The 144,179-nt window shown below is 32.1% G+C and overlaps 2 protein-coding genes, 1 long non-coding RNA gene and 1 pseudogene across 7 annotated transcripts; 2 read left to right on the top strand and 2 right to left on the bottom strand.

Annotated features, from left to right (window-relative positions):
- Positions 1–42,216: 42,216 nt before the first annotated feature.
- On the top strand, positions 42,217–59,993 carry LOC148605564 (protocadherin gamma-B3-like). Of its 2 annotated transcripts, none has more exons than XM_088550295.1 (5): positions 42,217–42,285; positions 49,392–52,111; positions 56,148–56,333; positions 58,211–58,331; positions 59,010–59,993. In XM_088550295.1, exons 2-5 carry the CDS (start codon positions 49,505–49,507, stop codon positions 59,408–59,410), a joined length of 3,315 nt encoding a protein of 1,104 aa, XP_088406421.1. In that variant the 5' UTR covers positions 42,217–42,285; positions 49,392–49,504; the 3' UTR covers positions 59,411–59,993. The 2 variants fall into 2 exon arrangements, with proteins under 2 accessions (XP_088406421.1, XP_088406420.1); XM_088550294.1 differs by lacking the exon at positions 42,217–42,285 and adding an exon at positions 48,375–48,561.
- A 1,865-nt stretch (positions 59,994–61,858) lies between these two features.
- LOC148605563 (uncharacterized) lies at positions 61,859–63,484 on the top strand. The gene is made up of 2 exons (XR_015915767.1): positions 61,859–62,211; positions 62,589–63,484. It is a non-coding gene; the product is annotated as an uncharacterized LOC148605563 (long non-coding RNA).
- Positions 63,485–69,026: 5,542 nt separating this feature from the next.
- LOC148605561 (protocadherin-11 X-linked-like) lies at positions 69,027–125,408 on the bottom strand. 4 transcript variants are annotated; one of them, XM_088547656.1, is made up of 6 exons: positions 105,889–105,994; positions 102,767–105,642; positions 94,640–94,745; positions 92,554–93,068; positions 88,959–91,809; positions 69,027–72,552 (listed from the first exon to the last, which is right to left on the bottom strand). In XM_088547656.1, the coding sequence occupies exons 2-4, from the start codon at positions 105,476–105,478 to the stop codon at positions 92,863–92,865; spliced, it is 3,024 nt and encodes a 1,007-aa protein (XP_088403782.1). In that variant the 5' UTR covers positions 105,479–105,642; positions 105,889–105,994; the 3' UTR covers positions 69,027–72,552; positions 88,959–91,809; positions 92,554–92,862. The 4 variants fall into 4 exon arrangements, with proteins under 4 accessions (XP_088403782.1, XP_088403780.1, XP_088403779.1 ...); XM_088547654.1 differs by lacking the exons at positions 69,027–72,552; positions 105,889–105,994 and adding exons at positions 112,079–112,178; positions 125,271–125,408 and having other exon boundaries at positions 88,719–91,809; XM_088547653.1 differs by lacking the exon at positions 69,027–72,552 and having other exon boundaries at positions 88,719–91,809.
- On the bottom strand, positions 117,925–118,896 carry LOC148605562 (uncharacterized; annotated as a pseudogene).
- Positions 125,409–144,179: the final 18,771 nt, after the last annotated feature.

Genomic DNA, 144,179 nt, shown 5'->3' with positions numbered 1-144,179 from the left:
GAAAAAACATGACAGCTGTTACTAAAAATAGAACGTAGGGGTCAGATTGCATTTTTTGGCAAATAACTTAAAAACCGTTGCCCTCAGCAAATTTTTGGCAGGGAAATATTGTTCAGCATCATGAGACGGACCTATGCCGAAATTTTCAAAACGATTGGTCAACTGACAGGAGTTGCATACCCTGAAACAGTTTTTTTGGCATTTTTCGCATGTGCAACTTTGAAAATCTTCTCAAAATCCATTGCACAGAATTCAATGAAAGTTGGCATATATGTTCCTTAAGGTATCCCACACAAAATGACAGATGGGATTGTTGATTCATGAAAAAACATGGCCACCATGACTAAAAATAGAACATAGGGGTCAGATGGCAGTTTTTTGCAAATAACTCAAAAACCATTGCCTTCAGGGAATTTCTGGCTGGGTAAAATTGTCAAGCATCATGAGAAGGACCAGTGCTGAAATTTTCAAAACCATTCATTGACTAATGTAGGAGTTATGACCCCTGAAACAGTTTTTTTGTTTTTTTGTTTTCACTTGTACAACTTTGAAAATCTTCTTCTCTAAAACCATTTAAGATCATTGAATGAAAATGAGCATAATAATTCTTTAGTGTATTGTGCTCAAAATGACTGTTGTGATTTTTAATCCGTGAATATACTAAAAATGGAACTTAGGGGTCATAAGACAGGTTTTTGAAAAAAATTCAAAAATTGTTGCCTTTAGCAAAATTCTGGTTTAGGTCATGAAAATGCTTTGAATAATTTTAGCTGATTTTAACTAAGCCTGTCTCATTCCTCAAGTTTTTCAAATAAGCAAATGGTTAGTCATGTGAGTGATTCAGGCTCTCTTGAGCCTTTAGTTTATATGTCTTTTCTTAAATTTCACAATTCAAAAATGAATAGATTATAGTTCATAAAATATTATGAGTTCATTTTAGAATAATTCTAATCATGAGATTCTTCATGCTTATAGCCGTTCTTGATTGGTCGAGAATGTCATTGCCAGAAAGGTCATATATGCATGAACTTCGCCAGATCGTTCATACGTGCATGAGCACCAGTCAACTTGAAACCAATATGGTGGCCGTGTAGTTTGAAAGAGTGTGGCAAAGAACTGAACAGCATAATATAGCCGTAAGAATAGTTTATTACATGCACATTGATTTTACTGGTCAAGTTTGTTTACAAAGAATAATTTTCAGCTCATGGAAAGAATAGCAATTAAGGTTAAAAATGAACAATGTGACCGACACCAACTTTAGGCAGGCTTAGTTAAATATAAAAACTTAAGTAATAAATTTACATGTGAAGTCACTAATAAAATTTTCCTTAATTTGATCAAAAAGATACTTTTTGACACCAGTTTTGAAATTATTAATATTTTTGACTTTTTGATTCCTGTGGCACAGTATTCCAATCTCATATGGCATTGTAATAAAAAGTATTAGATGTATGACAATTTACAGATGGAACAAAAAAGTTACATTTGCTGTGTCTGGTATAATTAAAGTATGGACATCAGATATCTTCACAAAATTGTTTTTCATATAACTTGGACATTTGTTATAATACATTCTGTGTGCATGGTTTAGGTGCTTGTGTTTAACTCTAAACTCAACGTTTGAATTTCCAGTATCTAAAAATATTGGATAATATATCTTCTTCCTTATCAAAACCTTTAATAAATCTTATTATTTTGATTTGCATGACTTGAAGTTCTTTCTTAAAGGTTTTATTTACACCACTATATCAAGAAGGACAAGCATAGTCAAAATGGCATTGTATAAGAGCCATGCTTAAAGTTTTTCTGGCATTTTCTGACAAGCATTTAGCATTTCTATAAAGAAATTTTAATCTAGCATTTGCTTTTTGTATTATACTTTTAACTATAATGTCACCAGAGAGAAATTGATCAACATTAATGCCAAGATATTTAACACTATTTTGAGCTATAATTGGTATGATTAGTACACAGTGTTGGATTTGGGGTTCCAGGTTCGGATCCTAGTTTATTAATTATGTACATTTTGGGGTTTTCACCTTATGTTACCGGTTTATGCCTTCCCTACTGTTTTTGAACACTACACAAAAATATAGTCCATATGTAATTCCTTTTATATCATTCAATACATCATTTACTGGTCAAGGAGTAGTTCTCGCTGGCAAGTAATTCTTGCCAACCGATTTTTTGTTCTTTCCTTTGAAACAAGTCCATACCCAAAATTTAAGGAAAAACATCTTGCAGATTGCTGATTTTTCGTTCTCAAAAATGTGCTAGCATACAATAATTTTGGTGAGCAGATTGGCGAGAATTGCTTCTGTCTTGAAAATGGCGAGACAAGTATATCCTGTAAATATATTAATTCTGCAAATAAAATTAATATCTAGTCTTCAAATGAACTGAAGATTTGAGGGACTCCTGATGTTTAGCTAATATCAATTAGCATTTAGGGAATTTAGTTCTTGCAGTAATGTGTCAAAAAGCATTAAATGTAGTAAGCATATTCTATTTAGTACAATAATCAGTCAAAATCTACATCTAAAAAATCATATTATTAACCCTTACCATGCGGGAACCATATATATATACATGTATACGGTCATGGACTGTTTTCCAATATTTGGGTTCTGGCAATTTTATATTTAACTTTGGAAACCACAATTTAATTTCATATGCAAGCAGAGTGAATGTGCTTTGAAATGAGGCTATTTTATACATAGTTTAATAAAAATTAAGGACTTGACAGCTGAACAGGGGGTCATGAGTTCAGAAGGCGACAAAAAGATGTGATTTTGTAGGGGTAGGGTTCAATTCTCAGCCTGTAATAACAACAGAATGGATCCATAGTGCTTCATTTCACTTGGTTTCTATAGAATAATGATGTCTCTCACTATGCTGTCTTGGGAGGCTAATTTTTATGCATTGTCTTCGAATACACAACTAAAATACAGCACTTTGTTATATATAATCCATTTTTGGATTTGGTGTTTTGAGTGGCCAAAAAAAAAAAAAAAATTATCCAGCCCCAAGTCCCAAAAGTGATTATGTTATAAATATGTGACTAAATAAATTGGATGATAAATTAACAAAATTTCTTATCTATTATATATGTCTCTTTGTTTGAACTTGAAGGTAATACACAAAATATTTAATTATTATATTTTAATGATCCTTCAGTTTTACATCGATATGCACCCAAAATTGAACTTTCTTTGAAACAAATATCAAGAGCTTCAGGATATGAGAAATAAATGTTTGCTGCAATGCATGACATACAAGGATATTCCTTAGGGTATTCAGCATAAAATTGATGTTGGGATTTTTGATTGTCGAAAACATGGCCACAGATAAATAGAACAAAGGGGTCAGACAGAAGTTTTTTACATATTGTTATGTTAAGCCACATTCTGACAGTGTTCATCATGAGGAGATATATCTCTGTTCATATTTTCTTTTTAATCTATGAAGCCTTGTTGAAATTATTGCTCTTTTTCTACATTTTTTTGCTCTTTATTTCTTTAGAAAATCTCCTCCTCAGAAGCTACCAGACCAATTAGAACCAAAGTTTCAGAAAATGAAATTGTGAACAAACAACACAAACTTGTTGTTATCTCTTTGCAAGCTGAGCTCTATTGCATGGAAGATCCTACTATGTACCGGCTTCCCAAACTTCACAAATCATTTTATAAATATAGATTCATATCTTCTTCAAGTCTTTGCTCTACTAGACTTTCTATTTTATTTATTAGTGCTCAATACCAAAAAAATCTTATTTTAAATTTTTGTAACAAAGCTTATGAAAATAGTAGAATTAACTATTTTTGGAGTGTTAAAAACTCGCTTGAAGTGTTTGATAAATTACATGCCTATGTGGGATCTTTCAAATCTATTCAAAAGGTTGTTTACCTAACTTCATGGACTCATGGTGTTTTTTTTTTATTTAAGCTAAAATCAAATCTTAAATTAGATTTCTTGAAACATGTCATCTAAATTTCAGTTTTAGAATATTTTTTCTTAAAGTACATCATGAACACCTATAGATTGTCTACTATATAAGATTGAGTTATCTCTCTTTATCTGTTAATACAGTGGTATGCTACAGTATTTGATATATTGTCTTGACTTAACAAAATTCCAATCAGAATCTGGTAATGTAAGTCTTAAATCAATATGGGAATTACCAGGAATCTGTGATCCACTGAATTTTGTGGGAGTTCAATTCAGATTTTTTTTTTGACTTTTATTAATGTTCAAATCTGATTTTACATTTCTTGTTTTTCTTCATAAAATGGGCTGATTTTCCATTTTCTGACCATAACTAAAAAAAACTCTTCCTGCATTTTCTTAAACCATTGGTGGGTTCTCTTTTTCTATTGACCTGCCTTTAAATTAATGGACATAGTCCATAAAATAGAGCAGGATTTAATATTTCTAAGTTTTATGGTCTTCATCATGAATTTGTGGATCATTATGGAGTATCCATCTGGGCCAAACTTGGTATAAAAGTAGTATAAAATGGAATGAAGTCAGAATTTTTTTTTAGCTCACATGGCCAAAGGCCAGGTGAGCTATTGCCATCGCTTGGCGTCCACCGTCAGATTTTGGATTCGTCGAAAAACATGGCTACTGTTACTAAAAATAGAACATAGGGGTCAGACAGTAGTTTTTCACATATATCTCCAAAACCGTTAGGTTTATCCAAATTCTTTCAATAGCTGAAATGATCCATATTATTAGGACTACAAAAGTCTTCAGACTCCTTGTAGGAGTTATTGCCCTTGAAAGGGATAAAATGACTTTTTTTTAAATAGCTTTCAGTCAATATCTTAAAAACTATGGTAGATTAAAAGAAACTTACAATTGTTGAAAAGATCTTGAGATAAGTCCTACCAAAGACTTCTTGAGTCAAATTGTTGGACTTGTTTAATTTATTGCCTTTGAAAGGCAAAATTCAACAAGGTGAACGATTCAGGCTCCTGGGAGCCTCTTTTTCTTGTGTATCTCCAAAATAGTTAGGTTTAGACAATTTTTTCAACTACCAAAATGATTCTTATTATAAGGCCTTCAAAAACCTGCATTTGGATTGAAGTTGTCTGACAACTCCTTGTTAAAGTAATTGCCCTTGAAAGGTGAAAAAATGACTTTCTTTTGTAGTTTTCAGCCAATATCTTGAAAACTGTGATAGATAGAAAGAAACTTTCAATTTCTGATATGATCCTTATGATAAGGCCAACAAAATTCTTCTTTTGAGGCAAAATTGTTTAACAACTCCTTGTTAGAGTTATTGCCCTTGAAAAGCAAAAATTTATCCAGGTGAGCATTTTCTGTAAAAAATATGTTTCTGGGGGAAAACTCAAAATGTTTGCACCTGATTCATATGGAACTTTGCATTATTGTTACAGAACTAGCATGTGAGAATCATGTAGATTTAAAATATCTAAAATATTTCTCTACAATGGGGAAGCAACTCTACTTGTGCTCCTTGTGTGCATTTCAATTTTTTTCATCAAAATCATTTTCATTAGATGAGAGTTATCTTTCTTGGAATCTGAAGAGATGATTGTTTTTGATTACTTTGAAGATTCTTTAAATGGTGGATACCAATTTTCCTGGATTAGGGAAGAAACACAAGTTCGTGGATTCTTGAATTCGTGGATTTGTGTTTTCAGTATACACAACCAAATTTAGTGATTGGTTTACCTATGAAAGCCAAGAAAATTGGTACCCCACAAACAGTAGTACTTTCACAGTAACTGGAGTTGCCTTTCCTTTGGGTGTTAAAATGAATTGTGCATTATGGAGTCTAGATAAGTTTAAATTGAGTGTGATGATTTGTAATTTAGCATGTATCCATTGATATTAGATAAAAAGCAACATGTTATGGTATAATTTAGTCTCTCCTATACCATATGTAGTGAAAAGGTGAGACTAATGTATTACTTTTCCAGTGTCTCTATCTGTATTAAGATTTCATATAAAAGTTTTCTGATTTGGTATATTTGAAGGAAAAGATGGGGTTCCAAAATTTGCTGCAAAAAAAAGAATATTGTTGGTAGTATCATAAACATTTGACTAAGAACAAATATGAAAGGTTGTGCATAGCACGATACTTAACAATCACTGTTGTAAGTGTATAATTATTGAGGAATTGTAAATTTCAATGATTAATGTTATTAAAGTACAGTTAAGCTTATATAAGCCTATAACATAGACTACGTCATTATAACATAGACTATAACATAGACTAGGTCATTATAACTTGGACTATAACATAGACTACATCATTATAACATAGACTATAACATAGACTAGGTCATTATAACTTGGACTATAACATAGACTACATCATTACAACATACACTACGTCATTAGTTATCAACTGGAGTTTTTAAAGATAGATGGCTTGGATTTTAACTATTATACTCTTTATAAACAGAGACATGATCACTTAAGTGTCACTTATAAATTTGCCATCAGTAAAACATCTTATAACATTTAAAGAAAAGAACATATTTTACGATATAAGCTAAGAAATGTACATCTACAATATGAGAGAAACTGCACCATATTTTTATTGACAACATACATACTACCGTTTTCTCAAACATTCGACTCCTATATTTCACAACCAATCAATAAACATGGCAATCACTGGATGATGCAGAACTAGAAGACTATAATATACATACATAAATAAGCTGTGTAAATTAGTGTTCCTATTACAAGATTCTTGAAAGACTACATTTTAAAGGATCTGCAAAGCTTTAATTTTGATTGTCTTCATAAATTGAAGGTCTTCCTTGATTTAATGCTTCACCACTTTGATTATTAAGGCATTAAATGAAAAAAAACGATATTTTATCAGCTGACAAAATATAGAACTGGTATTGAAATGTAATGACCTCTGACTAATGTGCTTTCATCACTTGAAAGTCTTAGGCCAAATAAAATTTACCTCTGTTTCCTGTTACCTGACCAACTCATGCCTTGACCCCCAAACTGACTTATTGTTTTCTATGAAATTTGGGAAAAAATAAGTAAATAAAATAAAATCCTGACCTACCAACCCATTTTTTTCTGACATGTAGCAGGAAACATATGTATGATTTTATTTAGCCTTATTTCATTTGCCCATTGTCACAGATATCATATTTTTAATAAACCTAGTGGGAAATAGCCAGGATAAGCTTTCATTTTAGATTTTTAGCTTTATTTCTAATTTATTTTGAAAAGTTAATTGAATCTCCACAGGAACTAAACTGATTTTTTTTTCATACCAGTGTGACATGAAATAAAAAGTTAACCATCAAACCTATCAAAATTTACCAACTTTTTTATACTGAATATAAAATATGTAGCTGATAATGAGGTCATTTCTCACTGTTTCGAAAGTTAAAACATTTTCATCATGATCATTTGAATATCTGGATTAATTGTAATATAATTTAGGTGTCTTACAAGAACTAAAATAGGAAGAAAAACTAAATACTTAAACTTACCCTACCGGTGCACCTTGTCTATGCTCCCAGTTTTTAGTGGAGTCTGAGTTGCTCATTTACTTTTGTTACTTTGTATGTATTGTTTTGATTATTTTATGTTCTTTGTTGTGTGTGTCTGTTTTCCATGTTTGGTCTTTGTCCCTGGATTACATTCTTTTGAATTCCGCTAGAATATTGGTTCACTCGATTACTTTTAAAACATTGAAGTATATATAAAACCTATAGAGAGAGAACTATCTTGTCTGTCTGTCTGTTGTTTCATTCTTCTGTCCATCTACCTTACAAGTGCAATCCCCCTAAACTGTTTATATGGTGATAGGGCTTTATATGTGAATGAACATGAAGCAAAATCAGTACTGTTGGATGCTTACAATTATAGATAGTCAAACTCTATTGTAATATTCATAGTCTTGCTAATGGGAGTATATCATATCTCTCAGTGTGGTCATACTTCTGTGTCTGGAATGTGTTACAACAATTATGCACTGTGCAATAATGATTGTTACATTTTAATTGTAGATATGATAAGTAAAATTACAGAAGCTGATACATTAAAGACAGAGGATGGTCAACTATTGAATACTAAAAGTTACAACATATGATTCTCATATGAATCCAGTGTTATATGATTAATCATATGTGAGCAAGCCTGCAATAAAATGATTATGGTATGTAAATTATCATGTGTTTTTCATATATGTACAATTATCATTTCAATCATGCAACATATTGTCATCATCTTTGGCTGTGTGTTATTTACATACATGTACATGTAAACATTGTTTGAATGACTTCTTGTCACTTTAAAGAGCCCCATAGTTTGTGTATAAGGTAATATGTGGTAGACATTGTTCATGAAATCAAGTATCATGAGCTTCACCATAAAATTTCATCTTTATATGCCTGTCTTTCAAGATGGGATGTATTATGGTATACCAGTATCCGTTAGTCCATCCAGCCATTGTTCACACTTAGCACTGAAACTCAAAATGTTTTGTAAACTTAGGTGAATTTTTTTCTTTTTATTGGAGTGAGCTCCTTTTCAATTTTTTCAATTTCTGATTTTTTTTTAGTTATAGGGCTTTATTCATTAATAAAAGTGAGGGTAGTGGTAGGTTTCCCATATTTCTGCAATAACCTGGAAATGCTTCAAACAATATTCTTTAAACATTGTTGAATAGTTTTTTGCCATGCCACACAAAGTGGTAAGGTATTATATGATACCATCTGAAAAAGTTTTGTGTCTGTCTGTCCACCCCATCTCTACAGATGATAACTTGATAACCCATTAATGAGTTTTTTGCTCAGTTAATAAGTACCATAACATACATCTTTAGTTTTATTTTCAGCAAAATCCTAAATGTAGTTATTGAGTTAGGCCATTTTGAACATTTTTCCAATCCCCTTATTTCACCATTACATAGAAAAAGGAACAGATGGCAATGTATCACTTAATGTTCCATTATTGCCCTATTGTTTCTATAACAATAAGTGTTAGCTCCCTTTTGACTTTTATATATTTTGGATTTTACATTTTTGAGTTATGGGACTTTTAAAGTCATACAAATATGGGGTAATTTTACATTTTGAAACACTTCTTCCACATGTCATGACATTGTGAATTGTTTATTTCTTTTGATCTAAGCATTTGATTTTTATTTATCATACCCTAAAAAACACTGTAAGAGTTCTGGGATCTATTGACAGCACTTTGTTCATATCTCTGTTATCTTTTAGAAGTTTTATTGCAAGTATTTAAGTTGACCTGATGGCTTCCATTCTGGTCAAACATTTAATCACAAGCTTGAATTATTTGTCAATATTTGCCCCATCTGTTCTGGGTTCAACCTTTGCAAGTGTACCTAGCTGTGCTCTGCAAAACATTTTATAAACCTTGCAAGAAGCTCCAGCCATATTCTTTTTAGTATTAGAGGTCTGACTCATATTTTTGTACAGATCTTTATATATAACAGTTCTCCACAGATTGCAGGAATATATCACACATAACCTGTGACATAAACAAATATACCTCAAATATTTTTTATGCAACTGACAGCATAAATTCATAATAAATGAAAAATAATGATTGCCTTTCCTATCTTAGAGGAGCTATGCTTTATTTTGAATAATACAATTGGACTTGTATCGAGACAGGTTATATTCCTGAACAGCCATTGGAATTATGGAGAAAGATATATACATCCAAATTTTCCTCAACTTTTGAACTGAATGCTGAGAACATATTCATTTCTTTACATAAGAAAATAACAAGAAGTTAATGCCCAAACTTAACCATTTCAGTCAAAGCTGAAAGGGAAACACAGTACAAGTCATCATGAGAAAGCAGTATACCAAATATCTAAGCATTCCCTCCAGTACAAGCTGAGAAATCTGTTATGAAAATTTCCTTTATGCACAACCTAAAAATGTACTAGGTCAATTGGTGAACAGGAAATAGATGAGAACAAGTCATCATGCTAAAGCAATGTAACAAATATCTAAGCCTTCCCTCCAGTGGCAGCTTCTAAATCTGTTATGAAAAGTGCAATGGTTGGACTGACCAATGGACGGATAAGGTGATTATAACAGATGGGGTGTAATAAGAAACAACTCAGGACTCTCAGAAAAATATTAAGTTATTTTTAATGAAACATTGTATTTTACTATTCATTTTTATTTGTTTGGTGAAAAGAAATGCTGAATTTTCTTAGTAAGAACAGTCACTTATTGTTCTATTACTTTTTTAGCTCACCTGGCCATAGGACATGTGAGATATTGCCATCACTAGAGTCTGTTGTTGTCGTTAACAATTTTTCAAAACTCTTCTCCTCTGACACTACTTGACCAATTGGAACCAAACTTAGTGAGAATGTTCCTTGGGGTATCCTTCATAGAAATGATATGAGGATTTTTGATCCATCAAAAAACATGTTACTAAAAATAGAACATAGGGGTCAGACAGTAGTTTTTTGCATATATCTCCAAAACCATTAGGTTTAGCCAAATTCTGACATGGTTAATAGTGTTCAGTATGATGAGATCTATCTGTGGTCAATTTTTTGTGTAAATTTGTTTAGCCATGTTGGATTTATTGCCCTTTTTCAACTTCTTTTTTTACTTTTTCTAATGAAAATCTTCTCCTCTGACACTACTTGATCAATTGGATCTAAACTTGGTATGAATGTTCCTTGGGGTATCCTTCATAGAACTGATATGGGGAGTTTTGATCCATCGAAAAACATGGCCACTGTTACTAAAAATAGAAAATAGGGGTCAGACAGTAGTTTTTTGCATATGTATCTCCAAAACCGTTAGGTTTAGCGAAATTCTTTCAGTTGCTGAAATGATTATTATCACAAGGCCCACGAAAGTCTCCAAGGGATCAAAGTTGTCTGACGACTCCATGCAAGAGCTATCGCCCTCGAAAGGTGAAAAATGATGTTTTATTTTACTGTTTTCAGCCAATATCTTGAAAACTATGATATATAGAATGACACTTTTGCTTGCTGAAATGATCCTTATGATAAGGCTGACAAAGGTTTGTGGGGATCAAAGTTTTGGAACGAATCCTTGTTAAGAGTTATTGCTTTTGAAAGGTAAGAAGTTCTGTCTTTTTGAAAGGAAAAATTAAACCAGGTGAGCAATTCAGGCTCCTGGGAGCCTCTTGTTTCATTGGTATATGTTAGTTACCTTTTCAGTTTGAGTCCTGAGTCTTTAAGTCAATGATGTCCTACAAAGTCTGTAACCACAGAATGTTATTGTACATAGTCAGGCAAATTTTATTTGTACAGATTTTGTCCAGCTCTAAAGAGGGGGGTTTAATGCAATCACCATCCTTGTTTGTCTGAGAAAAAATGGTCAGAGTTTGCTCATTTCTACTTGATGAATGATACTTTAGTACTTTTTTTGTGTAATTGATTTAGATTACTCCATCTTATTGATGCCAGTCGACCTAATAATAAGTTTTTAGAGACAAAATTATTGAGATGGTCTGTCTAATTGTTACTGGAATAGAAATTAAATTGTACTGTAACTTAATTCTTTTCTTCTTGTTCAGATTCAGTTCCCTTCTACCTGGTATGGGCTGAGCTTAAGACGCCAGAAAGTATTTAGTAACAGATATCGTATGCCATCTATTGTGTGTTTGAACAAGTGAATTATATAGTGGTAACGTAACAGGTATATTTGATGTGGGGTTATTAGTGCTAATTTTCCACAAGAGAAACCACGGTTACAATTGAAGTCAACTCTTGTTTCACTTCAAAATTAAATACAAATGTTTACTTAATAAATTGTTTTTTATCCTTTTGAAATACAAACCTTATAAAAATGAGTAAGCAGTCTTAAGTTTTAAAAGATGTTGTATGAAAATTTAATTTGTTTATGAGGACTTCCTGAGCGGATCTTAATCCATACTTTAGATAAATATGAAATCAAATTCAAACAGGATTAGCTGTCTCAGTTCAGAGCTAGTTACTCCTTGTAGTTTTAGAATTTTCCACAAATAAATATTGATTTAGAATTTGATGGTTTACAATTTCAGACCTCCGGAGAGTCGAAGTGACGACCTGCTATTGACAAGATGGGACTTATATTTGATGAGATGGCTTCTGTTTCACTTGATGAGTTAAGCCAAGAAACAAATCCATGTATGTTTGACAAAGACTCCGTTTGTTACTTGGTATCTGTTCCTTACAGATAAAGTTCAATTACCTTCTCCACTTCAAACAAAAATCTATGTAATAACCAAGATACCATGTTGAATATGTATTTGATAAGTGATTGTCTTTTCTAGTATCAGATAAATAAAGTCTGACACAAACATATCCAAACCAAAATGATATAAAAATATTTTCATTTTAGAAATAACCACTGTTTTAAATGTCTTGATTTTTTTAATATTAATTTAAATATCTATTTTTATTTCAAAAGAATCTCAGGGTCCTAATATATGGAATAAAGCAATAGAAAACTCTTCAAAAATGTATCTCAAAAATGAATAAAGAATGCATATTAAAATTAGAGAAACAAATTCTTCCACTTTGAGCAGTTGATAATTGTTTTTCTACTTTTAAAATTTTTTGAAATAAGTAATGTAATAACTTCTGATATGAACAAATGAAAATTTACAGTTAACAAAGAAACATTTCAGGATTTTATATATTTGACGTATGTAGCAGTGTACACACTATGTAGGAAAATATGTATAACTTACAAATGTAGCAAGAGTGTTCTTAGTCAATCATAGCTCACACTTCATTGAATCAGGTAATGGACACATTTTTCAGTTTAAATAAGAATGTTCTATTTATATTTAAAAAAAAAAATAAATATAGTATGATCATAGTATTCAAGGAAGCTGTGTTTTTCAGGTCATCTTTGGCTTTGTTCCTTAGTATTAAAGGTTAGATAAGCAGTCTGGATGTACCTGTATCTGTTGACAGAAAATATGATTGACAGTGAGTAAACTGTAGGCATTTAGTTTTACAGAGTAAGTCAATCATTGGCTCAGTTCATGTGAGGAGTAGAAATCACCACGTCTGTCTGTCTTCCTGGTAATGTTAGGTCGTAAACATTATATCTCTAAACTGATGGGTTGGGTGAGATTATTTGGAGCTACTTAACAAAGAGAACATTACACAACTTATTAACTGATTATAACACAACATTATAATGCTCACAATTCCAACTTATATGACCATTTTTCATGGTTCAGGTACCAGTATGAATATTAATTAACATTATTTTTAAGGATGCTTTTCTAAAAAATGCCTTGTATACCAATCTGCAATTTGCAAAGTAATATGCACCAGTCCTCCCTAAAATTTTCCCTTAAGTGTTTTTTTTCTCTGATTATTGAAAAAAAACCACAAAATATATACATATAAACAACTGTTTATTTGTTTCTATAATCCAGTACTACAAAGGTTGTCATTTTGATTCTTTTCTTCATTATGTCTGATACCCTCTCTGATTTATCTAAATCTTCTGAGGTGTTGGAACAAAAATGTGCTTCAGAAATTTTTGTGTTCAGGATGAAATCAATGTGAGAAGAGAATGGGGTCAACATTCACTGACAAATCTCTGAAACTGAGAGTGAATAAACCACAAGTAAATAAGATAAACTGTTAAATTTTAGCTATATGGTTGGATACCTAGAAATTCTGATAAAATTTGGTATTTTGATTCACAAATAATTGGATGAAAAAATGTTCTCATTTCCTTTGTCCTTAGTTAATATGTTTGGTTTTAGTCAGTTTATCATTCTTCTTTCTAATAATGTTTGGTACTTAATCTGAGGGATAACTGTTACTAACTTATATTTAATATTCAATACATTTATAAAGTTGAATAATTATGTGTTTGCTTGTCTCTTGAAGAATTCGTTGTGATTTTCTGTTTAAAGAATTTGAGGGAATAAATTATGTGTCTTCATGTTTTCTTATGTGATATAAAAATATCGGTTTTGTGTATTTCTATTTTTTTTCTAATTTATTTTTTTTGAAAGAGTTGTTGTTTTTTCTCCTATTGCTTAAACAAACAAAGCGATTTTATGTGTTACATATCATATTCATAACAACTTGACCCAATTTAAGGGATACGAGTAGACTAGTAAAACAAGATGTCTATACAATTGTTTAACAAGATACGATGATGTTTCTTCTTATTATTAATTTTATTATGTTTCCAAAATTGAAGCTTTTTCTATTCTTCTTTCTTTTTCTTCTACTACAAAATCTTGTCTAACTTAGTTTTCAGAGATGGCTGAACATTATAGAACTTGATGTGATGGTAGATAGTTACACAAAATATCCAGAAATAAATCAAGTTTTCAGAAATCCCTATTGCTGCTATGGAAATGAACCATATCCAAAATTCTTTAAGGGTTATGCCATGTAAATCTGATTATAAGACTTTCTTTAAACTTAGTATTAAGATAAATTTTCTTGAGTAAAAGATTTTCTTCTATATTTTGCTATTCTATATTTAGCTCTGTAATTAAGTAAGAGTACTTTCATTCCAGTGTGTTTTCATTATGGTCAACTAAAATTTACTGGGAAAAAACAAGATATAAATAGTGTTTTGGAGTAGGCAATGAAATTGTTTACATTGTGTTATCTCATTGTTAATTGGCACCTGAGGCATAAATACTGTAGGTTAATACTGCCAGATATGAAACATTAGGGAATATACTCATGGATTCAAGACACTAGTTGATTCATTCTGTCACTTAACAATTTATTTCCCACAATGATCACTAATCTCAATTTTACATCAATTTTGTCCATTACCCCCACCCCCCTCCCAAATAAATAAATACAAAAAAAACTAGACCCGTTTTTTTGTGATTCCTTTTGAGAAAGCCCTCTTCAGAATTTTAATACAATTGCAGGATATTTTACACTAAAGGATAATTATCACTAGGGAATATTGGTTGTTTGAAGTAAAGCAATAGGGAATATTGGTTGTTGGAATTTAAACACTAAGGATTTTATCTCCCAGATGAAAAACACTAACTGAATGAAGCCCATCTTACAATTATACCTCAGTATAATGTTCCAAATATGTACATCCATCCGTCCAACATAAGTATTCCGCACTTTTTTTCTAAAGGTTCGCAGGTATTGAGCTAATTGTTGTATGTGCATCTATCACCATGAGGTACAGATCAAGCCAATGTATAATTGTTGGTATGTGCATCTATCACCATGAGGTACAGATCAAGCCAATGTATTGTTCTGCTGAGTGAATTTTTATTGACATTACAGAACTTGGACTTGAAGAAAATTTCATAGAAATAAGAATTTTCTGCACTTTTTTCAGATCAATTGTGGATATTGTGCTAATTTTTAGTATGCTCGTCTACCACAATTAAGTTTACATTTTGTTTGGCTCCACCAATTTTTACAGACTAACAGCCTTTGGACTTTGGGATGGTTCAATATGTCCTTATGTGGATGCATGGGGTATGTAAACATGCTTACTAAGGTTTTTTTTTTTTAATTTATAAAAACTATTTTTCAGCAGTACTTAAGGTTGATAATACATTGGTTGCATTGTCAACAGGGTCCACTATACCTTTGGCCAGAAAAAAAACATCAATATCTGGTTTGCATGTAAAATCACGAGCTTAAAAATAGTATCATAGCATCTCCATTTTTATATATTTTGTAAATGCGATTGAGAACCACACCCGTTTCAGAAAACATTAGCTGGCTCCAGTGATTAATAACAAATGGAATCTTATTTTTTTCAAAAATAAGGATGGTCAAAACATGGTGTCTAAATGTTACAAAAATAATCAGCTTATCGATGCCAGACAATATGGCCCAAAGACATTTCAGATCATGACAACCCATAATTCCTAATGATTGTCAGACATTTGGACCCATTAAACACACCAGACCATGACAATTTGGAGAATGTTTTAGGACAACATTAAAAACTGTATGTCAAGCCAATTTTTACCTTATTGGAAGGTATTAAGAATAATATATCAGGGCTGACAAAAATTATGGATGGTGTTTTGAATTTATGTTGCTTCAGGAGCATTTCAGGTTTCACCTGTCTCATATTCATTTTCATTGTCTATTGTTAACGGAACCAACTAACTTTTAACTTTTTCCTGACTCAAGACTGACCTTCCTTAATATTTAATAAATAAATTTCTATTTCTGGCCTCTGTAGTGTCCTGTCTTGTTTCATGTTTACCTTTAGTTTATTTTTATGTTACTTTAGTATATAGGGGCAACTCTTTCTCTGTATCTGTGTATAATGATGTTTTGGGGCCAGCTGCAAGTCTGTCCTGTGGTACGAGGGTTTTATTGTCATTGAAGACCAATGGATTTGCCTTGGGCTGACATCTTTATCCTGGTGGGGTTGTTGTCTCTTTGCCATGTATACCAAACCTTTTCTTGTTATATTAATAATTCCAGATTTATACAATATTATTAGGGGTTTTTTTTAAGTTTTTGGTATGTTCCTCTGTAAGATTGCTTGTTTTTGTTTTGTTTTGTTTTTTAATGTGTGAGTGATTGTAAATATATTGTTAATGGACTTAACATGATTGAAGTTTAGATTTTTGTGTTCCATGAAAAGATTGTTATCCACTCTCTGTTGAAGTGTATAACATTAAAATTTTATTGGGCATTATTATACCCCCGCTCCAAAGGATAAGGGGGTATACTGTTTTACTCTTGTCCGTGTTTCTGTCACAGTTTTCTCAGCAACTGCTCATCACAGCGTCTTGAAATTTTAATGCATTTTTTTTATGGTGGAACCCATTTTGGAAAAAAATTTCTGTTTACTGAGGATATTTTTTTATGTTGCTGATATTTTGATTGCAAGCAGGGGTATCACTAGTGAGCCATCACTCACAGATTTCTTGTTACTGATAATATTTAATAGTTTTTTTTTAACATCCTTGTTTATGTTGTAAACATTTTATAACTGACATTTAAAAACCCTTTCCAGAAAAAGGGTACTCACAGAACAAACATTGAACACTTTCTGGTTTCTTCTGAACAAACTTGTTTAAAATAGAGTATTGAAGTTTTGAAGACCCGGTACAAAGATTCCTTGGTGCAAGTGACACAGGAAACAACTGTCACTGACCACTGGAGTGAAACAAGGCTGCATATTCTCACCCATACTTTTCTAGTGATTGATTAGATTACCAAACAGGCATTTGACAAGCCAAGAGAAATGCAATGGGCAATGACTAGAAGACTATAAGACCTAAATTTTGCTGATGACTTTGCCCTACTGTCCCACAAAATAAAAGGACATCAGAGAGAAGTCCAATAGACTGAATGAAATTGAAATGGAAAATAGGACTTAAAATCAACAAGAAAACATGTACAAAAAAAGATGAAGGTTAAAATTAGTAAAAGAGGATCAGTTGCAATTGAAAGGAAGAAATGGAAGAAGTTGAGCAATTTTGGGGAGTGTTATAATAAAGACTGGTGGCACAGACAAAGGCATCAGAGCCAGAATAAGCAAAGCCTGTCAAGCAATCGCAATGCTTAAGCCAGTTTGGAGATCCAAAGTGCTAAGTGACAATACCAACATCAGAATTTACTTACCCAGTATGTTAAATCAGTGCTCTTCTACAGATGCAAAAACCTGGAGTATAACAGCATGACTACAGAAAAAAATGCAGGTTTTTACCAACAAATACTAAGACACATATGTAAAGTTTGGTGGCCATTAAAAGTAACAAACAAGCAGTTTACTGGAGCTTACTAGCCGGAAAACAACAGCATTTTAGATAAAAGGGGGGCATGGCAATGGATAGGTTGCATATGGGAAAAAACCCAAAATAGTATCACTAGAGAGGTATTGGATTGAAATGCATAAGGACACAGAAAACAAGGGCAACCATTGCACAGCTGGAGATGAACGAGAATGAAAGAGCTGGAAAATATTAGAAAGACCTGGAATGAGGCAAAGGGAACAAAAACAGAATGAGATGGAGAATGACTGTAGCAGCCCTATGCTCTGTAAGGAATGAAGAGGACAAAACTAAACTATTGAAGTTTTATGAAATGAATTAAAGTTAAATTAGACAAGAAGGACCAAATGACAGCTTTTCTAAACAAAAAGACACACTAATCAATATTTAATTTCGACAGACTTCTATAAATATAGCATAAGAGTGTAAAGAAAAATGGATATTAAATAGTAATCAATAAAGATGAATCTGTCAGATAGGATTAGGACCTGAAGAAATTCCTGTCAACTTAAAAAGCTAATGACCCAAGTATTGTTGGAATTCCGCATCATTGAAAAGTTTTGTATGTGCTTGCTGTCACAAAGTGAAGTAAAGCTTCTAAAATTGTTTGTTCAGATAAACTAAAGCAGAGCCTTCAATTATTTGGTTAGGATTAGTTCTTTACTAATTGACACTATGTCTCCTCTTCAAAGTAAGGTTGAAAAGTTGGTAAAATTTAATAATTGACAATCCCTATCTATTGTAAAAATTTAATAAGTGTCACATGGAACATTGATGGAAACAAGTTTGACATTATTTCAATAAAAGTTAATTTTGTTGCTGTTCTACTGTAAATATGAAGGTGTCTTTGAAGTTTCCTTGTTGTAAAGGTCAACTTGATCTAATGTGTGCACATACAAAAACTAAATCTCTGAAATTATCATCCATTTCTTATCTTTTAGATTGAATTAATGGATGACTTCCAAAGCTTACAAAACAATCTTAAACCAACAACAATACTTGATTTGACATTTTTTTGGGGTGTTTTTTTATTTTTTTTGTTACCTATGTCTTGTACAGGTTTTTTCCTCAGAGGAAGTTGTTGAGTTTTATATTTGGAGCTGAAATGAAAAGGTATAAAAATATTTGGAAATGAAACTGGCTTGATGAAAGCTGGTAATGTCACTTTATTACATTTTTATATAGTTTTTGTATTGATTCCAGCTCATCACAATGATTCTTTATTTTGAGTATATTTTTATTGACATATGTCATAACTTTAATGAATTGTAAGTAGTCCATAGTTAAGGCATCAATAAGTTGTTTATATGAAGTTAAACGGAAAATTTCCTGATTTTCTAACCTATTATTTTTCAAATTTATAATCAGTAGGGTCAAATCAAGTAAAGCTATTTAACTTAAATTTAAATTGAATAGATATATATTCAGTGCCGTAGATACGATACAGATCTATGTCAGTTTTATAGGTTTCTTATGTGTGAATTTCAACACTTCAAAACAAATAAAAATTGCCCTTAAAATACCTTTTCATAGATTTTCTGTAAAATTGTTCTGTTTAAAAAGTAAATCATATGCTTTGTCATTAGAAAAGAATTAAATATCTGTGTACAATGGATGTGCCAATATCATTCCATGGGGGATGTCATTTTTCTGATAGGTAAATTACTGGCCATGTCAGGTCAACATTTTTTTATATCCTATTACATATGATTATCTGTCATTAGAAGATGTTGACAGTGGAGTCAGCTGGGGTAACACTGTATGTTAGGTACATTTACCTCCATATAATTGAGATTGATTTTACATGTCAAGAAGTAGTTGATTAGATACTCCACCAGATGGATAACCCACTGAATTTAAATCTACTTTAGACATTATAGGAACATCATTAGAGCACAAGTTTCACATATAATGCAGTCACTCATGTCAACATCTAATTTATCTTCTCTGCTGTACATTTAAAGATTGCCGACAGAATAGACCCAGTTCACTCTCCTTAGGTTTTGTAATTTATAATTATTCATTTTCAATCATGCTAAATTGAAAATAAAATTCTATGGCTTGTAATTTGACAGTTTGGTTAAAAGTTCTTTATAAGGAATTGTTGGCATAAGTGGAAATTAGTTGGTTAGTCACTTTGTGTAGTAAGAGAAACTTTGTATCTAATCACATCACTCGATTGCTTTCCCCTCCCTACTGATGTCTAAAGTTAATTGCCACTGTTAGAAATAGGTAAAAGATCAATTTAATAGAATATTCTCTTCAATTTACCAAAGCAGTTCTGAGTAAATGATTAAATTATTACTTTTAGTGGTTGCAATGATTAATACGTGATAATTCCTCTGAAGACAATATTTAATAGCTCATAGGAAACATATAGGCAAGGCACTGTCACTAAGTCTTTTGACTGGCATGAAAAATAGTGGACTGCTCATATTTTTACAAGTGCAAAAATTGCTATGTACTAGTTTGAAACCTTTCATGGAACAAAAATGTAAGATTTGATGATCAAGTTTTTGTGGTATTGTTAAAGTACTCTGATTGGTTGATATTCTACTGTTTAAGTGTATTTATTTTTTTATATACTTGCTTCAAAGTAGAGGGAGGTATTCTGCTTTTCCCTTGTCCATGTTTCCTTAACAAATTTCACTTTTATCAGGAACTACTCATCACAGCAGCTTGAAATTTTAACACATTCTTCCTGTAGATATGCCATATGGTGGGATTTATTTTTGAAAAATTTGATAACAACTTCCTGTTTACTGATTTGTTTATTTTTTGACTTTATATTTTTGAAAGTTTAATTTTACTCACTTTTATCAGCAACTACTCATCATAGCGGCTTGAAATTTTAACACATTTTACTTGACGTGTATGTATGCCATATGGTGGGGAAAATATGTCACAAAGTCCTGTTTATTGGACTTTGTTTATTTTATTGAAAAGGGGGTATCACTAGCGAGCCATTGCTCAAAGATTTCTTGTTATGGGTTTTTTTTTTGGCAGGTTGATAAACAATTTGTTTATACTTGTTTTTGGCCTTGCTAATTACTGAATTTTTTGCCAACTCAGTTGAAAGACCTTTTGACACATTTTTGTCTGAACCCAGATAAAAAGATTTATGAGGTGTTACAACATTAAGGCATCAAAATGATGTCACAAAGTATCATTTTTATGCAACTTTCATTTATTCCTTACAAAACTTGGATGTTTGGGGGTTTTGATTGAGACATATGTGCCACATACTTAAATAAACAAAATATTTTTACAATTTGTCTTTAGGCAATAGCATTTTAAGGTTGGAATATTAAAGATGATGACACATGTGGCCAAAATTTCCTGCAAAGAAAAAAATGTGATGAAATTTTGTCAATTTTGTAGAATTTATATATTTTGGCTCCACTTGGCACTTAAGATTTATATGCAAGCCCATTGAGCTCATTTTTGTAGACAATTAATAACCAGAAACTTTCAAGAAATATTGTGAGATATATGTCTGGTTTGTTCATATAAAAGAAGAAAAATATGAATGATTTGTCCACCCATATTTTACAGTTGGATATCTAATTTTTTTTTCTTGAATTTCAATTTTCCTTTTTTGTGTTGGAGGTCCTAAAGAGAGATTCAAAATTGTTCAGTTCTTAATATAAAGTAGCATTTACCTTTTTGTTAGGTCAAATAAAGTTAATGATCACACTATGATATTGTGAATGAAAATAGGACGAAAACAAACAAAAACCTGATTTTTGGAACTACAATCATCTTAGGTGTAAGAAGTTATGATCCCTGAAATATTAATATAACTATCAAGTATTATTGGTTTTATTAATTTGAGTACAGACATATAATTATAGATTAAAATATCCTCACATGAAATGCAAAAGCATCGTTCACATATGGAAGAGTAATCAAGGGAATCAAGATTCTAGCGGTAATCCAAAGAATGTAATCCATGGACAAAACCAGACATGGAAAACAGACAAATACAACAAAGAACATAAAGTAACTAAAATAATACATACAAAATAACAGAAGTAAATGAGCAACTCAGACTCCACTAAAGACTGGGAGCATGGAACTGGTGCATCGGTAGGGTAAGCGTCCTCTGCTTTTCTAGAAACAACCCCTAAGCTGCTCATAAAAAGTCAAGTCCGGGGTAGACAAAATAGGGAAGGAAAACTATGATACATTGAACAAATCAGTTTTCATGGTGCAGATGGATTCATCGTAATGATCCACGAGTTCATGATGACGACCATAACACTTCTTTAATGATGACTTCAATCTTGTAGTAACATAACCCTGTTCCAGAAGCCTAATTGTAAGAAGTCTAGCGTGATACAAAAAGTCTTTGTAACTTAGGCAAGCTCTGGCATAACATATGAGTTGTGATGTGAAAACTCCATACCCAGGTGGAAGTTATCTTTTTCCTAAAAAAAATATTAATTTTACAAAATAAATAGATAACAACAGAAATGACAAAAACAAAGTAAGTATTTGGTATGGAAGCTGATAGATAACAAAAATATCAGAGGCATGCAAATTATCGAGTGGTCACCTCATGAATATATAGAGATCATCATGAAACTTTAATATAGGTTAATTGTTTCAAAATGATTTTACTTTTCAAGGACAAGTTTGACTAAGTTTTTATTGTAAAAATGGGTGATTTTATTTTTTGTAATGTTTTTTTGTGATTTCGTATCTGCGCAAAAATATGTATTCCATTGCTTTGCAAGTATGTGTGTCAGGATATTCCTTATACTACATAATTGATGTACCCATTGTTTATATTGACAGTTTTATTTAGGACAAATCATTTTACCAGATTTAACTTCAGAGTGATAAAACCAATCCAGAAACTTTTGTAATTCCAGACTTCTTAATGAATACGATTATGAAATAGATCTGCAATATATGATAGAATACAAAAGATAAAACAGTATTGTTTTGTATTAAGAGATTGTGTTTTTGTTGAAATAGTCTTCTTTCAACAGCGAAAGAGATTGCTTGACATCTCAATAGAAGTATATATCTTTTAGACTTCTACCAACTCTTCACTTTTGCAAGTTTATCTACAGATAGATATCTTTTTTTTTGTCTTTGGTAAAATATTTGAGTATTACCATTTTTTATTTTCATTTGCTACTCTCAGAAATTTAAGTTGCTTCTAATTTTCTAACTGTTACTGCAATTTAAAATATGCTCAGCCTAAAGCTGTTTGATGTGCCATATAATTGCAGAAGAAAGAACACCTCTAGATTTGGGTGGGTAATAATTGTGTGGTTTTAGTTTTGCTCCCAATGTTTTTACTGCAAGTATAGCAAAAATTAAATTTACATTAGAAAAATCCTTTTATGGCCAGGCAACTTTAGTTGTTAACCAGTAAATTATATCAGATCAAATAAATGACCACAGTGGCTGATTTGTGGAAACTGAAGAAGATTTGATGAAAGTAAATTTGTCTTGTAAACAGTTGTGTTTTAACGTGAAGCTTGAAACTGCAACTTAGATATCTTTTAACATGGATTACCGTTAGTCTTTTCAATTTTGTCTACAGTATTGAGTATTTATATTTGGTGTGGCCAACAAAGACAGATTCCATCTCATTATTTCTAGTCATACAAAAATTGACTGCCATCATTAGGTTTACTTGCAATAGGAAATGGCAGTGTCAAGGTATGATTCTACATGAGTAAGATCAGATCAGATATAACTGGAAGTTTGTATTGGTTTACTATTGATTGTTGTTATGGCTGTACTGTGATTACAAGGGACTCTGTATTTGATTGAATTATTTAGATTCGTTTTAGGCTGGTATTGATATTTGTCAATGGTCAATTTTAAAGTCTTAAATCATCCAGTGGAGATGGGTGTTCAATTGTATTGTAATTTCATTCAATATTCAGTTCATATCATGAAGGATGGCAAAAAGATTGTCCAACTTCAAAGGATACTAATTATTTGTGCCTTCAACCATAGACATTTTGTAAAAACTGATCACTAAACATTATACCTGACAGACCATGTGTTATCCCCTAAGTGAAAACCAGCAGATACCTCCTCATTTGAGAGACATTGAGACTACATTTGTGTGGTCAATGCAACTGCTGGTGGACCTAAGGTCCCTGAGGGTATTTGCTAACCAAGTAGTCAGACATGTCTCACCCTGCAGTATATCAGATTTTATTTTTCATATTTATCAAAATTTCAAAATTCCGTTAATATTGAAGCTTCATTCCTTGTGTTGCACACAGTAGAACCTCTAGGTGACTTGGTTAGTATATTTGATTCTTATACTGATGAGAGGTCACCCCTTGAAACACATGTACAGCATATTGAAAGTTGGAAAATACTGTAACATATTAATATCCACGGATGTTAGTTTTCGTAGATTCTGTAAAATGAACATATTTTCGCAATATCAAAAAATGGTTAGCAATATATAATGTTAACAAATCCATTTCATGGGTATTATTTTCGCAATATCAAAAAATGGTTAGCAATATATAATGTTAACAAATCCATTTCATGGGTATTATTTTTCACGGTTTTCTGTTCACTGCAAAAAAGCCAAAATAACACTTAGAAAAGAACAAAAGTAAATGAGCAACTTGGAAACCACTAAAAACTGGTAGTTTGTCCCGATGCACTGGTAGGGTAAGTGTCCTCTACTTTTCTAGAAACACTTGCTGAGTTGCTCATAAAACGTCAAATCCAGGGTAGATGAAAGAGGAAAGGAAAACAAAGTAACGGTGAACAAATTTGTTCTCATGATGCAGATGGATTTGTCCTAACAATTCACAAGGTCATGACGCTAATAATACTTCTTCAATCTTGTAGCAAAATAATCCAGTTGTAGAAGCCAAATTGTAAGACCTATAGCCCAGTACAGAAAATTTGTGTTGTTATGGCAAGGTCTGGCAAAGCATATGAGTTGTGATATGATAACTCCATACCCAGGTGCTGAAGGGATGTTGCCACAAATGAATATGAAATGAGAATTCATCACATTTGGTGTATAGTTTTGTCAATAGTTATTCTTTACCATTGATCTCTAAGTGTAGGTCAAGATATGAGGCTATCTTTATAGCATTTGTAGAGGCATTTTTCTCTAGTACACTGTAAAAAATCCATGAAACAAGGATTGTTTAGCACAAACTTTTCATCTATATAGCCGAAATTGATATCAAAGGTTCTTGTTAAACAGTGTTACTTTTTTGGATCAGATCAGCTTTAAAATTTACCTCATGGGATGAAAGAATAGGTCAGCAAGTGACTTAGCACAATTTGTTCCCTTTGAAATGCTGACCATTTGTTGAGAAATCTGCCCACCACACTGTTGCCTTTCGAAATTTCTAGCATTTTAATAACTTTGTCGGTATATTTTGAAGATATTTTACAAAGTATGATGAATCTTTACCTAGTACAATGTACTACATATCTGTATCTAGGTGTAGCATCTTTTTTGGAGTAATAAAGATGTATAATGATTCTGAGTTTGGATTTTAACAGATTATGGGGAATTAGAGTATAAAAGGTTCAAAAATCATAGGTTTTTTTTATGCTATTGTATTCTGATATTAATCTAGCATTGAGGTTTTTAGAAGATCCTTCAAATTTTTCAGGATCCACATTGAATTGATACCACTACGGGAGTAACAAGTGCTGTGGTGAAACTAAAGACCTTCTTAGACAGCTGTGAGTGTGGAAGTTTCAATAGAGGTTTGGTAATACATTTTGCAGGTCCAGTTTTGAAGTTGTGTTTGTATGGATTCTTGTGGAATTCAGGAATCCAGTATATGGTCGGTAGATCACAATCATTGTCTTCTATAGAGGATCTTTAAAGACTGGTGTAGCATTGACACTCATTGACCTACTTAAAACTTTTATATGTTTCAAGATTAACAACCTAACAGCTTTTACCCACTCTGACAGCGTAAATAACTAAACATGTAGGCTCCAAAGGAGAGTGGCTATATTGTTTTACATCTGACTGTTCATCCATTTGTCCAATTTGAATATTTTAGGATAATTTCCAAACTCCTTCTTTTGGCTTTACGAGAAATTTAAATGTGACCAATAGATTGCATTGTTAAAGATGGCACAGTATATCTTTTTGTTGGAAATTACTAATGTTTTATTTTTAGTTATATTCAATATTATGTGGTTGTATTTCATATATTTAGACATATTCAGTTTGATGTGATAGGCCAACCTTATAACATACTTGATAGTTTTAACTCAATTAATAGAATAGAAGTTTTGATTATATTAAGATACAATAAATTGTGTTTGAGTTTAATTTTTATCAGAGGTCATTTGAATGAACAATTTTGTTTAATTAGATTTTTATGAATGTAAACGATTAAATGGTATTTGCCACAACCAACAACTGCTTGTTTTTAATCAGAAAAATCTAATTGAGATTTGGAATTGTTTCAAACTCTTGTGATTTTTGCCATGTTAATTCTTTGGTTCTAAATCAAATCTGCAATTGTAGATTGAGATATTAAAGGTTTGTAACAATAATTTTGTGACCTCTTATCCTATCAATCCTGGTAACTTCCTCACAAATTTTATCAAAATGACACATGAAGAATTGGTCAGTAGGAGTTTGTCTTTAGGTCATTAATTTAGGTGCAGATGTAAGGTAAGCTAATTGTGCATTAACATATATCTTTTTTAATTATCAAAGTCAGTGTTGTGGAAAAACTGTGAAGTAGATATAAGATACAGTAAGGTGCTGTATTTCTCACCGACAAAAAAACAATTTGACACATCAAAATCATGTCCCTTGTTTAACACTTAATCTTTTTAATTGATCATTAATTTTGATGGGAGTTTTTGACAATGCTTTGTTGATTTGTGGAAGCAACTGATTGCTTGGTTTTTTTGTGTACTGACAAATTTCTTTAAAATTTATGAACTTCTTTATTATGCTCTATAAAAAATTGTTTGTGTAAATTATATCCTTGGTTATTTGTCATAATTGAAATAATATAGCATGACATACACACTGCTGCTTTTGTTACACCCCCTTTTTAAGAAGCCTTATATATATTTATACTCCTCCAAAACCATTTCAATGATTTTTATGGATTTCTTTTAGGAATGATTATTAGGATATTGTGTACATGCTATTTTGATTAACTACAAATGTTACTGTCAATTGGATTTCCTTTAGTTGTACTTGCATTTACCATTAACTCTGTTTTCATGTTTGTATTTTTTTTAATTTCCATTGAATCAAATTAGGCCAGTCCAATTTAGAATTCAATAGAAATTTAAGAAGTACATGATGTATGTGCAAACACAGACTTTTAGGGGGTGTTGAGGTATTGTACTGTAGGCTAAGTCCAGTCATTGCTTCGCTTTATGATTTTTGTAAAATTGACCAATGGTATGTACAACAAAAGGACAAACATAAATTTTGTTGCTTAAAACCTTTAAAGTAGTATCAAAATAAGTAATAAAATTTGATTCAAAATACATATGACTTGATGAACACCGACATCTAGGGGTCCATATTTACTTTCAAAAGAGGAAATCCTGGACATTTCTAAGTTCTTAAACAATTGATCACTTTAGGAACCAAAAGTCCCCAATAAAGTGCCTGATAGTTCAGAAGACTTGTCAGTCTGCTAGTCTTTCTGTCCTTCATAGTAAGTCTGCTGGTCTCTCTGTCCTTCAGAAGATTTGTCTGTCTGCTTGTCTGTCTGTTCATCATTTATTTTTTCAGATTATAAATATATGTTATTAAGTATAGTATTTTCAAGAGCTGCCCTTTCTCTGAAATCATAAAGGTTGTCTCTAGTGCTGCACTATTCCTGTTCTTTTTTAAATGAGGTGACCTCTACAGGAAGTTTGAAAAAATGATTGTGGTGAAACTTGATACTGAAAATTTGACTATTGTCAGCGTTGAAGCATTAATCAGAGCTCTGGTGTGGTATTCTGTTGGTCATTAAAATAACCTACTCCCTTCAAATGACATATCAAATAACATCATGATGAATAGTTAATATACCTCTTGTGAATAGGGATAATATCTTTTTAAACTGATTTTTCTATTGAACGGATTAAAAATATTTCTACCTCTTTTCTTCAGATTTTTATCATTGGTTTTAGACATAACGAGAAGTTAGTTCTACTTTAAATTTAAATTTGCGATGTTTATCTTAAGTTATTCTTTAAAGATGCACAAACCCATTTAAGTGTTTTGACATTTTTCTAAAAACAAACTAAATAGTTCACAGTTTACTGTTTTCCAAGTTGAACACCTGTAAAATGGTTACAATCTGGTTACAATCCATTGTTTAAGTAAAACTTCAATGTTTTGTTGGTGTCTGAGAAACTAATCCAAGTGTGTTGGAAGGTACATACCCTACAGTAATCCTTCCAAATTACATCTTACCATCCATGGCTGTTTGTATCTTTAGATACGTCATAGATTGGCTGTGTCCATGTACACAAGTCTGAACTTAATCTTTTTTTTTGCAAACTTGGTTCTTTACAATTTGTTTGGAGTTTATTTCGACTAATTGTGTTTTGCAGACTTTGGTGCATATTTGAAGAATTTGGAGACTTTTCTCACAATCTATCAGTGTTACAGAAATTGAACCCATTCTTTAATAGTGAAGTAAACAAGTTGTGATTAGAGTAGTGCTGTTGTCTAGATATTTATACTAGGACATGAAATGAAAGATAAGGTTTTACATGTGAGATTAAAAGCTTCACAAGATACAAATATACAGATCTTATTCTATTATTGTAAAGTTCCATGTTTTAAGGAGTAACCTCTCATCATCAGCATCTGAACTGTATACATTGTTCTGTCTGTCCATTTGTCTTTCCACATTTCTTGTCTGCACAGCTTCTCCTAAATGGCTCAGCATTTTGATGAAATTTTTGTAGAAAGTTTGAGCATTATATGTTTATGTTTAATGAAGGCATATGACTACTTTCAGATAATTCCAAAGGGAGATAATCCAACTTAAGGGAGCCTGGTCAGCGCAACTCCTTCTAAACCACTCAAGTGATTTTCATGAAATTTTACATGAAGGCTTGGAATCGTATGTAAATATGCATGAAGAAATATGATAACTGTAGGAGGACTCCAAAAGGAGATAATCCAACTTGCAGGTTTTACATGATTAAACTTCATTAGTGCTTCTTATTAAACTGCTCGAGGAATATACGTGATATTTTACAGGAAGGTTTGGCATCATGTGTAGATGTTCATGAAGGAATTAAATTAATGTAAGATAATTTCAAAGGGAGATAATCCAACTTAAGGGTTTTGGTCTCACTAACCACTTCCGGGTCAAATGACCACCCCCCTATGTAGCACCAAAAACACACTGAACCTAGACATATGCATTGTTAGTGCATTATTTGCATGTATTATGATTAAAAGTAGTCAAAATAAAGCTAAGAATGTGTACTTTAAAATCATATATGTAATTAACTACAAAAGTGTATGAATATTGTTTACATGTGTGAGTAATTGGCCTCCATGCTGTCAGTTAGCAGAACAGGTAAAAAAATGTGGATTTTCAGTATTATTTATTCAAGTAAATTTTGTGAAGAATTTCTACTATCATCGTACCATTAGCATAATGATTTTGGAAGCCTTACTTTCCAAGCTTTGCAACAGTATGCAACTTTAAGATGTCATTTGTCCTGGGAATTCACAGTGAGACTTTGAAAATTACTTTTTTAACATGTAAAGTAATGGAAACGTTAGAAGTGGTTAGTGAGACCTTTATATGTTAAAACCTAGTAATTGGAACTCCTCCTAAACTGCTGAAGGCAGTTCGATTAAATTTTGTAGGAAGGTTTGGCATCAGATGTAGATGTTCATTAAGGAATATAGTTACTGCTGGAGGATTCCATAGGGAGATAATTGAGCTTATAGGCTATACATTTAACTACATCATTTGAAGGGGTATTCTCTTTATGAGCTTGCTCACAGTATTTGTAGTTGTAGCAGTTTCCTTTGCAAACACTCATCACAGACATTTGATATTTTGTACAAGATTTATATTGTTCGATTAGACTTAAGGTTTTAGGTCACAACAGCTACCTGTTAGACCACTTGATTTTATATCATATATTTAAGTTTGGTTGTAGTGGTATTGCAATTGGTCATTGAATGAAGAGTTCTAACAATATCACAAGTAAAACTTTCATTGTCATGGTGGTCCTTCTCAACATTACCTGTCTTTATGTATGATATGTCAGTTGTATGAACTCATGGGAAAATAATTAAATCATTGTTTGCTATGAAATTGACATTTTGAAGAAGTTTTATATTTTGTCAGAATATCTCTAGCCATACATGTACACCTACATGAATATTGGTTATTTCAAGCAGTATTATGAATATTATACATCATAACTGATGCCCCTGATAAAAATTAAACATTATGTGTCATTTTCTATACAGTATTTTTCTTTGAAGTTTAAAGTTACTGTTGATCAGATCTCTGATAATCTGTGATGGATAGATTTCATTTGTACCTACTTTCTGTTTACCTATATAATAGTCAGGGATCACCAATGCTGTAGTAATATTAATGATCTGTCTTGTGTTTTATGTTGCTGAACTTAACACTATGTATATAAACTCCCAGTGGTTTAATATTTTTATTGAAAAAATGAATAAATGTCATGTGTCAAAACAGTTACTTTTAAATCCAGAGTTTTGTACTTTCTCCCATTAGTGCTCCATTTATGGTTTTTAAAATATACTTTAGGTCAAACTTGCTTTAACTCTCTCAGTTTGTCTGCCTTAGTTTCTAAATATTAGACTTATTATAATAAGAAAATGAACAGCCACATTTAAAAGAAGTAAGTAACTCTTTCAAAAACAGGTAGAAATCATTTTTTTTTTAAATTTGCTTTTTACTTTTTATAAGTGGCTTCACATTTTGTCTATTTTGCTTTAGAGCAAGTACAGCTTAAGTTGTGGCAATGAGATTAGAGATCTCTTCAGCAATGTGCACCTGCAAGTAAGATGAGTGGAGAATGAAGAGAACAAACATTTGTCACCCAGAAGTGATAAGTTATGGAGAGAATGCAAAATGAAAATAAGATTCTTCAATAGATAATTATAAAACTAAAACAATTTCTTGTACCTCTAAGTATATACAATGTAACTTTTAAATATCTAATAAATTAAAGAGGATTAAAAGTCTCTACAATTTTAAAATTTTATATTTTAAAGACACATCACAATCAATATCATTCCTTTTACTTCCATTCAATACTCAATTCCAGAAACAAACAATTTTAAAATGTCAGAATTTTTAATAGACAAATGAACAAATGCATTTGTGGATCAAAACATATACTAGTATATAGATATATATCTTACATATCTTATATATTTTAATAATAATTCATATACATGTATTGTCATAATATTTTTTATTTCAAAGAATATGACTATTTAATGATCTTAGTTGTCCTACAACTATTTGCCATTAACCAAATACTACTCAAAAAGAGATGCTGTTTTGGCTTATAGGCAATGCTTACCCCTACTGAATATAAAATATACTGTTGGTCTTTTGTATTGATGACATTTTAATCAATTTTAGGCTCTTTATAATTAGGCAAAAATTGTGGTTGTTTTCTAATTTAAGCTTGCTTAAGCTTAGTTTTATCATGGTATATGTATTTACGCATCTGAGCCTCAAAATGCTGATCCCTCATTAGAACAAAGGGCTTTGACCACAAAATCAACCTGTTGAGAACTTGGTCATAGTCATAAAGCGATTATATATTTGGTTACAAAGTTCAGCTCAGTAAAATAGCCATAGGATACAATATAGAGAACCAAGACCGTGTTTTCAATAAATCTGATTCTGTTACCACATTGTGCATTGAATATTGTTGTAAGAGGTATTATCCTTTTGATTTTTAATTCCTTCACTGTAAAACTTAATCTGCTATTAAAAAGTTTAAATAATATTTTGACATTTGTCCAATTTGGGTATTAAATTTATCACGATTTTTTGGTTTAATAAGAAAATGAAAACAATACTAGGGATTAAATTTGTCCTTTCAGCAGGTAAATAATATTGAAAAGTTATAATTCTACATATAATTAAAAATATATTTTCACTTTCTTGGCTATTCAATAATTTTATTGCTTTCCCATAGTTTATTATTTGCGCTTGAAGTTTTAATATATTGGAACAATTATTATTTAATAGATTAGTTATTGCCTTAGAGTCCTAGGTTTTATTTCACCTATACCAGTAACTGATTGATTTGTTGATTTCACGAAGGATGACTCTGATGGTATTTACTTATATTCAGACAAATTGCTAGCACTTGCAAATCCAATTTTCCTGCAAAAACTGAAAATCATGTCAATTTTGAATTATATATATTGTATAATTTTGATACTGTAACCTATTTGAACAATAAGGAAAAAACAATTTGCATAATAGAAAAAAGAATGGATAATTTGAAAAGTAACAAATGCACCAGAGTATAATCTAAATACGAAATAGTAAATATTTACAGAGATTGTGTAATATCATCCTAACACTCTGTTCAAAAAGTATAAGCTAATTTCCTCAATTTTTCTCCAGATGTATAATTTGCACATATATACTCTTACTAAGGATATTAGTTTGGTTAATATCATCCTCCATTTAATTTCACAAAAAAATTTGTTGTAAGTTTCAACTTAATCTGTTTACATGTTGTCATATTGAAACTCACTATTAATTCTACTCTGGCAACTTGTGAACTTAATGACTGTATTAAATACATCTCTACATACATTGACTTAATACACATCTATACATGCATTGACTCTCCCAGCCTTGACTTAATACACATCTATACATGCATTTACTCTCCCAGCATTGACTTAATACACATCTATACATGCACTGACTCTCCCAGCATTGACTTAATACACATCTCTACATGCATTGACTCTCCCAGCATTGACTTTGTATATATCTCCGTGCATTGACTGTCCCAGCATTGACTATGTATATATACATATATTGACTCTCCCAGCATTGACTTTATATATATATGTAACATCTCAGAATGTGACGACTATTTGCTACACTGCTCCATGGGATCAAATTGATACAGGGAAGATATATAAACGTATAGAAAGGTCTGAAAAATTCCCAACGATGTTAGAACTGTCAAATTTGTGATGCAAATTTTTGGTCGTTCCCTCCGCGGGACTCGAACTCCTACTGCTGCGACATCTATGGCAACACCGCCTGCACAAAGTCCAGCGCCCTAGGCCACTCGGCCAGCTAGGCTATATAAAAATATAGCTTTCGCTGGCCGGGTCATTCCTCCTCGTAGGATTAATCTAGGGCTGTAGTACACGATGTATGGTGGTACGGGACAGTTCATTTAGATGTTAATATGTAGGATAGAGGATCAAATTAATGATGCATGTCACAACAAATCAATATTATACAACGTCTCAGAATGTGACGACTCTATTTGCTACACTGCTCCATCGGATCAAATTGATACAGGGAAGATATAAAAACATATAGAAAGGTCTGAAAAATTCCCAACGATGTTAGAACTGTCAAATTTGCATCGCAGTTCTAACATTGTTGGGAATTTTTCAGACCTTTATATATATATATGCATTGACTCTCCCAGGTTTGACTTTATATATATATCTATGTATTGTCATTTACGACAAATTTGATGGCAACATTGATTGATTTGTGTCACATTTGATTTCAATTAGCATGATTGAGTTCCAAGGAAAATTTTACAGTGTTTGCAATGTGATTAATTCTTTCAAATATGTAATTGTATGGTGTGTGCAGTGGAAGGGAACAAAAAGTAATCTTGTATTAATAAATTTCTTGCCAAAAAAAAACTCCACAAAATTGCATTGTTGTTTTCCCCAATATTTTATTGTAAACTTTTTTGCAAATAATAGGAATTTTCTAGTTTTGGCTTTCTATTATGCAAATAAGATTTTTTATACAGATAAGCTAGAGAACATCTTGTGTTGTGAATTCCTATACAATTATCAAGTAACACTTTGTAAAATAAATGGACTTGATAGAGGAAGATGTGGAAGACTTTATAGACAAGCATTTCTGTCTGAATTCTATTGAATTAGAATTTTAATATGAGATACATAGGCCACTGAAAATGTGGCCAACTTTGAGTAAATGCACTTTAAATGACTCCACACTATAAACACAGGTTTAACTCATTGGCCTTCCACAGGTTCTGTTTCCTTCTTAATGGTGAATGTTTTTTTTTTTTTATTTTTACTTTGTACATCTATGAAGGAAGAAAAAAATATATATAAAGAAGGCCAATGGCTGAAACTTTAGTTTAAGGTTAGTTATTAAATCTTAATTAGGAACCCATTTCAACTTCTGTTAATTTGGAAATATTTATTAAAGTGTAAAACTGAACCTTTCACTCACAAACCTGACATAAAAGTCCTTTGGACTTTAATTTTTTTTTGTGTGTATGGTCCGATTTTACACATCGATAAATTCTGGAAAAACAGTGTTTAATCCTATAATAAAAACTGAAATGATATTTGGTGAAAGGTGATAAAATCAAACATTAATTTATTCTTAGAATTCCTACAATCATTTTAAACCTGTTCTTTGCAATGAGTGAAAGTAATGAAAGTCCAGTATCTGAACCAGTTTTATGCTTGTAGTCCTTGCATTTGACTCAAGGAGAACGTGGTCTTGGATGATGAACAGATATTGTAATTAGCTTAAGTTTATTCAGTTTTCTGTCATGACATTGTTATTGTGACTGCATACTTCGGGATTTTTTGTGTTAAGTTTTGTACAGACATGTGATCTCTGTAGGATACCTATGTTATGTTGTGTACAGACATGTGTTCTCTGTAGGGTACCTAGGTTAAGTTTTGTACAGACTTGATCTCTGTAGGGTACCTATGTCAAGTTGTGTACAGACATGTGATCTCTGTTGGGTTCCTAGGTTAAGTTTTGTACAGTCATGTGATCTGTGTAGGGTACCTAGGTTAAGTTGTGTACAGACTTGATCTCTGTAGGGTACCTATGTTAAGTTGTGTACAGACATGTGATCTCTGTAGGGTACCTAGGTTAAGTTATGTACAGACATGTGATCTGTGTAGGGTATCTATGTGAAGTTGTGTACAGACATGTGCTCTGTAGGGTACCTAGGTTAAGTTATGTACAGACGTGATCTGTGTAGGGTACCTATGTGAAGTTGTGTACAGACATGTGATCTCTGTAGGGTACCTATGTTAAGTTATGTACAGTCATGTGATCTCCGTAGGGTACTTATGTTAAGTTGTGTAAAGACATGAAATCTCTTTAGGGTACCTTTGTTAAATTTTGTACAGACATGTGATCTCTGTAGGGTACCTAGGTTAAGTTGTGTACAGACATGTGATCTCTGTAGGGTACCTATGTTAAGTTTTGTACAGACTTGTGATCTCTGTAGGGTACCTATGTTACAAGTCTTTATTTATCTCATTACATATGTTTACATTCATGATTCAGTAAAAACCCTTGATCATCTTAAATATTTCTCCTTTAATTCATACAAATCTCCTTTCTATATTAAAGAAGAAAGATTGTTTCCCCGCTGTTTTGTCTTCTGATTGACCAACCCTACACAATACACTGTTACTAGTTATATCATCCAAAACTAGTCAGGATCAATGAAACAGTAGAAAGAAGATTATTTCTAGCAGTTCCTGAATTTCAACAGGTTTTTAAATCACCCTGTTTTGTTTAAACAACAAACTACTGTTAAATAAAGGATAAATTACATCAATTTTCTTTCAATTTAACCAGGTAAGGAGCTTATAAAAAAAACTAAGAATAATTCTAAGCTTAAGTGGGATAAACCCCTCTCGATCTTGTGTCGACACTTATTTGTATATATACCTAATTCCTCCTTTAGTTTTGATGATCATGTATATTTCAGAAACTGAAATTAACTGACATTTATTATTCAGATTTTGTCACTTTGAGTTCAGCTGTTAAATGCAACATCCATTGATATGTATTTATTTAGAAGTTATATAATGTTTTGTTTTTTGCCATATGTGTTTTATTTTTCATTTTTTAGTCGTCTTTCTGTTTAATTGTAATTTTTTTATTAATTGAGGAACATGAGTGTAAACTGTGAAATTTTGCGGCAGTTTAATTATGGTTATTTTCACAGTAAGAGCTGTAGTGCAAAAATAAAACTGTAATGAGTATTTTTATTGAAGAATATTTTACATTAATTTGGAGAAATATCGCAAATTTGAAACGGCATGAAAGTAGATTGAGCATAGAAATTAAAAAAAAAAAAAAAAAAAAAGATGACATGAAAATTTCCCGGTTTACAGTGTTTTGTCATCTGCATATTTTTGTCTTGTTTCAACCTTTTAATTCTCTTCTTAGAGGTCTCAGTGTCGTATTAATTTTCCCATAGACTTCTATAGTGAAGTGCATATTTTAGGATTTAAAAAAAAAATATGCTAATTGATTCAATAAAACTTTCACCTATGTAGCATTTCTAAGGACATATGAAAAAATAATTTCCCGCAAAGAAAATAGGGTGAATCCACGAAGATCGGACAGAAAAGTAGTCTTGAACTATAAATAGCCATTTTCCCTACTTTCACTTTCGTTTTGCACTCATCAAACCAACCGTTTCAGTGGAACATTTTTATGTCATTATGTTACATTTTCTTTTAAAAAAGTTCTTCATCTTACAGTGTGATGTTTGCTCTATTTTATAAGTCCTTGTTCGTATCTTTTGACAAAACATTAGTTTGTAGAGAGGCAAAAAGAAAATGCACTATATTTTAATAGCATCAATGTTTTGACGTACACTCGCTGAGGGATATGCAATACGCTACTGGTACCTACAGGAAATGTGACTGGCAACATGTTTATAAATGTATAAATTGCACCTGTTCATTACTCAAATTATAATGGATATCAGAACAACAATTTCCACTTAGGAAAGTTTCATCATCATTAAAATCCAAATAAATGCTTGTCATATTCTTGATATGGATAAAACAGTTGGGGGCTTTTCATTTCTGTTATATCATTTATTTATATAGTCTGATCTTGAATGGAAGGAACGAAATCTCCAAAGCACATGGTCTCTAGTGTTTAGATTTATCCTGGGTCAGTATTTATAAATAATACCTTGATAATCAATAGTTTGTTCTTATTGAAGAGTTTTAGAAGTCCCTTTGTTTGTGATAAATTCACTTTGCCTGAATCAGAATGTCCTCTAGATAGGTGTGCTCTATTCATCTTCTCAGCAGGTATAAGAATTGATCTGTCTAATTGACACCTTATTTTCACCTGTTTGAGCTAGTATACTTGTAGTGAAATTCAATTGTCCATTTTTTTTTTTGGGTGTGATAAACATTTAATTCAAAATATTTAAAATTAACAGTGGGACCTGTTAAATGGATGTATTGTATTGCAAAGGCAGAAATCATGATGTCACAAAGAGGGATAGCCTCCGTACGTGTCACTTGGTTACAGAGAGACGGACAACTTCACTCAAATAAATCACCTCTTTACAGAGAGAGAAGGATAGCCTTCTTATATTTACCTACATGTGCCACTTCATAGTGTCCTATTTAAATTTTGAAAAGAATGTACAAGAAAGAACTTAGATCTTTATTTTTGTAAATGAAATTAGTGTCAAATTCAGTTGAAGTTAATTACTGTTAAGATTTTATTCCAAGTTTACTTAAAGTTTTAATGCAACCCCTATCTTTTTTATTTAATTTCAGTTCTGAGCTTTTTTTTTTTTTCATTTCAATTACAAGCTATTTAGAAAATGAAAATTAAATGCTGAAAATGAAAGTTCAAATTAACTGCATTGCAATGCAAATTTACTTATACATGTATCTAAAACTTGTGTAATTATTTTGAATATTGTGTCAGAAAAAAAAATGAATTTGCAAAAGGAGAATCACATTGAAAAGAAAGTAATCTTAATAAGAATTTGGCTTGAAGCTTTTGAATAACATGAATTACAACTGAATGAATACCAATGTTGAGTTTCATGACTTACATTTCTTAGGTTTATTTTAGACATAAAGATTTCTACTTGATAAAGCTGTAATAGTTACAATGTGTTGATTTATTCAGATAAAGGGACGGCTATTTCTGCTTTGATCCCTGCTTGCCCTGTGGACAAATGGAATTGATACAAGTAGTACATGTAGATGGTGTTAGTATTTCTTTCTGTTAAAAAAAAATTCTTCTACACCATTAAGTAGGCATCCCCAGTAAGGCATCATGGTTTAGACAATGTCAAAAGTAACTGTGGAAATAAGATGTTAAAAGCAGATTTGAATTGTTAAATATTCAGTTTTATTCATTTATCAGCAATCAAACTATTGGTAAGGCTTCAGTGTTAAAAACAATATCAGCTGGATATGTGAATGGGTATTGGAATAGGTATCAGCATTCAAATAAGGGAATGGGTATCAGCATTCAAATATTTCACCTTCTATTTTATCATTGAGTACATGTACATTTGGAAAAGGAAAAAAAAACAGGAATTTTAACAACCCTTAGATTAAGTGTTTTCCACTCTTTAAGGTGTATTTTATTAGACACTTATTTACTAATAAAGATACTATGCTGTAATATAAGTTTAATTGTTCTAATTAATGTGTTGATTTGTTCTGATAAAGGAAAGAATTGTCAATATCCTCCCCTTGTAACTCTTTAATCTTACATGTTCCTTTAGGCTACCTGAAATTAATACATGTAGCATGCTGTTTCTTGTAATTACAAACTGTGTGTGTGAAAACTTTGTTCTTTGCATTTGTCCAATGGCTTTTATTATTTTAATAGAATTCTGAATTGAATAGAACTTTTAGTCAGAGTACCCTTGATATTCTGTTCTAAGATGATAGTAAAAAATCAAAGTTCTTAGATACTGAGTAAATTCATTTGAAGTTAACGACATATCTGACATCAATAGCAATGAGTGGACTAAATATTAAACTGATATACTCTTAAGTGTTAACTTTCCATGGATTTGATCAATAGTCCTTATAATTCATCCTTACTGTTCCCTCTTTATATGAAAAAAGCCTGTAAGATGTAAGTACTCTTTACAACTTTGAATAAAAGATATCAATAAGATTAAAGACCGTATGGTATTGTAAATTTTAAAGTAATTTATTCCTATAACAATGAATAAAAATACTTTACCGTACATATTATTATAATTCTATAGTAAAAAGATCATGTGAAATACTAAACAGATTGGATATGTGCACCTTCCTTTTTTGGGACTTGAGATAAAAAATCAAAAACTTGGTCATTTTTCAATGTATTATGGTAGTAAGTTTTTTTCTTAAAAATAAGACATCTTCAGTTGAAACTTCTGTATTATTTTGTTGTCTTCATTGTGTATGTAGATCATCTGTTTCTTGTTTTCATATTTTGGCCATGTACTTAGATTTTGTTGTTGCTGAATTGTGCTTCTATTTTGACGCTTTAGTATTTTTTTTTCATTTTTTGCTAATATTTAAAACTGAATTGGTTTTATAATACTTTTCATACTTTGTATACTTTTACATAATGTGGCAAAAGCTTGTCGGAATCTGTCAATTACCATCAATTCTTGCAAATCTGTTGTGCACATAGCCTTGCAGCTTTTAATTGTACATCTCCAGGTTTTTGCTGCTTTTGGTTCTCTGAAATATCAGTATTGGAAACCCTGGTACAGTATTCCTGGTTTCCATTTATTGGTTACAAACTTCCCCATTATCTCTGTTTGATGATATATCAAGACTAACGTTTTGTGTTCACTTTATTAATAAGACCAACTAAAACTCACCACTTACATTTTACACTTGTTTTATTTTTAACTATACAATGAATAAAACTCAGTATCGTACAAATGTATTATGAAAGCAAAATTTATGTCAGTGTGTGCAACCGTAGAACATTTTCTGAACATTGAATGTGCGCAAACGTAATTTACCCTTCCAAGTACATGTATTTTCCTTTCACTTGCAATAAATTAATATAAGCTTCATTTTTGCAAATCTTGAATTTAAAATGACCTGTAACATTTGATAAACAATATCATAATGAATTTAAACTATTTATGATCTGAGGTAGTTGTAACCTGTAAAAGGTCAAAGTTGAATTATATTGAATTTTTTATATGAGCACCAATTGACCTTTGCTCATACTTTTCCTTGTTCTTTGTAATTTAACAAGATGTGAGCTATAAACAGATAGACATTTTGTTTTTATTAAAGATATAAAACTGGTTAAATCATTAAATCATAATTTCTACAGATTAAATTCTTGTTAGAGTAAAATTGGGCTCTCATTGCTTCTAAGGTCAAAAGATAAAATTTGTATTGATTACATCCTCTATAAACAACTGTTATGACTATTTATATACAACATTTTACAGTTCATATTAAAAACAAGAATTATTTTACTGGAGAGGGTTTTCTTCAAAGACAGGGTGTGAAATCTATCTGTTAAAGGGAAATAACCTGCAATAACCTCCCTTTGATCCATAGAAATCAACAGTTCTAGGAATGTGTTTTACATATTAGGTGATAATGGAGAACCAATTAAACTGAAATAAACAATTTGAACATGATATTGTTTACCAATAATTACACTTAAATATGATTGTTATTAATCAGATTTTGTCTTTGATGTATTGTGTAATTTATTGCCTAAGGTGAGTGTTGCATTTTAATTGAGTTTTACTACATGAATTTATTATGTCCCTTTCACAGACTTGGCCCTTTTGAAGACAGTAATTATACTTCCATGGTTTGATTTTTGAAAGTTCAACATGTTTCTAAAAAAAGGATAAACTGTTTGGTATAAATTAATATGCACTTGATGATCAATTGTGCAAATATCTGTAAAATGTTGTCAAAATATAAATTTGTTGTCATTTTTTTATTTTCTTGTAAATGTAGAAAAGAATATTAATGAACACTATAGACAGAAATCTTCATTACATATTTTGTAAATTATAAAATGAGTGATTTGTCATTCATTCTGATCAATCACTATTGCTAATAAACATAACCATTATTACTTCTTACATGCCAATACACAATACCAGAGAGCTTCAGCTAGTATTTTTGAAAAATATAGATAATATTTTTTATAAAGTGTTATTTCTATTAATTTTATTCAGTAAATCTAAAGTAGATGGAATTGTAGACTTGTAGAAGATGGTTGTATAATTGTAGGACAGTTTATATTGTGATAGTTAAACTAGAATTAACTTAAAGCATATGAATTCAGAATTTTTATGCTTCCAAATATTCATTGTTTTATAAGAAAAGCTTTAGAGAGTACTTGTATTTATAGCCACAATTTTATCTCCACCTGTATGTTATCTACTGGTAATGTTTATAATCTTTTATAAATGAAATAAGATAACAGTAATTTGACAGGTCTCCTTCTCTAAAATAAATAATGAGATTATTTAGGACCAATTTTCATGTCTCCCCGTCAAACAAATATTTATAACTGATGTTATACCTTCTGTCTGTTTGTTTTGAGAAGACAGTGAAACAGAAGACATGTTGACAAGAAACAAAGTTTTTCTGGTCACTTGAGGATGTGATTTCATCCTTGTTGGTATAATCTGCCATCAGCTCCCTTAACTATGTGGTAGGTCAACACTGTTATTATTTGTCCTCTTTCTCTCTAGATATTCTACTGTTAAAAAAATCATGATCTAATTCTAATAAAACTCTTCTCAGAATCCGATTATTTTTTTCTTTTACATTAAATGCTCAACTGAATATCAATAAATTTTTACCTTTATGAAATATTACATACATGTAGTTACCGTCAACAGATAAATTAATTTAGCAATATCAAATCTTATCATAAACTATTTCCTTATTGTGTTTGTTTGAATATTAACAGAGGATTGTCACTAATTTGCCATATTTCAGCAATACTTGAAAATCAAATTTTATTAGATATTTTTATCCAGTCACACTTTACACGTATTAGTCTACAAAGAAAGCTGTCAAATTGACCAATATAAGAGCTTTACTCCTTTGCCAGAGGTGCTTATATTGAAACTATTGTGATTCTCTCAGAGGTAACTTGGATCATTTTCACACCTGCTTCATTGAAACCACTTAATTCTTTCACTTTTAATGATATACAACAAACATTTATGTGTTTCTCTAACCACTGGTTTAATGTTTGGTATGTGGTGAGGGGTAAACATTTCCAGCACTATCTGTCTCATAAACCAGAAAAGGTCCTAGCAACTGTAGATTGTCTGTAACTAGGGTAAGCATGATCTTAATCAGAAACTTGATTAAATTTAGAGGGGCAGGTTATAATTTTATTTGGTATGGAGGGATTTATTTTACCTTTATCTACTTTCAATTCTGAATCCCAGTCAGTGACATAAGGGGCTATAAATGTCAATTGCTTTTCTATCTAGGTGTCAATACTGATGAAAGGGAAACTGACAATTCTGGTTCAACTATCTTCTACTCATTAATATGAAATTGTAAGTACAGTATAAGAAGGAATGTTATCAAACCTATCCTAGTTTAATTATAAATATGGAGTAACATAAGTCTGTTTCTACAAATGTAAAGGAAAATTCAGACTTGTTTAACTTTACCAAATTTAACCCAAATGATATACAGGTACATAGTTAATATTGCTTTGTAACCAGATAATGATACCAACTGTTTATCTTGTATGTTATCAAAGATGGTACTCATAATTAAAATCCAGGACAATAAGCAAAATGATGTCTGGTCTTCCATCTTATGTCAAACATCTATTCTTTGTAAGCATCCAGAAACATGATAGTCTGTATAACACTATATTGTTTGCATGTCACTGGGATAGATGTTTTGCACCTCCAAAAACTAGATCCTTAAAATCTCATATAACTTGTCATAAATTATCAATGATTTTCATGTTCTATATATTGTTATTAAATTCTGATATCAAATTTACATGATCTACATAAATTAATATTTTCTATAATATCTGAATAAAATATCATGTATCATGTACTGCAAGTTTCAGATTTCTACCAAAATTATTTTCATGACTTTGTACTTAAAGTACATTACCCTATTGGTCATCTTGCTCTGTATGAAATAGTAACACTTCTTTATTAAAAGTTTCAATTTTTGTGGTAAGTCAGAGATATCAATAGAAGCAATGCAATCATGAAGCAGAGAATACAAATTGTGAAGCTTTCTCACTTAATTTGAGTGGCAGTTTGTGATGCCAAACCATTCTTGCTATTTGGTTCTCATTTTTTCGAACATTCAATTTTCCAGCAATGAGACTAATCCTACTATCTAGTGATAGGTTACTGGTTGTAATAGGGAGCTCACACCCAACACAACAAAACATTTTTACACTTTCATTTATCAAAATGTGTTTTCAATTTTTGACTGAACCCATTAACTTTTTCCAGTGTAAATTGAGTGACATACAATTGAACAAAGTTATTTCTTAAAGGTGACAAGGGCAGAATAGAAAATGACACCCTATCATGTAAAACTGTTGTTATACTCAATAAACTCCTTCAAATGATTAAAGCAGTTCCAGCTATAACAATAGAGGACTCTTTGTAGCTTTCTGGTCTAATACAGTTCTAAATCTATATCTCTTTTTCTCTGCATTGACTTAAAATTGACAAATAGAATTGTATATCTATGATCTGATATCAAACTTGTTCAATAGGCTGCCATTTTATGTACAATTTAACGGTTTATCAGGTAAGATAGAACATCTTTGAAAACATCAATAGAAGATTTGTAAACAGGTCACAGAGATGGGACCTTGTATGACTAATTCAGGAGCTTTACAGGTTCTGCTCATCCATATTTAACCCAATCGTTACATTCAAGGTGGATTATATTTCCATGATAAAAGAAGTCAAAAAAAGTTTACTGATTCTAAAGCTTTAAATGACTATTTCCAAACATAATAATGCTGAAAATTAGGCTTAATAAAACACTTATGAGGTCTAATGCAAACTTATATCTCCATTAAATTTCAATTTGTAACCTTTGAACAACGAATATTTTATAGGCACATAATTTTTATACTACCCACAGCAACAAACCAATAATTTTGTATCAATATGGTCTGTAAAAAGAGTCTTAAAATTTCAATTTTGTAATAGAAGAAAATTGCTATAGGCTCATATAACAAATTTATATGTTTTGATGTTATTTAAATTGTAAAAGACCTGTAATTTTGTTGGTAATGATTTGATTTTTATTGCCTGGCTGCCCTGATTATAGGGGTAGAACTGCTTTAGTGGTCTACAACCCAGACTAATGAAATGGTGGCACAATTTTATTACAGCTTGATCCTTAATTTTTGCTAATATCCATTCTAGTATTAATTAGTTGTTGTTAACATAATACCTTAGTGAATGTTTCTAACACCTGGCAGTAGACAGTACATTTAATGACTCAGATCTTATAATACAGTAAGTTTCATATTGAATCCTAATTTATAAATTGTTTCAATTTTTTTTTTGCTTACAAGATGATACTATAACAGATATAGAATGACACAGAGTTTATAAAGATACATAAGGTCAATATCCTTCACATTCTTAAGTTGTTTTTATTTGATTTATGTAGCAACACAGTGACAAAAAAAAACACTTTCTCTGAACTTTTTGACTTTTCCAAAGGAAAAAATAATTTATGATTTAAGCATATTTCATTGCAAGTAAGTCCTTTAGGCAAAAAAATATCACCTGTCTGCATATCCACATCCAAAGTATGACCTTTTTTGGTCATCGCTAAACTATAACAAATAGTATCTTTTGTTGAAAAATGACAAATGGAGTTGCCAATTAATTCAGGATGGTTATTTATGTTAAAAGTCATTTTTTATTTTTGATAATATATCAGGCTTCAAAACTGTGGATCAGGGAATCAAGTATAAACTTATACAGATAACCAGCTATTCTTGATGTTGTCATTGTAAGCAAAAAAATGTACTGAATCCCCATTCTTTTGAATAATCCATATATTGCAAATATCAATTGCTTCATCCACTTATGTTTCACTTGATGATGAAAGAAAATTGAGGTCTAAATAATGAGAAAATGACAGTAATTTTTCTTAAAGATTTAATGTAGAAGGAAATTAAATAATCATGTAACTTTCACCATCTGGAAATTTTATAGCCATTTATAGGTTACAGACCACCAATTCAACCAATGAGCATTTGGAACGTACGCAAAAATAGTCCTACGCAGAAATTACCCCTGTTCCTCATAGTGCTGTGAAAAAAGTTCTCATCTTATTTAAAAAATTTAAACAGTTTCTGAAAGGAAAAACATTTCTGTACATTTTATAGGTGCATTTTGCTTCTTGTGATGTGAAGCCTAATCTCCATAATGATTTTTAAATATACCCCTGTCTTGTGAAAACACTGGGATTTCCCATGCTATTTATAGACCCTTCACTTCCGGTGACCAGTACTGCACTGCAAGTCTGCTAACCCCACATGCCATTCTGAGGATTGTGAGCTGACATATGTAGAATCATGCTGATATATAGTCCTCTGCAGGTTAAAGTTAAGGTAAAGTCCATAGAAGCCATTGAATATTGTGAAATTAGCATAGAAGCCTATGGAAAGTGGAATTAGTGGTTTTTAGCCTTAAGATGAAGCCATGGCGAAATGAAAAGTTTCTTGAAATAGCTTTAAACTACTTGAAGATCTTGTTAACTTTGCCATGAGAGGAATACACTACAAAAATCCTTCAAAATATGCATTTTTTTAAGTTATAGGTCCAAATTATGGAAAATTGGTCTTTTTGGCTGATTTTTATGTCCTATCTTGTAAAAAGTGTAGAAAATTTAGTAAAAATATCAAATATTAAACTTTGAGGGCTATATTTACCTAAATATGGTGGTAATAAGCACTTGAAATCAAGTTTTGTGTAGATTTGAGCAAAAATTAGGTTAGAAATGAGGAAAAACTCACTTTCATTACTGCGGTTAAGGCCATATCAGCATTCCCCTATGGCAACATGGAAAATCCATTATTGAGTACTTTTTTTGCTTTAGGTGCCCTTTACTGGTCATGTTTTAATGTGAAAACACTGTATTTACAAATTTAAAGCCAAATATATCACCTTTTGTGAAAATTTAAAGATTTAGGATTTTTGACATGTGATCAAGAAAAAGGGGGAGGCATGTCAGAAATAAATTTTTAAAAATAGACCAATTTCTCAGAAAATGATTACTTTTAAAACTATTTCTTCATTAATATTGTTAAAAAACAAGTTGTGATTGATATTTTTTATTTGAAAAGTCAGAAAAAGTTCTTTGCAAATATTTAATGCATTTAAGTATGGTAGAATATTGTCACTTTTTTGCTCGTACAACTTGGTTACCCTATATTTAAAAATCAAATATTTAAAAAAGTGCTTGTCACATTTCACTGAAACTTTGCAAATGCATTCAGTATGTGTGTAGGAAGATACCTGTATAGTTATTTATTTTTTCTAAGACAAAAAGTGACTCTTTAGGTTACAGACCACCAATTCAACCAATGAGCATTTGGAACGTACGCAAAAATAGTCCTACGCAGAAATTACCCCTGTTCCTCATAGTGCTGTGAAAAAAGTTCTCATCTTATTTAAAAAATTTAAACAGTTTCTGAAAGGAAAAACATTTCTGTACATTTTATAGGTGCATTTTGCTTCTTGTGATGTGAAGCCTAATCTCCATAATGATTTTTAAATATACCCCTGTCTTGTGAAAACACTGGGATTTCCCATGCTATTTATAGACCCTTCACTTCCGGTGACCAGTACTGCACTGCAAGTCTGCTAACCCCACATGCCATTCTGAGGATTGTGAGCTGACATATGTAGAATCATGCTGATATATAGTCCTCTGCAGGTTAAAGTTAAGGTAAAGTCCATAGAAGCCATTGAATATTGTGAAATTAGCATAGAAGCCTATGGAAAGTGGAATTAGTGGTTTTTAGCCTTAAGATGAAGCCATGGCGAAATGAAAAGTTTCTTGAAATAGCTTTAAACTACTTGAAGATCTTGTTAACTTTGCCATGAGAGGAATACACTACAAAAATCCTTCAAAATATGCATTTTTTTAAGTTATAGGTCCAAATTATGGAAAATTGGTCTTTTTGGCTGATTTTTATGTCCTATCTTGTAAAAAGTGTAGAAAATTTAGTAAAAATATCAAATATTAAACTTTGAGGGCTATATTTACCTAAATATGGTGGTAATAAGCACTTGAAATCAAGTTTTGTGTAGATTTGAGCAAAAATTAGGTTAGAAATGAGGAAAAACTCACTTTCATTACTGCGGTTAAGGCCATATCAGCATTCCCCTATGGCAACATGGAAAATCCATTATTGAGTACTTTTTTTGCTTTAGGTGCCCTTTACTGGTCATGTTTTAATGTGAAAACACTGTATTTACAAATTTAAAGCCAAATATATCACCTTTTGTGAAAATTTAAAGATTTAGGATTTTTGACATGTGATCAAGAAAAAGGGGGAGGCATGTCAGAAATAAATTTTTAAAAATAGACCAATTTCTCAGAAAATGATTACTTTTAAAACTATTTCTTCATTAATATTGTTAAAAAACAAGTTGTGATTGATATTTTTTATTTGAAAAGTCAGAAAAAGTTCTTTGCAAATATTTAATGCATTTAAGTATGGTAGAATATTGTCACTTTTTTGCTCGTACAACTTGGTTACCCTATATTTAAAAATCAAATATTTAAAAAAGTGCTTGTCACATTTCACTGAAACTTTGCAAATGCATTCAGTATGTGTGTAGGAAGATACCTGTATAGTTATTTATTTTTTCTAAGACAAAAAGTGACTCTTTAGGTTACAGACCACCAATTCAACCAATGAGCATTTGGAACGTACGCAAAAATAGTCCTACGCAGAAATTACCCCTGTTCCTCATAGTGCTGTGAAAAAAGTTCTCATCTTATTTAAAAAATTTAAACAGTTTCTGAAAGGAAAAACATTTCTGTACATTTTATAGGTGCGTTTTGCTTCTTGTGATGTGAAGCCTAATCTCCATAATGATTTTTAAATATACCCCTGTCTTGTGAAAACACTGGGATTTCCCATGCTATTTATAGACCCTTCACTTCCGGTGACCAGTACTGCACTGCAAGTCTGCTAACCCCACATGCCATTCTGAGGATTGTGAGCTGACATATGTAGAATCATGCTGATATATAGTCCTCTGCAGGTTAAAGTTAAGGTAAAGTCCATAGAAGCCATTGAATATTGTGAAATTAGCATAGAAGCCTATGGAAAGTGGAATTAGTGGTTTTTAGCCTATATTTCATTCTTTGTAGTTTCAGTAAGTTATACCATATTACTGCTAAAAGTGTGTTTTGTCAGCTTTTAAGAACTCATGAATGCTAGCTGTGAAATTCCTCAGTAACAAATTTAATTCTTTGATTCATCAGTCTAGTGTATATTTCATTAGCACCTAGGTTGTAAATTTACCTGTATAGATTTCACCTGAAGGAAAAGTTTTATCATGATTGACAAGTGTTTCAGGCTTCTTCTCTAATTCTTTTTTCTGATTGGTTTTAAATATTAATGGGAGGAGTCTACTTGCTGTGAACCAATGTGTACTGACATAGTAGTTTTAATAGCAGAAAAGGTTATAAATTAATTCTGGGAGCAAGGATAATTTTTTCGTTGATGTCTTAAAAAAGGTGACTTTTGTGCTAATTCTCTTTTAAAGAGGAAAATTTGGATTAATTAAATATAAAAATTGGTAAGTTAAATTTTCGAATTTATTAGTGTTTAAAATTAATGCATTATTTTGTTATCATGACAATCATCCTACATGTACATTGCGTGACTCACATGGTGTTTTTAAGTTACATTAAATGGTCCTTAATTGTTAAATTAGCATGGCACAATACATTAAAATGCTCACTGTTATACATGGCTATTGTTAACTATTTGCAGTATGAAACCAGTGTAAATTAAAATCAAAGTTACTAACATGAAACATTCAACTTGAAATGAAACAAAATTAAATAATTAAAGATAGATACTTTCTTTTCTTTTAAAGTTTATTTTCACTTGCTTCTTGCCATTTTGTAATTTGAAAAGGTTTTACAGGGCCTATATATATATTGTAAAATAGAAAAGTAAAAATTTAAAAAAACTTAAAAATTGGTAGCTATTATACAATGTTTGCATATTTAAATGAGCTCCAAATTATTATTAAATAGCAGTTTCATGAAATAATTCATGCACATCATTAAAAGTAAAATTTATTTACATAAGTCATCAAGAACCATACAATGGAAAGGGGTCATATTGTCAAATTGACTGTTATCACACACACACACTTGGCATAATAATGAAAACATGAAAAATAAAGTGAAAACCAGCTCTGTTTGTCAATCTGTTTATGTGTGAAAAAAGTAGGTAATGTAATAAAAATATTATTCTGACTCAACAATTGGATTAATTTCATGTGAGAAAACAAATATAAATAAAACCTCAGCATACACTGCTCAGCGATTCTCAGCTTTCTTAACTAGTCAATGTGCTTTAATTCCATATGTCAATATTTTTACAACAATTTTTCAGGGTGTAATTGAGACTGGAGAAATATTTAAACAAATTTTGATTGGAAGAAATCTGAAATTTGATAATCAACTACAAAAATATGATGAGGGGAGCTGTGTCTGGCAGCACTTGACATGGAGACAAAGAGATTCTTCGAGATGGAGAAAATTCTTGTGCTTGGCTTTATATTTCTTCCAACACTTAACTCACTTGTTTATTATATTGATGAAGAAACTGGTTCTAATGTATTACTTGGAAATGTTGCGATAGATACTAATCTTGAAAAGCAAGTGAATAATTCTGATGATTTCAAAACTCTACGCTATAGTTTTCTTACGCAAGGAAACCCTCATACATCTAAGTTCAAGTTGAATGATACAACAGGAGAAATACGAACTAAGGAGAATTTAGACAGAGAGGAAATTTGTGCTTTCTCCCAAACCTGTGTTTTATCATTACAATTCTCAGCCAAGTCTACCTATGGGATGTTTTTTGAGACATTTGATATTTCTGTTCATTTAAATGACATCAATGATAACACACCATATTTTACATCACCAACCTTCAACCTCTCCATCTCTGAAGCTTCATTAACCAGTTCTAAATTTGCGATAGAAAGTGCAATAGATAAGGACAGTTCAAATTATTCTGTTAAAACTTATGTGATCTCCCCATTAGGTTCACCATTTGATGTGGAGTCGACTAAAAATTTAGATGGAGTTACATCTACAGTGTCAATTAAACTGATCCGAAATCTGAACAGAGAACAAATGGATCACTATAACATTTTGATACTGGCTGAAGATGGTGGGTCTCCAGCGAAAACAGGTACACTGACTGTCAATATTCTAGTTGATGATGTGAATGATGAGCCTCCTGTGTTCAGTAAGAGTCTTTATAACATTACTCTAGCAGAAGATGCAGGCATCAACTCTACAATTGTCACAGTTTCTGCTGTAGATGGTGACTCAGGGAAAAATGGTGAAGTTACTTACCGCTTCAGTGCCAGTCAACCTCAGGATATATTGGCCACATTTTCTATTGATTCAAAAACTGGGGACATTAAAATCATAAAAAAATTACAGTATCAACCAAGTGAAGTCTACAAAATAATTGTAGAGGCCATAGATAATGGAGAACAACATCTGATGTCACAGGTTTTTGTTTATATAAATATTCTGGATTCTGGCAATAATCCACCAATTATCAACATAAATCTCCTATCAGACTCCAATATGGCTGAAGTGTCCGAGTTTGCTAATCTTGGTGCAGTGGTGGCACATGTGAAAGTTGATGATGGGGACACTGGTCGAAATGGAATAGTCACATGTAAAGTGGAAAATAGCTATTTTCAGCTGCAGAGAATGGATGTTAAGGAGTATAAGGTCATAGTTCAAAAACCACTGAACCGTGAAACCATACCAGAACATTTTGTTACTGTGTTTTGCAGTGATGTAGGTAATCCACCACTAAATAGTTCCAAAAGTTTTGTTGTGCAAGTTACTGATGAGAATGATAAAGCTCCAATATTCATGAATCAAATTTACAATGCTAGTATATTAGAAAATAATCATGTGAATGATGTTATTTTACATGTGTCTGCTTCAGACAGCGATAGTGGTAAGAATGCTGAAGTTGTTTATCAACTTCATCCAGATTCTGGGAAAAACTTCATTATAGACAACCAGACTGGACTAATTAGGGCAAACAACACATTTGACCGTGAAAAAATTAGCCAGTACAAATTTAGAGTGGTGGCTACTGACAAAGGAAAAGAGCCGTTGAGTGCTACTTGTACGGTGGTCGTAGATATTAAAGATATAAATGACAATGACCCAAGATTTGATAGAGATGTGTACTATGCTAGGGTTATGGAAAATCTAAAGGATTTTAATGTGACTAATGTTAAAGCTGTTGATCCTGATGCTGATTTGAATGGGTATATAACCTACTCATTGGCTCCAGCATCTGCTGGTGTCCCATTTGAAGTCATGCCGTATGGAACTATAAAAACTAATGAACATTTGAACAGAGAAAAAATAGACAAATATATGATATCAGTTATTGCTACAGATCATGGCTATCCATCTAGAAACGCGACAGTAAATGTGATTGTAGATGTTGATGATCAGAATGACTATCATCCTATCATACAGTATCCTAATGTTACAAATGATACAATCTTAGTCTCTTATCAATCGCCAGTTAACTCTGTAGTCACCAGGGTTAAAGCTGCTGATCCTGACATAGGCCCAAATGGAGACCTGTTATATTCAATCAAGTCTCGTAATGACTCCAATATTTTTAACATTATCAGCACTACAGGAGAAGTAGTTGTAGTTCAGAGAATGACTATACAAAACATGAACCAAAAATTCTTCTTAGAAATAGCTGTGTCTGACAAAGGATTACCTACATCCCTAACTTCCTCACAAAAACTTTATATTGTTGTGTCGCTACGTAACATGACTACCGCATCACCAGTGTCACAGGAAAAACAAGATTATAGTGTTGCTATAGCAATAACTGTTGCTGTGGTAACTGTTGTCTTAGCTGCTACTATTATAATAACTATTTTCGTTATTCGTCGACTTGACAAGCAGAAGCAAAAATATCAACAAGAAGTTGTACCTGGCCCAAACAAAAACCTATTTTCTGAGAAACTGTATGGTTTACCCGGGGATAATACCAGCCAACAAGAATACAATACTTCAAATGATAATCTGCCATGTCTTTACCAGGTAAATATATTTGTTGTCTGTAGAAGAGAAACGTGAACTTTTTTTTCCAGCAATAATATTCTTTGGGGTAATGAGCACACATATTTTCTTCTTTTACATTTTTAACTAGCTCTAAGGGTGTATGCCAATTAGCCATGGTATTAATCCTCTGTGTAGAGGTTGTTTTGTTGTCTCTGTAAACAAGCTGATTGGTTTTTTCCTCCCCTGAATTCTTATTTTCTCTTACAAAGCATCCTCGGTATGTGTATCTCATTAGTTATGTTAAGTGAGGAAATATCTAAGTAGGATAAGAAAAACACCATGGATGTCAAACCTATTAGCCACAAAGGCTCAGTCACCAGAAACTATTTATATTTTGTAGAATAACATTATTTCAAGCTGTTACTGAGAATAATGTGACAAATTCTTGGTGCAATAGCATTTCTTTGGATAAATGGGTTGATATTTTTTACGTACTGTTTATATCATTTATCTGTTTTTTGGGGGGTTTGTTTAGGTTTGCCATTAATAAAACAAGCTTTGTTGTTGAAAAAAACAAGTTGTTAGGGTAATTGTGTGGGAAAAATATAAAAAAAAACTTGTCAGAAATAAATATTTCTTCTCATCATGGTGTTAGAAGGAAGATCAGTAACTTTATATTTTAACATTAGAACAAGTGTTTAGTATAGACAATATAGATATTTGATAAAGTACCTGTGACAAAAATGTTTTATTAACCTTTAAATGGGTGCAAAGTGCACTGCACTGGAATATAAACATTTATGATTGATTGATAATGACAATTAAATAATTTATAAGTCAAACAAACTGTAATGACATGTTTCATTAGGTAGTGACCCATTCTGGCTGTCCTGTCTTGTCCATGTTTCATTAGACAGTGACAAGTTCTGGCTGTCCTGTCTTGTCTATGTCTCATTAGGCAGTGACACATTCTGGCTGTCCTGTCCTGTCTTTTATCAAGTTCATTGGCAGTTGAACACTCTTTAATATTAATATTCTTGGTGAACTTGTTTGATAAGTTTTCTGACTACGGCCTTCTAGGATGTATTGTATAATTAGAATTTGTTAGATTGTATAAATATTAAATCTTTAGATTTGACCAAACATTTTTAAAAGATCTTTTTGTCATATCATAAAATAGAAAGAAAATATCATTTTAAAACTAAATCCACATGAATAAAGGTTGTCTGTCTACAAAATTACAGCTTTAAAAAAAGTTTCACATATCTAAGTGACTTTTTAACAATTTTGTTGACTCAATCTAAAGTATTTTCCCCAAATGATATGGTTCATTTTAGTTTACAAACTATAAATTTACTGTAATTTGCAGTAGGAGGCCTTGGATAATGCTAAATAAACAGACAGGATGAAAACATACACCTTGACATCTTCTATAAGAAGTATGTTGTTATGCTGCTCCTATAAATCTCCTAACAAATTTCCTTTACAAAACTGTTTTAAGTATGTTTACTGTTTAATCATGAAGTCAAACTAATTTATAAAAGAGCAAATATTGCTCCCAATATGTGGCACCAGGTCACAATGAAAAACATCTTGTGTATTTTAAACAGAAATCAATTACTGACTAATTGACATTTATTGCATTATCAATTAACTCCATCTGTGACAATTTTGGTTTCTTCAATTTCAGTAATTAAGTATCCTTTATTTTAGAATGTTAGATTGTAGTTATGGTGTGTAACTGTGAGGGGGGATTGAGTTGAGTTTTACAAACAACATATCTCATTTAATGAAAAACACATGGCTGACTGAATCAGCTCCCGGATATATATTATAAATTATGTCTGTAAATTTGCACATCTATTTAACAAGAAAAAATGCAAAATTCATGTTTTCTGGCTCAGAAATTTATACAAAGATCACCAAGATTATAAAAAAAACTATGGTTAACAACTGGCCATGAGGACATAGAAGCTAGGATAAATATTATCATAAGCCCATTCAATCTTAGGACTAAATGTATAAAATTGTCTTATTTTACAAGGTAAAAAAAATTGTCTTATTTTACAAGGTAAAAAAAAACAATTTTAAAAAGAAAAGCAGAACTGCTTTGATATTTTAAACTGTTAACATTTTCTCCACTTCAATGAAACCTCAAGCCATCATTAAGCAATTAAAAGTTGGAAAAAGAAAAAGATGAAATCACAGAGAAATAATAATAATGTTGGTGGCAAAAATTAAAAGTCTCGATACAAATGATTATAGTGAACACTTGACTAATATAGTCAGTTGTTAACTTAACTTTTTGTAACTACTTTAAGCATTTATTGTTCTGTTCGGTAAAAAATAAATTAAATAGAATTAGAAAGATGGTAAAAATTGTTTTCAATAATCAGGGACTAAATTAAAAAGTATAAGTTTCTATGCAGTCTTTATGCAAAAATACTTGATTTCCTGATAACACTGAAGATTTTGTCACTGATAAATAGAAACATTTGAAAATAGGTCAGTTTTCTGGAGACGTATGTTCATTTAAGAGTAAATTGTGACAAAAGAATAATTTCATATACAATTCAAAACACAGAATTGGTTTGTTTGTTAGAACTTGGTAAAATTTTGCAGCATTATTCTTTTGAACTATATGTCAAACTTAGTTCAAAATTTGTATTGTGCTTTATCAATATAATATTAACTTTTTACCTATGAACTGATATCTGCTGATAGTGTCAAATCTATTTTTTAAGTAGGAACTCTTGACTTTTGAATCTAAATAATAGCCTCAAAGATATTAATTTGTTTTATTGAAAATTTAATTTATTTCCCCAGTCAATTTCTTTTCAGACTTGTGTGTTCTTTGAAAAGCTACAAGTTACCCAAAAGTCTGGAGGAAAAAAAGATTCCTGTATGATTATAGAGTATAATTCAGTATTAAATATCAGTGAAGTGGTCAAAATTCACTTCAAACCTTTCATTTGTGAACTTAAAAGATATACACAAGTTTTGTCACTACCGAAGAATTTAATTTTACAATTCATGCTCATGAAATGTTCAAATAATTTGATAAGCCAGTTTATTTCTTTGCACTTATTGTTCAGAGCATGATGCATAAGCCTCTATTGTTAATATATCCTAATCCTCCACTGTATAAATGGGCAGGTAATTACAATAGTATCATGCTTCACAGTTGGGACTACCCAACAATAATATGGGATTAAGGCACAAGTAATAATGTGTTTGATTTCAGCTTGATTAAAGGAAATTTGTATCATTACAAAGTATTGTGGGATAGGGTGTCGCTTAGCAGGGGTACCTGCTTAACAAACAGGTTGAAGTAAACTGCTGCTGTGCTACAGGTCCAACTGAACTTAATACCAGGATCAGTGTCACTCTAGTTATGATCACTCTTTGTAGCAAAATTCTTTCCTTTGACTGAAATGGACAGTTTTAATGAACATGCTATACCTTTCATTTTACCATTGTTATTTCTCAATAGGTAGAAATCCAGTTCCTTTAAATTTTAAATTGTAGTATTATAGTAATTAGCTAGTATGAAAGGGAAAATGAAGATGTCTCCTTTTTGTTCACTGTCTACGTGGTTAAATGATCGGCATCCCTTTCTGGTGTAACTAGCTAACAAGGGGAACACTTGTAGTTCAAGTCTTGTTTTTACTGATTGTTTTACATCATGTATTATTGAGTCATATTTAATATCTAGTTGTATCAATCATGATAAGAGAACAAAATTATTGATTTCTATCAGTTTGCATGAAAATTGAGATCAATTGTCATTTTTGATGTATCGATTCTTGGGTAATTATACCAAATAGGAGGAAATGGATGGGTGGCTCAGTCTTATTGTATTGATCTTAGTAGAAAAGAGAGGCAGATTCTTGATGAGAGTTTAATGATGATCATATGTGAATTAGTTGCTTACAAAGAATGGAAAATTTTCATTGAAACAGTATTTATAATGTTACAGTGATCTAGATGTTTTATTCTGTTAGTTTTTGGACTCTTGTGTTGAGGTCACAGTGATAACCCATATATCAATGACTGATACATTTTATGATTACAGAGACCTCAGTCTGTGGCTGATATTACCAGAGCTGAGAGTAGGGATAATGTTGGTAGATTTTCTCGGTCAACTTCACCAAACAGTGATGTCAGGCAGTCTGAACTTACAAGATTAGCTTCCATCAGATTACACCAACAATTAGCACAGTCACATGATAAACAGTGGACCAATCAACAACCCCCAGAGGTATAACCAATACCAGTGTATAATATGTACAGTTTAAGTGTAAATGCATATAATTTCACTTCAAATTCTATAATCAGTTATTGAAGAAGAATTAGGTTTTTTAATAGTTTTATACTCCAATGATAGTTATATTAAACTCCATTTAATAATTATGGATAAAATGTTGATCTTACTCTATATTGAGTAAGTGAAAATTAAAGAACATTAATGATAAATGCCCCTAGTTTAACCTCAACCTGAACAGATTACAAAGCAATCATGTGGTTAAATGTTTTTTCATAAAATAAATTTTCAAATTTTGAATACATGTTAGCAGGCTATCAAAAAGATATCATCCCAGAGGAAAGTCTGTTGTCAATAGATTTCCCTGATATATCATGGATAATACCAAGACATTCAATTTTGATTTAAATTAAATTTTTGAGCATATATCATAATAATACATCCTTTTGTCAAATTTAGGACCAAAATTGAAAATTGAAATTGCCCATTGTACCAAGAGACATAGTGACTAAAATCTTCCCATTGTCAATAGATTGTGAAGGCACAGTGCCATACATGGTGTTGTTCTTCACAACATGAGCTTGTGAATTTTCCATTTATCTATTAGAACTCACCAGACTATCAAATGAAATGCAATTTAATTTGACTTAGAGATACAATGTATTTTAATCATTTTTCTACCTTTAAAATACTATTTATTGCTTAAATATATGTATGTGTGTGTGTGTGTGTGTGTGTGTGTGTGTGTGTGTTAAAAAGCACAGTTGCATGATGAAAGTGAAGTTGTATACCGAATTAACTGTCAGTTCTTTTAATGTTACCTTAGTTTAATTCAAATATCCTCTTAAGGTCACAAGATCTATAATTATTGCACAATTTCATTCATTTTGTGATAACCTGTCTTGAAGTTTTATTTGTGAAAATTTTGAATCTTCATTTTGAAACAGTAACAAGATTTATGTAACCAAAAACCATTTAAAAACATCAAAACAGATAAACAAGATTTAAATTTGGTTTCGGAAACAATAGATTTTCCAAATTAATTTTACGCAGAATGGTTTTGTTAAGTGGCAAATTTCAGCATGAATAAACAGTTTAACACTTGTCAGTGTGGTAAAGAAAATTGAATTGTTTGATAGACTTTAAAACGATTCTTCAACTGGAAAAATGGATAAACATTGATTGTTTAAGTTCCTCCAATTAAAGAAGTTAACAATCTTAAATTTATGTTATCAATTAAAATCAAAGCCTTGATCAAACAATTTTGAACCTATAGAAAAAAAATAACCAACTCTTAAATAGCAATAGACCAAGGAAGATCTTTAATTAGATCTGTCATTCAAGTTACACTCTCTGAATATGAAGGAAAAATTTTAAAACATTATTTATAGCAAATATAGATGATATCAGGAGGAAAATTGAATATTATTTTGATATTAAAAACCATAATGTCCATTAACCACAGTAAACCTGACAGTTTGAAATATATCTGCCTGATCATTTTAAATATTGACGATTATGAGGAAATAAATGAACCCACATCTGGGTAAATTTATTCTATCACACAACTTAAAATTTGATATTCCAATAAACTATCCATTAGTTATTGTATTGGTCAGTTATAAAAACAGAATTTTTTTGTACCAAGCTAGACAGGATGGATGGATCAGGTTCAAATATGTTTGACATGTTTAGTGATGCCACCTCTTATCATTTGAATTATAAAGATGACTTTGGTGAAAAAAAATAACGGAGTTTTTAACATCCATCAGTCAATCCTTGAAACTTAAAACAAGCATTGGCATTAAGGTTTTAATTTTAATACAATAATGAACATATTTAAAGGTTATAAATACAAAATGTATTTCTTTCAGGTTCCAGTGCGTAAACCTTGTGATAACCATAGTGACACATCAGGGGAGACAATTCAGAGTGACAGTGGGCGGGGCAGCCTAGATGATGATCATCAGAATATGTCAAAATCTCATCAATCAGGTATACATAGCTCTTTCCATGAATTTTGGTTGACAGGTTTTTCAACCAACATGTCTATTGTTTCATGACTTGTTTTAGTTTAGTGCTTGTTATTTTATCTTTTTTTTTAATTTCCTCAACAATCCTACTTGAACATTATGGTAGATTACTTAGTCCATGGGTTTTACTGAATAATGTTTACAAGTTTTCTATTGGTTGCTGTTTATAGGATATTGATATAAATACAAGTAGTAGTTGTTTCTCAGCAACTCTGTCCATGTAAGACCCAACAGGGTAGTCAAGGACATTAAAAACTCCCTTAGTAGTTCTCAGCAACTCTGTCTGTGCGAGACCCAACAGGGTAGTCAGGGACGTTAAAAACTCCCTTAGTAGTTCTCAGCAACTCTGTCTGTACAAGACCCAACAGGATAGTCAAGGGAGTTAAAAACTCCCTTAGTAGTTCTCAGCAACAATCAACAGCTTTTTTAGATTGTTAGGCTATCTTTAAAATATACTCGGTTTGTTGTATATCTACAAAAAAAGTGTTTTTCTTCATTCCGTTTAATTTTTATCCCTTTTTTTCAATAAGCCGCTTATAGGCCTTTATCAGAAAAGTATGATACAGCATGGCAACAAACTATTTTTATATAAAAATTACATGCACACAGAAATTAATATCAGTTTTATTGATTATTGCAGATGACTTCAGGAAATATTTGTTAAATCCTGCCCAACAAGGCCGGAGAGGAACTCCACCACATAAACAGAATTCATCTCACCCATCAACTTTCACATTCAATCAGCTTGGGCCTTCTAAGCAGACAAATATGAGCAGCCCTAGAGATCCACCAAATCATCCATTCTATGATAAATCAACAAAACATAATCGTTATCGTACATACAGTGATAGAGACCACATTTCATATGGCAATTTCCAGAAGGGATTGCATCAGCGACAGTATTTAGATGAGACTCTTGACAGTATGAATACTGGTTATGAAGATGATGATAATACAACAACATCGGGTAGCTACACAATAGATCAAGATGATTTCCTTTCAGAAGTTACCTTAGAAAAGATACAAGATGTTATTGTATAAACCTGTGTTAAACTGTGGTTCTCTAGTCATTGAAACTCAATAGAAAGTGGTGTTTGTTGATCTCTTTATACATACTGGTGTAGATTTATTTGTTGATCATTTTACTTTGTTGCCTTGCATGCTTCAGGAACTATTAATGCTTATATGACAATCAAAAATATAGCTGTCAGATTACTGCAGCATTACTCAGAATAATGAACTTTATCAATTGCCGTCTTTTTTTTTTATTTATGTACAGAAATGTTTTGTTTTGAATGTTTAAAGAAAATTTGGACTTATGATTATGGTACATAAACCATAAACTTTATTTTTGTTACTAAAACAAAGAATTAGTACTTTTAAACATGAGATAAAAAGTATCTGTAACTGTGATACCCATTGAAATGTTTTTATAATTACTTACATTAATAAGTGAAAAATTCAGATCAATGAATCTTATACCCCCAAATCCATACTAATGCATAATTTGATATTAATAATTCACAGGAATTATGTACTAAAATCCAATTTGTTATATGTTTGATACATTGTTTTTGCTTAAAGCAAGTTAATGATATTGTTGAATAAATGAATATGTTATATACCTCAAATATTGTTTTATATTTGTGGCAATTCATCACTAGATGTCCAATGTTGGTGTTTTTGGTTAAGTGCAATAATTACACTATAGTTTGAATATTTAGATTTATTTATTTTGATAAAAGAGGTTAATAATACATTTTTAATGTGTAAAGAAAAAAAATGAGACATCCAGGATTACCTCAGTAACTGAATATTTTCTGGAAAAGTAGAGTTGGCATATTCTACCATTACAGCTGGTCCATACTCTCAAAAAGGTAGCTGACTCTACCTGTACAAACTGGCCATACTTACTAAAGACTGCTAACACTACCTGTACAACTGGCCATACTCCCAAAAGATGGCTAACCCTACCTGTACAACTGGCTATACTCCCAAAGGTAGCTATCCCTACCTGTACAACTGTACATACTCACAAGAGGTGGTAAACCCTACCTGTACGACTGGCCATACTCCAAGAGATGGCTAACCCTACTGGTACAGCTGGTTAATATTCTCAAATTTCTTACGTTCAAATACTTAATGTTTTGTTTTTATAGGCCCGTCAATTTTGACGTGACATATGATATACCGCTGTCCGTCATCGACACTTCGTACTTTAACTCAAAAAACGCTTCAAAAATTAATTAATACTTTAGTCAATTGTTCATATTGATTAAAGAAGGATCCTTATGTTGAACATTTAGTTTCGAGTTTTAAGACTTTTTGGCATTTAAAGAAGGGTGTGTTTTTTCAGTTTACACACTCTAACAAAAAAGAACGTTTTCTGCAATTGCCACGTGACTTTAGGATATGGTCATAAGCCCCATTGCGTTTTCCATAAAATTTCGATTTTTTGCACTTTTTCATAAAAAAAGCGGTGTGTTATTTTCCGTTGTCGTGCTTTAACTTAACAAAGCTTTCAGTCGAGGCCACAAAATTGAGATATTATTTGTATCCATGGTCATAGACTCCTTTCGGTTTCCTATGATATTACCTTTCCACGTTTTCAATTTTTGGCACTTTTTTTTAAAAATAAAAATAAAATAAAAAATTGTCCAGTGTGAGATACTTGCCATCACTATGTATCAATCGTCTATGATTCATAAAAGTATTGAAAATGTTTTGAAGCTCCAAATATTAATGGTGTTTTAGGACTAGCAAATAAAGTCCTAAAAAATAATGTAGGGAATACTTAGAAACGCTGTTTGGTATATCAACTGACGGGCGTACCTTGCGGTCATGACGCAGCTCTATTCTTTATCCTCTGATTTGTTTTATTTGAATTTTTTTGCCCTTGATCGGCATTCCAATGGTGACATTGAATGAAGTCATGATCAGAAATTGTGAAGGCATACTGTTGTAATCGATTGAGTCATTAAAAAAGTATCTTTGCTAACATCATCGACATTTGGAGACAAAACTGACACTTATAATATTCTATATACTATTCTCTAACATGAATAATACACACAAAAGTATACTGAAGGATCAAAGCAGAGATACAATGTAGTTCTACTGTCAAACAGTTCACTGAAGTATCAAATCAGAGTTACAATATCATTCTACTGTCGAACAGTTCACTGAAGGATCAAACCAGAGTTACAATGTCGTTCTACTGTCGAACAGTTCACCGAAGGATCAAACCAGAGTTACAATGTCGTTCTACTGTCGAACCGTCCACTGAAAGATCAAACCAGAGTTACAATGTCATTCTATTGTCGAACAGTTCATTTTCCAGATGGTTCCTTTTAAAATTAAAAAAAAGATATTTCAATAAAATTATAAGATTCTTACTATATTTATTTAAATGTCATTCCTAAACGTTAGTCTACTGTGTATGTCCATAAGATCCTCTCATCACATTAGTATACTATAGCAGGTCATTTTTCTTGTTTCTCTTGAACATGTACTATTTAACATACATGCTTGCATAATATATTGACTAAATACGTGTACAAGTCGACTGGTACAAATAAATGTGATACGTCGGAATTTTTGCAATGCTCATGGGGAAACCAATCTTATATTTAAAATATAAACCTTTTTTTTTTTTTTTTAAATATGTTCATATATATGTGTTCTTCATGCACATGCAAATGTTTACGGAGAATGGATAGAAATTCTGCTGAGCAGCTCAGTGAAAAGTTGTTGATTCATATTGCGTCGTCTAAGTGTCAACAGACAAATCTTTCATGTGCAGGGAATTATCTGTGTCTCCAAGACACAAACATGTTTCTAAGGTAATCCTACTAAAATAGTTGTTTCAAAGTAAAGTGCATGCGAGGCATCACTTTGTGTAGTTTATGTTTATAACGATTTTTATTATGTCCCCGCAACAAACAGTCGGGGGCATATTAATTTACCCGTCCGTTCGGATTACACATGATCATGGCTTGTCCGGCTATTTCCTCGTAGTTTTTGAACTACATCTAAAATATTGTACAGGATATCTCTACACAAGATGTAGGTGTGCGGGGCCAAAGGATTTTGATTTTCGTGAAATATTACCGAAACTGTTGATAGTAACACTTAGTCATTTTTCTCAGAAATATATAGATAATGGCTTGTCCGGCTATCTCCTCGTACAGTTTTTGAACTACATCTAAATATTTTGCAGGATATTTCTACACATGATGAACGTCTGCAGAGTCAAAGGATTTTGATTTTCATGAAATATTACGGAAATTGGTGAAAGTTAGGCAGTCATTTTCATCAGAAATAGGACTATATGGCTTGCATGTCCGGCTATCTCCTCTTGTAGTTTTGGAACTACATCTAAAATATTTTTTGCAGGATATTTCTACACATGATAATGGTGTGCAAGATCATATGATCTTAATTTTTGTGGAATATTACGGAACTGGGTAATAGATGAATGAAGCCCCAGATGGAAATTTTGAAAGCTGTAAAAACAGCTAAAAAAAGAATCAATGAAAGCATCTAAAAATACTCATCTATCGTTTTGTGGAGTGAGCCATATGACTAACCATGTGACTATTTTTGTTATTTACATTCTACCTGATTCATTACGTTTCTCCTCGCACACACAAAACGCGCAACCGAACACACCTTTAAACTCACTGAATGACCTTGATCTTGTTATTTTATTATACAAATAAGTGGTATTTTGAAACGGCAAATGTTTTCCAAAATGAAGGATGAATTCTGCATTAAAGATGAACTAGTTTACAGTATTACGACAACAGTTTATGCGACTATATAGTCCGAGGTGGAACGACTATACATGGCTCTTTTTGCATTTGTTGCACTTTTTATGTTCACTTGTATTAGCAACTTTGTAAATGAAGAAGATTCCTCCTCGAGTATTTCCGGAAGGACTAACCAATAATACCCTTCTAATGTTGATCACATACATACGGTTTACAGCAATCGGATAATGCGCAAGAGCAAACATTAGACCGCAGTGACCGGGATTCATGGAGAGGACTCTGACTACTAAGATGTGAAACTTATCCTTTTTGTTCCTGTTTGAATAATATATGTTTGAACTAGTGACCGGGTTCCTTGTTGTTCTGCCTTGTATCCAATAATAACTTGTTATTGTTGTTGTATTATAATGCATGTACTAATCCGTTTCAGTCTATGTACTTGACCTTCTTTTCTATGTGACTTGATACTGTGGATACATTTTGTCTACTCTTGTGAGATATATGAAGCCGGTGTCTCTGTACAGTTCGATCGCCTGGCATGTTACTGTATTTAAATTTCATCGAAACCTTTAAAGTGCTGTCTGATTGATGATATTATCATCAAAAATATCAGACAAAATCGCTAATAATGTAAATACGAGAGTGTTCATCTTTCATCAAACTCAAATTTGATATTGACAAAGCATGACATTACATGTAAGGGCAGACTTAGAAGGACCTCGTGGAATGTCAGTGTTTATTCATTTTGAAATATGAAGAGCCGACAAAGCTAGATATAACAATATCCTGCCAAATTAAAATTATTTTAAATTGTAGACCATAAATACTCAGCTGTTATTACTACACCAGAGAAAGTAAAAGAGCTAAACCAGGTTATATCAAATTAATATTTATACACTGTCAAGCGCAGAACGAGCATGCATTCACTATACTACTGAGTTAAATTAATAATAATTAGATAAATAAAATAAATATTTAGCAAGTTTTAGACACAGTAAACGGAATCCTAAAAATCCAGCGAAAATTATACAGCTTTAATGTTATAATATTGATGATAAAACCTTCAAAATTAATCGTTCTAATTGAAATTACTAGTACAACGATTAATTTGGAAAATCTGGTTTGCTGTAATACTTGTACATGTAAGTAGATAGAGGATTTATCTCGTTTTAAGTTCAATTTTTTGCTGCCTTTTGTTGGCCTTGTGTGTAAGCATACCCCTTTAAATAAAAGGGAAAGTGATTTCCTTGAACATATAGAAATTTCTTTTAAATCAGAAACGGAGTTTGTAAATGCAGTGAATGTAGAACTACAATAAAATAGTTATAAGGCATTTCTACCTTATATTGAATCTTCGTTTATTTAAGTGTGGGTTAAACTTGAAAATCCGATATTTGGGCTAGAAATGAAAATCTTCTACTTAAAGAAAGGGGTTTAAAAGCGTATCCCCATGGAGTCAGGATTATGTCGCTTCACTCTCACTAATTGGTGTGAAGGTCTTTGTTTGTAGCCAATTCTAGGTTAAGATCCTTTCGTTTTTAATATATAATCCGCTGTTTTTAGATTTTAAACCTGAGGTAATGATTTTCTGTCAATGTTTTAAACAGTTCATCATTTTAAACGTACGGTGGTACATCTAGGACACACAATATCAGTGGCGGATCCAGAGTTTTAGGTAAAGGGGGGGGGGGCAAAATAAAATCTTGACAGGATCACGAACTGCTCCGAATTTGCTAGGAGGGGTTTCGGGGATGCCCTCAAGAAAATTTTGAAATATTAAACCTCAAATCCTGCATCCTGAGGGTATCTTGAACAATTTTTCAACAATTTTTAAAAATTGCCCGGGGGCCCGCCCCCCCCTGGATCCACCACTGAATATTTTAAATTTCCCGTAAATAAGTCGAGCGTTCGACTTATTTACGAGGGAAATTTAAAATATTATGTGTCCAAAATGTACCACCGTATAAACGAGTAAAATGTAGGATTATAGTTTGTGCATAAAAAATACTTCAAGAAACAACAATTTCAGTTAGAGGGACATTTTTTACAAATTAATGTATACAGCTGTGATATATTTGTTGTGTACAAGTTGTTATTTCACACAAATTATAATTGTACAAATTATAACTCGTATTTTGACTTTGTTCAAAATACGCTTGGACAAATGATTTGTACAAATATCGGCCAAAAATCTCTTTCAACTTGTACAGAATTGTATCTATGTCAATTATATATATATATAAATTAATTTGAGATAAATATTGTAATCAGATTGGTTAAAATAGTTTTGTTTCTCAATGGATAAACAAATATTGACACGCCCCCATTCAGTTAAATCCAGAGCTACTTTTCTCATGTTTAAAGATAAAAATATATTTCAAAATTAATTAATAAGAATTGGCTATAATAAAAATTTTGTCTTTTGAAAAATAACATAAAGTTTCCATGTGCATATTTTGTTTATTGTACTTCGCGCAATAAACAATATGCACATAGAAAATTTATGTTATTTTTCAATAGACAAATTTGTTATTATTGTCAATTCTTAAATAAAGCTCTGTTTGGATCTGAGCCAAAATAGGTCTGTAGTCGCCTAGTGTTCCGAAGGAATTGCTCCCAAATCTTGAAATTGAGGAAGACCTGGGAAGAATATTAACTGAGGCCAATGAGGCTGATCATGAAACAATCGGTACAGAGACTACTACTGTGATCATACGACTGATAATTTGTACATATTACAATTTGTACAGAACACATATATTATATAAGTATATATGACATGAATGTCCTGACCAAAGAGCAACAAGAATTTTAAATGACTTGAAAAACGAAACTGACATGACCTGTTTATGCCAAACAGTTTCTTTATGGCTTGTTATTTTGTCATTTTCTGGCCTGGGTTATTTACGAGATTATCTCATACCGAAATTTGTAAATAATACTGACTTTCTTATACTGACATATCACTGGAATAAACATTTTATAAAAACAAAAGTTTAAAGGAATTTGATTTCAAATTATTAAATTGACACCGAATTCACAAATCAATTACCTGGGTGTGGGGAATAACGCATTCGTTCAATAAAATAAAACGATCCATTTAAGGAATGGCAGTTATATTTTTTTTAGTCTGTGAAGAAATAACCTCAGCCACGTGACGTGCACACTAAATAACCTGGTATTGAGGTTACTATCCATTAAATGGGCAAACACTGTACCAAAATGCTGTTTTAAATATTATTTTTACATTTTATTATCTATAATCATATCTAATCTATTAAAATAAGAATACAGTGAATTAAATATTTTAAGTTAAATTTGATAATAATGTATTATTAAATATTTTAAAACTAACAGTGGACATCCTCCCAAGTCCGGGTTTTGAGTCCACCCTCGCTCCCTCAAGCCCCTGACATCACTCATTCATATTTTGCGGGTATCGTCCAGCAAATTCCGATTGGTTGCTTCTCCGGTTGAGAAGCACCAATGAAAATCGATTTAACACAAAACGTCTGTGGAAAGATAAACAATAATACGAGGTAATGGACGATCCGATATAGTAACTGAAAGAATGCAATATGAGCAAAAATGATAACTGTAGAGTTTGTTTATTGAAGTCTTTACTGAAAAAATATTAGCGTTATGTGTAGCCACTTTGTAAGTTATATGGAAGAGTTTCTATTACGAGTGATTTGATTGGATTTTGGATCCGGGTTAAATTTAAGTAACTCACTAGATGGCGCTGGACGATACCCGCTAAATATGAATGAGTAATGTCGGGGGTTTGAGGGAGCGAGGGTGGATGCAAAACCCTGTCATGAGAGGATACGTACTTCTCGATAAGCCCTTCATTTTGAGACCAAGTTTACATCTGTCAGACCTTCTGTTAAAAAGTTATGACAATTTAAATGCTTTGCAGAATCCGGTTTGTGACCTTGACATAAATGTATGACCTTGACCTTGTTAGTTTTATCAAGGTCAAGTAATTTTAAGATGCATGGTGGTAGTTTCATGTCTCTACGACTTCCGGTTCTGGAGTTTGTTATTGCATCATATTTAAATAATCATTTATCTCAAAATGAGCTCCAGAATTGCCCAAATTATATTTTAAAATCCACAACATACACACAAATGATCACTCCAAAGAATGAAAGATCTGCACAAGTACAACTGTTCGACAAAATATCTAGGACCAATATAAAAAAACCAATGACACTACAACAAAAAATTTACATATTTTTCAATTGTTTTATATATTTCATCAATACCTATTAATAGATTTGATATTGAGTCATTTTTTCAACTTCGTGGAAGGAGGTCACGTGATATATTATGTTGACGGTCTAAATGAGCACATTTTAAAAATCAGTTCCAACCATGACAAGTCATACATGTTCAATGTGTAGGGTTATTAAGTGCAAAAATTTAAAATTCTTAGAGGATAAGATTGTTGCATATCAAATGAAAGGTCTTAAAGCGTACATCCGAAATATTGATGTTTTGTCTCGAAAAAAAAATGTATTGGGTGAGGTCAATGAGTGCAAAACTTAAGTTGTTTATATAATTGTCGCATATCAAATGAAAGGTCATAATGTGTACATCTCAAGTTTTAATTTTTTTTTATACAGAAAAAACCAAGTTGGGATTAATAAGTGCAAAATTCTGAAGTTCACAGAAAGTTTACATTACAAAAATCTTAGTCTGAATATAGCTGAAATATTGCCGGAAATAGGGAGAGGTGGGTAGGGTCGGGCAATTAACCTCCTGTGGCGGAGCCTTATGGTTCCTACTCCGGGAGAATACCACAGTGGGGTTCTTTAACGTGCGAGGAACGTGGCACCTATCCCAACACGGTGCACCACTGTGATTTGCGGTCAGGTTTTCCGTAATGTAGCCTGACAACCCCGGCATGTAACACACCAGGGGTACCCCATTCCACCACCTGGGGCACACAACCCAGTTGCTCTGTGGGCAGAGCGCCTAACCCCCGGCTAGGTTTCTGAGCACTATTTAGTCACCTTTTACGACAAGCTTAGCGCTGCTGCAGGCCTATGCTAAAATCCAGGATTTAAAGTTACGGGGTGTAAATCGAATGAAGGTAGAACGAAGTTTGGCATGACAAGTTTTGGGGTAGAATATGTGAAAAATTAAGATTACATGCAAAAACATTATTGTTTCCCTTTTTTTATTGGGGGGGGGGAGCTTACGATGGGTCCACCCCGTATCAACCGGTTGTGTCTGGCAACACCATGCTGTGCGTTCTGTAAAAAAGGAATTGCGTTTATGTCGCAAAATGATGGTATTGATTCAAAAACACCCAGGTTTAATCTTGCTCATAACGTAACTCGATCCTGCTTACCATCAGCAGCCTTTTTCTCACAATACTGAGTTGTAAGTTCAACAATTACAGATGAGATCAATAAAAACCTCTCAGCCAAACTGCCAGAAAAGCCGGCTCTATTTCTGTTCTCGTAGAGCTCTGCCAGAACAGACTATTATAGGATGCAACCAAACAAAGCGAATCGGTAAGCCTATCTCAACAGAAAAATATACAACCCGTATGCATTTTGATCTTGAAATAAGAGGTCAAGTTAATTTGAATTTTTTAAATTAGAAATATTTACATAGAGGATCATTACTGTATTAAAAAAAAAGACATTTTTTATGTCAACACTGAGTAGAAATTAAATATATGTACAGATTACACACATTTTAAATCCATACAAGATTTTGATGCTGCAAAAAATACACATTTATTCTGAATCCGTGATTGAAAGTTTAATGAATAAAGACATTAGCTTTAAATGATATATATCGGCCAAAAAAAAAAATACTTACCTTAAAAGGTACCGGATTTTGAAAACATTCAATTAAACCAAAGACTGTTCAGTCTTCAGAGTCTTTAATTGTCAAATATTCTATGCCACTGATTTCGGCTTGCCTTCAACATCCAGGCCAATTAACTCCCTTGTTTATTCATTTGGTGATTTTCTCATTTTCACCATAAACCCCGGCTTAGATATAATATCAATATAATAATTTCTTTTACGAAAGTGTCACACCTCGGATTATAAACATAATACTATGTACATGTAAAATAACATAAAACAATGTCAGTAAAAATAATCTGACATCCGGCTAATATTGACCTATGAGACACTATAAATCACATTTTAAACTGTAAAAATCCATATAATAAACTAAAACAATTTCTGAAAAAAAATATTTTTATAAAAACAAGCTAAGTTAAACTTTGTTAAATTTTGTTCGATAGAAGATATATTCAGACGTAAATTGATAAAAAAAATAAATGATATAATAAAAAATAAAAAATAAATAAATAAAAAAATATGTATATATATACAATTGAATAAAAGAAAAAGCTGTTTTAAGGTAAAATGTTAAAATATTAAATATGAATACTTGCACAAATCATAAAACTTCAATGTATATTGAGATACCAATGCCCTTCTCTACGTTTAATCATATAATATACTAAGGAAGATAACTCATGTTAAAATACATACTGATCTATCATAAATCTGAATTTTTCAGTATCAGTTTTCGTAACATTTTAGATCACCATAAGTATCACCGTTCACTAGAAAATGTACCTCACCTTCGACCACATTTGTACAAAAAGGAAAAGTTCTTCCGATTTTAAAAAGGTTTCGGTGGTTTCATATATCTACCGGTACTCCAGCAATGCTAGAGATTGTCTGGCAAGATATTTTCTGACTTGGTGCCATCCTATGGAGGAACGGAATTCCAACCTATTACGTTGTAGGAGTAATCTCCAGGTTACTACAGATAAAGGTAAAGTCCCACATGTAAGTCTACATAAATGACTTCGTAGGTAGCGCGGCATAGAATGTAAAACATACATTTCAGGTAATAAATCTTTTTATATTGTCTATAAAGTCTCAGCTTATTTCCATTGGTATTTGTCCCATCATTCCAAAGTTTAGTAAACCACAATTGTTCATCAAGTATACGGAATTTCTGTTTTACTTAACGCATAAACATGTCTTTATTAATTCCAGCATCAAATAAATGTTCTATGGAAAGATCACGTACAAGTTTTGTAACATGACAAGTCCATGATTTACGTTTACGTTTAGACCATAGATAATTTTTTAAAGAATACGAAATTCATTAATATACTTCATTTTATACATTTAAAGTGTCTACTAACTTCAAGGTTTTGTTCAGCAAGACAAGACAGCCTTCCTAAATCACCATGGACTGCAATGTTACTTGTATATTTGTTAATACCAAGTAATATTTTTCAAGCACGATTTTGGACAATGTTGATATGTCTATGCTCTGTTAATCCCCATAACGACGATCCGTATAAGAAAATCGATTGTATCATACTTTCATACAGTTTTGTGAACACTACAGTAGGCATATTAATACTTTGCAGTAATACGTCCCATGTATGTATGGACTTTCATCTTGGTTCAGAATATGAAAAAAAAAATTTTTTGTGAGCTGAAACTTGAAGATTTCAGGTCAATTTAAGGAAGACTATGCAAAGATAAAAAGACTATGCAAGGATGATGATTGATAACATATATTCATGTTTCTTTTCCATTTCACATTTTTTGACATCTTACATTTGTACATTACTGGCAAATCAAGTGTGTTCCTTTTTTTGAAAATATAATTGACAATTTAGAACAAAATTATGTCGGTTTTAAAAACTTTTTAACTTTGAACTTTGTTGTGTAACGCAACAGTTCGTCAATCGGCTAAGATCGGCAATCATCGAGTGGGTCTATAGTATGAACTCAAGCGAAGTCGCGATATGCTCTAAAATCGGGTGACTACGAAATATAACTGTGATGACCCCAATGTTTGTCAATCAAAACAACTCGGAGACTAAGCGTTTCTCAGCTATATTACAGAAAATTCAATGCTAACCATAAAACTACCCGCTCTCATACAATTAAGGGAAAAACAGATTTAGATAACATATGTAGAATATTTAAGAGGTACATTTTGATCTCGTATGAAGCTAGAAATGACGGTTAGTATGGCACCTATAGGCACCACAATGTGGTGTAGTAATATAATAAATATGTAAATGATATATGATTGTAAAGTACTGAAATTACGAGTACAAGAAGTTGTTAATTATTAGCAACTTGAAAATCCGAAATTTACCATATTGTTTCAGAAACTTGGAACATTACCAATTTTCAAAAAAACAAAAAAACAAATATGTTTGTAATGAACCTAATTTAAATAAACCAAATAATAGAAACATACAATTTTGCATCATTTGCATCAACTTAGGGTTAAAAAATGGAAGCAAAAAATGTGATAAAATATGATTTTGCCCTTCACTTTAGCACTTGACTTCAAATTACAGGGTGTAAAAATAGAAATGAGTGTTACTAAAAATAGCAACTTTTCAAAATCCAAATATATTGAAGTCATGCCTCTATACGATTCTCTTTAAGATCCATACCAATCGGAACTACTCAGCCATTTCCGCTACACTAAAAAAAATAACCTCGGATGCAGAAAGGAGAATTTCTTCTTGAAAAAATCGCCGGAATTGTAGTCATGCGCGAATCGAAGTAGTTCTATCCACCAGGTGGCGCTAAAAATTTTAGTTGGTTAGCGCTAGAAATAAAGAACAACAACTCTTCAAAGAATTTTGGTGCGAAGCGAGAAACTAAGAAAAAAAAAGTAATGGAAAAATGCAACCAGTTTAACTATAATTTTAGAACCGGATGTCAATGTTCAATGTCAACCGATCATTTCATGTAATCTTCCCTATCTCATACTTGCAAGCAAGAAACACACATAGAACACACGTGCATGATATTTAAGAGGTACATTTTTATCTCGTATGAAACTAAAACTATACATATGACGCTATGGCGGTAAACACGGCGAAGATCTGAAGCATTACGTGGCGTATAACTAAATATTTATACTAATCATATGCGAATATTAAGTATTGAAATTACAAGTGCAAGAAGTCGCTAACAATATTAGCGACTTAAAAAAGGATGGTCTACGAGATGACTACGTAAATTCTTAAGAGTTGTACAATACTATTAGAGGAGTCAATTCTTCAAAGAGGGTGTCGAGTTACTCGATTTATACTTCTAAAGTTGCTCTTCAGGTGATCTTAAGACCAAAGAGACCTTCTAGTTACTGGCCCAAGAAAGTTGTGGCTCAAAACAAAAGATCAGAAGTGTCAACATTTTGACAAATTAATTTAATGATAATCTTCTGCCTCCGTCAACCACTTGAAAAACGGGTTCGATTGTCTCAATGCCTCTCTTTTCCCAGCCTGTTCAGCAAGGTCTGTGCTTGATTTCCATTGAAGGAAGCCATTATCAGAGATTATTTCTTCATTATACAATGTATCAAACATCTCTTTTAAGATACCTGTAAGAAAAATGACCTATTATACAATTTAACCTCAGTCATACAAATGTATAATGCTGTAAACATTCATTTGACAAGTATCTTAATAAATAGAGTTATTAGAGGTTGTCTGTAGTAATTGTCTATGTTCTTGTACATAGCAAGAATACTAGTTCATTGAGTCCCCCAAAAGGAAATTCATTATTCTGTGCCATTATAATTTTTCCATCAATCCATTGACAATGCATCATGAAGCACCCTGTCTCTTTGTTCTTTCGATGACCAAAGACAAGTTCTCTACGATATGCTGATGTCTATGAAGAGATATAATTGATGTGCGATGTCTGCATGATAACCAAGTACTTTTTAGTCCTTAAAACCGCCAAAATATAAAGACAAGCTGGTAAATTAAGTCTTCATGAGCTTGCTGTCAGTGCTAAAATATTTTTTGATATTTTTGTCGTTGAGATTAAGAGTATTGTATGAACGAAATTATGCACAAATTAAGATAAGATTTGCATGTATACAAGAAAAAAAAAGAAAAAAAAACTTTAACAAAATCCAATGGAACGAAATCTAGGAAAAATGAAATAAAATCAATTTGATTTAAAAGAGAAAAAAAACAGTACTCAAGGTTGTAAAGATACATTGCCTATATGCATGTACCTGTTGGGTGGCCAAGTTCGTGTACAAGTGCTTGCAATACGTAGAGAGCATGTAACTCTATATCTTGTCGATTCAAGTACTTCAGGAGAACTGCTGCTCTTTTGCTTACTTTGCAAGAGTCAAATTCAAATCGGTCACCTTTTTTCTTTACAATACCAAACATTTGACAAGAAACATTCAGTTAAATCAGTTGTATGTATATTATCATGTTTTTTTTGTTTCTTTAATATTCATAATACTTATTACTGACTTTGCTTTTCTTATTTTTTTTAGTATTGAAAAATACCAAAATAACACATACAGTGGTATTTTTTTCTAAAAAAAAACCTATAAAATGTATTCTTAATGTTTTGTCTTACATTGAAATTATCAAAACACTTCGTCCCTAGCCAATGTGTTAATACAAATCGGTACACAATACATATTACTATACTAGACTAAGTACATAGATTATATCACTTAAATTAATAATAATATCATAATTAATATGATTTAATTAATACATTATGTTTGTGGTCCATAGTGCTGTTTACGCAAAGGTTTTAATTGATTGTTCTTTAATTGTAGGAATTTGTGATGATTATGAGCTATAATTGAAATAGAAGGTTGACATCTGACAGAGTTCGAAGAATTTTCGCTTCGTGTAAATGCATCTTTTAAAACATAAACGTGTATTATTGGCAATTACAATAATTCATGAACTGATGTTTGATATTCAAGCTGCGGTGGATGTCTTGGGTGCATATATCAAAGTTTTACACCTCTATCACACTCTGTACTTATCCCCGCCTTATATTTGTACTTAAAAATCACTTGATTCAATCTTTTGAGTTTCCGTCATTGAGCTCTCTTAAAAAAGATTCCAAAAAATGCTTCTTTACTATAATATGCGTTAATTTGTAAGAGTAATCAAGAGAACCAAGGTTATAGTTGTAATAAAAAAAAAATGTACTCCAGGGACAAAGACCAGACATGGAAAACAGACATACACAATAAAGAACATAAAGTAACTAAAATCATACATACAAAGTAACAAAAGCAAATGAGCAACTCGGACTCCAATAAAAACTGGGAGCATGGACCAGATGCAGTGGTAGGGTAAGCGTCCTCTGCTTTTCTAGAAACACCCGCCGAGTTGCTCATAAAAAGTCAAGTCTGGGGTAGTCGAAAGAGGAAAGGAAAACCATGACACGTTGAACAAATCAGTTTTCATAGCGCAGATGGATACACTGTAACAATCCACGAGTTCATGATGACGACCATAAAACTTCTGAAGTGATGACTTCAAAAGTCTGCGTAGTTTCGGAAAACTCTGGCACAACGTATGAGTTGTCAGTGATATGAACACTCCATACGCAGGTGCTGAAGGGATATTACTACAGATGAAAGGAAAGTTGACAATTCTGAATGAAAAGTCATCACGTTTATCGTAAAGTTTGGTCAATAGTTTTCCTTTACCATCGATTTCTAAGTGTAGGTCAAGATATGAGGCCGACTTCACAGTGTCTGTAGTATCCTTTATCTCAAGTTCTTTGGGGTGGATGCGATGTATCAAATCCCCAAAATTAGGATTGTTTAAAGATAATACGTCATCTATGTAGCGGAAACTGAGATTAGAGGATCTAGATAAAGATATTCTTTCTTTCGGATCAGATCAGCTATAAAGACAGCCTTATAAGAGTGAAGGAAAAGGTCAGCAAGTGGAGGAGTACAATTTGTTCCCATTGGAATGCCGACCGTTTATTGAAAAACGTGTCCACCACACTGGACAAATATGTTGTCGATTAAAAATTCCAGCATTTTGTAAACATCTTCTTCTGTATATTTGGAAGACGATTTGGAATTATTTCTGACAAAGTATGAGGAATCTCTACCAAGAACTATATATTTGTATCTAGGTGTACCATCTTTTTTTTAAAAAAGAAAAAAAAACAACGAGGTATAATGTTTTTAAGTCCTGATTTTAACTTAGTATGGGGAATAGAAGTATACAGTGTTTAAAAAATCATAGGTTTTAATGCTATTATATTCTAATAATAGTCTTGAACTGATTGACTCCAAAAGTTCTTTCGAATTTTTCAGGATCCACATTGAATTAATACCACTACGGGAGTAACAAGTGGTTTTCCCCGAAGTTCCCCGAAGTTTTTATAAACATATCATTCACTTCTTTAAATGAGTAAAACAAATAAGAAAAGACTTGAAAACTATCAGAAAAGATGAATCTATTTTTACTGAAACGTAACCTTAACCTATATTTTTTAATTTGTTTGACTGAAGGAAATGATGAATTTTCTCCGTAAGGACAGTCACTTTTTGTTACTTCCGGGACATGACTTTTTTTTTCGTTAGTATATTGGGGAACCTTCAGGGAAATTTAGAATGTACACGTAATAACGGTAGAGCTCACACCGCTTCGCGGCGCTCCCTATTAATATATTTGTCCCAAATTTTGCTGGAAAAAGAAATAAATCGTCAGATTAGTCAAGAAAATCATATTAGATATATGCTGTGCGGTGAAATTTGTTAACTATCAAAGTCGGCGACAGATTATTTTGCTCTACTATCCCTCACGATTTTTTGCCAGATGCAGATATATTCCTTACTTCATTCCGATTCTATTGATGTACACAATGTATAACACATGAAATTCGGCTGAGTGGAACTGGTTGGGCGAGATGAAAAACCGACATAGTACGTGTCTAACTTTCGTTTCCCTTTTGTTTACAAACGCTCAAATGATATTTCTCTAGATTCAAAATTAAGTGACACAGTGGGTTATACGATTACGATATCCGATATTTCTTTCATTTATGTGCTTTATTATAACCGTGCACGGTTCGTACCTTATATTCACTGTACTTAAGAGAATGCTTTGTTTGTAATACAAGTAAACATGATGATGCACATTTTGAATTCCTTTGCATATCCAAAGGATTCTGTCAACTAATTTGCATACAAAATTGACTTTTGTGACACAAAATTGAATTTTGTCTCACAGAATTGAATTTTGTGACACAGAAATGAGTTTTGTGACCCCGAATTGAATTTTGTGACACAGAATTGAATTTCGTCATTACAAAATTGAAGTGATCATAAAGCAAGTCTGTGTAACATAGTTTTGTACGACAAAAATGATTTTGTTATGACGGAATTAACTTTTGTGTACACAAAATTGATTTTGATCACAAAAAGATCAAGTCCCATTTGGCACCCCTTAGTACTGTTCATAAGGATCATTTTTGTCAAGAATGGGCTAAAAACTTGACAAAGCTAGAAAAAACAACGACTTAGATATGAAATGAATTATGGTTGCCTTTCTTGTTCGTATGTTTTTAAAATTGTTCTTCAGAAGACATATCATTGCGATCTTGATCAGAACACAGTTTCGCGTTTTTGTGATTTTATTCATATTGTCGATGACGGAAGGAATTTTACTTCGTGCAAATACGTATGCACAAAAGTCATGTTGAAAGACGAATGTTCGTAATCTACCTGCCAAATTTTGTCGTTTTGAATGGCCAAACATTCTCCATAATAGGAAGTGCAAGTCTTCAATATATATATATATATATATATATAAAACAGTACAAAGTTGGAATAATATTGGTTTAATACTACCGTCTACAATATAAAGTAACAATTAAAGATGGCGAAGTTAAAAATGCTAAAAATGTAATAAAAAAAAAAAAATATCTCAATAATAGGAGGTGAAAACCTAATACTTTACACAACGTATCATTCACAAAATGTAGTATGTTAAAAATGTTGACCAAAATTATTAAAATATCTCCAAAATAAGAGGTGCACATTTCCGATATGTATATAAACACTCTGCAAAGTTCGAATAATACTAGTAAGGCAATAAAAAGTGTTTATCTCCCGTTTACCACTACTTGACAGAATTCATATCGATCTTTAAGATGCCTTCGTCATATGATTAAGAGTATTAATGAAATGCCCTGTCGAAAAAAAAACACTAACAAACACTATTTTCTTGAAAATTACCAGTTACCATAGAGTTTCTCCTCAAATTTCTCAAAATAAAAAAAAAAAAACAACAACAAATTTCTAGTTTCCTAATAATATTCTTGTACAAGGACAATTCTACCCACTTTTGAAAGTATACACATATCTACAGGTGCAATTTTGTACTGTTTGTTATTGAAAATTATATAAAACAGGATTCTGAAATAATAAAGTGACAAAATTATTCCGTAAAACCGTTGTAGACACTTTTTAATACCTTAGTATTTGAAGATATGGATTTGACTACCTACAAAACTGGTTGTATTATCATGGAGTTGTCAAGCTATCTATAGCCATAATTTAATGGTTTCCATGGTAACAAGTCCACTGAAAATAGCAAATTTCCCTTTTGGTAGTTAAGGTAAATACTAAATGTTGGTTTCCATGGCAAAGGGTTTGCAAAAATAAAAAAACCAAACAAAATCTGCTCATTTCGATGTTAATAAGTCATATATAGTCTTACTTTAGTTATTTTAAAGATATTTGAAAGTTTGAGGTTTCCGAATGATTTTGATTTCATACAGAGAATAGATCTTTTCGTACAAAGACCTTATTGCTTTTCGTAGGTTTATTAAGGTCTTTCACAACATGAAAAGTGTAACGTAGACTTCTTATATAATGGACTAGACAAAGAACGTCATCTAGCGAATGTTAATGATAATAAAAAGGGCGCCAAAGTTTGAAACAAGTTAAGAATACATCAACATAATTATACAATTATAATACATGTACACCAATCGGCACATAATACCAATCGAATACTTACCTCGATATAAGATTTGATGTAATAAATTTAGACACAGTGATCATAACTTAAACATTGACAGATCTAGAAATCAGAGAACTTATTTATGTAAAACTTGGTGGAAGATGAGGAGCGTTTCTAGCAATCGGAACTACTCAGCCATTTCCGCTGCACTTTTTTTCCTTTGTGTAACTAGAAAGGTTAAGGTGTTCCGATTGGCGTTACTAGTGGATGATGAGAGACATTTTTATTAAACTGTCCTTATCTAGAGGATACATACGAAAACTTTTTTTTAATAAAATTCAAGTTCAAATTCATTTGACACAAACTCATAATGCAATACATGGTTATGGTCCAATGGCAATGATAATACAAACAAACATAATTGAATTCTAACATGTTGTAGCATGTGACATATATGATATGATAATTATACAGTTTTGCATTAAAACATATTATTTCTTATACCAAGGCAATCTGTTATATAAACAGATATCAATTATAGGAAGTGACCTGAATTATATTTGAACATTAGATTTAAGATTTGTTTGAAATTTTTATGCGGAAACATATTAAGAAAATTTGTATTTTGAAACAGTGTTAAACGTTTGGTTTGATACGCCTTACAATGTAACAAAAATGCTCTTCGTTTTCAGTTTCTTCTTCTTTACAAATTTGCATTTTCTTTCTGATTTATCAATATTCAGATATCTGCTCTTTTCAATCATCAAATTATGTGGACTTAAGCAAACTTTACTGATCGCTGCTCTACTTTTAAATTTTTTAATGGCATCAACGTAAGCTGGTCTGTAACCAGCAATTGTAAATGCTTCTGAAAAATCCAATTTTGATGACTCATCTATTTTGGCATTTTGATTTTGAATACATTGGTCAACAATCCTTAAAGTTAGTTGCTTTATATAATGTTTTATGCCGTTAGCAATTTGAATAAAAATAGGAAACCCAAGGTTTTGCAAAATTATTTTAACTTTTTCAACCCATGGATTTGAAATATATATATTTGACCGAAGAACTATCTAGACTCAATATGTGTTCTAAATACTTAACACAAGAAATTGGAATTTTACCTTTAAGAGGTATTCGCTCTAATTCAGCTCGACATGCATCATTTGATGTTTTGCAGTGTACACCCAAAATTTCTTTATTGAATTTGAGATGTTATACTTTACGTCATACTTATATATTTTTCCCCCATATTATATTAATATTACTCGGATATTCCCTCTCTGAAATTTGATGATGACAATTTTGACATTACAGCCCTCTGAAATACTGTTGGACTCAACCTTAAATCTGAAAAAAAAATAACTGTAATCAAGTCCACGATTTCAGTAATAATCACATTCATATTTATAAGCATGTTTGGCATCGACAAATATACAGGAACATAACATTTGTTCAACTATCCTGCCGTGAGATAACTTTTACTGGGTGTCCAATTCTTATAAATTTAGTAGATTTTATTCATCTGATTTTCGCAAATAAATATGTTAGAGTCATGATACTCCAAACTAGCTTGCCAGTCAACCCCTAGCATTATCAACAATGGGATAGACTGGCATACAACTGTAAGTTAGTTAGGGACATTGGTTGAGGTGTGTCCTTCGGGAGAAAATACGTGTAAAAATAAATAAGAAAGAATAAAAACAATGGTATCAAAATATTAAGCACCTTTTATAAGTCACGTTTCTGTGTAAGACTACATATACATGTATTGCAGGTGGTCTTGTTTTTTAAGGCGTCGAGATTTAGTATTGTTACACACGATTTTAACTGAGGTTTGAACCTTCTGTCACCGAATTCGTCCGTTTATATAATTATAATGTTTTAAGACGTTTATTTGTACTGTAATGCGTGTTCAACAAGAAATTATATCTCGGTTTTACTGTGAAATGACAGTAAATTGTGGTGAAGGGGGTTATTATAGAATAAATTACAACAAATCAGAATACCAAACATATCAAGGCAAGAAAACAGTCTCTGTTACGGGATAAACTATGCTGCACTTCTAGTAAACCTCTAGTTCACGTAGTTTTACCGCACAATGCCCCGTCCACGTTTCGAAGGTAAACACAACCAAATTATCTCAGATAAGTATCTTCTTCGATGCCAAACATGATTTGATTATTTTCTAATAATATATTTGTTGGACTCATTAACAGTTCAACAGTTCCTTTTTTTCACAGATTGAAGGTTGAGTTTAAGGACTAATATCAAAATTATTGTGCACATGTTTTTTTCTGATAGGGAGACCTCAGTCACAGGAAGGTAAGTGTAAGAATTTATAAGTTTTAGTTTTCTCTGAAACTTTAACCTTGCATAGGAGTATTTGGACCGTATGGTCTGGACCCAAACTTGTATGTATGGAAGTCAATGTTCTTGTTATATCTCACCACGTGTACCCCTTGTTCTTGTTATCTCTCACCACATCTCTCACCACATGTTCCCTTTGTTCTTGTTATCTCTCACCACATCTCTCACCACATCTCTCACCACATGTTCCCCTTGTTCTTGTTATCTCTCACCATATCTCTCACCACATGTCCCCTTTGTTCTTGTTATCTAACGATATGTCTCCTTTATTATGGTAATCAATTACTTATTTTGCAGTAGTCAAAATTCGAAACCCCAGAAAACCTGAGGCTTCATATTCTTTGTATTACACATGATAAAAATTATCGGTGATTAATTTGCCTTCTTATTTGGATATCTATGATTTGTACATTATTTTTACACCTTTAACATCCTAAGTATTTGGCTTTAATGCTGCTGACGAAAGGTTTTTTCTTGAAACACGTGCAACACACATGAACTTGCAATATTCATAAAGATTGGTACTTTTGTCTTGACCACGTATTCACCTAGTTCTTATACATAATCAATTATACAATAAACTAGTACAAATTGTTTTGGAACCAACACACATGTTCCCCAAACGTTCCATTGTATCGAGCAGGGTGGATCCAGGATTTTAGATTGGGGTGGGGCACACAGTTCAAATTTTTTTAGGTTAAAATTTTGAAATATTCTTCTAGAGTGGGTGCAATATAGATATCTTTTGTGGTAAAATTAGCGAGAAATTAAAGTTTCAACCTAAAAGGGCCTAAATCAACTATAAGTAACAGACCAAATACAGTATGATCACCTCGCACTTCGTTTTGGGAACATAATTGGTATTTGACAAATAATTTTAGTCTAAGGATATGTAACTTGTTATTACAAGTTAGTTACTAGTAGCTAACTTGTGATATCAACTTACTAGCAACTAAGTTGTGATATCAACTTACTAGTAGCTAACTTGTGATATCAACTAAGCTAACTTGTGATATCAAATTACATTAGCTTATTTGTTATATGAACTTATCTAATTTGTGCTAACAACTAAGCTAACATGTAACATATATATCGACAACAACTAAGCCAATTTGTGATATCGATAACAACTAAGCAAACTTGTGATAACAACCCAACTAACTCGTGATAACAACTTAGCTAACGTGTGATAAAAACTAATGTAAATTGTGATATTGATAACAACTAAGCTAACTTGTGATAACAACCCAGCTAACTCGTGATAACAACTTATAACTAATTTGTGAGAACAACCCAGCTAACTTGTAATATCAATTTAGCTAACTTGTGATTGTATACCAAGACTGGGCGACTTCCGCAAGATGTCATGGGAGAAGCTTATACGAAAGCCCATTTGGCTCATTTTGGGGGATTAAAATAACCTCGTAATTACGCGATGATTTCGTGAATAATGCGAACAATAATGTTTATTAATAAAAAACGCGTATTTATGTTATGAAGACTTTTCCAAAAATAGATGGAAACCGAGATTTATTTTTTTTTTCTAAAATAGTGGGTAAAGGCCGTGAGTTCTTTAATTTTGAAACGAATAAATGTTTTAAGTAGGTCAATATGTGTCAATGCTACACCAGTTATCAAAGATCCCGATTTGGCAAAAACTTTGTCTACTGTACATGACAAATATGTCGTCGTACCAGCAGATAAAGCCAAAAACAACATTGTTTTTGTCTGCAAAACGTAGTACATCCAATGTTTATTATTAGAGGCATACGTAGGAAATAATATCAGTGATAAGACCTATGCTACCAGTACACTCTTCATAAAAGAAATAGTGGAAAACCATAAATCTGTGCTATCCACTTTTGGTCTCTCTACTAAAGACGATGATTGTCAAAGAGAGTCTCCAGTCCTATCACAACACTTGTTATTCCCGTAGTGGTATTAATTCAATGTGAATCCTGAAAAATTCGAAAGATCTTCTGGAGATCCTCTATTCAAGATTATTATCAGAATATAATAGCATTAAAACCTATGATTTTTCAACATTGTATATTTCTATTCCCCATGCTCAGTTAAAATCCCGACTAAAACAGAAAATGATACATCGTTGTTTCTCCAGGAAAGATGGTACACCTAGATACAAATATAGTTCTTGGCAGAGATCCGTCATACTTTGTTAAAAAAATAATTTCAAATCATTTTACAAATGTTCAGAAGAAAATGCTGAAATTTTTTATCGACAACTTATTTGTCCATTGTGGTGGACGCATTATTCAACAAACGGTCGGCTTTCCAGTGGGAAAAATTGTGCTCCTCTACTTGCTGACCTATTCCTTCACTCTTATGAAGTTGACTTTATATATTTGTAGCTGATCTAATCCGAAAGAAAGAATGTCGTTTAGCTAGATCCTTTAATCTCAGTTTCCGCTATATAGATGATGTATTATCTTTAAGCAATCCTAGTTGATACATCGCATCTACCCCAAAAAACTTGACCTACACTTTGAGATCGATGGTAAAGGAAAACTCTTGATCAAACTTTACGACAAACGTGATGACTTTTCATTCAGAATTGTAACTTTCCTTTCATCTGTGGCAACATCCTGTAGCATCTGCGTATGGAGTTTTCATGTCATTTCCTAGAAAAGCAGAAGACGCTTACCCTACCGATGCACCTGCTCCATGCTCCCAGTTTTAGTGGAATCAAGTTGTTTATTCACTTTTGTTCCTTTGTATGTATTATTTTAGTTACATTATGTTCTTTGTTGTGTTGTCTGTTTTCCATGTCTGGTCTTTGTCCCTGGATTACATTTTTTTGTTTCCGCTAGAATCTTGGTTCCCTTGATTACTCTTTTCAAATGTCTATCTTTTAGTAAATTACACGTAGCATTAAGTTTCCTCGCGGTCATGGTAGTCATAATTAAACGTGTCATTGAATAGCGAAAGCATAGAAAGTACATATCTACCGGTTGCCATTTACGTTTTATATAAGAGCCATGTAATCATGAGGTGGCCGCTGTAGATAGTTTGCATGCCTCTACTAAATAAAATATTTTGCACATATCGGCTTGCGTACCGAATGCATACTTTATTTTCTTTTTCTTGTTTATCATTTCTGTTGTAAATTTGTTATCTATTTATTTTGGGGGAAAAGGATAACCTCCCAAAGTGAGAATGGCTGTACTCACACCAATAAAACAAATAATACTTTATTGGTAAAGTTAGTAACTTTTTACACCAAAGATGATTGTTGCTCCTTTATTGGCTTTTTTTGTTATCGTCCTATTTTCATTCCTGATATCAAAGTTCCATGTATGACGCCATAAATTAACCTAACAAAAACATAACTACTACAATATATGACCTCCAACACACAAAAAAAAGGAAAACTAAATTTCTAGGAAAAGAGACTTAGATATAATACAGGTGGACAAATGGTTCGTTTTGTATTCTTTTAAATGAACAATCATTTCGCGTTTTAACTCGAAAAAATTATTTTTTAGTCTACGAAAATTATCTCAATGGGATTTCATAAGCTTACAAAATTATACATTGTTTCTTAATTGCTATGAAATAATTAAAAAAAAAACTATACAAATAGACTTCCGTAGATTCTAGTGTACATGCATTGTCATTTTCTAACAGTTTAAAGTGTCACATATTTTATTGCACCTTTAACCAAAATAGTTTCTTTAAGAGAACAAACCATACAAATACGTGTACATTATTCCACGGTTGTCAATAAACACTCTGACTACGGTATGCCGCTCTGCATACGGCAAATTCAACAATTAAAGAAAAGAATACAGTAGTATTTTTTGCTGATCATGTAGTGCTAGAGCTTAATATGCTACCTAACATTCAAAGAATGTAATAATTGTCCAGAATAAAGTTATTAAGAACCAAAATTAGATTCCCAATGGAAAAGTTTACTTTCAATGGGATAATCTGGAGTTCCCATGAGAAACATACATTTCCTATATAAAATCTTTTCATAGGAAATGTACAGCTCCCATGGGAACTTTTCTTTCCAGGAATTGATAGTTTTCCTTGAGAGCAGTTTACTTTCTAATAGGAATTCTTGTTCCTTTATATTAAATTGTACTTTTCCTAAACGGAATGTGATCAGTTTCACTAACAATGAATTCTAAATCAGTTATTTCAAATTGCATGTTGTTTTAATCTTGGATTTTTTCCTTCTTGAATTTCACCTTTTTTAGTAATTTAACTCTCATGTTGGTTTGTAAACTACTATCTAATTTCAAATAGGCATTTAATTGTGAAATTTGAAGCGGGTATTGAAATGGTTGCTTGAGAACATAGTGTTATTTATGACCAACAGACGCCACTTGCACATAGGTGTTCGTGATTTATGCACCGAGAATTAAAAAAAAAATTAAATGCCTTCGACCGTGGACACGTCACTATCTTGTTGGAAATAAGGAATTTAGGACTCTGAGAGAAATACATCGTTCTGTACTTGCCAGGCCGGCTTAGAAAATTAAGGATACGGCTATGTTTTAGGTCAAATCTGAAAAGTTGTTTGTGTCTCTGCATACGCTGTTAAAATGTTCAAAAACTAAGGACTTGTGAGATTCTTCTTCGTTTTATGATATTTGTTAAATGCATTATAAACATTCTGTTGAGCACCTTTCATTAACACAACTGACTTCTTCACATTAACAAACACCGCCTCATGATATCTTTTCAATGGTGCAAAACGATAGAATTAACTTACAAATGAACTTCTGTTACAACAAAAAAGTTATTCTCAAACACGCAATGGCCATGGATGGCTTGAAAACCAGAATCTGACACGAACGTTTGTATTCTCTTAGCACCTCACCAGAAAGCTCGAGCTAAAATGCTAAGTTAACAATCGTAAAAAAACGATTGCAATTAAACGAAAATTGTCTAACGAGTTTCACATAGCCGTGAAAAAAATATATGTTTATGGTGTTTGGATCGTTGACAGATTTCTATGCATCCAAATTAATTATTTCCTGAACAAGGAAAAGTGAACATTTACAGGAATACAGCAAACACGCCACTGTGACTTGCGTGCTTGGTAAATTGTAAAACAATGACTAGCATGCTATTAAAAAGCATTATAATAACTGCTTAGAATTGATTTTAATGGCGTATTAGAATTTCAGATCACAAAGTCAAAAACGTGAAAGAGATCTTCTAGCCTCTGTTCAGTAAATTTCTCATCTATTCAAAAACTAAATCTCTGAAATTTTGATTGGCATATTAAACGGGTGCCTAGAAAGTTTACACAGTATGTCAAATTGACAAGCCAGGTAACAACATATACTCTGACAGAGACTAATCGCAGCGCCCAGATTGGATTCTAATTGATTGGAGTTGATAAACAACAGAAATGGTGTTATTCTCATACATGTATATATATTAAAAAAAAGACTGCAATATAGAAGGCTACAACCTTCTCACAATAACGAAAATACATTTTTATAGCCAAATTGCAAAAAAGCAGACAGTACACATAGTGAATACAATACTCTCAAATAAAGGTCACATAAAGGTCACTATTCATTGATTGATTCTCTAATGATTAAAACACAGGTCGGATCCGTAATGAACAAAAACTTGATACTAAACAACATAGTTAATAAGTCACAAACCATAATTGTGTCCAGAAAACAATTTACCGGAAGGTCATAAAGCGAGAACATAAAATGCAATTCATACAGCCAGTATTTGGTCCGCACATTGATTGCATGTCAAAACCAGAAATTCATCATTTTCAATTATAGGAATGCAGTTGGTATTATAGTATAATCATGAAACCTGTGAGTCACACTGCGACCTCCAGTGTACTATATTTTTACGTCATTTAAGATGACAAAGAATTTTTTCATGAAGAACAAATCGCTCTATCACTGTGCTATATTTTATTCCTGTATGAAATACTAAAATGACGCAGAAATATTTTCAACTGAAACATTCACTACTATCATATTTATACAGCTATTATATATACTACAGAAACCCTTACTGCTATATACAATTGCTTAGCCCTTTAAAGAACTATTATGAAGCATACTGCTTTACCCGGCCAGCGAAAGCTATATTTCTATATAGCCTAGCTGGCCGAGTGGTCTAGGGTGCTGGACTTAGTGCAGGCGGTGTTGCCATAGATGTCACAGCGGTACGAGTTCGAGTCCCACGGAGGGAACGACCAGAAATTTGCTTGGCAAATTTGACAGTTCTAACATCGTTTGGAATTTTTCAGACCTTCTATAAGTTTACGTTATCTTCCCAAATTGATCCGATGGAGCCGTGTAGCGAATAGAGTCGTCAAATTCTGAGACGTTGTATAATATTGATTTGTTGTGACATGCATCATTAATTTGATCCTCTATCCTACATAATAACACCTAGATGAACTGTCTCGTACTACCATACATCGCGTACTAAGTTACAGCCCTAGATTAATCCTACGAGGAGGAATGACCCGGCCAGCGAAAGCTATATTTTTATATAGCCTAGCTGGCCGAGTGGTTTAGGGCGCTGGACTTAGTGCAGGCGGTGTTGCCATAGATGTCACAGCGGTACGAGTTCGAGTCCCGCGGAGGGAACGACCGCAAAGTTGACAGTTCTAACATCGTTGGGAATTTTTCAGACCCTACTATAAGTTTACGCTATCTTCCCTGTATCAATTTGATCCGATGGAGCAGTGTAGCGAATAGAGTCGTCACATTCTGAGACGTTATATATATAAACAATCACTCTTACGGGGTGATGGATCGTTAAAAACGATGCGAAACATAACAATAAATTAAATAAACGTCTAAATATGTTTAACATCTCCAGAAGATGGTAAAATTTAAGTAGAATATTTCGGATAACAGATATCCTTCCTCAGCATAAAACTATATGAGCATAAAACTCACAAAACTTAACGAGCATTAGAGTTCATCTAGACGTTTGTTGGTGGTATCGTCAGAAGAACAAATACGCCGAATTCGAAGTGCCTGACAGTATGGTATGCTTTTAGTACAATGTTTTGGATGACAACTATTGGGAGATAAGTATTGGTGACTAACAGTTGGTTTGCTGTGAAGATCCATGGACACTTCCCCGTCTTTTACAAACGTAGCAGTATCCAAAAATGTGATTTTAGTGTCAGAAATTTCATGGGTGAATTTGATTGATGGATGAACATTATTGGCATGTGTGATAAAATTGTCTAAATTTAGTTTCGACTCAATTTCATGTCAACATCATCGATGAATCGAAACCAAGAGATATGCTATTCTAGTTTGAAATATATAATTGGATAGTGTGTGTGTGTGTGTGTGAAATGTTTGCAAGATGGAGTAAAAACAAAAGACAAAAACATGATAAACAAACAAACAAACAAATGTAGAGTATTTATCAAAATATAACAATCACGAGTGTAAGTCTACAGCCTAGATTGATCGGCTCACCTAACCCACGTCTATACAATTAAGGATGAGTTGGGTTAAGGTTGGATAAATTCATACATATTGATGCTTTTGCAATCATTGACGGTGGGAGTAGCTTCACTGAAATGATATTTCAGAAGTGCATTTCAAGAACCTATGTTCAAATTGAGATAACTCTTTCAAAGTCAAGGGATCGAAACTGGCTGTAAATATGTAAATCTTTATATGTATCCTTACAATGTACTTAGTATATTGTGAGTTACTCCAAAAGATGTTTTAGTAGCACATCTTTAGACATCTAAGTTCAAAGGGGGTATAACTCTCCCAAAATTTGAGATATCAAGATTTCCTGAAAACATGCAAAACTAAATATTGTGTACTTACTACTTATAACCAAAAGAGGACAGTCAGACGAACAGAAACTTCAAAACACTAAATATCCTTTCGTTGGATTAAAATACAACACTGTGCCAAAATTGAGTCAATTTTTATTTCCTCCATAGAATCAATACAAAATTACTTTAAAAAAATAGTAGTAAAACCATTTCACAAGTGCTTTTGCAGAACTTTTCATCTTATGAAAGAGTAATATCTAGAGAGTAAACCATAACTCAGGATTTAAGTTTTTATTTCCAAGTTCCCAAATACCAGTGTTTACATATTTACATATTAAAAGAAAAATTATGTAGTCACAGTTTACCAATAAAAGCATTTTTTGACATCTTTTTTATTGTTATTTCAAAGTTATGTTATTAAAATTAACCTAAATAAATTCATGAACTTTTGTTTTTCTATCTCTCTGTTGATTAAACTGTCATCAAGATCCATAGATTATGTGGGTAATTTTAAAAATGGGACTCACTAATGACATGTAAGGCTGTATATTCTGTGAGCATTTATGCATATGATGTTTTCTTAGTGTTCATATACTAATTTTGTGAATAAGAGATTTGATGCATTTAAAAATGAAAACAACCGGGTGTCTCTTAAATCATGTAATTTATTTCTTTTCTGGTAGAAAAATAAAAAAAATACAATAAATATTAAAAGGCAAATAGCCTTTGTGTCTCCAGTATACAAAATATAGATACAATAACAATCTTGAAAAACACACTCTTTCACAAAAGTTCAGAGCCATTCTCAGGAAGCTTACAACAACATGATTACAAGATCATTACTAACACATCAAACCTTAAATAGTAATTACAGCATGAACATACCCCTTTCATATTCTCAACAGAATTAATCCCTTCAATCTTGTTATATTCCGTTTCTGTGAAATGTTGTTTTTGTGAAACTAAAACACACTTCATTAAGCCATTCCTTGATAACATTTATCCCTTGAGAACATTAAGCTTCCAGAAATTAGATTCAAATATGTAATAACCAACTGAGAAGTAATATTTCAAAACAATTTTATATTTACTATCAAGTGTTTGAACATTAAACATTTTAGAAAAGAAGATTTAAAGGGATGATGTGGTATCAAAATACTTTTTGTATGTTTCATTAACAGATATAAGTGTAGTTTAAGTCAACATTCTACAAAACCCCAGAAAAACCAGGTTTAAGTTCTATTTTTTATCATCTCTAATGTGTTCATGATTGAATAATATATTTCAAATCTCCATGCCAAAGTGTGTTAAATGTATTTGAAAAAAAATGTTTGGTAGTTCTGAAAGTAGTACAATCTAAATTTTGCTTTTAAGTAATAGTTCCAACTCAGATTGTTATCACCATCAAATATAAATCTTTATGATAACCATTGCTTTTACAGAACAGTATATTCCATGCATTTGACATGTTCATTTCACAATTTGGTGGGTTGCCATCATGGTTAAAATTTTATTTTGGAACATAAATTAATGGCAATACTATCATTTTATTCATTAAGAATTTTTTTCTATTTTATGTTAGGCCACCAACACTTAGTCTCCTAAATTAAGTCTGCTACACACACCCTTATACACAGATTGTAGCAATTAATTCCTTAATGAGTGTGGTCTAAATGGTTTAAAATGTTTTAAACCATTAAAACATCAGGGGTGGGACTGATACCCAATGGTATCAATCAATTCCTTTTGTCTTATTTATAAACAAGAATACATATACTATTGGGTAGACAGGTTATTGATTAAAAAAAAAATAAAGTGATTTGAGGAGTTGGATTTACTCAATAACCTCCCTTGCATTAAAAAATGTAAACAAGATCAGCAAATATGTGTGGAACAGGGAGAACCCACAACTCATGCAGTTTTCCATTATGTCAAGTTTCATCAAGATCTGTCAGGTGATTTTCGTAATTTGCCCTGGACAAATTTGAGGTTGAAAGAACAGTGAAAAATAAGAAATAAGAAACTGGATAAAAACAAGAAAAACTATAATTGCTACTTTTTCTTGTGAACTTTCAAGGAAATTACTATTTAAACTCAGAGAGCAAGAAACAATATTAAAAACTCCAACATTTATTGATGTAAAAAAAAACAAAATAAAAGGTTCACAATAGCATCATGTGGCAATGAATGTGTGAAAGTTTCATCAAATTCCAATCAGCAATTTAAGAGGAGCTGCAAGTTAGAACGGTGGAAGGATTAGCAGATGAACTAACAGATGGATGAACAGCATGATCATGTATAACAAGAAGTAAAAAATAATAGAAGACTTAATTATGGCATGAAGCCCAGAACACAAAATTGTAAAAGCTTTATATCATAAACAAGAGGCTCTAGAGAGCCTGAACCACTCACTTGGTCAAAAATAGTCTTTATATCTTTCTGAAGCTGAACTCTTGACCCTCATGTACTATTGTCACAAGAATCATTTAATCAATACAGAGCACCCCGTTTTCATATTATAAAATAAATCTTTCATTGTCATTTTTTTTGCTTTCAAAGGCAATAGCTTGATCAACAGATCTTAATGAAAATAATGGCATAGGATGTCTCACCATGCTGATCATTTTTACTGTGTGAAGATTTGGTTAAAAATATTGGTTTTCAAGTTATTTCCACATTCTAAATTTTCAGTAACGGCGGTCATTTTTTGACAGATCGAAATTTCCCACACACAGATTGTTCAAGATGTTCTACATAAAACTCGGGCTAAGTTTTGTTTCAGTCCATCCAGTAGTTTTAGGGAGAATTTTCAAATTTGGAAATGTAAAATTCTGGAAAAAATCCATTTCAGAACCCATTATTCATTCATCTGTCAATGAAGCTTTCTGAAAATTTGAGCATAGGTCCAATTCATCATACCAAACAATTTTACTTCTGCCAGATTAGAGTTAAACCAAACTGTTTTTGAGATATTTGTAAAATTCTGCAATTTATCCCCTTTGACCTATTTTTAGTAACAGTGGCCATGTTGTTTCATAAGATCTAAAATCACCACAAATCAATGTTAAAGATACCCTAAAGAACATTCAAGCAAAGACTGGTTACAATCTGTCCTGTAGTTTCAGAGGACAAGATGTTTGAAAAAGTTTACGCAAATTGATTCCTCACATGGTTTTTAGACCAGGAGAGCTAAAAATGAAAAATGAAAAATGAACCTGAACTAGGGACAAATTGTATTTTTAAGCACCAGTAATAAACTACATTTCTTTGAAAAATTCGAAAACAAGATGCAACTTTATATTTAAAAAACTATCATAATTTACAACACAGGAAGAACCTGTAAGATTTTGCCACAGCCTGCAAATACATTGTCATTCCTACATTTTGAAAATAATTATTTCATTCTGCATTTTTTAAATTCAAAAAGTCCTACTATGTTTTTGTTATTGCAAAAATGTACCAGTAGTCACTACTAGACAAACTTTTATAGAGTTGTTTCTCAATGACCACAATAATTAAAAAATATATTAAAATTACCCAAAAAAATTGCATTAATTTTAGAAATAATAGTAATCAATGTTAAAGTTAAAAACAAATTTTATAACACTGTACAATCTTCATATATAAACAAACAGAATGACAGATCTTGTCAGATATATTCTCTCAACTTTGGAACAATCACATTTGTAGATAGACCTAGGACTCTCTCTTATAAACATTTAGCTCTGGTGAAGCCCTGAAAAACAAATTGTTCTGGATGAAACAAAACGCTACTTCCTCCTTCTTTTATAAGAACATTATTGGTGAAAATTCAATCATCAAATGAATAAGAGTTTTAATAGATACCATTGTCACTTTTTGGCAAAACTTTTTTAAAAATCGTAGATTCTCATTCCCTCATGAGCAAAATTTTCACCCTCCCTGAAAACTGTTATGATTTTTTTCCAATTTAGGTCAATTTTTTTTTCAAACTGACAGCATTTTTCACTTAAACTGATAAAAATTAGAATTCATCTGCCTGCCCCTAATTTTGAAAAATGTTGGATGAGAATCTAGGAATTTTGTTATGATGGCCTTACTGGTATATCAAAAGACAGATTATTGAATGTGGAATGATGAAATCTGACTTTTGTTTTATCACAGAAGTAGAATTGAAAAAATGAAATCATGTAACTGAGTTACTTATATTTTTCCTTTCTTAATGATAAAAAAAACGAAAAAAACAAAGAACATAAATCTTAATGAGAGAACAGTCATAAATCTGGCATTAACTCCAACCTCAACAATCAAATCTTCGTGTATATTTAGTAACTATGTTTTAAATGCAACCTTGATTATTTTAACATTAATTTTGTGCTCTTTTTTTTATCAACTACTACAATTTATTGAATGCATTTATAGTCATAGCTTGACTTAATTCATTGATTTTTTAAATCAATTCACTTTACCAAAGTTTAATGCTAGAACGAAAGATACACACCTTGTCATGACTGTATTATTTGGCTGATCAGACCCTGTGCAGTGTCCGAGAGTTCCTCATCTGGATTCATTTTGATTTTTGATGTTGTGCTAATGATATCGCCATAATATTTTGTACATAAGTTTTAAAAAGTTCAGCTATAAGATAATATTTGACTTGATGAAATAATACAATCTCATCTCAAGAGTTTATGTAGAATGACTGTTATCAGTTAGGAGCACTGTTTAAAAGTATTTGAACACATATTTTAAAAGTATCACAGGAATGAATGGCAATGAATCATGTAACCAATTTCTAACTTGTTATTTGTCAGACAACACAATCCATTACTGGTTCCTCATGTTCAAAATGAAAAATATTTCTAGGATTGTCTGTGTGGAAATTGAGGGGTCTGGAACTTTGTTGTTCAATCATCTTAGAAGGACTATACAGTAATGGTTGGGAATGTGTGATTTTCCTTGGTGAAAATATCTCACTAGAACCTTTATTGCTGCCTCGCTGGGGTCTCTTGGTTCCTGAAATAGAGATTGCCATGCTTTAGTCATATTTCATAAAATTTAAGCAATTTTTTTCCATGCTTAAGGTACCTACCATAATAAATTTAAACCATAACAGCTCATGCAGAATTGTCATCTCAAAAAATACTCTTCAAACATTTTTTTTTTCATCTATTAAATGTATTTATATTTGCATTTTGTTTTGAATGTCATAGGAGTAGTGGTGATTCCAGAAGGTAACATTATAAATCAATAATAAGAGGGACTAGTTGTAGAGGAATGTTTATTGGTAGTTATATACCTTTTAATTGAAACAAGACAGGTGTAGCATATTAATCCTGACCACATACAACAGATGTAGAAGATACCTTCTGTCAATATAAATTAACCAACTCAATATCTCTGACTGCTGTCAAAATATTTGATCATAAAATTACAGCCAGAATTAATGTTAACATTTTGGGTTGTTTGGTAGGAAGAACATGTGTATAAAATTTATCTCAACTTTGGTTTATTTGTAAAAATCTGATATATAGCCTCAGTAAGATTGCTGCTCTTTCTCGTGCATTCTCTCAAATTAACCGAAACACACAAAACTAAAATATGTTTACCCCCTCTTAGTAAGAGTTAATTTTACCAATTAGTTTTTGGTTATTTTCTAGATTCCAAAATAATTCCAAATTGAAATAATGCTTTGTTCCTAAGGTTATTTCATTTATTTTACTAGATGTTTAAACTCTAAACTAACAATAAACAAGTAGTAGGTATCCCTAAGAGATAAGGAGATTGTCTTTTATTAACTTCCTGGTTTCAAGGTCTTGATACTGTTGAAGCTGCCCTTTGTTGATTAGAATGAAGATTATATTTATTTTTCTAGTTCTTTTTCCTCTATAAAGTGTTTAATTGGAAAGGTTTGGTTACTAAGTTCAGATTCTATAAATCAAAAACATTAGCAGGTGTAATATTTCAGTATTATAGGTAGGAAATGTAAACAGCAATACTTTGAAAATGACCACAGTTTACTTGGAAGTATGCATGTAGGAAGAAAGATCAGACAAAATAATATACAGTATAGACCATTTTCTTCTCAAGGGGATTGGGGAGGGGGCGGGGGGCTGGGATCTTATGTTGAGATAGAAAATTATTTTTGCCCAAGCTCCAAGATAATTTATTTCAGAAGCAGCTAATAAAAACTGAAAATCTACTTAGTTAAAATGGGGGTAAATAATTATTTATTTGTTTTTTTCTGTTCATGGCTGAGTACAAAAAAGTTTTTGCTCACATTTGGAATAATTTTAACCTTTTCAAAATAATCTAAATCCATCCCTCCTTTGCCTAAGCAATTTTAGATAATGATTTGACAACTTAAAAATGAAACTAACCAAAATAAGAACAGACTTCGTAACAACTATAACATATTTGAGTATTAAGTGCATATTCCCACTGTGACTGTGTAAATGTACTGACTGATATAGTGACCTTTAACCTTGCCAAAGGCTTGCTCCATCAACTAGCCACTGTGACCTTTAACCTATGAAGTGAATGGGGCACCTTTAGTATCAACTTAAGCTTTATTGTACATAACCTACCTGATGGGTGTGGTGATCTGTTGGCTTCATCATCACTGTTACCATGACCACTGTCACTAGCAGACCCAATACTGCGATTGTCATCTCCTAGTCTCTTCTCTTTCTCCTTCAAAAGTCAAAACTATCATGTAACTATTTTCACGAATTTCCTGTTTACTTTAGTATAGACAATATCTAAGATGTTTAGGGTTTTAGATGCTTGTCATTGTGGTGAAAACCACTTAATTTTCATTAAAACTATAGCAATTTGGAGAAAGAGGAACTTCAGTTTCATCTTTTCCCCTATGTAATATCCTATATATATATAGGATATGTGATCTTAAAAGATATCAATCAAGTATAAAAGGAAACAAACTACCATTGGACCAACTCTCAAATAGGGATAAAGGATATAAAGGATAGTCATGATCCGTCAAAGGTATATCAAGGCATGATTTTGTCTTACGGTTGAAAGATATTTTATCACCTTTAAGACAAAAATTTGAAGGATTTTATGGAGGGCCAAATGGTTTCTATAGACTTTAGCTCCAACTCTCCCATAAAAAAACCTGCATAACCTGAATCACCTCTAGTAATTCCCTGTATAACCTATACTACCTCTAGTCATTCCCTGTATAATCTGAACTTCCTTTAGTCATTCCCTGTATAACCTATACTACATCTAGTCATTCCCAGTATAACCTGAACTACATCTGGTCATTCCCTGTATAATCTGAACAACCTCTAGTCATTCCCTGTATAACCTAAATTACATCTGGTCATTCCCTGTATAATCTGAACAACCTCTAGTCATTCCCTGTATAACCTGAACCATCTCTAGTCATTCCCTTATAACCCGAACAACCTCTAGTCACTCCCTGTATAACCTGAACAACCTCTAGTCATTCCTTGTATAACCTGAACTACATCTGGTCATTCCCTGTATAATCTGAACAACCTCTTATCATTCCCTGTATAATCTGAACAACCTCTTATCTTTCCCTATATAATATGAACAACCTCTAGCCATTCCTTGTATAACCTGAACCATCTCTAGTCATTCCCTGTATAATATGAACAACCTCTTGTCATTCCATGTATAACCTGAACAACATCTAGTTATTCCCTGTACAACCTGAACTATCTTTAATCATTCCCTGTATAACCTGAACTACTTCCTATCGTTCCCTGTATAACCTGAACAACCTCTAGTCATTCCCTGTATAACCTGAACTACTTCCTATCATTCCCTGTATAACCTGAAAAACCGCTAGTCATTCCCTGTATAAGCTGAACTACTTCCTGTTGTTCCCTTTATAATCTGAACTACTTCCTATCATTCCCTGTATAACCTGAACAACCTCTAGTCATTCCCTGTATAACCTGAACTACTTCCTACTGTTCCCTGTATAACCTGAACTACTTCCTGTCGTTCCCTGTAATTTTTTACAGATTAGTTTTTAACCAAACCCAGGAGGAGGAGATTTAAGTACAACTGACTAATTATGAAGTTAAAGTGGACAAGATAATTAAAACGTCTGGTTCTTTTATCACAAAGGAGGATAGGATTGAATTCATGGTTGGATGAAAAATAATAATAATGTGACTTTTTACACACAGAAAAATGAGGTACAATATCATATATGGACAAGTCATGAAAAGTAAATGAATATCCTTTGTGATACATTTATACTTAGCAGCTTATCTCTCTGATTCTTATAAAGAAGGTCTCATTGTTTGGTCTCCTATGGGTATTATGGTAAAGGGAAAATTAATTTTAAGGGCTGACATTTCTAATTCATCTACGACCATTATCACAAGTCTATTTATATGAAGTTATCAGGAACTACAAAAGATGAATTCAGTAGGTTATGGGTAACTGACCTTTGATCTTACAAAGTCTTTTTCTCAATCTATTTAATAATCTAATAAATTACTGGATATAAAATTTAAGTCAATAATCCATTTTTCCTCTAAAATGTTTAGAAGAGGAGTGATGTTTCAATTAACCAGGATTAAGACTCTTTCAGTAGGGTTATTGCTTCATATTAAGATACACATTAAAATTTCATAAATCAGTAAATGACTTTAAGTAAAAAAATCATTTACTTCAATAGAACACAGGTTGTCAATATGATTTGAGCCTGATTAAAATTTAACACGTACTGCTAGATTTGGAACCTTAAATACATCAGAATTATAAAACTGATGTGAAATACAATAAATAAAGACAAGATCGGTTGGTCAGCACTTCATACTATAGTATTTTATTTGTAAAGTTTTCATTATAAAGCAGTGAATGCCAATTTAAGTGTGACTCCCCACAATCTCCCACCCTCATGGTCAGCAAGCTACCCTAAGACCACAAAGGCTGTAAATCTCAATGCAACATTTGATAATATAAAAAAAATAAATCTGCAAACAGATAATTATTAAAACTTTTTTGGTCTGATTTTAGGATGACTAAACAAGAATGCATGGTTAATATATTGCAAATCAAGACATTTAACAAAAGTTGAAGAGGTCAGACTATACAGGTACACTAATTTCTTGGCCTTCTGTACTTTTGCATTTTTACAGAATTTAACAGAAATTTAAATAAAAAATAAAGAAAAGATAGCCTTTCGTGTCCAACAAGGTAATTATACTGTGTGAACACTTTAATGATCTCAGGTATTTTTAACAAATAAACACCCTCATGGTCCCGGTCTTCAATAAAAGAAAAACTTCAACAATAGATTTGTTACAATTAATGTGTTCAAATGCTCAAATGGAGTTCTTTTGTAATTTTATCTGTATCTTTTAACATGATTAAGCTCAAATCTTTAATTTGTGATGAAAATCTTAAATGGCATGATTTATGCATCAATAGAGCTATATATTTACACAATGTTAAGTCCCACATCCTCTTGCATTCTTCACTTCTTTTTAAAATTTTTTTGCAATCACTACAAGATTGATGAAATCTTTTTTATAAATCAGCTTTGCTGTTTTAGGGTTTCAAAAGTATTTTAATACATATAAGTTTTCAATACAGGTGCAATAGGTCACTACTTATCTAAAATAAGATAAATAAACTGTTCCACTCTACTCAATTTTCTCATACTTCAACCATTTTTTCATTCAAGAGCAAACTAACCTCATTTTTCCCCCGAATATCTTACAGCGAAAGATAGAAAGATAATTAGAATCATTAATTCTGTCTATAATATATCAGTATCTTGTCTGAATGAGTTAAAAGCAGGTAAAATATGAGACATCAACTTAAGCAAACATAAAGTACAACAGTTTTATACATGAATATTGATGAATTGTTCTTGCATCAACCTGGTGATTTTTCCTGTCTGAAATTGATTAATCAATTATTTTAAAACTTAATTAACTTGGTAATATCGTTGACTTTGTAGGAACTTTCTTACCCTATATTTCTGTTTGGACAGCTGCATACTTATAATTATTCAAAAGAGATTTTGGGGTTCTGAATAATTACATAAATATAGAAAATGAACATATTTCCAGGATTTTGTTTCATAAATTTTCCATCTTTCTTATGGCAGTGAAATAAATTGCTTCCAAAATGGGCTAATTAGGTAGAGAAGTCCATAAGTGGTCAAACAAAAATTAAGGATCTGATATACTATGGGTAAAAAATTGTTTCAGAAGGGGGTGTCTGGCACATGAATTTATATCATGGCATCAATCACTATAAAACATATAAAAGTTGGACTAGGCAAAAAAACATTGTCATTACATGGTTTCAGATTATACAACTGTATATGTTGTCTAGAAACAAAATTGAAAATAAATGCTTTGCAGGATGCAGCTAAATACGACTGTAGTAGTTGTACCCTGAACAGCTGTGGCAAATATGGATTAATACAGTTCAGAGTTTGAAATTTGAATAAATGTTTAACACAGAAGATTCCAACCTGAGTGAAACTGTTAAAAGAACTTTAAAGTTTTCATTTAAACATTTCCTTAATTTTGGACAAAACTGGAGTCATTGTCCAGACTTAAAGAAAATTCTTGTTTTCTGGCCCCTTTTAGGCCCTTATTCTTTAACAGTTCAAATCATAACCCCTAAATTCAACATTATTTTTGTGGAATGACATAATGTGTTAAAATCTCAAAGAAATCCACTTATACTTTCCCAAGTTATTATCTGAACATCCAGAAAATAAAATTCTTAACAGTTCACATGAAAACCTCCATAATCAATCTCAGCCTTCCTTTGGTAGCTTGGCACCTTGTGGTACAATTTCATAAAGAGTCATTCAATTATTGTCAAGTTATTGTCCGGATCTTATACCTTAATGATTCAAGTCAGAACACCCAAATTCAAACCCAGCATTCTTTTTAGTTGTATGACACCATATGATTCAGTTTTAAAGAGTTTGACTACAGGTATATGGAGTAAATGAATGTGATACAGAAAGTACACATACCCCCCTTTTGTATATACATGCAGTGTATTGTTCACCCAAAAATATATGAATTCAACTTCACATGAAACTTCATTTAACATAAACCTCATGTGAAAATTCAATGTGAATTTCACACAAACTTTGTCACAATTCAAGTGAAAATCATTAGAAATTCATGTGAAAGTTTTGCAGTATAGCTGTAAAGGAAATCTATTAAATATAATGTTTTCTTTTCTTCTAGACCTCAGACAAAAACTTATATAAACTTAAGAAACCCAGAAAAATAAAAATAAAAATAATTATCAAAACGATCTAAGTTCCAGCTCTGAATACAATATCGAAATGTTTGTTTGTTTGTTTGTTGGGGTTTAACGTCCAAGCAGCAATATTTCAGGTATTCAGACGATGAACATGAAATGGATGATAAAATGAACATGAAATGAGAAAAAAAAAACCAAAAAACAATGGGACACAAGGACAATAGGGTCGACAAACTTCGATTGCCACTGGAAAAAGGGTGGGGGGTGGGTAAGGTCGGGCAATTTAACCTCCTGTGGCGGAGCGCAAAGGTTCCTACTCCTATCGAATACCACAGCAGGGTTCTTTAACGTGCGAGGAATGTGGCATCTTTCCCAACATGGGGCACTACTATGGTTTGCGGTCAGGTTTTCCGTATTATAGCCTGACAACCCCAGCATGTTACATGCCAGGGGTACCCCATTCCACTACCTGGGGCACACATCCCAGTTGCTCTGTGGGCAAAGTGCCTGGCCCCCCGTCTAGGTTTCTGAGCACTATTTAGTTGCCTTATACGACAAGCTTAGCGCTGCTGCAGGCCTATTCTTTTAACACCCTGACCTGCATGGGGCCAATATCGAAATGTACATCAGATACATAAATAGTCGTCTTACACATGTTTTATGTAGAGAGATGACACATAAAGTGATTTGGAAGTACTTTTATACATATAAATGTCTGAATAGTATTTTCCAAAGATTCAATAATACTGTACATGGTCTGCTTTCATTTAACAATTAGTTTTTATGTAGAATTATACTCATACAATTCCTTTGTTTTTATACTTCAATGAAAAAAAGTTGCAATAAAAAAATTTTCAGTTCGGCTAAAAACACTTAATTATTGTCCTCATGAACCAAATGAAGACATTTGAATAGCTTTTGAAGTTGAGTCTTCTTGATACAGGTCACTTAAAAGTTCAAGAACATAACACTCTAACTCCATCAACATTAAGGTAACCAATAAAGTAGAACCTTATCTACTAGATAAAGTATCATCGCTTTGTTCTCATCTTCCACTGGTTTTAAAAAACTCAAGTAACATAAGATTTATTCGGCAGCAGAGGATCATCTTTAATACTGGACACATCAGCTCTTACCACTTAAGCCTAACTTCTGTATGGATCATAGCTATATATTTGTATTATATTTTGCTGTGCCTTAGCAAAATTCTGGGAGGGTGATTCCTATATACCCTCCTCAAACTTTGTTTTTGGGGATATGATAATCATGACTAGCAAATTTTGTTTAAGGGACAAAAAATTCAAAGGTTTATGACTGGTTTTACAATAAGTAGGTGCCTATACTATGACTTCTTTTTATGGAGCTTATATAAATGTTGACAAAATAATTAGCATCTTTCCACAGAGGTTGAAGTATTGATTCATCAGCTAGTGTACACCTGACCTATCTGCACAGGTTCAATCTGATCATAAATGTGGTTTAAAGGATGTGAACTCCAGAAAACAAGGCTCTTGAAGAAAGGGAGTTTCTGTATTAAGTTTTTAATCTACTCCACAGATGTATAACTATCTAACTGCCACCCTGTCTGAGTGTTTTTACCAAGCATTAATACAACCAAATACAAACTACTAAATAAATGGTATAATTTTTCACATCATTTACATGGATGAAATTTTATACTAATTACAGAAAAGTTCTCAAGAAGGAACAAAACAGAGTAGTAATTGTCTCATTACGTATTGTTTAGGATCTAGTTTGATTCAGAACAAATGGTGCTAGTTAAATGTTTAACTTTATCTTAACCTGAGTGACCTACACAGTAACTAATCTGTCCCTTAATGAGTTATCTCCTATTTAACATGTGTTTTCTTCAAAATAAGATAAGCAACTAGGTTTAAAGAGGCACAACTGCCTAAGCTTATAAGTAGGCACCTTACATAATAGAACATAGCACCCAGCTTCATGTTTTACTAAAAAAATCTAATTTTTATTTTATTGTATACAGAGAGAAACTATTTTATGGTGTTTTGCTTTGTAAACCACTTAACTTCCTAATATATCTTAAGTGAGATATTTATACATGTACATTGCTATGATGGACTTCTATAGTGGTTACTGTCTAATTATTTAAACCATTATACCCCCTGCCAACAAAGATTTTTTTTATTGGGGGAGGGGGGGGGTAGATAGGAATCACCCCTTCTGTCTGTCTGTCTGTCTGTCTGTCCACATTGCTTGCAAGCACAACTCCTTCTAAACCGCTCAAGGGATCAAGGGATTTCGATGAATTTTATAGAAAGGTTGGGCATTAATGTACATGTAGATGTGCATGAAGGAGTAAAGTTACTGTCAGAGGACTCCAAAGGAAGACATCTAACTTACGGGTTTTACATGTTAAAACCTTGTCAGCTAAGGGATTTTGATAAAAATATATAGAAAGGTTGTGCATCACGTGTAGATGTGAATGAAGGAAGAGGACACTAAAGGGAGATAATCCAATTTAAGGGTTTCCCATGTTGAAACCTCTAATAAGCAACTCCTCCTTAAATGCTCTATGGAATGTCATGAAAATTTACACAAAGGTTGGTATGTAGATTTGCACGACAGAATATAGTTCCTGTTGGGGGATTCCAAAGGGCAATAATTGAACTTACATGTATGGATTATATATTCAACTTTGTATTTGAAGTGGGGGAAATTCTCTGTGTGAGCTTGCTCACAGTATTTCTAGTTGATTCAACAGAAAAAAAAACCAAAATATTTTTCCCTTGAAATTCACAAGTATTCTACAGTAGTTTACTTAATTCCAGAGAGTGAAAACTTGAAAAATGGATAGATATGAAATGGTAGATTTGAACAAACACTTGATAAACTGTGAACTCACTAAGTGTAGATAAATATCATCTGTATATATATCAAACACTACTTATTTTTAACTTTCATATCTAAATGTTTAAACAGAGTGGAATGGCAAAAACAGAACAATATATATATATATATATATATATATATATGATCTAATACACATCAGAACACCTGGTAACAGTACACACCATCATCAGGTTCATCATTTAAGGAGGTAAAACTTGCTCAATCATTCAATCATTCAATATCAGTATAACTGTAATTAGTCCAAATCAATTACATGTACTTGGTTTTAAGGCTAGTGATATCTTGAAGCTTCCATAAATAGCCAAAAATTTGGCATGATATAAAATGGAATGCCATTCTAACACCAACTGTCATGCGAAACACTTTTTTGTTTAAACTGGAGCACAAATATAATTTAAGGGATATTTAAACTATTGATGAGCCTTTGAGGTGATATGTTCTTGAAACCTTGAATCAAATTCTTTGAAGAAGCAAGTAAGAAGCCAAAGTAAATCTGTAGATTGGACCAAAGAAAAAGAGATACCAATAGATTCGTCATTACTCTGATTTTGTAGTAAAATAAACATACTCACCACAAACATTTTATCTAATGGATGGCTTGTCTTTGAGGGAAGTTGGAGAGCATCAATTTGGTCACTATCATCATCAATGGAGAAACTAACTTCCTTTTTCTTCTTTTTCTCAGAAAAAAGAATAGAATCATCAGGCAAAGAAAAAACAGTCACACTGGGATCAATAACTGTTCCACCAGAATAGTAACCTCCCTTTGATTTAGATTTTGATGATTTTGCATTTCTGTCAACACGACGCAAAAATACAATGACAGCAATAATAACGGTTGATGCTACTAATGTTAGTGAAACTAAAACGATGACGATGACAATGTTTGTTGAACTTGTTTCAGTCTTTGGTTCTCCTATTCCAATAACAACAGTCAGAGTTATGAAACTTTTCTGAGGGTACATGCCATTATCAGAAACTTGAATTTCCAGACTAAATGATGATCCTGGCTTAACATTAATGTCCCTCAGCAGAGATATGGCACCTGTCTTCTCATGAATAGAAAACAAAGTCAATGCATCCTTGTTTAAAAGTTCAAAGTATAGATCACTATTGTCACCTTCATCTTTGTCAAAGGCCACAACTGTAGATATGATTTTACCAGCCTTAGAAGTAGAGCTTATAGAAAATGTATTGTTAGCATAATTTGGACCTTTAATTTCTGGCCTGTGGTCATTCATATCTAGAATATTGACCACAACACTTGCTGTACTGGTTTTAGCAGGATAGCCAAGGTCATAAGCAATAACATAAAAACCAAAAGATGATTGTCTCTCACGATCTAGAACTTTATTTGTAGTAATCTGTCCGTGTGGTAGAATTAAAAATGGAAGATCAATGGGTGTCCCTTCTGGTAGACTAAATACTATTTCACCATTGTCACCCTCATCTCTATCACTTGCCTGAAGTTGCCCAACTTCTATACCTGATGGCTTATTTTCTAAGACTTCCATTTCAAATACTTGTTCTATAAATATAGGAGGGTTGTCATTTAAGTCAAGTATTTGAACAGTCAACTGTGTAGAGCCAGTCATAGCAGGACTGCCTTGGTCAATTCCAAATATTGTTGCAGTAATAGTAGGAGTTACCTCCCTGTCAAGTTCTATTGCTGCTCTAACAACACCAGTATTGTGATTGATATTAAATAACTTACTACCTTCATTATCAAGAAAATAATGTACTTGAGCATTCTTTCCAGTATCATTGTCTATAGCAAACACTTGTACAATAACATCTCCTTTTTTATTTCCTTCAAAAATTGTTTCTGTATATGGAATGGACGGAAATTTTGGTGAATTGTCATTTTCATCCTCAATTTCAATATTAAATGAAGATGAAACATTAAATGGTGGTTTTCCATTATCCTGACATGAAATGCTCACGTTGTGACTAGGGATAGCTTCTCTATCTAATTTTTCCTTTACAACTACATTATACTCCTTCTCTCCCAAAAGCATTAGTTGGAAGAAATCTGACTGCATTGTACAGTAGACATTTCCGTTGTCACCGGTATCATCATCATGGACAGCTATATGAGCCACAGCGGTGCCTTTATTAGCATACTCTGTTATGTGGGCAACATCAGTTCCAGACAGATGGTTTACAACAATAACTGGTGCACTGTTTCCCACATCTTCTACAGTGACTATGGTAAGAGTTTGTGAAGTTAAAGGTTGGTCAGCCATATCACTGGCTTCTACAATTATTTGATATTGTTTACCAGGGGCATATGACAAGCGTTGTTTCACCCTTAGTTCTCCTGTTGCACTGTCAATAGTGAACATGTTCAGTATATTATCTGACTGATGTTGTGAGAGTCTGTAGGTGACTTTACCATTATCTCCTTCATCTAAATCTCTAGCTTGTATTGTACCTATGATAGAGTTGACTAGTACATCCTCCTTCACATTAAACTTATACTGAGTTTCTAAAAACTCAGGTGGGTTATCATTGACATCAGTGATTATAATGTTTGCTTGTAGTGTACCAGACTGGGGTGGCTGTCCCCCATCTTTAGCTACTATTTCTAGCATATAAGATGAATGTGTCTCCCGATCAAGGGCTTGGTCTATCTTCAATCTGACAATAGATGTTCCATCCAGTTTCTTTTCAAACTCTATAGAAAAGGGAGTGTTAGATGGATGTACCTCATAACTCTGGAGAGAGAAAGTGTCACTAGTATCCTTATCTCTAGCACCATCAATTGTCAACTTCTGTCCAATCACTGATGCCTCAGACAGTGAAACAGTTATGTTGGGATTATAAAAAACAGGAGCATTATCATTGACATCATTAATGTTGATAGATACCGGAATCTTCATAAAGAAACTTGTTCTGGTTGACTGAACAGCTATAGCCAGCTTTAGAGCACATATTACTGTAAACTCACAGATTGATTCTCTATCCAATGGTCCTGCAGTGTCTAACCTACTAGTTTTCTCATTGATTCTAAATAAGGAAAGTATATGGTTGTCTGTACCCAAGAATGTATACTTCAGGTTTCTAAAATCATCATCACCAGCTAAATCCCTCAGATTTGTACTGTTTGCTATTGTACCTATGTATGTATAGGGTGTAACAGTCTCATTAATATTATATATAACTGTACTGCCAGATGAAATACCACATAAGGTCACTAGGATAACAATGTAATTTAGGACTGCCATATTACACTCCATAAAGGTATGCATTAACTTGGTAGAATTTTGCAATAGTCCATACATTAATATGATCCACAGTGTCTAATTTTCCATCTTTAAAGATGTTTTCTGCTTGATTAGTTATTTGGCAATTTGTTGAAGAGTCACCACATGAGAGGCAACAGTTCTACTAATCCCTTGTCTTGTCACCGAGATCACGAACTGGCGGGCCACTACTTTTCACAAATCTGAAAATGTAATGTAATAATAAATATTGACATTAAATTCACATCAAACGACACTACAATAGTATGCTGAGCTAATTGTTTACAATTGTCTATTTCAAACATAGTCACAGTGCTTACTATTAAGAAGAAAATTAAATCCTTATTCTTTTGAGAAAATTTGTCAAATGTTTGTAAAACTAATACAAAAAATTCCTGTATTGTCCACAAGTTTAGTTAATACATCCACCAATAGAGAGAGAAATATACCTGCCCACAATTGCTAAATCAATCACTAAGTTTACAAAGTGACTGGGAAATGTTTTCAAACCTTGTAATTAACTCAGTTAGCTTCTGTTTGATTCACTGTCAGTGATAAACTTAGCTCCTCCCACTTGTGTATCTTTTGACCAATCATTTTAATGAGTTTCTTTTCTTGTTTTTCGAAAAGGATCATTAATTATTTATGTTTAAAAATGTACAATAAGAGAAATGATAACTTGCTATTGCATTCCCTGAAAAGCTAACAACCTACAGGTTACAGTACACATGTACTTGAAACTATATTAAATAACAGGAAAGATTGAAAAATTAATGTGTGATGCTTGTTATGATATATTAAAATTAAATTATAATTATTACTGAATTCCAAAAAAAAGTTTGCATTTGAGACTCAGAAAATGATATTGATTATCTTTATAATCAGGACAGTTTAATAACTAATTGATAATCTTCACTGACACTATACTATATTGACAATGACATGTTTTTGATACATGAAATTCCTTATGTTTCATGACATGCATACAAATACCACTTAAAAACTAATTTTATGATTGGCTGGATACACTTTCCTCCCCCTTCAAAAGAAAAGATCATCTGTTCAATACTTGAAAGAAAGGTATGTGTTCACTCTCTCATAGCACCTTTTATGAATTGTTGAAGAAGAGCATTATAGAACTTAAGTCAGATATTTATATATAAAAAATTAAAGAAACCCCCCCCCCCACCCCAAAAAAAACCCCAAAAAAAAACATAAAATAAAACAAAATAACATAAGTGAACAAGAATAATTGCTTTGAACAATAAACAAAATAATCACAAAAACTTTACTACAATTTGGGCTATCACATATTTTAAACTAATAAAGTTTAAAACAAGATAATACCAGGCAAGATAGAGGTTTGATAAGGGATTATGTTGGCTGGTTTGAATTATTATCACACTGAAATATAGTACAATAACATTTGTACCTGATTAAAGGTCAGAAGTCATTCCTAAATATTCAGTTATACAGCAATTTCTCATAAATGTCAATTATCTATAAAGATAAACAAATTTATGCAAAAATGAAAATTTCCTTTTATAATAAAAAAAGCAGAAAATTCTCAAAAGAATACACTAATCAGTTTTGTGAATCATTTTGTGAAATGCTTCAATTATTTTTGTTGTTTAAATGATGTAAATCATTCTTTTTTTCTATTAGTAAAACTTTCATTTGGTAGTATATATTATAATGATACTATTTAAGCAGTCCATTGCCTGTTGCTGATACTAATGTAAACATTTAATCATAATCTAGTCAGTTGCATGCTTTTGAAATAAATAAAAATCTATACTTCCATCATTATCTTACACAAAATCCTAAAAAAAAGAATCCTTTCCTAGTTTTATTTTCCTTATCAATCATATAATCCTCCTTCATAGTTTTCCTTTCCTCATTTGTCTACCCCGGACTTGACTTTTTATGAGCAACTTGGCGGCTGTTTCTAGAAAAGCAGAGGACGCTCGATTCCCTTAATTACTCTTTCAACCTAAGTAGTACACAAAATATTTTCAGCTAAATACGTTCCCAATCAAACTAATTTTTCTTCTCCAGAAAAAGCCATAAAATGTAAGTAATGTATTTTAAAATAACATAACTTTGAATGTGTCAGTACCTTGACAATAGAGCAGATTCAGAACTTTAGTCCCATGTACATGTATGTATGAGGAATCCCTCTAATGATTAAATATGTGTCATAAAACAATCCCAAATAAACATAAATTTTCCCCAAAAACTTGTAGATGATTTGTGATAAAGATTAAACAATGACTAATCAGAGAAAAGGCCCAAAAATCCAACTGGACCTGACAGAACTACATGGAGACCAGATGCCAGATTAATAATAAAGCCTGAAGGTCCAGCAGTGGTAAAAACATGGGTGATTTAAACCTGATAGGAATCATAACAGAGAACCAAATGTCATCTTCAGGCAAAATAAAACAGGTTTCTGGTTTTTAGGAAAAAAAAATGAAAATAAAATAATATTTTGACACTTTGTGTGTGAAATGCAAAACTGTTTTTTTTCGAAAATGGGGGATAATTTGGTGATTTATCTGATGAACTCATGTCATTGAAGAGGAGGGCTCACAACTTTACAAATTGTGGCCAACAGATATACAGCCATAGGTATGCATTTCAAAGAAAAAAATTCAATGTTAGACATAAATAACCTTACAAAGAACTGAAACTGAAACTTTTGTTTCAGCCAAGGGCAAAAAAAAGAAACAAAAAGATAATTCAAAATAATAAAAGAAGTTTTACTACTGTAAATAGTGAAATCTTCGTAGCCTTTTATTTTTTCTATTTTCATGCCAAGATCCGTAACATGAATATTTTCTTCGAAAAACATTATAATACAATTTAATGAACAACTGCAAATTTAAAACTACGCCAAAACAGATTGATAGCAGAAACCACAAAAAAAATGTCACAGTTTACTGTATTTTAATTGTAGTAAACTGAATTTTTACTTAGAACCCTTATAAATACTTGAAATCTGCTATTAGCATAAAAATATATTGGCAAAAACAGATGCAAACATGCTGTTGAATGAGTATGGAAGCATCATTGTTTGATCTGTCAGTACAATACCTGTCCCCCAGGGGAACATGGTGAAATTAGTGTGATTATTGACTTAACATAATGTTCCTATTACAAACATTTCATTACCACCAGGTAGATATTGAATGGGTCATTGAAAACCATATCCCATATATCTGAGGATATCACTACTTCCTATCTATACACCAGTATTTTTCTTCAGGGTTCAGCATAAATTAACTGTTTACATGGAAAACCATCTTACTGTGTGTACCCCTTTTAAGCAAATTTTGTTAGATTGAAACTACTTGTATAAGGGGAATGATTCATTCTAATGGTCCAAAATAGTCCAATAAAATAACTCTGATGATTGACCTTCAAGTTCTATTCTTTCAATACTTTATATGATGAAATATATAAAAAGGAAACCATGATGGTTTAAAATGACATGATGTTGTTCAGGTTAAAACACCATCATCCATGATGTAAATCATAAACAAGTTAACAACATAAGTGAAAAAATAAAAGATGCTTGCTCTTATGAAATCTTTACAATTAATAGAATATCTGTTAATATTACACTATTATCAAATCATGACTATTAATTATCCATTAAGTTAAACAACTTACTTACATCTCCCTCATGTATCATATGTATTAGTGATTTCCTAGTGCAGCTCCTATCATTCTAACAAATAACTAAAGAATTCAACATTTTTGTAAGTAATCTTAATTTTTTAAAATTTGTAATGGATTACACAAAAATAGTAGATGTATTAGCAGTCCTTATCCCTAAATGTTTGTACATATCTCTTTTGAAGTGCTTCTGAAACCCATTTTCAGTCAAAACAATTACAGGTAAATCTGCTAATTACAGATAAACCCAGATGAAAGACCTTCATACATACAGGTGTTACAGGTAATGGGATCAGTAAGAATTAGCATATCTTTTGATGTATTTATTTGATGGTTAGATTAATTCACACATAAACACAGTTACTAAAGTCAATTGTCCAAAAAGGAGAAGGAGAAAAAAACACACTGTTAGTGAACTCAATACAGCAGGAACATATTACTTGACTAACTATATAGACTTCACTACAGAGGATAATAATTATTTGATGTAAAAAGTATGTGGCCCTGACAAAACATTTGTTCTGATACTTTCAGAATAGCTTTTTTTTAATTAAAATTTAAGTAACATTATACATGACATCAAATCTAAATTTGTTAGTACACATAGAGGTCCATGTTTTCATGTCTATAGTACAGCTGACAGAGGGGATAGCAAGGAAGATGTCACTTGGTATTTATATACACTACATAGAAAAATGCCTATACATACTTCAAAGTGATTTGGAGACAAGTCAATTGACCACATAATAACTTCAGATAGATGAGTTACTACAATCATTTCTAAATAAATTAGTGGACTAAATCAATGATCACTGACAGCAGAATGAGATAAAATATTAATTGTATTGTCAATGTTTTATTCCATTTAATAAAGACAGATTATGCTTGCCAACCTAACACTTTATTGTTTCCCTGGTGGGTCACAGAGATCCTAAATCCCATGGGTTTATCAGCAATTTACAATCTTTCAAATGACTGAATGCTTTAGAAGTAACAACTCAATAGAGGTATAATGGCAAGCAATTATCAATTCAGTAGGACATGTTAGTCACTTCAAAGATATTTCTTTATAAATCATTGGTTAAAAACCATCATCTTTCACAGGTTCATGACCATCTCCTGCATGACCAACTGTTAATCCTACCAAATAGTGTGAGATTTATGTCAACAGCAATAAAGCTTTTGGATCTAACAGTAAGGAAATAGTCCTGATTCATTAAGGGGCAATTACTGATATCAATTTTGTAACTTGAAATTGAATATACTTAAGTTACAGAATCAAGATACCAGTTTTGTTTAACAACGAATAAACTAGGAATTTTGAAGTATTGAAAGTTTAATTTGAACAATAATTAAGAAATTTAAATTTCTGTTTTTCTAATATTTTCCAAAAAGAATATCAGATAGTTAATATAGTTCCATAAAAAGAAATTTAGGGGGAATACCATTGTGACACAAATTCAACTGAAAACTTATATAAAAGGGAGATGTAGCAATAATACAGGAATCACAAAAAGTACTGTAATTCCAATGCTTCCTTAAAATAATTAAACAAACTTAGTGAACACACTCACACTAACCCAAGTGCACACAATCCAGTTCCCATACCTTAATGAAAAGTGGTCACACTGGACCAATTTCTGTGAAAATCTTTCCCACCCAAGATTAATTTGCTACTAACCATTCACTGAAGACCGATTTGTGGCCTTGCGTTGGATTGACATTTTCATTCCAGTGGGGTTGTTGTCTCTTTTATATATACACCATACCTCTTCTATAAAGTCAGATTTCTGTCAGAGTTTCAGAAAAATTCACCCTTGTTTATTTTCAACACCTATGCTTCGGAGACCACAGTGACCTGGTGACTGCCAATTGTCCTAAATTTTGATCTTCTTTCACATGATAAGATCACAACTTCCACATAAAATTGCAGAATGAAACAAAATCCCATGCAATTTAATCCTTGCCCATATTTCTGCAGCAACAACTAAGCAATAAAATTTATGACAGCAAAGGAAAAAATCAGGAAGAAACACACTGAAAAAAGGAACTATATTCATATATAGCACAGAAATCTATGGAGTTAATTGTGATCTTGTACCTGCTACTAAGCACTCACCATAGTTTGGTGGTGATTGGTCAAAGATGAAGGTGATATCCAGCTACAACATGTTATGACACCACAGCTGGTGAATGGACAGGTAAAAAAAACAATATATCCTGCAACTTTGTTGCATGGGGTACATGTAGAAAACTAATTTCCAGGGTCTTAAGTGCTACAAACATGAACACATCCTTTAGGACTGAAATCATCTTAGAATATGGCATAAGATATATTACTGTTCTTTCTTTGACTTCAATCAAATCTTGAGGTAATGTAAAAAAGTGAAGGAATTTTCACTTTGTGTACATGAAAAAAGTCAAGAGTTCTGACATTTTTAATAATAGTATAATAAAAGAGAAACAAACATTAATATAATATGCTAACAGTGAGCAAGCTTTTTCATATTTTTATTGACCTAGCTTTGCCACTGCAATCTAACTTAATGTCTGACAAGATGGAGGAGAAAATGTCATATAAAACTGCCTTCAATTTCCACACCATTTGCAGATAGTGACAGATTTTAAAATTAGAAATGTCCGGTAATTTAGGGATGTTTATATGTTGTATAATTGACACAGTAATGACAGTTAACTGTCTATGTAAACAAAAGACTGATAAAAACTGCTGACATTAGATACAACAGCACTAAAAACCTGGCATAATTACTTTTACTATATCTCTACAAGTAATAGTGTCACAATTTCCATTTGGATGGGAAAAGTTTTACTTAGTCTTATAGAAACCAGTGTTACTGCAATTTGTATGCTACTTTAAAATAAATGTTATAGAATTTGCTTATGTTAGAAATGTGAAAATATCACTAAATAGTGACATGTAATTTAAAAAAAACTTACTATGAACAATTCTGCAACCTTTATCCCTTTGATTCATTATACAATGTACTAGATTTTATATTCGTCATTCAATATTCAGCCTTTCTTGTCTTTCCCGGCTCTGAAAAAATAAATCTTTATAATAATTACATGAGTAATTGGCTCTTTGCTTATTCTTTCAATTATAAAAAGCATAAAAGCAGAATAAAAACGTTTTTAGTATCATTGAGAGACTTCATTTAACATACTGAAATATATAATCTATTTTCATCTTCAGGTGACTATAGCCCGAACAGAGACCAAGCTTATCATTGATGAGAATTACAACATACTTCAAAACTAAGGCTTCAAAGACAAATCACTTTATCTCAGTGTTAGAATGGACTTTCCTTCCTACAAGCACATGTTAATTAGTGGTGAACCACTGAGAGAATCACATACATAATACAGGACTAAATACTAGTAGCCACTTGGGGTATTCACAATAAAGATGATATGATTTTGAGATTAAAGATTTTTTGTATTGATGATCACTTCCCATCACTAAGTATAGATTTACTTGTGTCTAGTCTATAATTAGAGAATAAACTGTTGGCCTTTATGATCCAAAAAGCACCTCTGTCAAACCAAAATGGCTGTCAAGATCCTACAGACCAACAGATTATACTTGGATTGACTGCATGAAGAATAATAGGTCTAAACATGATTAAAGTTCAAAGTTTGATATTTGGCTTCAATTTCCTGTATTAACAGCTTTTTTTGTATAGGCAAGGGTTAAACTCTGATGAGTTAAAGGCTAGAGTGTCGTACAGAGTATAATTATGACTTTACACAGCAAAACATGGAAATATTTCTATTCTACTAATGAACATGGTGTTGTGTATTCAAAACATTCTTTAATTTTAATTATAGAAGTTGGAACCAACAATTGTGTTTTTGTGGGGCGACCAAATCACAAATCACTAACAGAACTAGTATGTCAATTGTTTGTTAAACAATTGAAAGGTCTTTCCCTTGAAAACTTTCTCTTTGTAATATACACATTAAAACATATACAACAGTTTGACTTTTTGCACTTGGTGAGCTTGTCAAATGCAATTGTCAATGTTCCCATCATAACTTTTGCAATGTTAACTCGATGACCTTTCGTTAGATATACAACACCCCTACTTTCTGTGAACTTTAGAATTTTGCACTTATTAACCCCAACTGGGTGCTTTTTCTATATAAATAAAATGAAAATTGAGATGTACACATTATGACCTTTAATTTGATATGCGACAACCTAACTATATAAACAACTTAAGTTTTGCACTCATTGACCTCACCCAAGTCATTTATTTTGAAACAAAACATCGATATTTTGGATATTTTGGATGTACGCTTTAAGACCTTTCATTTGATATGCAACAATCTTACCCTCTAAGAACTTCAAATTTTTGCACTTAATGACCCTACTATTTGAACATGTATTACTTATCATGGTCGAAACTCTGATTTTTGAAATGTGCTCATTTAGACCTTCAAAATGATATATCACATGACCCCCTTCGACAAAGTTGAAAAAATGATGCAATATCAAATCTATAAATAGGTATTGATGAAATATATCAAACCATTGGAAAATATGAAAATTTTAAGTTGTTGAAGTATCATAGATTTTTTATATTGGTTCTTGGTATTTGTGAAACAGTTTACTTGTGCAGATCTTTCATTCTGTGGAATGACTTGTGGATTTTAAAATATATACCCCCACTCTCAAAACTTAAAATTTCAATAGATCCAAAACTAGACAAGATATGTCAAATCTGAAAACTGTATGATAATTTGCAGAACATATACAACAAAATCACAAAATAATTTGGGCAATTGTGGAGCTCATTTTGAGATAAATGATTATTAAAATATGATGCAATAACAAACTGCAGAACCGGAAGTCGTAGAGACATGAAACTACCACCATATATCTTAGGATTACCTGACCTTGAAAAAATTTACAAGGTCAAGGTCATATATTTATGTCAAGGTCACAAACCGGATTCTGCAAAACATTTAAAATTGTCATAACTTTTGAACAGACGGTCTGACAGTTGTTTGTTTGTTTGTTTGTTTGTTTGTTGGGGTTTAACGTCCGAGCAGCAATATTTCAGCTATATTCAGACAATGAACATGAAATGGATGATAAAATGAACATGAAATGATAAAAAAAAGGATGGGTCACAAGGACAACGGGGTCGACAAATTTTGATTGCCACTAGAAAAAGGGGGGATGGGTAAGGTCGGGCAATTTAGCCTCCTGTGGCGGAGCGCAAAGGTTCCTACTCCTATCGAATACCACAGCAGGGTTCTTTAACGTGCGAGGAACGTGGCATCTTTCCCAACACGGTGCACCACTATGGTTTGCGGTCAGGTTTTCCGTATTATAGCCTGACAACCCCAGCATGTAACATGCCAGGGGTACCCCATTCCACCACCTGGGGCACACATCCCAGTTGCTCTGTGGGCAGAGCGCCTAACCCCCGGCTAGGTTTCTGAGCACTATTTAGTCGCCTTTTACGACAAGCTTAGCGCTGCTGCAGGCCTATTCTTTTAACACTTGGACCTGCACGGGGCGTCTAACAGTTGTAAATTTTGTCTCATGTAGGGCTTATCGAGAGGGTCATTTCATACAATGTATGTATGCACTTATCTCTTATCGCTTTCTCAATATCAAGGCCTGTAGTTTGCAGTAAGAAGGCTTTCTAGCACTCTATGAACTTTGACCTTGGCTGCAAATGAAAGGTCACATGGACCAAAGATCATTGATGAAGGTCCCATGATTCTACTACAACTTCTGGTTCTCGAAATATAAATTTGAAAAATTTAAGTATGGTATTTCATGGGAAATTTTCTAATAGAACATGATGACATCTACATGTTCAGCAAGTATGATAGTGATATACTGAAAATGAGTTCGGGGGACCTATTAACCATACCGATAAGACGCTAATAAATGGGAGATAACTTCTACAATGGATAATGAAATTCGTCATGGGATTATCCTGTAAAAGTCCTAAGAAAGGTCTAAATATTGTAATGATATCTTGAAAGATGACGCAAAAGGGCCATGCCAAAGTAAATATTGGAAGGGGATAAAAACTAGCACTCTGTGACCTTTGACCTTGGGTGCAAATGAAAAGTCACATGGACCAAAGATCATTGATGAAGGTCCCATGTTTCTACAACTTCCGATTCTCGAAATATAAATTTTTAAAACTTAAGTATGATATTTCAAGGAATATAACTCCTGTATGGTTTGATAACAAAATACGAATTTATGTTTATCAATTAGGCTGTCTGCTTATGTGCATGAAACCGTTTCCAGAATTATTTTATCTCTTATGGTTTTTAATATATAAGTGATTAAAAAGAAACTGTTTTAAAGGGACATAACTCTTAAAGATGGTAATGAAATCCTTAGCAGGGTCATTTCCTAATTGAAACTGATGACATCTACATGTTCACCAAATATGGTCATGATATCCTGAAAAATGAGTTCGGGGGACTATGTTGAAAAAAAAAAAAACGCCAATCAAAGGGAGATAACTTCTACAATGGATAATGAAATTCTTCACAGGGTCATCTGGTAAAAGTCCTTAATAAGCTCTATCGATGGTCCAAATCTGGTAATGATATCTTGAAAAATGATCAGGGGAGAGCATATCAAAGAAAATTTTGCAAATAATGGAGGAATAGAAAAAAAAAAACATTTGAAAAACAATAAGGTCTTCCCCTGGTAGGGAAAGCCCTTAATAAGAATTAGGATCCATGAATAAAATACTACCACTGCAACTGAATATACAATGTGTTTGCATATGTATAAAGACGGATTTTCCCAAGGAAATCAACAATATAAATGACACCTGTCAGTCACACAATCCATCTTTATAAACTGATACTTGTCATTCAACAGAAAACATTACATGAATTTTTTTTCTACATTCACTTTGTAGATTCAATATGATAACATGTATTAAATATTTATACCTCATTATATTTTATTATGATTTTAGAGTATAGAAGCTCTAAAGTGAAAATGGGATTATAGGTAAAGATACAGTCTAAACTTAATGAAACACATTGCAGGGGCAGATCCAGAAGATTGAGGAAGGGGGGTCCAGAAATGGTGGGATTCCAGGCTATTATTGGCACACTTCTTCCCAAATTTTGCATGAAATTAACATTTTCAAATAAAAGGGGTGGGTTACAATCCCCTCCCCCTCTCAAATCCACTACTGACATGTCATACAGAATATTTATTGACTAAATTTACTACATTTGTTGTTATAATTTGTGTTGCCATGTTTTAAGTAGTAGTCTGTGTATATTTGGTATTAATTTGGTTTATAAAAACAGTTGTACTACTTGAACAGAGTAACTGAAGGTTTTAATGGTGCAAAGCATATACTTATAATTAATAATCTATTTGTGATGTTAACTCATTAACTTGGTGTCTTTCAGCTAAAGAAAAAATATACTTTGCTGATACCTTTTTGATGGCTTTTTCAATCACCCATAGAATCATTATCATAATTCAGAATGCACAAAATTCTTTGATGGAAAAAAATGTCTGACATTGATTTGGGATTTATACAGGCTTTCCAGAAACAATAGTTTGGTAGAGAAGCAATTTCAAAAACAGTTATGAAACCCCTTCACAGTTAACTGCATTCCCACATGGTTTTGTTAATATTTTTAGTTCTTTTTTTTTTTTTATTTTGTATAGAAAATTGGTTGAGAATCAAAATGAGGAACACTCTATCTCCTTATAGGCCATAGAAGACATTATTAATCCAACATCACTCAAAATCATAGATTGTTTTCATTATCATCATCATATGGACAATTTAATTTCTAATTTCACAGAAACAAGTTCACATTAAAATATGCTTTAGTTTATTTACTATACATTTTCAGCAAAAACTTCAAAGAAATTACAATCCTTCCCAAAACCAAATATTATAATCTAAGGCATGGGCATCATTATAGAGCTCTAAATGCCACCAACTAAAGTCAAACTAATCCTAAGATAATAAAAGTTACATGGAAGTGCCAGACATCTAATTAAATCAGAAACCATTAGCAAGGTCTATTAGCCCATCAGAACATGAAAATAATTATCATAGGTTAGTCATGTTAAAAAGAATGAACAACATTTTGACAAAGGTTTTATTAAAGTTCCAATTATTAGAAACAATTATTGTTTTTAGAGGCTAATAGGTTTAATTATCTCCTTTAGTAAGTATAAGTCATTTCTCCACCTGAGATGAAAAATAAATAAGATTTTGTATAAAGATATTTAGTTAGCATGTTAAAATCTTAATTTTTGTATAGAGAGTGGAGAAATAAATAATTAATCATAACTAATAAGAAAATCCCCTGAAACTCTTCAGAAAAAAATCTGATTATTTAAGTTTGATTACTGCATCACAGAGAACAGGGGGAAGTAATTTACAGTCCTTTGGAACTTAGACAGAATAGTACCAAGTTCTTATGTTGTATATATTTTGCTTCTTGCAGGCAAAGTTTGATGTTTTATGAAGGAGTGAAATTGGTCATAGACAAGACAAGACAAGACAATTCTTTATTATAGTGTCACCTCTAACTGACATATTATATATACATTTAAAAGCAATATATATGATTCTAAAAGTTAATAGTTCACATTTGTCTAATACCATTATTATCGATATACAAAACATATACATTTAAAACTTTATGTTGTCAAATTAGAGCCACTCTTTTCAAAGAGTTATGAGAGACTTTAAATAAGTAATTAAAATACTATATATATACATTTTCATATTAATATATTATATTAACAGAAATTACCTATATAAAATATTTCTTCTAGTTAATAAAACATCATGGCAGATTTTGGCTGAATAAAAGAACATTTTTTCATCACTAAATAAAAATATGAATTTTTCATCATCAGTTAAATTATCAAAATTGTTATTAAAAGATTTAGCCCAAATAAAAATATCTTCTCTCAAATGTGAATACACAGGACAATGCAAAATGACATGTTTCTCATCCTCAATATTACCATTATCCATACATACATTATTAAAATACAATCTATTTTCAATCAAAATACCTTCATATCTGCCAGTTTCTATTTTTAATAGTGCAACACCACAACGAAATTTAGAAAAAGCACTTCTGTATCTACCAGGTATACGTGTTTGTAAATATCATTCTACTCCATACCCTTACTTAAAAATTCTGTAAGTTCTCAGCTTACTATGATCACTACTATTTAAATCATTGAACCATTTATTCTTAAAATTTTCAAAATTTATATTTTCTAACATATTTATAGAACTTTTGTTAAATATAAAATCTGTTTTACAAAAATGGTTTACATTTAGCTCTCTAAATTTACTATGTACTCTAAAGTTCCAATTCTTTATTCTATTATTACAATTTTTATTTGCCCATAAAAAGACTTTTTTATTAAGTCTATTATTACATATTTTTGTAAATCTTGACCACATTCTAAAAACACATGACCACTGCTTAATTATACAAGACGACCAGCCCATGTCACCATAAAGTCAAAGATTTGGGGTATATTTACCGACCCCCATAAAGAAACGCATTGCTCTATTTTTTACAGCATTAATACATGAAAAGTCTCTACAGCCCCATATAGAGGCACCGTATTCAATAACTTACATAACCATTATATCAAATAATTTTGTAAATACAGAATAATCAAAACCTCCATTAGCTTTATATTTAGCTATAAGTAAACCTAGAGCTCTACTAGCTGACTTAGCAACAGCCTTAGCCATATCTACGTAATTCAAAAATTCACTCATGACTAATCCTAGATATGTATATTTATCTACAATTTCTATCTTTTCTCTATCAAATGTAAACTTAAAATCAATTCTCTGAACGGATTGAGGCCTAAAATGAACTACTTTTGACTTAGTTAAATTTACACACAAATCATTATTTTGACACCATTGACTTAAAGTGTCCAAAAGTCATTTTCATTTTCACATATCAAAAGAATATCATCTGCATACAGCAAAACTAAATAATAGAGTCATCTAATCTTACACCAACATTTAACATCTTTATTTCATCTACTAAATCATTAATAAAAATATTGAAGAGCAAGGGTGATAAAATACAGCCTTGCTTCAGGCCTGTTTTTACATCAAACCAATCTGTCATAAGACCATTTATTTTTACACAAGATTGTACATTAATATACATGGAAAAAATAGCATTCATCATCTTTGTACTAACACCAATATTTTCAAGTTTACTAAACAATATACTTCTATTTACAGAATCATATGCTTTTTTAAACTCAATAAACTCACAAAAAGTAGAGCAGTTATTAAGTTTTCTAGTTTCAATTATTGTTGTTAATGTAGACAAATGATCAACTGTACTGCGACCTTTTCTGAAACCATTTTGTTCGTCATTTACAACCTCTAACTCTTCAAATTTGTCAGCAATTCTGGCATTTAATACCCCACAATAAATTTTATATGATGTTGGGGCCAAAGTAATTCCCCTATATGCTATAGGATCTCGAGGGTCAGCTGTAGATGATTTAGGAATAGGAGTAATCACACCTTTACTCCAGATAGCTGGAATTTTACCAGACTCAAAACAAACATTAAAAATATGAGTTAATGCGTTCAAAGCAGTTTGATTTTTTAATAATTCAATTTGAATCTGGTCTATACCAGGAGCTTTCCTGTTTTTGCTGTTCTTAAAATATTAAAACCTCTTCTACAGAAATAATATTATCTAAAAAATCATCATTTCTAACATTGCTATTAACAATATTTGAAAAATTACTATAATTCTGGTTTAACATATTACAAGAACTATCTTACCATGTATTCATATGTAGAATCAGGTGAGAAAACACTCCAGAAATCTAATTGATCATCACAGCTTGCTAGTAGTCTTTAATAGTTTATAACCAAAGATAAAGCAGATATAATTAATATCAATGTAATTGGTTCCTTTATAATGAGATCCTACTTATATAATTGTGTATCAGAATACTTAAGCTTCATAAAATTTTTAAATAAAGCATTGAATAATAAGCTTTTGCATTCCAATACAAAGTTTTCAACAGTTACCCCACACATACATAGTACAAGAGTAAGGTCAGACAGGAAATCAAGTTGGTTCTGGGTAAGCAGATATACTGAAAATAATAAATTTCAGTAGCTAGTATGAAATAAGCATGACCACATTTTGTTCCTATAAATCTACCATCCAATGATCAATTATTGGGTCTTCTATGTTATTTTTATGTAAATCACAATAAATTGGGACAAAATTCCTCTGACTGCTTTTAAGTGAATTTAATTGTTTTCTAGGTCAATAATAGGTTCACATTAAAAGATATTTAGATTATCTGAATTAAAATAAATTATCTTTTGAAAAAAGAGAAGGAATTTTTTTTCTTGCCATAAAGAAAAAAACAACAACAAACACAAGTTTGAACTCTGCCAATATCAACTGATATGTCACTTTCATGAGAAGATAATAATTAAAACAATGTTGTAATTTAACAAGAACCATAATGTAATGCTGGACTCAACCCAAACAACAATATCTCTAAATCATGTTACAACAAAAGTCTATAGTTTTGACAATTATGATTCTATAACTTTCAATTTACACAAAGACAACTTGAAAGCTCTTTGCTTGTTCTCTCATCATATGAAATCTTACCTACCAGTAATTATTGTAATTTCCTGCTGTTAATTGAATCAAATGTTCACTTGACAGCTGATTTGTCCAATGATAAAAAACAATTTCTTCTCTAAAATTGAGAAGTTTAGTTTTCTATGTCAATGGATTAATAACACCTACAGTTTTCAAATTGTTTGTATAATGAGGAAACAGACTGATATTTGAACAATTAATCTGACAGAAGCTTAAGTTCAATTAAAACAGTGTTAAATTACATCATAAAATACTCAATATCTTACACAACATATACAATAGACAACTATTGTAACAGCTAAGTGCAAATGGAAAAATATAAAATCTGTTTAATATACTTATTGAGCTATCTATTGTGACTCCTAATTGAAAACTGTACTAATATTTCCTCTCCAAAGAGAACAATACTTGTGAAGTTTGTCTGATGGAAGCACAAAAGAAACATGAGTGATATGAGGTCCATTTTACAAGACAAGACAAAACAATACTTTATTTAAACCTCAGACACAAAGGTGTACAAGAGGACATGATATAAACACGAACATCACATTATAGCATACAAAGCAACACATAACGTATAAGTCCATACAAGATATAAATACATTTACACATACATGTATATTTAAGTCAAAATACAGGGAGGATACAATGCAGTATACCTATAATAAGTACGATATGTAGGGGTACCAAACCACATAATTTTAAAGCATTTACATAAACAGTATACACTGGATGAGATAATTTATAAAGTACGAATAAGAATTTTTAAATAACTTGCAAGATTTCTGTAAAGTTCAACATGGCAAAACATTAACAGCTTTTTTAATTTGTGATCCCTTGGATTTACAGAGTAGTATTGAGGAATATATTTTTTACGGAATTTCTTTAAATCTGGATTATTACAAACATAAAGATAATGAAATTCATCCCCAAGACCGTTTTTACAAAGATGACAAATTCGCTCTTCTTTTGGAGTATTTGTCTACCTCCCCGTTTCAATGGGGATCTTTAAATTAGAGCATCTCAGTTTTGCTATATATAACCTATCGCCCTGTTTCAAATTTAGTAGATATTTTTCTAAACCAAACTCGGTTTTGTATTCTGAATAGAAAAGACCTCTAGATGAATTGCTCATTTGGGCAAACCACTGTTGGATAAATTGATCATGTAATTGTTGTGTAATTAATTTTTTTCAAAGCCAATCTCTGCATTGGAATCTGACCTTCCCAAAAAATACAAACGATATCTTTTGTCTGGAAATAACTTCATCTAAATATAAAACTATCACAGAAATTTTAAATGAATCTTCTATTTTTACTGCCATATCCTTGTAAAAGAACCGTAAGTCCATTTATTTTCTAGCATACTAGTGACTTATACAACACAAACATTCAGTCAGATTGAAAAAAAAAACAAAGTCAGCAGTACAAAAGATAGAAATGATACCACTGAGCAAGCCTTTTTGGGAAGCTTATACTTGTACAACATCATCTGAAAATTTGTTGCTACTTAATTTCAAAATCTAACTTTATCTAGAAAAAAGGTAGCAAGACATTTCATCCACTTAGCAGAAAAAAATGAAATCAAAATGATGTTAAATATATGAAAATAAGCAGTCAGGCATAGTTAATCTATATTGGTGATTGTGCATTAACCTTATGATATCTAAAAATGAGGAGGTTCAGACAGGGGAAAGAACAAACAACATAAGAACTGAAAAAATATTTGGCAAAAAATCTGATTTTTCTTAATTTAATTTGTGGGTGGCATTAATAGAATTAAAGGCTGACTGAATCCACACCTGAAAATGATTCCAAAACTCACATTTACTGCTTGGGACTTAACACTTTCTAAATCTCTATTGCATTGCCAATTCATTTTAAAACTTAATAGGTTGATGTTAAGCATCAATACAGATTTCCTGACTTTTGAAATATGCATGTGTACATAAGAGAAACATTTTCTACCATAAATAATATCCTCTAAATTCTGCACTATGACCACTTGTCTGTAAATTTATGTATTGATCAGTGAGAAGAATGACCACAATTATCAGTGATGTTAGTCATGTTATTGATATCTTCCTTCTGGAGTTATAGTTGTATTATTTTTTAGATGTGGAATGTTAAATTTTGTACATTGACTCACATAGGATGTATCAATAGAATTAAATAAACTGATAAGTATCCTGTCACGCAAGAATCCAGAGATTCTGGAAAGTGGGTTCCAGAAAAAGGGGGTGTCAGTTTGTTATTGGTCAATTTTTCCCCTAAAGTGATTCAAACAAATAAAATTTCAAGCAAAAGGAGAGGAGTACCAATCTCCAGAACCCTACTATGTAACAGACCTACCCTTTTCTTGACAAGAAGCAACAGAGATTCAGTAATATTACTTTTATTTCCAAGATTAAAACATTGCTGTGATTGTAGAAACAACATGTATAGAAACCTTACTAATTATAGTAACCTGATCTACAGAAAATAATTCAATATTGACATACTGAAACTGATCAATGTTTCCAATGATTGCTCATATTTCACAATTATATGTTAAATACTGCTATCACTGCTCCTTTTCTTATTATCAAGTTTGTGTATTTGTTTTAGATAATTGTACTTTCTTATTAACCATACTTCAGAGGTGTAGATTTCTGTGCAAGTAAACTGATTTCACATGAAATATACATTATAACCACTTACAAAAGACAGGTCTATAAATATCTATATGCAGTCATAACCAAACATTTTCATATCTTCTAGTTACAGCTTCTCGTCAAAAATGACAAATATGCTTTTTTTCACAGAATCAAAAAGGCAGTCTTTGACATACAGGTAATAATTTTGAAATAAATAAAAGCAAAATTTTCCACCTTCATAATGATAGAATACACCAGTTAGATGATAAATATCAGCAACATTTAATTACCTACACAGAGACAATCATAAAACTTTAAAGAAATACAATATAGCTTTCTTTTTATTTCTTTATGGAAATAGTTGCTTTATTTATAGTCTGGGATGTAACAATGTAACTAAACTCAAATCCATATGATGGAAGCAGTTTGAACCTGTTAAACTATGAAGAATGCATTACCTTACACACTGGAACCTAAGAACCTCACAAAACAAGCAGATGTTTAGACACTGATTGTAGTCATCTCAGAAGTTCAGATAAATTATAAAAATTAAAACCTTAACACACGTCTTTTGTTCATAGAGTATAATCTTAAATAAGTCGCCTGCAAAGCCTTAACAAACCAAATGAACATCCCTTTACAAGTCCTGAAAATGATGCTTGAAACTTGAATGTTACCAACTTACCAGGAAAAATGCAGACAGAAACTTAACACTTGAATTTCTGATGATACATAGGAGACAAATTTGTGAGAGCCAGAATTCAATAAGGAGAATCCATTTAATCTATAAACAGACATAAACAAGAACACATATTCTTCATCCAAACACAGAATTAGCATTTTATTTGTACCGATGAAAGGCTTTGTGTAGTCCATTAAAAGTAACTGCATCTTCAGCACAATATTTTATGTAACTATATTTAATGACTGTTTGGTGCTTTGTTACACATCAACAGTTTGGGAAGTTCAAAACATTTAAATGTAAGCATCACAGAAAAACTAGACTGAACTACATTTAATTGTTACACACAGTGTTACAGGATGTTCCCCTAGCTCCATCATTGTCACAGGGGCATTTAAAATCACTTTGTGTGCCGTCATGATTTAAAAAAAAAAAAACTTCATATTTTTTTTAATTTTCGACCAGCTGCAATCTTGAATGGCACCCATTTTACAAATTCAATACAACCGATCATACGCCCTAGGCTTATAATTTAATCTGAGTGTGAACTTTCAACAATATGTTGACCTTTTTTTTTTTTTTAAAAAATAATGGATGGCGGCCATGTTTGAAACTCTAAAATATTTTGGCAAATCTACATACATATACAGGGCCTGTTTTTTGTGCAAAGTTTGGTTCAAATCCATTCAGCTATTCCACAGGAGTTCTGCAGACAAGACAGGCATTAGACAAAAGACGAATAATAACAAGGTTACGGTTGTGGTTGCAAGCAAGTCAATTAAATCCCCTGACGCTCTCTGAATTGTCACAGACCCCAAATTTTGAATTCAGCTTATTACTGTTTCTACATCATAACTCATAACATACCATTTCACTTTTTGTTTGCATAGATTATAGAACCACTGTACCAATTTTCAAGTTTCTGGTAAGCTAGGTTTTTGAGAAATTGCAATGTCCTATATTATGACCTACCCCCCAAAACTTTATTCTAATTCCCCTATTATTTACATAGAAAATGTGCGGACAAGTTTACCAGTTCTAATAATAATAATAATAAAATAAGCATTTCAGTCAGTCCTCAACAACTTTTTTTTAGGGAATAAATAATTAAAAAAACAGGTAAAAACAGTATGTTCCCATACCTGTTAACCCTTCCCTCTTTAAGAATGAGACTCCCTCTTTTTGTGTTATACTCCCTCTTCGAGAAATTCTGGCACGTAGGAGACACAAATCTTCCTCTTTCACAAATTTCTCCCACAAAATATCCCTCTTAGCAGACATATTGCTCAAATTGTGTTCTAAATTGCTTATTAAATTGATATAAATACAATTACAAATGACATAATTATCAGTGAGAGACAATCAACAAATGACATCCTTTTTTGGTACTTATTATGATTAGAACCCCAAGCAGATTACTGGGATTGTCATAGATTTTATATCTTTGTCTTTTTCTCTGCACTTGAATTTCTAGCAAAAGTATCCTCTTTTCTGCAAAAAATGTTGTCATGCTATATCTTCCTCTCACAAAAGCTTTAAAGAAGGAGATATCCCTCTTTGAGGCTTCAAAAGGTTAACAGGTATGTGTTTCACTGGGGGAATATAATCATAAAAATACCAAATAGAGTAATTCTATTGACAGTTAGAAATGGCTTACATGACTACACAGAAGTCAAAATTGCCTACATGTATTTGTTATTTTGATTACTACAATATTCACCAAACATAAGACCAGAAGAAAAAAACTTAATTGTCAAGAGATAATAAAAAAAAAAAACCCTAATATATATATATATATATATATAGAGAGAGAGAGAGAGAGAGAGAGAGTCTAAAGGAATCTGCCAACCAGCAAACTTAATGGGTATCGGATCGTCCAGTCATGACGATGCAGCAAACAAAAAATTACATAAGACTAAAGGATTGTACAACGATAGCGATAAAGATGTTAAAACACTACAATCAAATATACAATGAGCAAAATTTTCTGTCAACAAATAACCTTCTGAATATTGCAACATTTAACAAAATCTTGAAGTTTGTACAGGTGGTGGACAGATGTCCTCTTCTCTTTTGAACAAAATGTTTCACCCAAGATTAAGCAATTATTCCTAAATCAGGGCCTTTTGTCATTGACTTAGATAATAAATATAATTATATGTTGATATAGAATCATTTCAACAATATATTATATCTACATCTATACTGGGTAAGTTATTATTTCAAATTATGGAATATTATTTACATGAATATCATCAAGAGGTTCACAAGAGTCGGAATCGCTCACCTGTTCATTATTGTAAGTATTACTGGATAACAGAAAAAAAAACTGGAAATATTGTCAAAGTGCATTTACAGGGATAACATTACGTGAAAAAAAAAGATTTTTCTGAACTTTGCACCAAATATTGATCTTATTATACTGATTTTTTTTCATTTCACATTAATTTTTTCGTTTTCTTCCATCTATTTACTATCATTCATATGATAATAGCTATAGGCAATACTGTGAAAATTTTTCAAAAACATAATTTCTCATTGGGCATATCTGGAAGAAAATTGGACAGATTTTCCTGAAATTTGCAGGTATGATACACCTTAAGATGCTTAACATTTCTGTTCAAACATTATAAATCAATCTGCTGTAAAAATCATCAAAAATGGCATTTAAGGGTGTTTGAAACTTCAAATTTGGATGGTAGCTAGATCTTGTCCAACCAGAGCTTCTTGGGAGTTAACGTGCTAAGTATGGTGGTAAAAATATCAATTAATGGTGGTCATGTTTCACACTTGATCTGTACTGTTGATACATTTTTAAGTAGATACATTTGTACCCTAAGGATGCTGGTCACCACATTTGGTAATACTCCACTGAGTGGTTTCAGATGAGAAGGTTAACGACGTATGGCAAACGACGCCGATGACGACGGACGCCAAGTGATGACAAAAGCCCACATACCCTTCCAGTTCAGGTGAGCTAAAAAGATCAAATTCACTAATTAATTAAAATTGTTCATACTCCAAACATAACTGAATGATCCATTATCCGAACTCGATTTTTAAGGTATTGCTTGCAAAGATAAAGGTAATAAATGTACATGTAGCAACGGATAATTATGATTTAAATTTACGCTTAATTGAGGAAGACCATTTCGCGTTAGTGCTGCATAGTTGATGAGCATGCCTAATATACATTACCGCAAGGAATATTTCTTACCTCATGGAAGCGTTATATATTACGCGTACTCATAATTAAGGCGAAAGGTCTTATGAATATAATTCAATTTTTAAAATAATCCTTATTTAAACATTTAATATTCTGTTAAAATACTACTCCTACAACGTAAGAGGTTGGAATTCCATTCCACCATTACCCAACTTCATAAAATAGTTTACCAGACAACTTCTAGTACTACTTGAATATTAATATACCCATTTTTGTAGTGCAGCTATAAAAGAATTACCTTTTTGCAATCCCTTATGATCCAACAATATATCTACCACAGATCTAAGGTGAAAATAAACAATTTAACAAACAATAGAAGGCGACAATAAAAAAAATGACCAAAACTATTGTATCTGATATAACACTTGACAGTTCTTGTCAGATACGTTACAACTAAACGGATTTCAATTGAATTCTGGCTAGCTAATAAACAACAGTTGACATCATACGTTAATTCATAATAGGGAAAAAAAAACAAGTGCTGACAACGTGTAAATACATCAATCATAAAGGTTATTGCAGGATACTACTGAGCTGACAGGCATTGGTCATATCTTGCTACATTGTACTGATAGACAATGCAAAATTATAAATTTTTAACAAGGAGATATTCTACCAAAATAAATGAGATTGGATGGACATGCTGCATAATCTTAATAAAAATCACATCTCAAATTCTTCAGTTTTACCGCAGTAATATTGAATCCCAGATGTATAACCCACAATAATGTTGAAAGGATATACGGTTTTTTAAGTTCAGTTTTTCAAAGCATTGTGATGTCTAAAATATCAGGGTGGATGTTTACCATTGAAAAGTGGATCACCCCGCCATGTTACAGGTAGCCCAGTGAATTTTTATACCATGGGAACATGGGAAACACATCCTATGAAATTCATTTTATGACATAATATCCCTGATGAAGAATTTGTGTTTTAGGAATTAAGTAAATCCTCAAAGCAAATATATCCTATCTAAAGTGACATTCAAGTGACAACGAAATTGTATCTTTTAAGTTGAAAGTGACGGTTTCAGATGTTAAACCCTATGATATTCCGTCAACTTTTTTCTTCAAAATGTCCAGTTGGTATATTCAAATACTTAATTATCAAGGTCTAAATTATGTAGTATAATAAACTAATTTAATTTAAAAACTCGTACAAAGTGAAAATGACTATATAAAGGGAAATAAGGCATTCTTGAACACAGTAACTTAATTTTTTTCCATAAGTTTCATTATTAAATACCCATCAAAATACATGTAATAAGGTGATAAGAGGTATTTTTTGTAAAATATTGTCCGGTTGAATATATAATTAATAATGGTCACCGTTTAGGTAGCATCAAAAGAACTTTCCATATGGTTTCAAAATGTTGAAGAGATTTTTCCATGTAATGTTACACTGTAATTATCTTTTGGGATCGATCATTTTACCCGTCATTTGGACAGCAATAAAAGAACGTTCTGTGTGGCAAAAATGCAGTGTAGTTTAACGAACTCTTTATCTATTATAGTGACTGCTTCTTCTAATGATAAATATACACACGTTTTTAAAACTTTTAGATAAAAGACCAATAGAAAACAATAAAGACAAATCGGCAGATTGAAAAATAATACACTTCTATTGCTAAATAAATTTACCAAATACCGTAGACCAAATTCTGTAATGTGACTGCGAGTTCATCAACCTTTTAATGAGATAACAAGTAATCAAGGAAACCAAGATGTTAGCGGAAATCAAAAGAAAGTGATCCAGGGATAAAGAATAAACAAGGAAATCAGACACAAACACAACAAAGATTACGAAAAAAATGATAAAACGTACAAAGAAACAAATTTAATTAGCAACTCGGCACACTATACACTGGGAGCATGGACCCGTTGCACTGTCAGGATAACGTCCTCTGCTTTTCTAGAAACGCCCACTGAATTGCTCATAAAAAGTCAAGTCCGAGGTAGACGAAAGAGGAAAGGAAAACTAAGACAGGTGAACAAATCGGATTGATACACCATACCGATCAACGATATGACGACCATAAAACTTCTGTAGTGATGACTTCAATTTGTAGCAAGCCCAAAGAAGTCTTTTGTGGTACAAAAGCTCTGCGTAGTTTCGACAAGCTCTGGTATAACGAATGAGATGTGATATGAAATCTCCATAAGTATGCATGTGCTGAAAGGGTTATTGCCACAGATGAAAAGAAAGTTGACAATGCGGAATGAAAATCTCTAAGTGTAGGTCAAGATATGAGACTGTGATATTAGTGTCTGTAATATCCTTTATCACAATTTTTTTTGGTGGTAGATGCAATGTTAAACGATAATACGTCATATAGCAGAAACTGCGATCAAAGGATCTAGCTAAACAATGTTCCTTCTGCTATAAAATCAGCTGCATAGGAGTCAGCGTGTAGAGGAGCCCAATTTTTTTTTCAATTGAAATGCCGATCGTTAGTTGAAAATGCGTCCACCACACTGGACAAATTATGAAAACATCTTCTTTGGTGTATTTGGAAGATGATTTGTCATCGTTTACAAAAAATGAGGAATCTCTATCCAATATACCTTACAGTTTATATATCTGTATCTGGGTATACCGTCTTTTTTGTAGTAACAACGATGTGTAGTGTTTTAACTGGGAATAGCAGTAGAAAGGGTATATGAAGATAAATGTATAACTACTAAAACTGAATTATAAGGAATGGCTATGATATTTTTTCTGTCCCTTTGAAAGAACAGTGTATACCACATTGGTTGAGGTTATTTCTTCACACTCAGACAGAAAAAAATTACTTGCGCCAGTCTAGGCGTTGTACCGTAGTTACCTCCCGTAGAACAGCGTACAACCCTTAATTCCTCTCAAAGTCTCGACGTCTCCGTGTACCGGACTTAACTTGTAAGTTAGACTTTAAAATTTAATAGAAATTTCATATTTATCTCTCTCAGAGACATTTCTTATCAAATAATCAAACTTAAACTCCATATACTCATTGTAGAACTGTACTGAGTACACTACCATCTAGTAATTTCTGAATACACTACCATCTAGTAATAACTGCCGTGATTGATTTAAACCTTTGAGATTGTGTTACACTGAAAAAAACTACAATGCTGACTCAGTATTCAGTCAAATACATATACAGCAGAAAAAATGGTTTCATATCCAATTAAAGCAGTTTCTTTCGTGTAATGTAAGGAAAATCAACGGAGAACGAATATCATAAATTGTAGTCTGCATTTATCGATATGACATCCATAGAATCTATATTTTCTAACAACTTGTAGCGATAGTTTTGACATATGCGTAGTTTTTTAAGCAATCAACCTTTTTTTCAATTTTTGAAAGGTTGTTTTATTTTCTTCCAAAAAATGTAAATTTTATATTGGAGTATGGGAATAGAGAAATTTTAGTCTTGTAGAACCTTAAGTGTTGAATGATATAATTGAGAACGTATGGATGATTTTACCGACTTCATGTATACACGACGGGAATTAAATGCTAAGACTATCAGGATTTTGCCTCAAACCATGCAGAGGTTGATACAACACCTAAAAAGTATGTTGTTATATTATCTCGTTTTTCCTTGAAATGATATATGCTATGAGATTATTTTCCATCACCGATACTACATAGAAAATTGTCAACAACGGAAGTAAACAGCTTCACTGCTTTGGTCGTCAGTGAGAAAGAGGTTTTGGGATCAAGTCTATCCTTTGAAAACAAGCATATGATTCTACTTTCTAGATATTTTTCCAAAATGGTGTCATACATGTATTTAGGTTCAATTAACCATTGACGACTAAAAAATTGTACGTTTTTTTTTGTTTCATAAATGGAATGACTTAAGAAGAAAATGTGTTTGTGAAGATAAAATGTTACTTACTCAAATTAAAAAATCTTCCAAAAAGATCTTATTCCTTCGAAGTGTACAAGAAGGAGAAATAACCAGTTAAAAGATCTCGTGCTTTTGTTGGCAATTTACACGCCGATGGCATTACATTTATTATTTTAAAGATAATAAAATTGTCAAATTTCAAATTTCATAAAAGGAACTCTACAGTGTTACAACCTGGATTAACGCGGCATCAAAGGCAACAAGTTGGAAATGTAAAACCCGTTTTAACCATGAAAGTACATAAAATAGGAGAGATCAAATAGTTAAAGTCATATTGTCGTCGTGGCCTAAAGCGGTGATCGGAACCTTGTAATGACTCTACTGATCTCTTCTAACACGGAACATGTTTTAATGTTTTTTAATTGCTTTGCAATCTTATCGAAGCTTTTATTTGGTAATAAAAATAAAAGCGTTGAGAAAAGAAGGACAATAAGGGGTGTTAATGGCCGAGAAGGTGTGAAATTATTTGTCAGTAATGACACCAATAGTGCTACCATAAACATGTCCATTACAGACGTGGTTATGAATGCAGTAGCTTTTCATTTCGACTCTATTTGTTCTTCAGGGAGATGAGAACCTTGTCGCATTTTAAGTACTAGACAAAACTGCAAGGAATAAAAAAATGAACGATGGTAAAGTTAGAACACATAGACAGTGGCATATTTCTGCCCATGCGACCAAATACTATATATCTTTCCATTACAACAAAATTGTACCAGCAACCATAACATTTTGTAGTTCTTTAGACTACTTTCAACACTCCCTTTACAATTACTCAAAATGGTAGTAAACTCTCTGTTAACATACATGTACATGTATGTATATAACATTGTATTTATGTTGTATATTTGTTTAAAATTTATTTGTGTGCTTTAGAGCGTCCCAATTAAAAATAAGACTGATTCTAAACGACTGACCCCAAGGTTTAATTTTGGTTTACATGAAACAGAAATAAATGTTATCAAGTACTGTAAGAGGGTCTATAGAAGTCTATAGGTTGTTACATGTAAGTACTGTGAGGGGGTCTATAGAAATAGAGGTTGTTACATGTAAGTACTGTGAGGGGGTCGATAGAAGTAGAGGTTGTTACATGTAAGTACTGTGAGGGGGTCGATAGCAGTAAGCGATGTTAAGTACTGTATGGGGTCGATAAGATTAAAAGTTGTAAAGCACTGTATGGGAGACGATAGAAGTTGAGGTTGTAAAGTACTGTAAGGGGAACGATATAGAGGTAGACGTTGTAAAGCACTGTAAAGGAGAGACGATAAAAGAAGAGCTTGTAAAGTACTGTAAGGGGGACAATAGAAGTAGATATTTTGACTCTTTCCTCGGATTGACACTTGACCCGTAAGTCATGGTTTTTGTTGGTCTTAACAGTCAGGGCAAACATGCAAGTGTTGGGTTTAGGCCCGTAAAACATGCTCAGTCACAAGATGACATTGTTTGTCGAGTGCTACACAATCTCGAATTTTCCTCTGTTCCCTAGCTGGATTTGTGGCTTTGGTCTCTTGTTCGGATTTATTGCCATTTTTATTTGTGTTGACTGTTCTTAAATCAACGTACTGATTATAGCATTTAGATTTGACTTGGAGAATATATCAAAGAGGCAACGTGATAAAAAAATAAAAAACTGAAGTCTTCAAAGTCGCTAATCGTCAAATATTCTATACAACTGGTTTTGGCTTGCTTTCAACACCCAAAATGGCACGAATGCGATATGCTTTAAACTCGGGTGACTTCCGCTAGAATCTTGATTCCCTCGATATGATTATTCTTTCGTAACCGTGATGACCCAAATGTTTTAAATCAAAACAACTGGCAACCAGGAAGTGCGGGTAACGTTTTCGTTCCACAAGTTTCTCTAAAATTTTTAGCGATCTTTGGGTCGCTTATGATATTGACCAGGGAACCAGATTAGGAACCAGATTAAACAACTGGCAATGGTTATATATATCGGGGCCCTGATATTGTACATGTATATGACCTATAGTCAGTTGTAACGTGCGCCTGTGTCAGAATTGGAAACTGGGTAATGTTCAAAGCTAACCGACCATTTCATCTTTAAATGTAAATTTCCCGTTCTCATACAAAAAAAAAAAAAAAGCCAACAACAACAACAAAAAACAAAAAAACACGTAGAACACATGTGTATGATATTTAAGAGGTACATTTTGATCTCGTATGAAGCTAGAACTAGTACCATGAGCTATGACGGTAAACAAGGCTCCGATCAGCAGCTTAATGTGCATTAGTAATATATAATAATGCAAATCGTATGCGAATGTAAAAGTACTGAAAATACGAGTGCAAGAAGTCGCTAACAATATTAGCGACTTAAAAATGAGTCATGACCCAAGGCGACCCACCCTGCGGTCTACAACGAACGACAAGGACAGTCTATGTACCACAGGGCAGGTTATGTCTATGTACCTTTCATTACAGAGATCTAACAGAGAATACATAAAACAAGATTGATACTCGTAGCCAAATGTGCCCACCCGCCGTAAAAAATCATTCTCATAACTCCAAAATTTTTCGAAAAATAATTCCAGTAAGATATGATCAACTCCATGGTACATATCTTGTCTAACAATCCAGAACTCAGAACAAAAGCAACATTTTCCTGCTAATAAACGATGCATATGTATTTATCACTTAATCCATATCTGTAAGTGCTGAGAGGCGTTCTTCGTACAATTTTGGTCCGCAGATAGGTATTCACCCTCCTGAGAACACCGAATGTCCTCTTAGCAGTAGCTGTTGCAACATGCACTGTCGAAAGGACTATAAATATGAACCAAGAGTAATCAAGGGTGCCAAATTTCTTGCGGAAATCAAAGGAATGTAATCCAGGGACAAAGACCAGATATAAAAAACAGACACACACAACAAAGAACATAAAATAACCAAAATAATACACACAGAGTAACAAAAGTAAATGAGCAACTCTGAGTCCATGTAAGCATAATCGGATAGACAATGTAAGCGAAATTCTAATTTTACGTCCGCCGTAGTCTTAACGTTTTCAAAAGCAGACTGTATCTCAAATAAATTAAAAATGCGGATTGTGAAGACGAATCCGCCTTAGGCCCAAAGTATGAACGTTGTGTTATTGCATATTCATAGACGATATCTAACTTAAGTCTCTATCATTTTCTCTGGTTTTCCCGACCTGTTACATAATTTTGTTCAACCGATGTGTTTTGACATAAATGTTTTAGCTACGCCACTGCCAAAGACTGAAGTCTTCAAAGTTGCTAATCGTCAAATATTTTACGCCAGTGGTTTTGGTTTGCTTTCAACATCCAAGCGAATTCAATTCTGTGCTCAACTTCCAATCAATCTGGGCGTGATTTTCTCATTCTCATCATAAACCCTGGCATAGATATAATTGTGTAAGGACTTGGTCCAGAATTTAAAAAAAAAAATCAAATTATAGTGCATGCGCTGAAACTAGAAGATTTTATGTCGATTTAAGGAAGACTATGCAAGTTATGATGATTGATAATAAATATTGATTCATGTTGCATGTTTTCCATTTCACATCTTTTGACATCGTACATTTGTACATTACTAGCAAAATAAGTGTATTCAAAAGATACTTGACAATTAGAACTATATTGTTGTGTAACGCAACAGTTTGTCAATCGACTAAGAACGGCAAATTTCAAGTGAATCCGAAATGTTACTAACTCAAGCAATATGCTATAAAATCGGGTGACTTCGAAGCCGTCAACCATTGCTAACGGTTCATCTTTTAGTGTAAACTTCCCGCTCTCATACAAGTAAAGAAAACACGTATATTACAGGTGTATGGCCCTGGGTGTATGGTATTTAAGAAGTACATTTTGATTTCGTATTATATAAGCTAGAATTGACGGTTCTATGGCATCCATCTGCAATATAAGGTGGTGTAGTAATATATAATTATGCAAATCATATACGAATGTACAGTACAAACATCACGAGTGCGAAGGACACTAACTCGTGTCATGCCGAAAACTGCTTTTAGATGTATAGTGTGTTGGTTTCTAGATAGAGACCCTATGAACGAATCAGTGTTTATACAAAAGAATGCTACCTTTAACGAGTTGACAAAATATCATAACTATGATATCCCTTAGGAATTAGCATATTTAAAGGTATTGCTAACTTGAGCTTTCCGTGCTTTGTGAAGAATTTTCCTATAATACATTGGCTGGGAGATACCCGCACGTACATGTATTTATCGTTTACAAATGCATTTGTATTCAGGCGCGTAGCTGAGGCCGCCAAATTGAAGTGTAGGCAAAATTACGGCAGGGGGTCTGGGGGCCGCTTAAGCAGGTCCAGGGGGGGGGGGCGAAGCCCCTCCCCCGAAGCTCTGCGGAGATAGCGTTTTAGAGCATCATTTATGCCTCTCCTGGATGTATTTTATCTAAAAAAAAAAGGCAAAACTAAGTGCAGGCAAAAGCTTTTTTGCCTAACGACAGCTACGCGCCTGGTATTTGAGAATGAGTTTCCTGAATCGATTGAAAAAAAATGTGAATGTTTTTTACGCTCGAGCTTGTGATATCGAAACATTGATGTAATAATTTCACGATTATATAAAGATTTCTTTCGCTAAATTTCGAAACATTGTTACAGATTACGAACAAATCGAATCAATTGTGATATTGTAAACACCATATGATGGTACACAGGGAAGTCACCACCTAAAAACGGACAATTAAAAATAGGGAATGAAAATCGTCCCTTTTACTTAGTATAAAGCACTGATAGGGTGTTGATGGAAGTAGACGTTGTAAAACACTGTAAGGGGAGCGATAGAAGTATAAGTTGTAAAGCACTGTTAGTGAGACGATAATCGAAGAGTTGTAAAGCAATGTAAAGGGATCAATAGAAGTATAAAAAGTTGTGTGCCACTGTATTGGGTCGATAAAAGTAGAGACTGCCAAGTATTGTGAGGGCCGATTAATCGAAGTAGATGTTGTGAAGTACTGTATGGGGTCGATAGAAGTAAAGACTGTATAGTACTGTAAGGAGGTCGATGAAAGTAGAGACTGTAAAGTAGTACTGCGTGGGCCGGATCAAGATACAGAGGTTGTCAAGTTCTGTAAGGAGGTCGATAGAAGTATTTTTAAATATTAAAATAGGTTGTTAAGTACTATATATTGGGGGGGGGGTCCATGGAAGTTGAAGATGTATGTCACTTTAAGAGGGTCGATAGAAGTAGATTTAGTAAAACACTGTTGTGGGGTCGATAGGAGTAGATGTTGTAAAGCACTGCTAGGGGGTCGATAGAAGTAAAATATATATTTACTTTTACACGTTATTGTCAGGAAAATGCTGATTTATTGGTCTTACTTACTCTATAATTTTCCAATTTGTTTACGTTACAACGCTCAAAATCTATCCGAAGCTTTGTACTAAGCCTCCTTTGTGACAAAATTTTGAAAGGATCCATATAACTTTACTCAAGTTATTATCTGGAAATCATGAAAATTCATGTTTCTGACATTATTGGCTCTATTCATTAAGTATTCACTCTAGTGGTGTAACACATTTTTAGTACAATATCAAAGAGATCCGGTCACTTTTACTCTTGAAAGCTATTGTCTGGAAATCGAGGAATACTTGTCTTACTTGTAACTTTTTACCATAAAACCTTAACTGTTCATGCCACATTCTCCAATACCAACCCCAGGTGAGAAACAAGATGGAACACACGCTTTAGTGTCCTTTTGGTGCCTTTGTGGTCTATAAACTCATATCTTCTCCTCTAAAAATGATTAAAAATTCAACTGACTTCTTAGGTGTAAGTGCTTGTAAGAATCAGGCAAAATGGATAAATCAGAAACGTGCATGCCAAAACCCCACCAATCTAACAATGTAATATAACTCAAGGATACTTTCTCTATTTGAAAATTTGATCATTATTTGATATCTGCATCACTAGCTTTGCACAGAACGTTTTCAATAGAATGTTAAAAAATGAGGTTTTTGACAGAGTTGTCTGTCCTTGAAATGCTCATTTTCAGTGCATTTAAATGAAATTATTACTCAATGTACCAACATGATATGGAAAATTTTGTCATATTTCCTTGATTCCGATGGTGTAAATAGTCAAATTACATTATCGAAATGATGGGTTTTTCATACCAAGTTGCACTCTATGCCTGATTCTTACAGAGACTGACACTTAATAACTTAGTGGTGATTAAACTTCTGAGAGTGGTTTCCCGCCATTTTATATCATCCAAGTTTATACAGATTTCAAGAGAGAAACAGATAATCCCGATTCAAACTATTTCTCCACTTTCTATGGTTAAATTAATATTTCAACATACCCATTTAAAATCTTAATTTTACTGTCTGTAGTGAAGAGCTAATTTAAACCACTTCTAACTGAATCATAAACTATCTATATTAATCGAAAATTTAATAATTTTTATCTGAATGGTAATACCATCTTTTTTAACGAGAAGCTCGGTTTAGAAGTATAAAGTGTTTGTCTGGAACATTGCCCTATAATACGTTTTGCATATTTACGTACATGTAACCAGAACTGTCTGTTTAGGATTTGTTTGGTGTAGTTATTCATTTTGGAGACATGTACATGAAATTTGAATAAATATTTTTTTAATAATTCCAAGAGAAGTTCACATATGAGGCTTAAAAGGTTTTTTTTCTCATAACTAACATGGAAATAACGAACAAACAAGATAAAATGTTTCATGACTGCATATTTAGGCATAGTTTAAAAAAAACTAATGAAAAGGGGTTTGTTCATTGTTTATACATTTGTCTTTAAACTATTCTTTTCTGCATATGATTTATTTCCACAAATCGTTGCATGTATATGGTGCATGACAGGCCAATAGACAAGAATATATTTTGTCCTTAGAAGGAATCAGAAAAAAACAAAAGTGTTCTATTCAATGATTCACATTTATATATATTTATCGACGGTAAGGATATCAGGTGTAATTGAACATCTTGAGTGCTCTCCCCTCGCGTGTTTCTGTTAGGGATCTTATTTTATATTCGGCAATACTTTTGCTGACTGTAGCATACGCTATAAAGTGAGAGTGCCTCAAAAGCTCCATTCTCATGATGAAAATAAAAAAATCTGCAGGTGTACAAATTTACACGAAATTTGCTTACCGTGTGCAAAAGTAAATTTGCTAAGCGTTCACCCATTCTTTTCAAATCAGCATATATTAGGTGTTTGGGGATTAGGGGTTGGTTATTTTGGCAATATTTTTAAGGTGTAGGACTCTCATCTATCTTGTAATAGTACAATGTGATCTTTTATCAGGTTACTGTTAATATGTTGATTTCTGTTAAAGTTTGTAAGCTCCTGCAGTGTAATTGAAAAATCTGTTTACATTCATTTTTTAACCTACTTAATAATGATACTTGAAGGATCGATTAATAGTACTGTGAAACATAATGGTGCTCTTTTGCATATTAACTACAATGTTAAATTGTTAAATTGTACATTTAATAATAAAATGGTACGCCTTGGGCATGTTTACAAATCATTCTTAATTGTCATGTACATCGATGTCCCTCTTTGTACTCTTTAATACAAAGAAAATATAGAAAATGCACTAAGAAAGAGCCTTACGGTATGTTTATTTGGACTTTAGTTATTCTATGAAGATTTTCTAGCTATTTTAAAGCAAAATGCACGCAAGACGGATTAGAAACATTTAGAATACTACAGTCCAATCTCCTCCTGTGCTATCTGATTTAATCTGTAAGCAAACTTACACTTATATTTCAGAAATAGCAACTTTCACAGAAACCTCATGAAAAAACAACAAGGTATGGAAGCAATTATTTAGGTATGCTGCTCCACTTCTCTGGAACTCTCTGCTTGCGGAATTCAGACACTGCTCTAATTTTAATCAATTTAGAGGCTAATTTAATTGTTAGTCCATGTTTATATCAGTGTGGCGAAAACCATAATATACTTGTTTGCCTTTTAATTTTGTTGACTTATCATTTTGCTGTGCTTTTGTTTCCTTTGCTTTTAGTTTCGCTGCCTTGTTTACTTATTAAGTTGCTATACTTGCCTGTTTAACATTACAATTGCGCTTATCAGTGCTTTTTATGTATTATAATAACAATCAAATACATTACTGGCTCATTACTTGTTTACGAGTTGAATTCTCCCAGGTTCTAAATTAAATCGTGCCATTTCAACTTTTTAAGCCAAGAAATACAACTCAATGGAACTCTTTATTTACGAAATGGAAAAAATCTCGAGAACGAAATATATGACTCAATCACGAAGAAAGAACATATAACTCCAATGAAAACGATTCACGAACAATGCTTTCATCACGAATCACGAAAAATAAATCTGTAGAAAAACGGATCACGATAGAGAAAATGCGCCGATCACGAAGAACGAAAATAACCCATCAAGCCCCTCTTTAATTCGGTTGTAAATAAGATCTTTTGTTGTATTGTTACTTAACTTGCAGAGAAAAGCTTATTTGATTTAATTTGATTTGATTCGATGCCCACCCGAACTGGAAGTTGTTACCTGTCATGATTCTTACTTGTTCACCGTCCATGAACGATGCACACCTATATGTATTAAGAACACGATTTCCTCTAGTATAGCTACATGGTAAGTAACATGGAAGCCCGAGTGATTTTCCGTTTCACAAGTTTCTCTTAAATGTAACACCGGGTCACCAGTACATCTTCTGTCTTTTGATTGGCTGAGCGAATATGACGTTATTTTATTTACTTATACGTTCTAGTATTCAATTTAAAAGAAATACGTTGACATAAGTTTATATATTAATTACTTATATCATCTTCCGATACAAATTCATAAAAATTAAGTTAATTAAGATAATTTTATCTTTGTTTTTATTTTATTCCATAAGCGGCAATTTACTCATATAATGTGCATATCCTTCGGTGGTGACCTGAGTCTATATTTTTGCGATCCTATGGTCGCCTATGATATTGACCAGGGAACCAGATTGGATGGAAACATCATTACATCGTCACCGCATAAAAAACAGGATAGAAAGCAAACAACATAAAAACAAACAAACACAAACAGGAAGTTAAGATTGTCTATGATAGTATTATTTGATATATTTTGTGTGATGTATAAAGAATCTGCGATAACAGGGAAATCGCTATCTTAGTAATGTTTGCAGATTGATTTTAAATTAAAAAATGTATAAACATTCCTCCTTGCTGTCAGTTGCTAGATAATTTTTTTCTTCAAAAGACGTGATTCATGCACTTATATCTATACAAACAACTTATACTCGTGTAGAAAGTCATGTACTGACACTTGTTTCAAATTTTATATTCAGTAATTCAGTTGTTTTTTGCATAACGTGGAAAAATGGCTTAACATTGACACGAACAATATGATGATTGTTCTTTATTACTTGTTATCCGGTCCTTCATATAACAATTCATTTGTCGAATAGACAGATCTTTTCCATTCTTAATGGCTTTCCTTTTCCCTTTATATAATGAGATGATAGCATAAACTCATTTGGTATTCCTTAAATACAGAGAACTTACCGGCGGGGGACAACTTAATAATATTAATAAATGTAAGAATATATTGAAATCTAAGATACCCACTCTTATGGCAAGCCAAAGTGGACAAAAATCAATATTTTGTAATATTAGAAAATAACTTTTTAATATTACAAAATAATTTTTTTAATATTAGAAATTTATTTTGTAATATTAAAAATTCATTTTCTAATATTAAAAATTCCCGATTTAGTGATATAAAACATCACACATTTTGTAATATTACAAATTGAATTTGTAATATTACAAATTGAATTTGTAATATTAGAAAATGAATTTGTAATATTTGAAAATTTTTTAAAATATTCAAAAATAGTTTTTTAATATTAGAAATTCATTTGAATTTTTAATATTAAAAATGATTTTCTTTATATTAAACAGTGTTTGTGATATAAGAAATCTAATTTGGAGTATTAGAAAATGAATTTGTAATATTAAAAAATCATTTTTAAATATTAGAAAATGCTCATTTTTGTCCACTTTGGCTTGCCAAACAGATGATTATGCTCGGCGTCACATAAATAAGATACTGTTAAAATTTGAATAAAAATATTTTCTACGACTTAATTGACACCTACCGTCGTTTAAATGGACTTGCTCATTCGTTTAGCCAAACGGCTTCTCCCTTAACATTGAATCGTTAAATTCGGGTGAGATTTTAATTCTTCGGTCCCAATAATTACATTGTCAAAAGTCGGCCATGTTTACAGGGAAAATAGTAGTATTTATTTCCCTGCATTAGGTTGACTAATCGTGTACCCTATTCAGATGAAAGGAAGTAGAACTTTGAAAGGACAGATTGGTGTACTGTCAAAGTTTATAATGATGATTTTTCTGTCTTAGATTCTTAATGAATTAAAGAAACAAAAAAAAAATAAATTTATTTTTTTATCCTTCAAAATGCATAGTTTATGAAATTTTAAGAAGACTGCATATTACAAATGAGTGCGGAACCCAAAAAATGCAAAACTTCCGGTACCTTCAAACTTTTGATGGTGCTTGAAAAAAAAAGATGGTCAACCTCTATTCCCACGGTGATTTTTCGATCTCTGAATGATAGTACTTCAACAAAAATTTTTTTTAAGGAAAATAAATACTACCGTTTTCCCTACAGTGATCAGGTTGCTAGGAGATGTTGTTTACGTTTAAATGGTTTGTCCAAAAACCGAAGAACCCAGAATGCATTTCGGCGTTAGTTCGGATATTTCGTATTTTTTCTATGCGAACAAGTACAATACTGAGAAGTTTATCCAATCGGCAAACCTCGGGTGACTCCGCTACTCTACCTCAATCCCTCGGATGTGCTACTGGATTTGATATGTGTCTACGCGCTACATTTATTCGCCGGAAGTTGACCGTGTCACCTATGACCATTGGAAGTATGGTTCGCTTGACCTAGCCATAGGGTGTACGATACGCTCTATCAATAAGACGTACATATCCGTAGAAATAGAATTAAAAAAGTTAAGTTAATTATCTTAGAAAACGACATGTTTATATTCATAAGCACACATTTTCCAATTTCAAATCCATATTATGGGCGCGTCCATCTTTAAATGAACATTAAATACCGCTACATAGAAGATTTCCGAAAGTAGTTCCAACGGCAGCTGACGTAATACAGATGAGGTATGAGGAGGGTACGGACTCGGCCGAAGTTGCGACGAGTGAATTTTATCAAGCAGACGAATGTCATCGGAGTTCCACGGGAGCTTACGAACTTCGTCTGTAAACAAATCGTCCCGTAGAAACCAATATGGCGGATATTAGTATGGGATTTTCCCGTAGGGATTTTTTACGCACGATTTAATGTTACAGACCACCAATTCAACCAATGAGCATTTGGAACGTACGCAAAAATAGTCCTACGCAGAAATTACCCCTGTTCCTCATAGTGCTGTGAAAAAAGTTCTCATCTTATTAAAAAAAATTAAACAGTTTATGAAAGGAAAAACATTTCTGTACATTTTATAGGTGCATTTGCTTCTTGTGATGTGAAGCTTAATCTCCATAATGATTTCTAAATACACCCCTATCTTGTGAAAACACTGGGATTTCTCATGCTATTTATAGACACTTCACTGTCGGTGACCAGTACTGCACTGCAAGTCTGCTAACCCCACATGCCATTCTGAGGATTGTGAGCTGACATATGTAGAATCATGCTGATATATAGTCCTCTTCAGGTTAAAGTTAAGGTAAAGTCCGGAGAAGCCATTGAATATTGTGAAATTTGCATAGAAGCCTATGGGAAGTGGAATTAGTGGTTTCTAGCCTTAAGCCAACAAGCGACTCGTTAGTACTAACACTCATGCATATATACGAACTATCTTCAGAATATATTAAAGAGAGACAACTCTAGCGGTAAGTCCCGACAGTTTAAAAAGTAGAGCTTCAATTCGAAAATGTGCTGTATGTGACGTCGAGTATAGTACTTGTAAGGAAAATCTTTTGTCTACTTCCGAAGAATGTTCGTGTTGCTGGTAAAAAAATTTGAGAACATTTGTCTTGTATCATTCGTGCAATCGTAAGCTTGACAAGTCATCATGCTTTGGTGATTAGATAAACAGGGTCGTAGAAATATTTACGGAATATTCTTTGTTTACATATTATTTGCAGTACTTGTATCAGTACCAAACCGATTTAGTGACGTCACAAGCCAATCGGAAGCTATCCGTAAAAGTCAATAAAGTCTGACTATGATCTTCCTTCAGATAGGAGAGTTCTGCAAGATGGCTATCCACTTATAGGTACGAGATCACAATTAATTCCCCTTGACTTTTAGTTCCTTTTTTTAGTGTGTATCTTCTGATTTTTTCTTTGCTGTCATAAACTTTATTGCTTAGTATTTACTGCTTTTATACATGTTTCCATTTTGGTAAATTTTCATTGAGTTTGAAGCGGTGGATTTTTTTATATGTCAAGATGGGTCTGTTGAAATGCACTACGAAATTAATTGTGTTCTCGTACATATATTTCGAACTGCATAGCCTTGAGCATTTTATAAAAGTGCATTTCGTACTAAAGGTTATTTATTTTTGTTTACGTGGGTATGATTTATCATAAGAGCCTAACTAAATGCAAAGGTAGTCTTTCCCTTTAATGTACATATTTAACATTTAATCCATAGAGTTCTATAGTATTAAATTTCTTCATCTAAAATGACTATTACTTCCCGCAATGTTGTAGAACCGTTCACCTTTTCAATTCCTGGAACTCGCATGTGTTTTGCATTGTAACCGTTTTGAATAAAATTGTTCAGCGACAGGGTCATCTTTTTTTTAGTTCTAATCTTTGAAAAATTTGAGTTCATCCTCTGGTATAAGGTATCTCCTGTTTGACCGACATATATAACTTTAT

Source organism: Perna viridis, chromosome 10 (assembly GCF_037379345.1).
Source record: "Perna viridis isolate PV_CMFRI_1.1 ecotype Kerala chromosome 10, ASM3737934v1, whole genome shotgun sequence".
In the NCBI taxonomy this organism is placed as follows: Eukaryota; Metazoa; Mollusca; class Bivalvia; order Mytilida; family Mytilidae; genus Perna; species Perna viridis.
Note: the sequence above shows the minus strand (reverse complement) of the source record. Positions and strands in the feature narration are given on the sequence as shown.

Excerpts from the sequence above, each read along its gene's own strand:
- LOC148605564 (XM_088550295.1), top strand. The coding sequence starts at position 49,505 with ATGGAGACAAAGAGATTCTTCGAGATGGAGAAAATTCTTGTGCTTGGC. Across the intron at positions 52,112-56,147 it reads ATCTGCCATGTCTTTACCAG|AGACCTCAGTCTGTGGCTGA; the intron begins GTAAATATATTT and ends TTATGATTACAG. Across the intron at positions 56,334-58,210 it reads CCAATCAACAACCCCCAGAG|GTTCCAGTGCGTAAACCTTG; the intron begins GTATAACCAATA and ends TATTTCTTTCAG.
- LOC148605561 (XM_088547654.1), bottom strand. The coding sequence starts at position 105,478 with ATGTATGGACTATTGCAAAATTCTACCAAGTTAATGCATACCTTTATG. Across the intron at positions 94,746-102,766 it reads CATTAGATAAAATGTTTGTG|GAGAAAGAGAAGAGACTAGG; the intron begins GTGAGTATGTTT and ends TGACTTTTGAAG. Across the intron at positions 93,069-94,639 it reads CAGATCACCACACCCATCAG|GAACCAAGAGACCCCAGCGA; the intron begins GTAGGTTATGTA and ends TCTCTATTTCAG.